This window comes from Buteo buteo, chromosome 6 (assembly GCF_964188355.1).
Source record: "Buteo buteo chromosome 6, bButBut1.hap1.1, whole genome shotgun sequence".
Taxonomy (NCBI): Eukaryota; Metazoa; Chordata; class Aves; order Accipitriformes; family Accipitridae; genus Buteo; species Buteo buteo.
This window is the reverse complement of record NC_134176.1, coordinates 52,829,726-52,964,708: the sequence shown is the minus strand read 5'-3', so window position 1 is coordinate 52,964,708 and position 134,983 is coordinate 52,829,726. Positions and strand designations below refer to the sequence as shown.

At 41.6% G+C, this 134,983-nt stretch overlaps 2 protein-coding genes across 5 annotated transcripts; both read right to left on the bottom strand.

Moving 5' to 3' along the window:
- Positions 1 to 15,406: 15,406 nt before the first annotated feature.
- TTC17 (tetratricopeptide repeat domain 17) lies at positions 15,407 to 77,590 on the bottom strand. 2 transcript variants are annotated; one of them, XM_075030948.1, is made up of 26 exons: positions 77,375 to 77,533; positions 62,805 to 62,894; positions 61,101 to 61,270; positions 59,973 to 60,084; positions 58,262 to 58,393; positions 57,491 to 57,600; positions 57,055 to 57,199; positions 56,536 to 56,675; positions 56,159 to 56,319; positions 55,732 to 55,844; positions 54,270 to 54,410; positions 53,717 to 53,832; positions 52,400 to 52,574; positions 51,736 to 51,813; positions 48,680 to 48,904; positions 46,302 to 46,488; positions 45,241 to 45,324; positions 28,772 to 28,942; positions 27,851 to 28,101; positions 26,691 to 26,856; positions 24,073 to 24,193; positions 23,578 to 23,737; positions 23,030 to 23,113; positions 21,200 to 21,319; positions 18,899 to 19,042; positions 15,407 to 16,508 (listed from the first exon to the last, which is right to left on the bottom strand). In XM_075030948.1, the coding sequence occupies exons 1-26, from the start codon at positions 77,531 to 77,533 to the stop codon at positions 16,377 to 16,379; spliced, it is 3,687 nt and encodes a 1,228-aa protein (XP_074887049.1). In that variant the 3' UTR covers positions 15,407 to 16,376. The 2 variants fall into 2 exon arrangements, with proteins under 2 accessions (XP_074887049.1, XP_074887050.1); XM_075030949.1 differs by lacking the exon at positions 45,241 to 45,324 and having other exon boundaries at positions 77,375 to 77,590.
- Positions 77,591 to 78,687: 1,097 nt separating this feature from the next.
- API5 (apoptosis inhibitor 5) lies at positions 78,688 to 95,641 on the bottom strand. Of its 3 annotated transcripts, XM_075030944.1 has the most exons (15): positions 95,445 to 95,641; positions 91,698 to 91,859; positions 90,660 to 90,753; positions 89,542 to 89,607; positions 89,029 to 89,180; positions 87,433 to 87,639; positions 86,792 to 86,896; positions 86,023 to 86,112; positions 85,250 to 85,431; positions 84,946 to 85,039; positions 84,366 to 84,422; positions 83,365 to 83,441; positions 82,879 to 83,015; positions 81,863 to 82,011; positions 80,776 to 80,863 (listed from the first exon to the last, which is right to left on the bottom strand). In XM_075030944.1, the coding sequence occupies exons 1-14, from the start codon at positions 95,511 to 95,513 to the stop codon at positions 81,887 to 81,889; spliced, it is 1,617 nt and encodes a 538-aa protein (XP_074887045.1). In that variant the 5' UTR covers positions 95,514 to 95,641; the 3' UTR covers positions 80,776 to 80,863; positions 81,863 to 81,886. The 3 variants fall into 3 exon arrangements, with proteins under 3 accessions (XP_074887047.1, XP_074887045.1, XP_074887048.1); XM_075030946.1 differs by lacking the exon at positions 81,863 to 82,011 and having other exon boundaries at positions 78,688 to 80,863; positions 95,445 to 95,640; XM_075030947.1 differs by lacking the exon at positions 80,776 to 80,863 and having other exon boundaries at positions 81,863 to 82,010.
- Between the last annotated feature and the right edge of the window lie 39,342 nt (positions 95,642 to 134,983).

The window sequence follows — 134,983 nt, the reverse complement described above, 5'->3', positions numbered from 1 at the left end:
CTCTCACCCCTGGGGAGGTGAAGGCAGAGGAGGCTCCAGCCTCCAGACACCCGGCGTGGGGGCTTTAGCTCTTCCCCCAGGGGGGTGTCCTGGTGACGTGGGGGAAATGCACTGCTGAAGGGCCACGACCTGTCCCCCGTCCCCACCTCCTGGTCAGGGCTCAGCCCCGCTCCCCGGCCACACCAGGTGGGGACAGTCATCTTCCTCTGTGGCCTCCTAGGAGGGAGCTAGCCTTCACCAGCTATGGCGGTTACTTAATTATCAGATCTGCACATGCAAATACACCCCTACCTCCTGGAAAAAAAACACATTCAGGCACCAAGTTTTGCCCACACTCGCGTGCAGAGAGAACAGACGTGGCCTGACAGGTAGGAAAGCGCTGGGAGCAGATGCTCCTCAAGCTTTCTCTTGCTTCTGCCATGGTCTGACCTGGGTAAGCCGTGCTACCTTACCTCGCAGGATAGAGCAGGAGTAGCTGGGGAAGCCATGGGGTGAGATTAATCAGTGAATTGTAAATGGTTCTGAACTCTAAGTAAATGAAAGTTAGTTGACGGAGCATGCTGAAAAGTTTGGGAACGTGAGGGAGCTCCCAACTGGAGGCTTTCTTAACCTGCCCTGCACACACACACGCCACGCCGCCAGGAAAGGACTGAGCCCTTCCCCTTCCTCAACTGGTCTTCACCAACATCAGGGCGAACCTCAAGCTGTCAGCTCACTTGTGAGGATCTCGGTGGTTTTTTGGTTTTGTTATTTTTTATCTTGGAGTGCTCAGCCCACATATTTGAGCTTTTCCCTCACAACTTTCTTACAAACAGATATAGTGAGAGGCAACAGAGCCGAGCTGCCTCCTTTCCCCAGAGAGAGAGGGGTGGATAGAGGTGGGCATTTCAGGCTAAGCCTACTCTACACTTGCTGAAAAAACTTCCCTTTAAATATACGCGTGGAGTTCAAATCTATCTTCAGCTAAACCTTTGAATGAAAAATAAGTTGACAGCCTCATTCCACCCGTCTGATGCACAGGCGGCACACCCCACATGCATGAGCTAGGGATTTGGGGGAGAAACAGCGGAGGGATTCCCGTTAAGGAAACCCCACTCACTGTCTGCTCGGGTAAGATGTGGGGGAGGGCTCCTCTCCTTCCCAGCACTACGAACATGAGATCAGTTGCCTCATGGTTGCATAAATTCCCTCGCTCATTTGGGAATTCACGCGTTACTCCCATTTAGAGCCACCAAGAGGACACCCCACCTTTTGGGGATTAAGGGCTGAGGAGTGCAGCTCGAGCGATGGAATTGGGCACGTGCTCCCACTGTCCGTCCAGCACCTTCTGCAAACTCTTCCCTTTTTCCAGGCTTTCCTCCCCAAGGGAAACATCTGCTTCGCCTGGGGCTGGAGGTGGGGGTGAGTTTGCATGTGTGCTGTGGGAAACCCCCCTCTGGGACTGGAGCCACAACCCAGGAACCGAATGGATTTGACCTTTTAGCACAACATGGCTGCCACGTCAACGTGCTGGTAAAGACGAGCGTAGAGTAGAAGACCAGCTATTTCTGGAAAACTAATCTTGCCCTCGCAACCTCCCTCTAGTCTGGTCCTTGGCAGCAGAGGGTGGGATGAGGTGGACCCTGGTCTCAATTATGGCAGGGTACCAACTTTTGCATTTGTGATATAACTGTATCTACACAATCAGAGGTTTGGAAGTGCACTAATTGACTACAAGCTCTCTTCCCAATGAAGGCTCATCAAGCTAATGGTGGTGGAAACTGCTCTAAGGGGGTTGTCACAGAGCAGCAGAGCTGCAGGGCACCTGTGCTGCTTATGTAATCCATCCCGCTAGTTAGAGCAGCATCAACTGTAACCGACGTCATTCCTGATAGATGTCAGTTCAACCTTTTTAAAGGCTTCACCGATAACCATTACACCCCAATCTCCATTTCACAGGGGACCTCTCTACGCTCCAGAGAGCAGGTGCAATGGTTCAGCTTTGGCCACGCTCATGTCCCCAGGTGGAGAACCTGGATGGGCCTGGCCAAGGTCTGTGGTCACACCACGTAAAAGGGACTTTGAGGCCGTGCATTGGATTGTTAGTCCTGGCAGGCGGCAACCAGCTTCCCCATTAGCCCAGAAACATTAAGGCGAGCGTAGGTTGAACCTGCACTGCAGAGCCGTTGGAGTTGTGCGCAGTACAACTACGAGAGGCAGAGACCCGGGTACCTACTTATTACTTCTTCTGAAAACACTCTTGGGATCATAAAAATCAAATGAGGGTGTAAAGGCAATGAAGAGAAATACAGCTATGGAAGACAGCTCTAAGGAAGACTTGCACTAGGAGGCTGAGGTGTAGGATGACTCTTACCCGAGCACGAGGACTAAGATTTCTATTGGCCTTGATGACAATAAGCCTCTAGCTGACAACGCAGGCTGCTGTAATGCTCTGATATATCTACAGGGACAGTGGCACCATGCCAGCTGGGTGCTTTATTCATACTTTGCTACTCTTATAAAGATAGGCTCAAGTGACTCATATGTCACTGGCCACACACCATACATTTAAACTCATTGTCATGGATTTGATTTCTGGGGGTTAGGCTGTCTTTGTTTTTTGTTTTTTTTTTTTCATATTAATTCCTTTCCCTCTGCTCTCCTCAATTTAATTATGGCTGTGTAATCTGGAGATCTGTAAGGCTCTAGCATGAGGTCTCTGGCTATCAAGTTTTCATGTTCACAATTAGCAAATGGAGACAAGAAGAGCAGCCCTGGAAGAAAGGGGTTTTAACTTAAGATCCTTAAGAGGATCTGTGGTGCTGTGGTCTTATCACGAACAGGAGAGCCACGGATGAGAAAGGTTTTAGGTTTCGAGCCCAAGTTTCAGGACACTTAAAACAATATGAAAACCAGTCTTTGTTAGACTTTCTAGAGGCAGATAAATGTTAGGCAATTAGGAGCACTAAAGGGGTTTTAAGCCTTCCTCTGTAGCATTCAAGAAACATTGAACCACGCTGATGTCTGCTTGATCGTAGCTGAGAAGTTCTCATTTCTGGTCCAATGCCCCTGAACAGTGGCTTTTGAGCAACATGAGCCTGAAATTAGTGGGTTTTTTCACATTCAGATTGTCAGCTGCTGCTTTCTCTCCCTCTTCTCTCCCCCGTCCCATGCCACAATACCCTCAGGGACTTCTCTCTCAAACCTTTGCACTTGCTCCTGGACAGATCCTCGTGGAGGGCGGGGCCTTAGGCACAGTCAAGAGGAAGACAAGAGGCTTGGAAAAGTCCAGGATGTCACCTATGGCACTTCCCCCAAAACTTCTACGTTGCGCTGATGTTTGGAGAGCACAAACACATTAAACACAAGGCAAACTGATTAGCAAGACCAACCAGAAACTTGCTGGCATGCTTTTGAATTCAGTATCGGTCCACTATACTTTTCATACCATGTAAACACCTGAACGTCTTGTACCACATCCCTGCAACGCTAGCAAGGCATCTTCAACCTCGTGTTATCTCATTTTAGGATGAACTCAAAGTATAGATCCAGAAAGGTACCATCACAGAATTAAGGAAAGTAGAGGTGATGTTTGGGGAAAAGATATCGATGAAGCGATTAGATACAGCTCGTGAACATTTTCCATTTCTAGAACAGACGTCCAGACATGAGGAATTCCCTACCATAAATCCCTCCTTCCCAAGAAGCCATTTCCCCCCTTTCTTTTGAGGAAGAAATTTCAATTTCTTTTTTGCAATTTTCTTTAAGTGCAGCAGAGTGAAAACTAGTAAATATTTTACACTTGGCTTTCTCAAGGAAAACATCATACCTGTTATGACCTACTTGCCTCCAGGGATCTCCCCCCTGTCACGGGAGTTCCACCGCCATCTCAGATGCTATGGAGCCTCTTGCTCAGGTCCTGTGCTGTACCATGGTAACTGGTTATCAGGGAAAGAGAGAGCCGACGTCTACACATCTCCCATGCAGATACCAGTCAGGCACGCCAAGACACTAGTTGTGTCCAGTCAGATCCAAAAGTAAAAAAAAAGAGAACTCAAAATTTGTGGATTATGGTGAGAAGGACAAGCTCATTTAGGCAATGCTATGCCTTAATTGTCATGGCAGTGGAAAAATTCTTCTACACTGTTCCCAATATTTCTTGCTGCAGCCACAGCTGAGACCGGCTATGGGCTGTATCCCTGTGCAGGTGGTCCTGTGGCGAGACTGAATTGCCCACAGATGCAGGGGGAAAAAAAATGGAATAGGAGTATGTGGTACATCGGGGAAAGCATCAGACCTTCTCACTGTGTTGAAACATGGGACAGATGCAGTGACACAGTACCTGAAGCAAGTCATTTCTGTATAATTCCCTCCTCAGCGATGATGCTCCATTATAGAAATGAAGGATAATGCAGATATCCAAAAGCGTGAATCTCCTAGCCCAGCTTTCTAAATGGCAGTCTCCTACAAAGGCAGGCAAGGGTCTGGAGGCTTGCAGGCTACATGCCCCTCCACCCCAACGTGGTACCAAGGATGGCAAGAAGATGGAGGATGCTGTTGCACGTTTGATACTGCAGTGGTCTGGCACTGCAGGTTTGGGAAAAGGAGGAAACCTGACTCGAAGGTTAAAGTCAATACTGAGAATCCCACCTCCTAATTTCTGTTCCAGGTACTGCCTGTAAGGTGGCTTTACACAAGCCCCCCCTGTGGCTCACTGCCCCTCTTGTATAAGGGGGTTAATAACACTAGCTATCTCCTAGATAGGGGTACCTGAGACTGAATGAAGCAGTGGCTGCAAAGGGCTTCAGGAACCTCAGTTAAGGGGTGAGGGTAGCAAAATATTAACTGGTTGGTCGTAGACATGCAATAGCCTCCCTTCTGCATATTTACTACAGGAAAGCAAAGGGGAAAATGACTCCAAGAGCTTCTCCTTTTCGTTTTGCTTTAGACTTCTGCTGCCTATTTCTTGTGTCTGCTTCACAAGGGGAATTTCTTTGGATCTGTCATATAGGCAGAAAAAGCCTGGACCAGGGTCGTGGGGTTTTTGGGGGCGCAGAGGCAACCGCAGATACGTACTAAGCCCGTACCTTTTAATCTCCCTATCTGGCTAGATTAAATACATTTATAGCACACAAAATGTGCTGCAAAGTAGAAACTAGAAGGCTGGCTTTGTTGGGCAGGAGAGAGTTAATCCCTATGGGGTGCTCATGTACGTCAGAGCAGGTTCCTGTCTGTGCAGTGCTCAGCTAGGATTGAGAGCTTTTGTTCCTTGTTGTTTTTCATGATTTCTTTGCATTTAATAGTGTTTGGATTTAAAAAAAAAAAAAAAACATTTTAAAGAGCATTTCGAGCTGGCAAATGGGGGGCAGGTGGAGAACCCTGTAGCCTGCGGTTCCCTACGCACCCTAAGATATTAAAGAACATCACGGACACAGGGCAGGACAAGTCTCCACCATGGCCATTGGCACGTGCGCTCCAGCCTTTAGCGCCTGTGCCACACCCTGCAGGGGCAAAATCCCAGTCTGTCTCCCATCACCCCGGCCCCTTCCAGGGCTCTGAGCAGGAATTACGAACCGGTGGTGGGACGTGAGGTGGGGATGCTCCCACCACCTCTCCAGCCTCGCCCCTCTACGTCTCCCAACAGCCAGGCGTTCCCCGTCCCGGCGGGACCGGTGAGGAGCAGATAGATGAGAAACCCTGATGTTTCACTCCCAGGTCCTGAGCCAAGCCAGGCCCTTGAGCGTGACTCTTCTGTTGGAGTTTTTTTTTTTTTGGACCCGATTTTCAATCAGTTTGGAAGACAGCGGTGTCATCGTTCTCCCAGTCTGGATCCAGCCCGAAAGGTTTGAAGCTTGACAGAGCCCGTGGTGGCTTCTGGTCTGAAGGACGGACATGTCAGGGTGCTGGGTAATGCCTCACGGATCTCCTCTGGAGGTGGGAAAGGGGAGCAGGGGACTCCCCCAAATCCACCATCCCCTCAGCTCTGGGGAGGGAGCCTGCTGTGAGCGGCCTGGAGGGCAGGCAGGGCTGAGGCAGAGGACCCGAGGAGGGTCAACTTGAAAGAAAAGAGCGTAAAAACCACCTGTCTCTGGATTAGCCCGGCTGTGACTAAAGGTGAGGGCCAAAATAACGAGCCGCCACGAAAGGCGAGGGCACCGCGGGGTGAGACCCCCACAAAGGAGCGTTTCGGTGGGCTGCGAGGACGCCCGGGAGCAACCTCCCGCCGGGCAGACCCCTTCCCCCGCGGAATCGAGCGCTGAAACGGGTTAACCCCCCCCCCGTCCCCCTCAAGAAATACCTCGCTGAGGGACCCGCCGCTAACCCCGCACCGGCGTGACGGAGGGGGAGCGGGACCGGCCCTTCCCGCCCAGTCACCGATCCCCGAAGGGACCTACGAGCCGCACTTGGGGGACCCGCTGAGGGAGAAGGCTGTGTGGGAAGCTGAGGCGGGGGGCAAAACCGACGGGAACCGAGGATCCCCGGCTCGGGCCGTGCCCGCCTGCCAGGCGCTGCCCCGCCCGGGCCGGCTCTTCCCGCCGCCAAGCCGGGCTCCGGCTGCCACCTGCAGGCCGTGGCGGGGGACGGCGCCTTCCCCTCGCCCCCGACCCTGCCCCGGGCTTCCACCGGGGCTGCCAGGCTGCGGCAGGAGGGGGTTTTGCCTCACCGCCCCGCAACCCCGGGGTCTCTGCGACACGACCCCCCCATCCTCTCAGCGTGAAAGCCTTCCGCCCGGGGTGTGAGCTTAGCCCGGAGCTGAGGGGACTGGGGAGCCATCGTCACCGCGTTGCCCCAGCCGCCATCGTTGCCTCAACGGCGGCAAACGTCCCGCTGGCAAAGCCCGGCCGAGGAAGAAATCCAAGGGAAAGGCAGAGAGCTGCCAGGACTCAGCGGTGAGGGGCTTCAACCCGGGGACTCGCTACCGGCGAAGCGACGGGGCCAAAGCTGGCACGCAGAGGCAGACAGGGCAAAAACTGGGACCCGAGAAAGAGATGGCGGTGGCGACCAAGATGGCGGTGGCGACCAAGATGGCGGTGGCAGAGGAGGGGGACAGGGAGCGCGACTGCAGGTCAGGAAACCTGGGGATTCCCAGGCCGGCACGGAGCCGCGAGGCCCTCGCGTCACACGGATTCCCCAAGGAATATACTGGGGACAGGCTGTGGGATAGGACAGGTGTACTGGGATGTGACAATTCTTACCTGTTCCTAGTAGGATGGACTATCAATCCAAGTCCAAATGCGTCCAGAGAGGAGGCAAGAATAATTTTGTCCTTGGCCACTTCTCATCTTTGCTTCAGCTGCCCATTCATTAACTTGTTTTTTTTTTTAAATCCTCCTAGGATCCTCCCTTACTCACAGCAAAGTGGCTGCTTCTCAAGGCTGCGGTGACCAGCTTTAGCTCCCAAGCACCCACATTTCTCTGCACTCCACTTTGTCCACTTCACGCAGCTCGACCACCTCTGCGAGCACGAGGTACAGGGAGTAAGGCGATGACAGTGCTGGAGTGGTTCAGTATCAGTAATGGCTCTTTTTGTGGCATAGAGAAAGGCAGAAACACGGTAAGGGTGAGGGAGACGGGGAGGATTGCCCCGCAAGCCACTGCTCACACCACTACCTGCTCCTCAGCCCCTTCGGCTACTAGGTGGGTGACAAGAGCCTGGCTGGAGGGGGCTGCGAAAGGCAGCAGACAGCCAGGCTGGCTCTCAGCCCCCAGGTGCTCTTCCCTCTTCTTCCTCCCACTCCTCCCACATTCCTCCAGCTGCTGGTGCTGCTCTTTCCTCCCACACAGCAGCTCTAAGAGGCTGGAGGAGACAGTAAGGAACGGGGGAAGCACTTAGAGGCTGACAGCTGCCACTGCCTGGTTTCTTTCCAGAGCCCCATCTTCCTTCGACCTTCACTGTCTCCTCCATTTGCTCAGAGCTGGCAGCAGTGCTCGCAGAGGTGGCCGAGCTGCGTGACATGGACGAAGTGAGGTGCAGAGAAATGTGGGTGCATGGGAGCTAAAGCTGGTCACCACAGCCCTGAGAAGCAGCCACTTTGCTGTGAGTAAGGGAGGATCCTAGGAGGCTTAAAAAAAAAAAAAAGAAAAAGAAAAAAATAAAAGAGTAAAAGTCAGTGGTAGTCACCCCAAAACCAAGCTGTGCCAGCCAGGATCTATTTTGCTGGAGACCTCGGGAGCTGTGTGCAAGCAAGGGTATGAGAGAGTAATCAGGGGTTGCTGGTGGCACTTCCAAGTGGAAGGCTCACAGGGATGAGTTAATTTCCATCTTATCCTCTGTGCTCTTGTTGTTCATTCTACTAAACATCAACTTTTTAACTAATATTGTGAATTCATCCACACCTCTCATCCCCCTCTCAAACTTCCTGGTGCCACGCTGACAATATTAGAAAGTCTTGTTCTTCTTTTTCACTACCTTGAAGGGTTGCATGTTGAACAGACAAATCACAGTAACCTGATATGCTAGGACATGCTATCCAGACTGAAAGGACTACAACTGCCACTCAATCATGGGGAAAAAAAAAAAAAAAAAAAGGGCAGGGGGGAGAAGCTCAGGGCTAAGCCAATAAATAAAATGGAAAGAAAATAAAAACCTTGTCCCTGGATTCACATAGCTAATGGGCAGGCTCTACTCCTCTGCCTAGCACTGAGGAAGGTTGAAACTACAGTCAGCACAGAAGGGGTTTGTCTTGGCTTCTCTTGTGAAGAGTTTCTAAGGAAACTCCCACCCAGGTTTTGGCCCCCTCCCCCTTTTTTTTTTTCTCTTGCAGATCCTCCAGTTGAAGAAAAAAAGCCTTGCCTACACTAAAATATGCCGCATTGTTTGTTCCTCTGGTCAAAATGACTTTGAAACATTTTAGGGGAAAGTGGCTCATAAGAAACGCTCTGGGTTTCTAAAAGCACAAACTATCCTGTTTATGAAAGGGGACACAGGGCTCTTTGTCAGGATACCAGCATCCGTGCTGCACTGATCTGATCTGCTCCTGAGGAAATGCTGTCCCTCCTGCCTCAGCTGGAGAGGACTTCAGTCATGTTGTAGCCACCCAGTTTTTTAGGAGCTTTTTAGTGACGCTCCTGCTAAGGATGGCTATTGTATATGGGTGCAAGGGGGGTGTCGCTATAGAAATTTAAAGGAAGACCCACGTAAACCTACAGTGACAAGGATAAGAACCCTTGCAGAGCTCTTGCAACCTGATGCGCTGACCAAGCTGCTCCAAATAATTAAAATTGCTCTGAGATGATAGTCAGGAATTAATTAATTAGAGTTTGGAAGATCATTCAACTCACCTCTCTCAGTTCACTGAAAAAGACTGTAAGACCCTACTGTAATCAACAGATAATGCACAGATTACAAAGGTTTTAGTCCCAATTTTTGTTATGGCCATCTAACAGTTAATAGAACTGGCTCAGTGAACGGATCGGTGATTTATTTTATACCCCATGGTCACAATTAACCATAAGGTTGTTTCTCATAGTGGTACAGCCATGCATTCATATACTGGTATGCAAAGACATCGGTCTGGCAGGGCAGGCAATGTCGTCTAGTACAAGGTCTTTCAATAAGCTTTTGTTGTGACCCCACTGAGCTTGTATGGCCAGATGCATGATCATCAAATGGTCCCAAACAAGTCAGTGGGCTAAAAGCCAAACCAAGTCTAGTCAGGCCTCCGTTTAGTCAAAAGGGCATGTCTCAGGCAAGCACTTAATGGAAAAGGTGGGGGAAAACACCTGTTTGTGGTGTCTTCTAATACAAGAAGTAGGAAGCATCACATGGAACTAGCAGGTTCAAAACAAACTGATACCTCTTCACCAGAAGCTAAACTGGACTCTGGAACTCCAAGCCACAGGTGATGACGGACACTAAAACGACTACAATTTAGAAAACAGACCGACAAAATCACGGGAGAAGACTCCGCAGTACTGCACGGCGGCGTTCGAAGGGAGGGATGGCGGCACACCAGGATGTTGGCGCAGCAGGGATGAGCAGAGAGCTCTCAGGCACATCGCCCCAGGCTCCGGGACCTCCCTCAGCCCTGGGAGCCGGGAAGTTGCTCCGGGGGCTTTCGTCCCATGGCCCAGGGGATGTTTCTGCGCTTACGCCTGCACTGGCTGGGGAGGCTGGGCAGCTCTCATCCACCAAAGGCTACGAGGACATACAGCACCTCTGAACATGCAGAGGACTAGGTGTCAATGTCAGGTGCCCCACCATCTGCAACGGTTTTGCAGCATCGACTCACGGCTTCTCAGATGTCCTTCTCCTTCTCCTCTGACTTCTCCAGACAACCAGAAGAAACCATCCACCCAGGCCACTTCTTTGTCCTTTTTACCTGGTCTGGTCCTGCAGTCAGAAACCGTCTCTGATGCTTACAAAAGCAGGATCCTTGGCTTCCTTGCTCTTACCTGGAGCTTTCTCTCCCTCCTCTGAGAGTCTCACCACTAAAGCCTGGTTTCTTTTCCCTGTTCCTGGAGAACGTGGTTTCCTACCTTAGCTCCTAGCATGACAGTTGGATAAAACTGGCTTCCTCCATCCATTTATTTTGTTTGTATTACATCTGCCCACAATTTAGTGTCTCTTAATGACTTTTAAATATTACTTCTTTGCTCCTCAGCATATGGATCACAAGACAGGGTACAGCAAAAGGCACTAAGACATAGTGGTAACTCATGCTGTCATACTGTACTCTGTAACACCTGCAGCACTGGGAAATAATTTCTTTTTTTAAAAAAACAACAGTAGCATTACACAATTATAGAGAGAAGACAAGATTAGATTTAGATCAAAGAGAAGAACAGCCAAAAATTCAGGTCAAAAGTTTTGCATTAAATTGTCCTAGAACGAGGACCGCTTGATTTGGCAGAGTACTGTTTTCTCAGAGAAACGTGGATTGCTCGGCTTTTAAAACCAGCAGCAGTGTTACCGTGGTAGGACTGCAGACCGCAGGTTTGACTGAACAACTGTCTGATCGCTGGCCACAGAATGAGCTCCACAGACAAAATCTGTAACCACTGAAAGTCTACTATGGGCCGATGTCTGGGGCTGTACACCCTTCAGAGCAGAGACTGGCTCTTCCGTGAAACACCTGGCATGCTGTGGGCACAAATAAATATAAATAGCAAAACTCTGTTAGACTAGTAATAACCCAATTCTGAAGGACTGAACATGGAAGGAGCAGCCTGAAACCAAATTAAAGAAAAAACCTCAACAAATCAAAACACCTGCCTTAAGGCCATCCCCCAAGATTATAAATACCACAAAGCTAACTCACACTCACCTGTATTTGAAACTGTTCCTTCTGTGGCACTGTCATTGCACCTCCTCTGGGACTACTGAGCTCAGTTACTGTTATTTTTGCTCTGGAACCCAGAAGCAGATCATTAGGTTTAAAAGGTTAAAAAAATCAATTACTTACAAAAGTTCAAAGGGCTGGTTTTCTTAAGTGGTCAGCCTTATCAAAACACCGCTGTTTCTAATCAATCCTGAGCTTTTCAACAGTTAAAAATGAGACAAGCTTAAAGTACGAGAATCATCTTAATTCATTCAGTTTTTCACTTTCTTAACATTATATGTACAGAATATAGGTTGTATCACTCTTGTCCAGATTCCCTAAAAATAATAATAAAAATAAATTGCCTTTAAGCTCCCTGCCTGTCCTTTCCTAGTAATCATTTGCAGGACAACCTTCTGTTGGCTTTCACAGGTGACCAGCCATCAGACTTCACTAAGACGACCATAAATTGACAGGAAAGCTTCAAAAGCCTCAGTGTTCATAGACCCATTTCCTTTGTTCGAATCAATGCTGGCACACTCGAGTACATTCAGCAAAAATTATGAGGCAAAAAAAAAATAATCAACAAATGCAACCCCACAATTGACAAACCTTACTCTTTGGGGACATTTCTTTCAAGAGAGTCTTGGTGACCCAAACATGGCCAGCTGGTCCTCTAAGAAATCAAGGCAACCTGCAGCTCTCCAGAAGGATACCTCTAAGTGATGCTTGAGACGGGAGGACCACCCTGAACCTGCCACACAACATCCAGTAGCTCCGGAGAAGAAGGAACTTGCATTTTTCTGAGTGCCGAGGGAAGTTCCTCTAAAGCGTTTTCACTCTTTCAGTGCTGATGCAGAGATTATTAAACTCTTCCTATTCCCTGCTTCATAGGTCTCCACACAGTTGTTTTTAATTTGGGTTGCTACTATTTGTATTCTCTGGCACTACAACTGTTTCTCATACAAAGACATAAACAGCAATGATTCCAGCTCCAAAAAACCCCATATGTTCTAAGAAGACATCAGACAATGCGTGGGAGGAAGAGAGGTACAGCGAGGAGGGGAAATGCCTTGCCTAAAGTCATACAGAAGGACGGCGAGAAGGATAGGAACGTTACTATTCATGAAGCCGGTCTAAACCCAGGAGGTCCTAAATTGCTAGCCAGACAAGTTCGTGGCAGCTACTGAAAATCACAGGAAGGAAAAGTATCACAGTGCTGCAACAGAGCTAATATAGCACCTTTGGCTATATCATACAATTGTTAGGGAGAGGTTATGGCTTTTTTGTTTGTTTTTAATATTTTTCCTGTAAGAGGGAAGGAGGGAGGGTGAGAGAGTGGGGAAAGAAGGTTGTAAGTTCCAATAGAAAACTTTTCTGATTAATATTTTTAGTCTGCTATGAAAATTGGCCATCATGCAAGGTGTCCACGGGTGATGGTAATTAAGATCCCAGCCTCCATTGCATTGTAGAATCTGTTGTTTGAATGTGATGCTATGGTCATATTGGGTGTCAGCATGGTATTTTTGAGTTTTCTTTTTTGTATGGCATCAGTGCAGCCCTGGCCAGTACAACTATGCCATCAATGATGAATTGAAACCACCACTCCACAGATAGAAGTATCTGATTCTCTTCCTGTAGCTTTTGCCCTCAGAAGTCCCTGGATGTCAGGAGCATGACGCTACCTGCAAACAAATGGAAACTTTTTTTTCCCCATCCCTACTTTTTGGGGAAGAGAGGATTTTGCCATTTACCTATGGTTATGTCATGCCTAAATTAGACTACTTTGGTGATACATTTAGCAGAGCCAGTCAATATGAAATGAGTTACTAAGTCTTATTATTAGAAATCATACTGAAGGTTGGTTGGTCAAAGGTACCTCAACAGTCAATGGAAAAGAACAGGCAGTTCGAACAGGCAATTTGTCACTCTCTACAACAGGGAGGGTGGATCACCCTCTCATGATAATAATCTTTTCCATTTACTGAAGATAGAGCCTAGACAACTACCTTAGCTTATTTTAAAATAGCTTAAATGGAAGGAGAAGAATGTCATCCTTAAATAGCTAGCTCATCCTGCAGAGTCGCACCTTTGCTCCGCAAAATTCACTGGCTTCCCTTTCAACATGCTGCCCTACTTGTCTTCTGGTTATATATAATTAGTTTTTCTTTGACTAACATTTGAACATAGCCAAACCACTCAAGCCCGCCATTCTTTGCATTTATACAGGAGGGTTGAAGACACCTGCTCCAGGGTGGGAGCCAGCATTCCCCAGTTGAGTCATCAATGGGTGAAACCTTTAAGACACATGCTCTGTTGCCAGCGTTAGGTCAAGTTATGCTCTCCAGTAGATCTTTTTGCTTCCCTGCTTCAGTTTCATGTACTGCTCATGCAGTACACTTAGAGTAATTACCTAAAATTTCTGAAAATACAGTTCAGAGGGAAGCATGGGCTATTTTAAAATCAGCTGTATGGCAGATACAGCATACAGTAGCCAAGCAGCAAATGAACAGCTGTACATACAAATTTTATGAGAGTAAGGCAGTACACATTCCCTTAAATTACGTAACTGAGATTCAGAAAAAAAATTACATGAAGTCAGACTACCGCAGTTTTCAAGAACCTTGTAAGTGCAAGTGCAAGTTCTCTGGAAATGCAAACAGAGCAAGAAGAGCAAAAGCCTGCTATCTCCTTGGTGGTAATATCAATTTACAGCATGGCCATGCACACAAAGCTTAGTGTTCCTGCAGTTTGTATGACGTCTGTATACAGTGCACCTTGCTGTATTAATTAAAAAAAATAAAATAAATACTGCAGTAAGCAAGATGTAAACTGACATGAGTATTAATGGCTAATTTTAAGTGCCCATCAGTGCCGTCTGTAAGCATAATCCTTGGTGATCCAGAAAAGGTCTATTTTAATTCCATCTGTTGTCAAAGCCAAGGATGACCATCTGTGCTCCCCATACTGCTGCCTTAGGTTCTTATAGACCAGCCTTACTCTTCACTTAAATCCCAGCATCTCTCACCGTCAGCGAGACACGCAGCAGAAAAGAATTCAGCATGTGGCAATCACTTGATTTGACCATATGACACATTAGGAAACCAAGTAGTAATGTGGATCCTCCGTACCAAGAGAAGTTTTTGCATGTTACATTTTAAAACTAGAACATGAAATAGAAGATTTACCAAATATACCTAAGTGACTGCCAAGTATTTATCAACCACTCTAAAAGTAAAGCAGGTAAGTTAACGAAACTGAATAAAAGCAGCCTTGCTGCACACTGCTTTAGTTCAAGGAAAAGCCTTTGCTCTAACTTTTTTTCTAGCTCAGATGGAACTTCTTTCCATTTACTTGTACCTGCCTTACTGGTTTCCCCTCCCACACTTCTGTGTGAGAAATCCTGTAACTCATTATCCCAGTCCGTGATCCTAGTGTTGGTGTATCAGACCTTCCAGAAGGTGATCTTCCTCTTGGTGTTTATAGAGAGGTAGCTATGTCCATCTCCAGTCAATAATATCCAGCCTTCAAGTAGCCTTGGGAGAGGAAGGCTTTGACATGCTTGTTGGCTTTGTTGACAAAAAATTTAACACATTCACCCATCTTTAATAAAAATCTACCCAACAGTAGTACTTGCTCATACCTCTGTCAGGCTTTCTAGATGAACAAAAATTACTTGCAGTAAAACAGAGGTAAAATTTTCATTAGAACTGCTCATCTTCACTTACATATAAAAATATATAGGGATCCTTTTATGAAGTAAAATGTTACAGTGTTAAAAAAATTATGTTAACATCAGTTTCCACTACTGCCATACTTGCTCTTAATTTGCATCACTGGAAAAGGTTGGGGGAAAAAAAAAAAAAGAAAAGAGTAAGTTCATAAACATTGTTAGTCCTTTAAAAAGAATCACTATGCAGTATGTTCAACACTAAAAGCTGGAGGTAGGTTATGTGACAGCTGATTTAGTTACCTTTCCCTTATTCCCTTCTGCCACAGAAAAGGAGTCGGGCACAGTGGTGCAGGGAATTTTCCATGGATACGCAGAAAACCATTGTCTAATCAGGAGTGTTAAAGGCTCTCCTGCCTCCCAGGTCTGTCTGCTCCCAAGGAAAGGCTGTAGCTCCCCAAGTCTAGACTTTTGCAAATGGCGCAGGACACACAGATTAGAGGAGAAGCTGTGTTTTGGTCATAAACAATTTATTTTATTTCAAATATGTGCCCTTGTTGATTCAACAATGATGTCTGGAGAATCATGTCCTCCACCAACCAAAGAGAGAACTGATTTGGAAATCTTCCACCTGACTTATTTGCTGATGATACCTTGACACCTCCTCCCTCTTCCTCCTCGGCAGCTGAAAGTATGGCTCAGAGTGAGCATAAACTCGCACCTTATTCTGAAATGGCTAAAAATACAGTGAACAAAGAATTAGTAAATCAACCATTCAGGGAGGCAGAGGGCTATGAATATATAGACAAATATGAAATATCTTATTGGGATTTTTAGCGTTTTTTTTTTTTTTCCTGCAAGTAAGATTAAAAACCACTTTAGTGTCCTGTTGTTCCCTCCTCATTCCCTCCTCATCCCCTGACAGAAATAAACAATTAAAAAAAATGCTTGATGTTCCTGATATTTTTTATAAACACTTAAAGTCCTGTCCCTCTCCTTCCAAAAAAGCAGATAATGTGGTATGGAGTGAACAAGACTAGACAAAGCATGAGTTTCAGATGGATGAATTGCTGATTATCTCTTCTTACTATTTGGTACGGGTCTGTGCTTTGCATTTCCATTGACTTAGATCATAAGACATGAAGCAAGTTATTTTGGATGCTGATGCCAATCTGAGCATTAAGGAAAAACTAACAGTGCCTGGGTCCTGGTACAGGTGGTCATGGACTCATGGAAGTTTCTTGGTTTAATATTTACACGGATGTTTTAAAATTATGGTCTGTGAAATATTTTCTCCAAAGATGATCCTATATTTGAGGAAAAAAAAAATAAAAGAACCCTTGATCCAAATCCCATCTCTTTTTAAAAGTCTTGTTAAAAATTTTGATTCATCAATTTATCTTAGCACACTTAAAAGCAGAATAGAGAATAATGACATTTTTAAAAAAAGAAAAAGATGCTGATCTCTACGGAGACCGTCGCTCTTTTTTCATAAGTAAATGACACTGAATGGTGCGGATTCGATTCTTTGCTGGGGCAAACTCTGGCTGAAGTTTTAGTGTTGACTCATACCATTTCATTGCCTTTTCAAACTCTTCCTATAAAGAAAGAAAGAAGATTGCAAAGAGTCAGATTCTAAAAAACAGTAAACACTTGTATTTTCTATGCCTTTCCTGCCCTAAGTAGTTGAGTAGTATGGTATGCACAAAAGTAACTGAACCAATCCTTGTGGTTTAGGATTCCACCCCCCTCCCCAATAACGCTGTTATTTTCTTGGGCTAATGACCCAATTCTGCATACTCCATGGAAGGGAGTCAAAATCACTGCTGAGCATTACTGACCAATGCTCTTGCCTTTTGCTATTAATAGCAGATCTTAGCATTCTTCCTGTAAAAGTAACTTTTAAAAACAGATTTCAGTCACAATTTACATACATCAAAGCTTTATAATCTTGGACAATACAAAAACATCAACTCTGCCAAGAAGCTAACATTTTTAGGAAGAACTTGAAATTATTTTTAAAAGATTACTCAAAGTAAAGAAAGTAAAAAAAAACAAAACCCCTGAACAAACAAAAAAGCCCCAAACTTCCAGAGCATACAGTAGCTACACAATTTCAATTGATAAGCTGGACTCCAGAATGGTAGTAAGAAGCGTTTGTGCTGAAATAACATCTATTTTTATATAGCTGAAATCTAATTACCTATGCCACTCTGCTTTTTTATTAACTAGGAAAGCACGCCAACATCCAATAGTGTATTAGAAGAAAAATGAAAGGGGAAAAGACCCAAAAACATTCCAGGTTTTTCAGTCACTTTCAACACTTTTTTTGTTCTCTTAAGTTCCTTTTCTCAGTAACTTTATTTGTACAGTAGAGATAATATTCATTTCTAGCCACATTATAAACACTAACTAGATCAATGTGAGTTGTAAAGTCTTGATTTTTTAAAAAGTGTATTTTAATACCGTTTCAACAGGAATTACACAGAAAATCCCATATCAGGTTGTGGAAGCACTGACAAACAGCAATGAAAACAAGAATCAGATTTTTCCATTTTTAGATGTAATCATTTACATTTGCTGTGATCTGATACTATTTTGATGTTCCTTTAGATTCCCACATCAATAGTTTCTACAGCATTCATCCAAAGCTCTCAGTCCTTAACATGGCCAACTGTTTCCCCTTTGTAAGGCAACTTACTGAAAAGTTTTGCAAATAAAGGAATACTGGCCTCTATAATGCTCTACTATTAATTAGCGCGACATCTTCTACAACCTGTTGGTCAGTCAGATCTCAAATACAGCAGGTTAAATATGACATAAATAAACTAACTTGTCTTTACATTAGTATAATTTGATCCAGAAGATAAATTTTGCCCTGTTGCTACAGTCGATATGGGGCTTCACTGAGACACCTCTCGGATTCAGGGAGAATGAAGTTATCCTTAGGCACTGTGCTAACTTTAAAAAGACACTGGCAACTCCAGCATCAAACTTCATTTCTTTCAAACAACTGTCAGAAATAATACCTTAATAGAACAAAGTTATGCCTTTCTTCAGTTTGTTTCCATTGTGTGTTTGACAGTACTGTGCATTCTGACTCTTCTCAACCCTGATAGCCATAATACATGATTACCTGCTCAACTTGCCCTGTTATCTCCGTGATCCCCTCAACCACAGGAGCAAAACGTTAAGGACAAATCTATGACAAGTGCTGAAAACTGGCAGGAATACATAGGAATATGTGTAATTGAAAATACTTTTGACACAGGCATATATATCAGCTGTGTCTCAGTTTAATGGTGCCTTTTTTACCCTTCAAATAAACTGGCCCTGCTAAAGATAAGGTTGAAACACACAAGAACCAATCCAGCACTAGTAAGATAAAAGGAATGAACATTTTGTGTTCAGGGTAAGCCCTGAAAGCTAAATTGCAGATTAGAATATATAGACAGTATGAAGAAATTTGAGTTCCATCTGTGAATTATTTTGGGTGTTGATAATCCAGATATTGAAATTAGACTTCCTTTGTGTTTGTTCATCACAGCTGTGAACGGGGTTTTACTTATTATGCTAAACTCAGCTCTTCAGGACAGAGACCCAATTTATCATTAATTTTCCAGCATTATAAAAATATCCTGTGTTTAGATGGGCAGTCAACCAAAATTATCAATTGTTTGCTACTGTCTTAACAGACCTTTGCAGACAGCATTCTGAAGCCAGCTTATAAAAATATTGGCCTTCAAGTGCTAAATGAGTAATAAGAGTAAAATGAGTAACAAGAGTTTTGGCATTCAAAAAAAAATATTCTTTCTTGTTGATCCTACCCCAATTTCTTGAGTGCTTCTCCTCCAAAATTATTCATGAGAGTAAGAATTTTTTATTTTTTTTTTTTGGGGGGGGCGGGGGGGAGAGAGAGAGACAGACACACACACACACATATACACTATACCAAAGACAAGCCATAACTGGGTGACAGCACACTCACCATTGCTACGTAGACATTTGCCAGTGTGAAATGATTCACCACAAAGTGTGGGGCTATTTCCACGGCCATGGTAGCCACAATGATGGCATCATTCCAGAGTTTTGCGTTGTGGAAGATGTTTGCTAGGCTTATTAGTGGTACATCCTGGAAGAGAAGAGCAAGAGATAAACAGTGAGATTCTTTCCATTGAAACTGTCTCGGGATCAGCAAGACAAACAGAAGACTCCACCACCTGGCTGCTCTCACTTGGCTACTGCCCACTCTGCTATCTGGTGACTTTGACAGGGATAAGTCAGACCTATTTTACTATAAAAGGGCATTTGGACCTGAGTTATAAACAACAAAACCTCACATACACACATCTCTTCACAATAGTAACAAACACTACTGTTGCACAAACAACTAAAAAATTAACTCACTTAAATTTCCTAGTATGTACCTTTATTTTTTAGATGCTTTTACACTACTTTTCTCCCCAAAGATGAGATGCCTTCTCAGAGACAAGAAAAGCTGTTTGACCACACTCCTTCAGCTCTTGCATGATAGGGGAAGGAATATGAGTAAAAGGGGACAGCAGGGAAGTGAAAAAAGAGTCTAACCATTAGTGCAACTGACGCACTGCTTTTTATCCTGCCTCTGCCACAGAATTCCTATATGATGCTGGGTAACAGCTATAAATAAATTTTTTTCAGCTAGTCACTGATAGTATGTTTTTTATTTCCTGGATTTCCCGACTGTGACCTTGTCTGATTGATAAAACTGTTGAGCCCTGACAGCCATAACAGACTCTTTGAGAGCTGAGCTTCACACCTTCAAAGGACAAAATACTGCTTAGTAACAAGTCTTAGGTGCCCTCAACAGGACAATAAAAAAATTTTGAATGTATTTGATCCTTGCCTCCTTGACCTCTACAAAGCAGGGAGTACCTTTGGTGGATAAGTCATTCATGTTTGCAAAGCAGATACTAAGTCAGAATCACAAAAGCAGCCCACAGGAAAATTAATTACCTTTTATTTACATGAGAAAGGCAAAAGAAAGTAGCAAGAGTGCATAAAACCAAAGAGGAGGATAAACCAAAACATTAAATAGCTGTTCATTCAGCTCTAACTCTCACTGAGTTCAAGTTGCAGCTGTATCTTTACAAGACCCACAGTTTTCTCTGGAGGCTGCTTCAGTATGGAGGATAAAAACAAGGCACAAATTCAGAAAGTCACCCAGTCCCAAGCAACTTTCTATCACACTTCTAGAAAACAGCGCTACTAGACCATAAACTTTCCAATCCATACTCTGACCCTTACAAGTCACACGGTTAAGGATGCCATTTCTGAGGAACCATTTCCAGTTACATAGAAAGACAGGCAAATAAGCAAGAGCTTGTTGCATTAGATCTTGATTCCAACCTTGTTTTGAAAGGACAAGTGCAAAGAGACAGAAATATAGGGGACATAAGATACATAGGATGTGCATTTCTGAGTTGAGGCATTTCTACTGTTAACGGCTAAATCCTCCTAATAATAACCTGAGAGCGTAAACCGATTTGTCTCTCGATTTTCAGAGAAGGATTTAAGACCAAGATTCAAAAAGGAGTACATATTTTGCAGTGCTGCACAATTTGTTGCTCAGGTCCCAAAGCAAAACCTGCAATGTTGAGTGAGGAGCCTCCATTGCATTTATCAGTTTGCAAGGGGGATCTTGGTGTATAAGAATAGGCGTTATAATGCTCAGCATACCATGTGGCAAGGTGAAGGATACAAACTTCTGAAACTGAAACTCTAAACAGAAGATTGTGTCCAAAGTACTGCCTTTTTTGGAGTAAAGCACAGAACTGCTGCACAAAGTCAGGCAGTAGTGTGCAGCTGAGATTCAGAGCCCAAACACTTAAGATTTAAGCATTTAAGTTCTTGGTTTAAATATCACCTCTTACCCCTCTTTAAAAGCACAACCAGAAGATATACTCCCCACATCTTAGGTTAGAAAACTTGTCCAGACAAAGGCTGATGAAGATTCGAAGTCCTATATAAGAGGGTTCAAGCTCGTGTTGCCCAGAGAGGTGTGAAACCCACTGAACTGCAGGGAGTTCCACTGAACCTCTTTTGCAGTTGTCTTTTTTTACTATTATTTTTAAAAAAGAGAGAGTCCACACTAAACAGGCGGTGAAAGTCTTGAGGTTTCACCACAACTAGCTAATATCTAATACATTATAGACACTTGATACACACAGGGTTGGCTTTAATAGTCTGTGAAAGCTCTATTGTGACAAGCAAAACATTATTTCATCTTAGTGGGCACATGTGTACGCACCTTCATGTGATGGGGTGCATAGTGCAATGCTTGCCGTAAGCAATCAATTGCCTTCTTTCCTTGGCCTTTCACCCTCCAGTAAAGAGCTGCCATGCTAGAGAGGACCCATGAAGTCTGATTCTGGCAAAAGAAGAACAAAAACCAGTCATGTAAACACCTGTAGTGAACAGTCTTCCTGCCTTTCACTCTTCCAATTTATTTGATACATTGAGTTAGAGGGTGTTACACTAAAAAATAGCATTAAACTATTTCAAAGCAGCAAAAAGTTTCTCATCTACCAACATATATGCAATAGCCAGGTAAATGAAATTGCCAAATGAAACAAATTCCAAATGCAACATCATTTTCTTAAGAAAGGAATATCAGCTAAATAGCTTTAAACCCAACATAAAGCAGAAAATTTAGCTAAGGTAGCTGATTTGACTTGTAGGCTCTCTGTAGTCACTGGAAAGAGAAAGGATGCTCTGGGACGCAGCTCAGAGCAGAAGCCTGACAAGCCTGGCTGATTAAGTTTGGTGTCTTTAGCTGTCTGACTCCCATGTCACGTGTTAGAAAGGAAAATACTATGTGCTTGAATTCTGTGGACTCAGATACAGTAAATGAATGTTTATGCTCACACATGTAATTAGATAAGCAGCCATCTTTATTTGTTTGATTAGCTCTTGTGAATACTGAATGAGACTGGTAGACAGAAGAATTGCACTTTATTTCTAACACAGCTAGCTTTACTGAGAATTCTGTTTCTGGTCTCGGTGCTAAAGTTTCAGCTTATTTGGATAAAGCTTGCTGTCTGCAGGGGGAACTGTAGCATGTAAGAGAAAAAACTTAGTTTCTTTTCACTTTAGATGTATACTAAGTCTTGTAGCATAAGCATAAGAGTAACATCTTTACTTTCTGGGAATGACAAAACTATATTGGCTTTAGTTTCACAGCCTAGTAAATTCCTCAGATAGCTTTTGGTAGAATAGGCTAGGAGCACTGAACTGTTTTGGTTGAGCCCTCTTTTCTCTAGTAGTTTGGAACATCCTGCCCACTAGCTGTAAACATATAACAACAATCCCTGCATTCTTATCTACCTTGTAGATCCAGGGAAAATTATGTCCCTAATCATTTCCTCCTAAGGACCTCAGCTGAGGTCATCATGTGCTGCCTGAGCACACGTGACATCATGTGCTGTCCTTAGTGGCCTTAATCTAGCTAGAAAGCTTGGCTTTCCTGAGGGAGACCAGGTACCATGTGCAAGGCTGGACTTCGGTTCTCCCCAGAGAAAACCAAGCTTTCCACCTAGATGAAGGCCGCTAAGGACCTCAGCTGAAGTCATCACGCGCTGCCTGAGCACATCTGACGCTTCAGCCCAACACTGCATAAGATAAGAGGCAGTAGGCAGAGAAGAGACAAAGCCCCTGCCTGTCAGCTGTCTGGCTGCTGCATGTCAGGAGCACAACTGGAGAGTTGAGCCATGGCTTAACTCAACTTTCTATAAGCTCCAAGTCAACGCAGCACAAAAAGGAAGACTGAGAACTGTTGAAATAGTTTAATATATATCAACAACCAGGAACACCGCTCACTATAGGGCTGGAAACATTGGGAAATTTGACAAGCTTAGGTTTTAGGAGAGATATGCAAGACACTTGACAGTGTAAGCACAGGATACAGCTCAGCACAATACCTGGGAGGGCATTACAGATGCTGAATAGACACAAATCCCTGCTCCACGTACCAATACGTTCCTTGACTGGGATTTCAGACAAACGGTTTGAGACTGAATTGACCATTACATCAGTCATGAGCAGCAAGCCCAGGCTTCTCATTTTTCTCATTTACACGTACCTTTTCCAAAGCTTTGGCTATTCGAGTACCAACTTGTTCTAATGACTGTGGTGAGTACTGGTCTTTGCCCAGATTCTGTAGCACCTGCGGAAGAGGAAGAACAAGTGCTTAGATGCTGGAACCTAGTAAGAGATGTTCCTCACTTGGTTGCTTTCCCCCCCGCCTTTTACAAACACTGTAACCTGTTCCAACCTAAACATCACTGTCTATCTTGAGTTAGTACTATCTGTATCATCACATAGTGTTATAACTCCATGGCACTGAATACTAAGAATGGTAGAAGTTTATGTATGCTCAGTTGGACTTTTCTTTCACCAATTCATCCATCAAGAGCTATATATACAAAGACACTAACAGTGTTTTAGGATTTCCCTCAGGCCAGATCATAGATGGCTGGGAAAACATTCTGGTAAAATATTGCTTTCAGCTTGCATTGTTCTTGCAGTTTTATCCAGCCATTCACTCACTGAAAGTCACTGCACTAAATGCACCTTGAATCTGCCATGGTACGGCCATTTTTGTGTGACAGCCTTCCAACTCTGGCATACCTCTTTCAGTTGACTTTCTCCAGTGTAATGCAAGCTGGCCCGGCTAGAGACACCTTGCAGGTGGTCCAAAGTATGCATACTGGCTGGTAGATTTGGGTTACAAAGGGGTTCCATGGCTGGTTCTTGCAGCTGTGTGGCAAAATCAATGTGTTCTGTAATGCTACAAAGGTCATAAAACAAGTTGAATCATTCAGGAGAAGAAAACAGAAGAGTCATTACAAAGTTCTCTAGTGAGCGTAAACTGCCCAGAACCTGGCAGAATCTCATTTGAGTAGCTCAAGAAGCAAGAGAAACTGGATCTTCCATCTGCACTTGCACTCTTCTTTGCAAGTCTATTGATGAAATATCACCTAATGTTTTCAAACTTCTTTGAAATCCTGGCAGTTCTTTCTTACTTTAAAGAACACTTAAATCTTCAGTTTATGCACAGAGGACCATGTAATTGTCTTGCTTTGTGTGAGTAACTTATTTAAGGTTCATATACAAGATACTTACTCAATGTTTTTAGCAGAAACAGCAAGCCATGTGCTGGCTACAGTTGTAAGCTCTACCCTGCGGAGTTTCAGGCATTCATCAGGACTTGGCCAGCCAAGGCTACGATAATCACGTCTTTTTCCTTCAGGGGGAAAAAAAAAAAAAAAAAAAAAAAAAAAAAAGAAAAAGAGGAAACTGTCTGCAAGCAGAAAGACATTCTACTTCAGTACAATGATTTACAAAATACTTTAGACCAGTGGACACATTGCCAATATCATAAAAGTCACGGTCCTGCAGCCAGATTTCTTTAAGAACATTCCCGAACCTAAACGGACTGAATAGAACTTGTGGGATCCGAAGACAGAACTGGATCCTATGCAAGACAGATTAGGAGGTGGAGTTTTAAAATGTTTCATTACACTTTTTCAATAGCTACACATTGAGAACAATCACCACTCTTGTTTACAGGTAATGCTTCTACTTAAATGTCCTTAAAGAAAGTTCACAAGTGAGTCATCATTTATGTTCTACAGCTACAGTAAAAACTAATAAAAGTTGATTGCTCCATCTTCTGACAATCCCAGGTGAAAAATACTGCTGTTTCTTTGCAATGAATATTGTTGCAGACAGACAAGGGCTTTTACTGCATTCTTATACTCAAGATAGCAACATTTCTGAAACTATTAAGCAATTACACTTCAGCCCTCCCATTTTGGAGAGGAGTTAACTGAGGCAGGGAAAGGTTAAATAACTTGCTTTATGTTAACAGATAGATCACTAGGAGAAACAAGAACCAGATCTTCACATTTGCACCAAACCCTACTGAAATCTTTCCCTTACATTTGGTGGATACTGTACCAAGTCCTAGGAACCCAGCTTGAGTTAACTGTTATATCCTCTCGTATCAGAAACATCTGAACTGTTTGGAACATAAGAAAAATTCATTGTAGCCATAAGTTTGCACAGTGGGAAGCCAAGTTTAACAACGTGCCAGTCTATCGCACCAGCTATGTAGGCAGTATTTCAGTATTTATTTCTAGTTACCTGAAATGTTGCCCATTTGGATGCAAATCCTATTTCCCATCCAAAGTATAGTATAATGCTTCATAATTTTGCAAAATAATGATGAAATCTGTAATACCATGTCTTTTGTAAAGTATTCTGATTAAAGGAAAATTAACTTCAAGAAATACCGGGAAACTTCAGAGGGGAATGATCAATTCTCATTACCACCACTGTGAGCTACCTGACTGTGAGTTCTTATTTGTATGAATGGCAAAAGATAGCGAGAGGTATGGAAACACTACACAGAGATGGTTCAGTTGTCTGAGAGGCAGTCAAACACAGGACAGCTAGCGGCATTACCCTGTTCTACCAGGAACTCCCCAGGTGACCTCCAATATGTTACTTAAACTTTTGATTATTTAGTTCTTGTAAAGAGGCTGTCAGTGGACCCTGCCTCACAGGAGTGTTAGGAAGATAACTGCTTTACAGCTGAGGGATGCTATGCAATAAAGCCACAAAAGTAGCTCAGGGGAGAGAAGATACATCAAGGCAAGGACAGGTGTGTACTCATAAACGATAGTCTGTTTTCATGTAATCCCTCCCCCCTATTTAAATATTTAATTCAGTAACTTACATTTGTCAGATGTTAAAAAAGGAGCTTGTTAAAGATTTAATGTAAAAGCCTTGAAAACGTGGTATCACTTTCTAGGTCATCAAATTGTCAGTGACTAAAAAGTACTGGAGAACCCATCTTTGCTTACACATCAGCCCTATGACAGAGATTTTACCTCCATTGAAGTCAAGGTAAGACAAAAAGCATGGGGGTCAATTACTTTGGTTCTCTTCCTTGGCATTATTAAGTTCCAGCAGCTCTAAACTTCATCCTAAGCAACCATGTGCTGATGATTTCTGTCCACCTAAACACACCAGTGGAACTAGCTTGCACCATAATAATAGACCACTCTACAATTCTGTTACTCAACTAGCAAAAACTCCACCTCTCTCTCCAAACCACCTCATCTATGTTGGTGCAAAACTCTACTCTTCTGTAACTCCAGGCTTCTGGAAAACAATCTCTAAGTTTTCTCTTATAATATCACCAAACCAATTACAGCACAACACTTAATTTTTTTAAATTTTATTTTTATTAGACCAAGTTTTCTGCCTCTTGTTTTTCAGTTGTGTGTCTTATGTTTAGTAAGCAAGCAATTCAAGCTCTCATCCTGTGTTTGTCCCTGAAGGGGTGTCTCTCATCTGATTAAAACTGAATGGGCAGAGAAGTCAGTTTAAGAAAAAGATCATTAAACTCCCCCTCTCTCTTTTACTACTTCTACTCACAACAGCTACCTCTTTCATTCTCCACTCTTACCACCTCATCCCCAGAAATTTTGGGAATTAACTAGAAAGTTTTCATTCAGCAGATAAAGTTATGCTGCACTCTTCATGAAGAAGGTGCAGATAGAAGAGATTTCTAATTTTTCCACGTACTCATCTAGAAGGCGTATTTCACTACATAATCTTTGTGACGCATATTCCTAGTAATAAATCAGTGTAATATAAAAGCTGCAAAGGAAATAAACCAGAGTAACACAAAAGCTGCAAATGACTTGCTTTCTCTAGAAGCAGCAGGTTACCTATTGGTCCAGGAGAAGGTATCTTTGGTCCACTGATCTCCAGGGCAGTTTGGTAAAAGTTTTCATTTTCTCCACTAGTCGCTTCTTCCCCATTTCTCCCAGCTGGCTCCTGGAGATCCAAGCTTTCAGCTTTTGGCTTCTTTAAACGTTTGACCTGAAAAGTGATCTACGAAAAGAACAGTATTGGCGAGGTTAACAGTAAGAAACACCATGAATGTTATCAGCTCCAATACACTACTTGTTTTAGCCCAAAGATTCAGTTTCAAAGATTATACGGATGAGATCTTTCTCTCTCCCTCCCTTCCCATCTCAACTCATTCTCTGAGCCTGCTCACTTTCAACTGCATCACACCATGCAAACAAAGTACACAACTTCAATCTCCAACGTAGGAGAAAAGCAGTTTAACTGCTGGAGAACTAGCCTTTGTCATTATTTATTTTGTTAGTAACATGATGACAACAGGTACTTCATTCTTTTCATGCTAACTGAAACTTTTGTTTAGAACCTTCTCTCCTTTGTAACTGTAAGCAAGAAGTTTGAAGGCACACAGCATCGTTCAACACCTAAGCTCTTGCTGCTGATAATCAAGACTTATGATCATAGAATCGTTTAGGTTGGAAAAGACCTTTTAAGATCATCGAGTCCAACGGTAAACGTAACACTGCCAAGTCCGCCACTAAACCATGTACCTAAGTGCCACATCTACCTCCAGGGACGGTGACTCAACCACTTCCCTGGGCAGCCTGTTCCAATGCTTGATAACCCTTTCGGTGAAGAAATTTTCCCTAACGTCCAATCTAAACCTCCCCTGGTGCAACTTGAGGCCATTTCCTCTCATCCAACTACTTATTGCTTAAGAGACCAAAACCCACCTTGCTACACCCTCCTTTCATGTAGTTGTAGACAGCAACAAGGTCTCCCCTCAGCCTCCTTTTCTCCAGCCTAAATGATGTCACTTTTAGTGATGCAGAGGCCTTTCCTTTAGAAAATGGATTAAAGCTCCTTGTTCATTTCACACAAGCCATGAACCAGCTCTTTTAGGCCCATAGGGGAAGTTCCTATATATATTCCAGTGTTAAACCCCCTGAACTGTCCTCATCTTTCCCTCCTCCACAATAGTAAGTTGGTACAAGACTTAAGTAAACTCATCCAAACTTACCCATTCAGCTTCATCATCATCACCACAATCCCCAAAACAGGAGCTAGCCAGTCCATCCTGAGATCCCTTCTTTAGGACCCGGATTCCCTGCAAGTCCATCCGACGGCCTTTTACCTCCAGCGCCCCTTCAAAAGCTTCCTGAGGCCAAGAGTTTTCAAACTCATCCACCAAAGCCAGCATCTCTTCAGACATTTGATCATCTTCTAACCCCTCCATTCCTTCTGAACCATTGCTTTCTGCAGTGACTGCGTCTAAGAGGGAATACCATAAAAACTTCAAAAATTCTCTTCCTGCTGCTTCCACAAATTGTATAAAAAGGATCTTTCTTCTGTGACCTGACTTTTCCACTTGCACAAACCAAATATCACTGACTACGCACTACACTCTGCAAATGTAGAGGGGGACTGAAGAATGCAGACTTCTGCATTGCAAAGAAGCATCAACTGTTGCTTCAAAACCCAACAACTCTAGACCACTTTCATCAGCTGCCTTTCCAAAACAGAATTCTGCCTGTTTGAGGGAGTTAACAGGTGGTGTCTTCTCTACATATGTACATTAAACACTGAATAAAGCTCTCTGTACCTTAACCATAGACACTGTTCTTCTTCCCTTCTGTCTGGCACAGCTGATACAGAATTCACTGAGGTACAACCAACATGCGTTTGTAGAGCCTTGCAAAAAACTACATCCTTTAGCTTGGAAAGCATCTAAACCTCAATCTCACTTTTTGATTTAATGCATTTTGACTTTAGACTTGGAGAAGAAGAACAGTGAACAGAAGGAAACCAGTTTTAAGGGTTACTTGCCACTTTATAGACAGAGGGGGAGAAAACGTAGTTTCTTTGAGGAAAGATGACAGCTCTTCCGAAAAATCTAGAAACTGATTCATTTGCCAGCACCAATTTCGTAAGGCTGACTTACTTTCCAGTCTCAAGAAGGAGGGATCCCTTGCTGAACTCTGAGTAAGGACTTCTGGATCTTCTGTACCTCCCTCAGAGTGTCCTTCTGCTACTGCTGTAACTGACTTATGGTGGTCATCAAAGTATTTCTCCTTGTCATGGCTGCCATCTGGATTTTTCTCATGACAGTGGCCTGAAAGAGAAAAGTTTACTGATACACCATGTAAGAGTGCTCCTCCTGGATACAAGCACAGAAGCTGCAGTGAGGAAGCTACAGTCTTCTAGTTTTCTACATATGATTTAACAGAATAATTCTACAAGGTATCAAAGACTTCATTCAGTGATTAAAAAGCTGATCTGCCTCTTGACAAGGCAGATCACCTAAAACAGTTACAGGAAACAATGCTATTAGGTATAGGTGAACTACTAATGAAAAAAAAGCAGGTCTCTTTTGAGGGAAGGTTGCACAGTTGGTAGAAAATTACTGTGTGCTGATAGCCACTCCAATAAGCATTCCCAAGATATATTTTTAGTGACACTGCACTATACGTGGGAGTTGCCTGCCATATGAACTTCACTTAGACACCATAATGCTCACTGTGCTTACATGCAAGTGAAAAAGGGCCAAGGTAGACTGATACAGGATTGCCAGGCTCTGACCTTCTGTGCCAGCAATAGACAGTACATAGGTAAGGTGAGCTCATTAAACAGACAGACAAAAGCTATGGGTATTAATCTGCCAAAAATCAGAAGCTTATTCAGCTGAAAATTTAACATCTATGATTCTGTGGTCAGGTTACAGGCTCAGATTCCACCAAATACAATGATCTAGGAATAACGTTGGAAAAATACAAACATAGAGCCAGTAATGAGCAGACAAAAAAAAAAAGTCCACACTTGCAACACTAGCCTTTGAGCATCCTTCAGTGAGACACTGTTAAGCTTTCAGAGAGGTAGCCACCTACAACTTTATAGCTATACTTTTGATCTCAAAATACATTTTGACTGAAGATCTCACATTTTCTAATAATAATTACTTGTCAGACTTCCAGGACAAGAAGTATTTAGAGAGCTGCTCGCCCCGCCGACCCCCAGAGCCGCACAGGCAGAGACAGGATTCCCCTCAGGTGCCAGAGGCTGGGAGCTGCCCCAAATCCCACGGCACAGCTATGGGACCGAGACACGGACCGCAGCACCTATCGTCACATGGGAAGCCTGGCACCACGGAGAAAAACATACACCATGCACAAAGCTGCTGCTCTCAAATCCCTCCTTCCTGTATTTCAATCACTTGTGAGTGAAAATAGCGTACATACACAAATGAGTTAAGAAGCAGGTAGTGAATCAAAGAAAGCTTAAACGAAATGCAAGATTCTCAAGTATGTTCCCCATTCTACCCTCATGAATACAAATTGTATTGCTCCACACATATGGAAAGTATTACTTTTTTCAACTGGCAGCATAAAATATGAGGAATGTGAGTAAAGTAGATCAGTGACTCCCTTCTTCTCCATGCAACGATCCCATGTTACAGAAGAAAACTTTTAGGTCTCACTCTCTCTTTTATCAGGCCAGCAGGATGAGTGGATGGTTGTAACTCTCGTGTAAAGGTAACCTGTCCCACCACTTCTCAGCAACGCAAAACTATAGCTTTTTGCTGTATGCTCTCTGCTTTTGCATCTGGGAACACTCAGGTGGCATCTCTGGAGGAGAAACAGACCGGTATTTTTGGGGTGTGTGTGGGTGTGTCACCAAAATCAAGTAAAACTACATTCAGAAACCCTCTGTAAAAACTATTTCTTGCCCTACCTTTTCTGCTCTATATAAAAGTAAAACTTAGGAGTAAATATACAAAACAGAAGCAGTTAACTTAATAAACTTTTCTAAAATCTGCCACACAGTTATACTCTGCCTTTCCTACTCTATCAGTCATTGACTCTTTCTTTAATCCCCTCAGCACTTCCCCCCACTGTCAATAAAAAAATTAATTGGTGTCATTAAAAAAAATAATTTAAAAATCACGTCAATATATGGAGATCCTCATGTTTAATTTATAAGAAATGTGCGCACAGAAGCCTAAAGCTGAAATGAGTCCCCCTGCCTGACATCAAACCAGCCTGATTTTGATGCAAGTCAGGTGCTTCTCAGTAATGTGATGACCACAACTCCCTTTGTTGAAGGTCAACTCATTATTAGTATAAAGAAAAAAGCAAAGGGCCTGAAAAATAGACAATTATTTTAAATTGAAATAAAAACACCAAAAGGAGAAAAAAGTGCTGGAGATAGCAGGCAGAAGGAAAAAAACATGATAGTACTTAAAATTCTACTTAAGACCAACTCTGTTAATATTAATTTACAAACACTGACATCTAAAACCAGACTAGATGAGAGTACTGGCTTTCTTGGGATCCGAAAGCTGCTATATATAGAAACCTGAGTGCCCTAATTTTTTCAAATTGCTGCTTTCAGTTGTCTGACATTGCAAGAGTGAAAAAAAAATGCTGGTTGAAAAACCCAATGGAAGGTCAAAATCTCCGATGAGCGTACCACGAAGCAGGTAGTACTGAAACACTGCAAGTCAGAACTTTACAGCTTGTATCAGCCAGGTGCCTGAAGACCAAAAGGGAAGACCACCAGGTAAGAGTGTGAGACCGACAAGGGAATAACGTAGCCCCAAACTCCAGGGACATTCACTGGCTGTAGAACATTAGTTATATCATTGCAATACTTATAGCACCCTAGCCGTGTGAAGGACAAAAGTGACTGCCACCCTACAAATACTCAGCTATGTATTATTTATTAACATTTCACATATATTCTGGTTGTCTAAATATGCACATGTGAATTGTAGGTGTAAAGTCCTGACACAGTGATATTGCAGCTACAAAACTTGGAAGCATAGTACTTGATCAGTTCAGGTTATTCCGTTCTGAAAACTTACTAGAAAAGGATCACTTTCTTGCTCATTTATTTTCTGAGAGCAGCTGTTGCCACTTTTCCTATTGATTCTGCAGAGCTAAGAAAGCTCAGAGGAAAGTGAATCAGAGTCTGTCCTACTTTGTGTATTATGAGACCTGGTTACCACGTTCCAGGCAGTGAAACAAACACGCTATAGAGATGACACAAAATAAGTGTCTGGGCCTTTACTTAAGTGATGGAAATAACACAAATAAATAGTCTGATTGTGCCAGGTCAATGTAGAAATTGGGAGATAAAAAAAGAGAATAGCTCTTAAGGTATAAAACAAATCCATTGGATAGAAAAAGCAAATACAAACACTAAACTGAAGCATCGAGACCCTAGAGATTAAAAGCAGAACACAGTATTATATATTAAAGGTTTCTATTTCTCATATTGTTCTAGTTTGTAATTTTTTGGGGCCAATGTGAATGCACTTGTACAACATTAGCACAACACACATTTTAAATATAGAAAAGATCTGCTAGATCATCCATCCCATCTAATAATAGCCACCGTCTTGATTTTCAGGACCCGTCTCAAATGTCCACCAAAGATGTGGTACCTAGTGCAGCTGGTTGGGCTAAAAAACCCCAAACAGTCAGACTTAAGTTCTTGCTTAGGAATTGGATGATTCTGAACTCTTAAGCTGAAAGCCACTTAGTGTAAGGAAAGAAATACCCAAAGTGTTGACATCTGTAGCAAGAAAGGAGGAACAGTAGGAAGGAGAAGTGATGCAGTAACTGATGAAGACTTGTTCCATCTATAAAGGGATAACAAATATTTGTTCTGAACCATACTTCATATTGCCACATTTCTCAGAAAAGTCACACTGGGAAACAATTACGAACTTCCCTTATTACATATAAACTTTTCTGGTACTACGTGGGGATTTTTTGTTTGTTTAACGGCAAACTTCCGTCAATTTAGGTGACTCCACACCCTCAGACTGAAAGCCGCTTACCTAAAGCAGGGAAAGAGACATGAAAAGTATGGAAAAGAGGAAAGATGGAACAAACAACACCCCCAGTGTTTCACATGGAAGTGCTGCACCTTGAGGAAGATCTTGAAAGTAATCAAACTTCACCATTAAAGCAGGCATTGATTGTTTTAAATATCTAAATTAATTGCCACTGCAGCCGTTTGTGTCTTGGGTACATCTGGCAGAGAGAATGAGGCCTCACTAAGTATTTTCACTGTTTGATTCCCATATACCAACTTAAGATAGATGATTTGGTGTCATCAACAGCATTGGGCATAAAAAAAAGTAAAATTATCTCCAAGCGTCTTTGGTCAGCACAGAGTTTTTACTGACCTTTTATTCTTTCTTTCTCAGTGCAGAGCTTGCGAAATATAGTGTTCCTAACTCCACCATTTATGTTCCAACATACTAGGTTTAAGAAAATTATTAGTTCCTAACTTCTTATGATGAGACAAACTAATTTCCTTAAATTTTCTGATACATATTTAGAAATTACGATGGCAGAATAATGCTTCAAAGCTAAAAATCAAGTAATTTAAAATGTAGGTACTGATTTTTTTCCTACCACTTGGAATAAGCAGAGCTGGATACAAGAGTCAAGTGACTGTTGCTGTAGCTAGTGACTCGCATTAGGTTATGCAAAATGCAAGTTATCTGGAGATAAGTGTCACTTAAATGATGTGCCCCTTTACAGCTAAACAATGCAAAGAGAGAACTCTACTTAATACGGATGTAAGTCAGCCTAATACCTGAGTTGTCAGAGTACAGAACAAACTGAAGCCAAGCTGCCAAGAGGAGTTATTAGCTCTACTTGTTTTTTGATGCATGCTCAAAACTAGTATTCTCCACAGTGAAACTCAGTAAAGGTAGTTCTCTTTTTTTACAGCAGGAATGGCATATCACTGAGCTTAATGAAAACAGGTTTTAATGCCTGCACGCAGATGAATAGTCTCATCTACAGACGTTTCAGGAGCAGTGCATCAGTAAGCAGTTTTCTTTTTACCTTTGCTAGTCACTGCTTACACGGATGCAGAGAGACACTAGTCAAAGAGGGTCTCTCTTTACACATGAAAATGCGTAACAATTAATGCTGCTATTAGGTCATGTGAAAACTTTAGGGGTGCTCATTGCTTGGGTGACACTATATATTTAGAATTAGGCTAGAACATATCCACTATAGAAATTAAACTGAAAACCAGCATATTGTCACCCATCGCTTTTATAGAACAAGTCTTGTTCAGTGCTCCATGTCACAGGCAATATAATTTATCAGGTTTACAAAAATAATCTGGAATGAATGAACTCACCTACCAGAACCCTTTTGTGCATCTAAAACTACTGGGATCTCACATCATCAAAATTTGGGCCAAAATAGCACCTGAAGAACTGTTTTGCTTTCTACACCATGATGACTACACTGCAATATGACATTAACAAACTAGGGGAAGTGCTGTTTGAGAGACCATCCTTCAGACAACATATGAAACATGAGCTTTGACTTTCACAGCAATGTTAACACTAGTGATTAACACATTGCATACCCAAATTACCTTGATGTTTCAAGGTGAACATGATAATTTCCTAAAGATCTTGTGAGCCATTAAGAGCAAACATGTTATACCAATCACATATGAACAGATATCTGATTGCAAAACATTTGTTATGGGAAAAAAATCCATGCCAGTTATTTTGAGATGAGTTTTAAAAGCAATAAGATGAGCAGTAACTAGAGAAGAGACCTATCTTGAGCAGCTATTGCTGCTCTGCTCACCTCATTTAAAAATTAACATGGTTCTATTAAGATTTTGCTCTAACATTCATGTATTCCTTTTCTTACTGTTTTCCTGAAAAAAATACATATTTATGCTTCAAAATGAATCCCATGATTGAGCTCTGAAAGCAGAAACTGCAAACCACTTATGACTGAACAGGATTGTCATCAAAAACATTACAGAAAGGTCGCAAGCCATAACTGCTGAACTGCAAGACAGCACCGTGCTCCAGAAGCAATACCAAAGAAAATTTGGTGCTTTCCACACACACAAGCATAAAAAAAAATTATAACCAAAGAGTTCTGTTTATTTAGTGAAAAATCATCAACAAAGTGACAAATGGACCAGGGAAGTAAAGGGAGAAGAGAATTTGAAGTTTTTAATTACAATCACCTGGCCATGCAATACTGACCTCAGAATGTCTGGTAGGTCTATATTTAACTGAAGAGAAATACACAAGTCCTACTACATATTCACTGTGCACTATAGGACCCAGGGAAAACACAAAGCAGACAGGCAACCTGTATCTGCAGAAGCCTAAAATTGTTCGAAGCCTAGTTGCAGACTTGAAAACCCAAACTGCCCACCCAGCAGTCAGTCTTGCTCTCTCTGAACCCAACAGTATCACTGCTAGTTTCAACAAGACATGACGAGGCTTCGTAACAGTAAGCGAGTGTACCTCCAGTACCTTTTGCAGTTGTAACATACTGGATAAATCACTAAAAAAACCAACCAACCAACCAACACCCAGTATCTACTACCTACATATCATCATAACTACTATTCTGGAATAATGAGGGACAGATTGTAGTAAGTTCCCCCTCTAGTCAAGTATTTCAAGGTAAGTATCATTATGGGTACTGGCAAAGAATGGTGAGCGTAGTGCCCAAAATTTAGACTAACCTTTTGGTGTGTTTTCTCTATACACAGAAACACTGTTCATTTTTAGCTTTTTCCTTTAATATAAACCCTCCTTTGCAAAACTGGAAGTTACAGGACAAAAATAAACATTTTCAAAGGACAGAACATACTGCTAACTGAAAAGTAAAAGCTAAGTATAGAGAACAAATAATGAAAAGCAATATTAAGTATTTTAAAAGTTAATTTTCATAAACTCCTACCTCTTCACTAAATTCCTCCCTTAGATGAGCAGTCAGTGGCCCTTCTTCAAAGATGATGAGAAGCATGCTTAAAATTGAGTAGTCAGAAGAATGCATAACAATACATAACAAGCTTTGGTTTGATGCATAGCAAACAACAGGATGATGTTTTATGTGGTCAAAACTTAGACTCAAGCACACAAAATGAAGCATACAAAAGTTCTTTCTTTTTTATTATTTATTCCAACAAGTTTTCAATTAAAAGGATTATATAGTAAAACAACTGTTCTCACTCATAGGGAAATAGTTTTAAATTTTGATTTGTAGCCAAAAGATGCCTCTAAATTGGCTTAGCTATAAAGATTAGCTATTTGTCTCATTACAGCAGTCCTGATTAAACCTTTCAAAACATACAAATGCCAACAATACGTAACTAGATTTCTTGTCCATATTGAGAGAAATACCTCACCATTGCGTAACAGACCAGTCCCTGATGAACAGACACAAATTCTCCGTAAGAAATACAAAGAAGTGATAAATAAAACACGGACAAAAATTTAAAGAGGAAGACAAACCTATTTAAATTAGAACACAATGCAGTTTAATAAGGGATAGGCATGCAAAACATCTTGAAGAATTCAGTAAGCTACTTTTATAACAGAGTACAAAATGTCGACCCCTCTCCCCAACGCCTCTTCCATAGTTAAAAACAGGGAGGAGAAAATCAAAGAGGTCGACTACCTAAAGCCTTCACTCTTCCTTCCTTACCACCCACTAAGATAGGAGCTTTTTTTTTTATTTTTATTTTTTTTTTTTAAATGATGCACATCTAGAAGCAATAACTTGTTCTATGATGCCTGGGAATAGGGCCCAAAACATAGAAATAGCTAAACATCTAAATTTAAACTCTCCAATCCTGTCAGTGGATAAAAGAGACTAGAAAACTTCTCTTTCAGGGGACCCTGGCCCTACATATAGACTAGGAACGTAAGTAGCACTCCAGTCTGAATTTCAGCCTGTGCCTCAGGAACAGCTTGATTTTTTTTTTTTTTGTTTGTTTTGGGGAAAGAGGGAAAGAAAGCAAGAGAAACAAGGACATGCAAGTTCTGAAGACAAAGGCTTGTCCTCAGTGACTTCTCCTATGTGCCAGATTTTTTTTCCCCACTGTCAGATAAGAAAATAGTTACTTACTAATTCCTTAACTATAAACACTCACCCACAACAGATCACAGTATAATGTATGCTATGAATATTGAATGACTAATATTTAGTTCCCTGCACACAACATACTTCTGAAGTCTGTTTCTGATTAAGCCATGGAAATTCTTAGTTTAAGGATCACTAGCATAAGCAAAGGCAACAATGGCCTGCATTTGTTTTGCTCTGTTTCTAATCTTTCCTCCATCATAAGCCACATACCTCTTTTTATGCTAAACATTAAATATTTTGTTAGATCCTATGGTACCTATGAACTCAAGTTTAAAAGGGACTTTAAGTACAAGAGTAACCCACTCATGAGAATGGCATCATGTAGTTAAACTCTACAACAGTTAACTAACCCCATTACGTGTTACTGCTGGCTTTCTACTTCTCTCAACATATGGAGTTGACAATATAAAGCCAAGTAATGGGCTTATGTATGTGTTTTTTGACTACCACTCCATCTGTAAGGTTTCTACCATATATTGGAATTTAAATAGTATTCCACAGGGACCTGATTTCATATTTTTTAAGAAAATATTTTTGATAGGCTGTATTTATGCTTATCTGTGTATCTCTTCACCAGGTTATACTGCTCAACAAGAGCAGATTATTAGTCACACTTGATAAGTGACAGTTTATACAGTTGTTTGGGATAGATATCCCTGCAATCTTCCCCCTAACTGGAGATCAAAGCAGAAACACTGACACACTCAAACAGCAAAGCAATGTGTTAACTGGTCAGGTGGGTATGCCCCTAATTAATCTAAGATAGCTTTTAAGTGCTTAGCAGTTTGTCTGACAGGCCACGTCTTACACAGTTCCATGAAGAAGCAGAGTTGTTGCCATAAATAAGATAAAAAAAAAAAATCAAACCTGTTTTTGAGGGAGTGATGAACAAGAATTGGATTAGCCTTTTCTTGAGTCCAGGTAAAGAATATCTGCAGAAGTATCCAACCACCCTAGTTTAGGGTTCAACAGGAAAATACTCTCCTCACACTGCCAGAATAGTACAAAGCTATAGAACAGTGCCTGCAGAAAGACTAGGAAATTTTGGAAGAATGTCCCTTCTCCCCAGAACTGCTGCATTCAAGAAGCATCAATCTCTTCCTCTAGGGAAACTCTGAATTGTCCTAGTTTCAGTCACTAGTAGCCAGAACAGATGATAGATTTACAGCTTTGAGGACAGTCAGAGCACAACACAAACTCACATGAACCAGGCAACCAACCTTAAAAGGAAAAAACAAATCAATAAAGTAGACAGATCAGGGGTAGTTAAGTGTCTGGAACTCCATGGCTCAGCATGGAGTGCTCATTTTAATCTGAGCACATGGCATTGCATGCTGCTTTGAGACAATCTCAACATGACTCATTACAGGCTGAGGCTACACATCACCACTTCACAAGTTCTCAGATTTAAGCCAAGAGAATACAGCCTTCAAGGTCTTGGCAAGTTGTTAATGACACTAAACTATGCATTGTGAGTTCTCTCATACGTGGGGACCACATGTTCTTTCTCTTCCAAACATGCTTTAACCAACTCACTAATTCAGTCTGTACAGCTTTACTATGAAGTTATTCGTGCAACTACATCTTCCTGGAGATGTAGCTGGGGAATTACTATTCCTTCTAAAAAGGCTGTTGAACATATGCAGTTGTTGGACCTTTTTAAAAAGGTCTAGCTCTAGGCAGTGCACACTACTCAGGTTCAATAAGAATTTTTAGCAGCTACGTGCAAGAAACCGCCACTGGCAAAAGCAGCCTCCTAAAAAGAGATGAAGACACAGACAGTAGCAAACATATCTTATTTTCTCTACATTCCTATCACAAAAAAGCACCAAAAACATTGCAGAGAAATGTTACTATGTCTGATAACTGAAGGTATAGGGTTTTGAAAAATTTAGTTGGAAAGAGAACCTTTTTCCTTCCACTCTAACCCCTGACAATCCTCCTCCTCCTACATGAGCATGTAGTTATGCTAAATAACTGAAGGATGCAGATAACATATCATGAAGAGTCATTTGCACTATAAAGGCAGATAAAACTGGGAAGTGTCATATTATATGGAGTTTAATACTGTACGGCTTTTCCTTCCTACATTAATAGTTTTGCATCAGTAAACTCTCACTGAACTCTTCTACAATTCTAAATTCCCTTTCACCGTGCTATCTCCATTTCCTCAGTTACTCCTGCAGCTGAGGCCATGACTTTCTTCTCCCCCCTCTGCTAGCCTATGGCCTTCTGATTCTGGGAAAAGACAGAATGCATACAGAACACGAACTATTGCAGGCATACCATTCTTAGCATGATGCAAAGTGAGACTGATGACTGTTGGGAGAAGTTGTAGGTACACTGTCATGCTGTAAATAAGCAGAGTAAGTATGTAAGCTAGCAAGACAGACTTCACATGATGTAAAGAAATCACCTAATGTTAGCATAAGAAGAAGCTGCAGACCAGATTCACCCATTACCATGCTTAACAAATGCAAAAGCAGTAGCTTGGAAGCAATGGGCATGAGCAGTGGGTGTGCAGCCTTTGGATGCTGGTGTAGCTAAAAATGCCATGTTTAACATAGTACCACATTCTTTGATTGTTACATTTAAGAATCTCAATCTATACATCTCTGCATAGTTTTGAGAAGAAAAATACATGGAGCTCGGAAAGGAGAGACAGGTTTCAAAGTGAGCTTGGTGAGGCACTATCAGGGTGAGGTACTTCACTTTCCATTTCCTTCAGCCACTAGAGACACTAGACAAAGACTTTTCAGAGAAAGATCTGATTTATACAGCAGGCACCAAATCAAATAGTAAAAATATCAAAAAGCCCGTGTCTGGTCAACTATCTTCCAGATCACAGCACAAAAATTCTAGAAATGCCATGATTATTGCAGCAAAGGTAAATGTTAAGAACTGCTTCTTTCCTTGCTGGGCTAGTAGTGCGGAAACAGCAGCACAAACCTAAAAGAATAATTGGGTCACATTATTCCCACTTAAGATTTCTCCAGTATCTCCCAGTCAGAGGCACGGCTGACATTTCCTGACACCCCCACCCCCTAGGGATGTCTGCCTCCAACAGGACAAAAAGCAGTCCTCATTCTCCTTATCTCCCACCTGCCTGCATTCAGCAAGATGTTTTCATTCTACACAAGTACAATTTAACCTCCCCTTACTCCTTTAGCACTGCAGAGCCCAAAACCAGTGACTTAGATTCCACTTGTGCAGCACCAACAGATCTTTCAGATGGACCGACACTGGATGATCTCCATTGCCAGAGATGCTTGAGAGAGAAAGAATCCAGCTTGATTTTCAGACCCCAGGTGGAACTTGCAGGGTGAACAACAGGCATTGCAGGTGCATGCAGGTCCGTGTAGGGGGTAGAAATAAGCAACTGAGTATTTAACTTCAAATGATAACATTGATTTTAGAACTGCTACTGTTTAAGACAGAACCCACTTTCTCTATGCTACTATTAAACGACAATGCAAACGTTTGCCATGATGTGTCTGAGAGCTCTGACAAGCTGTTTGCATGCTTCATAGAATTCTGCTTGTTTAAAAACCCTAGCGGGGCTGACTGTTCTGTTTATACAGATGAACTTTCCCATAAGGCAATGGAGAGACAGTAAAAGCAACAGAGAAATGAATGGTCACAGATCCCTTCCCTTTCATTAATATAATCAGATAAATATGAATACTAACATTTGTGGTAGTCTAAATAAGGCTCGGGAGCACTCAAGAATTCTGCCTTTACATGATACACAAGTCAAAGAAAGAAAAAGCTGAATTTTAAACATATAGTAGTATTCGGTTCAGAATCCCATACAACTGGGAATCTGGCATTTTGCTTCAACTAAGACAAGATTAAATTCTGAGCTAAGCTCAACACCCTTCTCACCAGAGTAAATACCTCCTTTTTACACCTATTAACACTGTAAGTGATGAGCATTCCTTGGAGAAACAAGATAGAGCAGCTTGAGAAGGAGGAAACTAAAATGCTGTTATGATAAAAATGTCTAAAAGGACCTCATACTATAGCAAATGGAAACAAAATTTAGCAGCCCCTTGCTGGGACTATCAAGTCAGTCATAGCTTTTAGGGTATCACCAAGTGAAAGGTGCATTTAAAAATGCAAAGTATTTCACATCTCTATGTTTTGACACATTATTGTAAAGAAAATGTATGTCATGCTTTTGCTTGGTGTTTGTGTATCTGAAATCGCTACAGGGAACTCGAAGTGATTGCAGCTGTCAAGTTAGAGTCAGAGACTTAAACTGTGATGTTGATTTAAGCAAGTTATTTAATCTGACCATAAGCTTACTATTAAGAGTTTCAAGCAGAGATTCTCCTTTCAGGTCAACCTCTCCTCTTCAGGTCAATTTACTTAAAGGTCTAAGCTTATTAACTTTGTAAGAACATAAGTGGTGGGGGACAAAGGAAAAGCCATACACTTAGAAGATCAAATACCTTTTCCCCATGTTTTATTTTAAGAGGAAGTAGATGAAATAAAACATGATTTTTGATTTCATGTGGTATAGAGTATTTGTACCACAAGAGGGCACTGAAACCATACTTAAAGTGGATCATTAAGCTATTGCTGTGTACATTACAGAACTAAGTCATAAAGTAAGGAAGTATGCATTGCTTTCACAAACATACACACTCACTACATAAAAGCATTCGGATATCTTGACGGCATGCACATGTATTCATAAAGTACTCACACTGCCTCTACTTCCAACAGAGCAGCACAAAGCTTTTTGTAAAACCGCCATCCTGCCAAGTGATGAAAGACAGTGAGACTGAAGAAATTTGAAGCTTGAAACAAGTTGTGCTTCATGTTTTGAATACCATCAGTCTATTAATAAAGTTTAAGATTTTGAATTTTGATCTTGTCTAAAAGAATGTGAAGTGCATGAGCTCATAAAAAATTGTAACTGTCAGTCAGAGGTATATGCTTACAGTCAGATACAAGTATTTTGAGTACAAATGACTTCTGCTTGTCCAAGCAGCAACTCTTGTTTACAGAAATAAGGAAAAGCCCTATGCAACAGCAATTAACAAATCAGCACATTTCAATGGCCACTTGACCATCACACTAAAAATATGCTTCTAGTGTATTGTATCCTTTTTAATAAGGCTTGACAACATCTGCATGTTCCCATCAGCTAATGAAGTGCCCACAAGAACAATCCGTTAGACGTTAGTTGGATATTGCTCTACAGGCCTTATCACATGATAAAAGTTAACTGCAATTTTTTAAGCCATAAAAGTTTGCAAAACAAATCCTGGCAATGCACCATTTCAATATCAGACAAAAATAATACTGGCTTTCTCTACTAGCTTTATGAACAGCACAAAGCCAAAGTATCTCATTTCTGCAGCTCTGAGACTTGACCATGTTTTTCACATTAAGTTTTCTACACTTGTTACGCAAGTCGCTTGGTCCTGTTATTTGTGGGTCAGATATGGCTGCTTAGGTATCTGTCAAGGAACATAAAGTTTCTGCTACTTAACGTGCTTCTGGACCTGACTTGCCAGCAACATAACAGTTGATCATTCAGTAGAAACACCCTTAACACTGCCAAGTCACCTCTAGAAGGACCACCACAGGATAATCCTGTAACAACGAAGTCTTCTGACCATTTTCTCAGTTATTTGGTAATAAGGCAGTATGTGGGCTGTTGGTCCAAGTAGTGGAGGCATATGTAGCACTGCAGCACTGCTGCTGTATAGTATCCATATTGGTTGCAACTGACTGAACCCCTGCATTGCCTAACAAACATGTCATAGGTGATATAGTTGTACTGAATTCTGGACACTTCACACACCTCCAGAAGACAAAAACCCACCAAAAACCTTTGCAGATTTAGAAATCCTTTTACAAGGAAAACAAACGTTTATATAAACTTCAATATAGGAGGCAGAAGTTAAATAGAAAAGTGTTGGTTTGAGGTTTTTGATTCCTCTTCTGACATGCATGAAGTGACTTGTGTTTGAAATATAAATTTCTATCTAGAACAGAGGTAAGTTAGGAAAAAGAAAATAAAAGTACCAGGCAGCAGTACAGACAGGAACATATAAGCAAGCATCCAACAAATCAGCATTAGCATATCAGACTTCCAAAGTCCTGTGCTAAGAGCAAATGTCCCAACATGCTTGACAAAATTCCTATTCCACCTATTTGAAGTATACACCAGGCACATACTGTAATCAAAAATCAGACTATAAATTCAGATTTTTGATCCTATATTCCATCCCATGCCAGCATATAACTCCCACTGACCATTTGTTGGATTCTGCTGATGGCTCATGGCAGCAGAGCAAGGAACTCCGTGTCTCACTAGTTAGTTCAGTTCTCGTGAATAGAGGCTTTTGACAGGTGAAGCAAAAACACAGCTATCAATCACATGGGCCTACAACCCAAAGCACAGGCAGCCCTACTGCTGTTACTTTCAGAAATACTGAATGAATGCTTATCAAAACAAGGTACTAAACCAGAGACAACGTTTGACATTCCAATTTCTTGGTAAATTTTTCAGCATAACATACCCATCTCAAAGGATATAAATAATTATGACGTGCCATCAGGTGCATAACAACAAGAGGACAAACTAAATTCAGTATTAGATGTCCTGAAGCAGCAACGCATGATCTGAAAGGCTCTGAAAATCTCCTGAAGTAACAATCCAGCAATACTGGGATTGTCAAGCATACATTTGATCCATGTACTTACAAATGTGCTGCATTAGCTCTATACCTAAAGTCCCATTCAGAAAAGCGTGTGAAAAGCAGTGTTCAGTTTGCATCTTGTCATCAAAACGTGCCTTCCAGTCTGTCATGGAGCCAAACAAGAGCAGATTATGTTGCTTTATGTATTTTGTAAATCTACATGATATTAACATTTTAACAAATGCTGTAAGTGCAACAGGTAAAATTAAATATTAGCATCTAAATACAGTTTGCATTTTTTAGGTTCTACGTAGTGTTGAATAATTGTATATACTATTGCATTACGTATGTAAGGTCAAAATCCAAACTTACAATCTCTTTTCAATTGTTTTCTTTGAACTGAAGGATGAACAGAAGACTCCCCAAATGTCAGGATACTTGTAAGTGCGAAGTGTGATTTCTGGGTAGACATTCTTGAAATAATTCTGGTTTTGGAGACTTAACCACACTTTCATACAGCCTGTCAAGGTTCCTCTCGAGTCAGTTGAAGTTTATAGTGGGGAAAAAAAATATTTCCCCAAACCTTATGAAAATCAGATAGGCAAATCTACCTTTCCATTTCTGAATTCTTAGTTTTGACTTAAACCACAAATCATCCTCAAGGTTGAATTAACCAGTATGTTTATTTTACATTCTGCACAAGAATGTACAAAGAACATTTACACTATTTGTCAGGTTCATACTTTCAGGTTTCTTGCACTCAGACAAAAGACGACCTAAAGGATATTATAAATAGAAATGAAAAAGAAAGAAATATTAAGACAGGAAGAGTCCCAGAAAAAGGCAAAAATATAAATATAGGGTAAAATACTTAAATACTAGAATACTGAAATTTAATGAGCAAATTAACATGCTAGGGCATATTCAGCTCTCTTGATTTAGCAGCTTCACAGATTCCTTAACAAACAAACCCAACCCCAACGTACCAGATGAATATATTCACGCTCACTTTGTTAACCTGTGGCCAAGCTAGCAAAAAAGGAAAGAACGCTTTTCTCATAAGCACTTTTGGTATGGGTTTCTCCTCATATTCCAGAAACACAAACTTCCTAAACAACATATGCAGTAATAGTTGACCTCAAAATGAACATCCTGGATCAGGAATCAATGCAAACAGCAGCCAAGAATCAGCCAAACTACAGGACTATATTTTTAAGTATTACGACAAGTTTAAGGAAGAAAAGCATACAAAAGAAAACAAAGATGTAAAAGATCACTTTGGGGTTCACATACAGCCATTGCCCATTACTATCTCAGTTCTGTGATTATACTTTTGTATTACTTTCTGCTTAACTTCAAAATAGAGTGGCTATCATTAAGGTTTGACTGGACAACTTCAACCTTTTGAGTTACAGCCATTTTTGAAGAAGATCTTAATAAAAAGTAAACAAACATTGTATTTTGTTTCCAGAACAGTGAAAGTGTCTCTTGTGATGAAATGTGCAAGTTCCACTACTGCTTACGGTATCTGTTGGGATTTTTAAAAGAAGAGTGACCTGATACTAAGAGATTCAATGAAAGGTACCAGTGTAAGAGCTGACATTATGGAAGTCAGTAAGAGACCCATCAGCTGGGCCATAATACCACTTACTATAGTACATTTAGCTAAACAGCACTCATTTTTCTGCACAGCTGATGTGCTGTCAATCAGAGCAAAAATACATAGGGCTATAAAAGATAGTATTATTCTAACAGCATACTGGAATTTCAGTCCTAGAATTTCACCTACAATGGCATCATCCATATTTTACCAGGAGATATGTTGGCCTCTAGTCTATGTTTAGACAGCGCAATTCTCGATGCTAAATCAGAGGAGGTTTCTCCATGTCTTTCCACTGGAAAGGGAATTAAAAAAATTATTTCAGAGGAAGTCCTAGCAATACTAAAAATCAAAAGCATTTATCTCATCTAAGGTTTTCATTTAAAAACAAGGGAAAGATTAGATGGAAGGATACCTTAGTAACGATTTGAGAGAGAAGGGATTACAAAATATATTCATAAACGTTCTTCAAGATTGCCCATGAGCAGCATATTAGCCATATGCAAGTACAGACAAAACACTTCAATTATTCAGTGGGATTCACTGAAATGAAAGAATCCATCTCCAAAAGCTATTATTGGGGTTTTTTTTATACAAGTAGTCACTAAGGACAATAAAGCAGTCTATCTCAAATATTTTAAAATATTTTGGGGGGAGAGATTGGGTTCAAAGTCATTCTTCTTACAGATTTTTGGAGAGTTAAGAGCAGTGACCACAGACCCCATATAAACAAAATAATGTTGCCACAATATAGTCTATTCTGTAGAGACTGAACACTAGAAAATGACATCCAAAGTACTGAACACACTGAAAGAATATGAATTAAAACTAAACTGCTCTTCAGCAAATTCTTCAGCTTTAAGAAAACATATCCATCTGACTGTAAAATTTGAAGGGATGTACAAAGGGGTTGTTGAGTAGCCTAGCAGTAGTAGCAGTGAACTTCCATTAATACTAAATCCAACATTCCTCATTTACCAGGAAGAGATATCAGTGAGGCTATTAAGGTATTACTAGACACACTCAGGAAGTAATCTGCAGTCAGTGGCAGCCTTCTAGATATTTAATAAGTCATCCTCAAGCACTTCTTAACCGACTGTAACTTTTCCATTAAAAGCAGTGCCTCAACCTTGGTCCTTACAGGGAGAAAGCACTATAAAGCAAAAGGGAGGATCCTTGGAAAAAAAGTAGAGTAATCATGAATTTCAGGTGCAACACCCAAGGCAAATAGACCCTATTTCACTTGTGGTCCATCTTTCAGCAGTTGCTTACCACTGCACCCAGAAGAGGTGATGTTGTACAGAAAAGGATAAAACTGCAAACAGCGGATCATCTTCAGGCTGCTTTCACACTCCAAGCACTTTGTTGTCAAATCCAGCGCATGTCTGAAAGCCTGCAGGGCTCCACTAATGTTGTTCAGAGCCAGATATGCATTTCCTAGGCTCAAAAAAGTCAGGGGCTGCAAAGAGAAAAGCAACATACCCTACCATAAGTATGTTCAGTATGGAAAACTGAAGCCAACTAGGAAAGACCCCTATCAATCCACACCCTCCCAAATTTGGCTGCAAAGAATTTAGAAAACTTCTTAAATAGGGACTGCCTATTCTTAGAATGGAGAACTAACAGCTTGATGCATTGGTGCTAAATGAAAGCTGTTTTGACATAAGGTTATGGTCAGGATTCCATCTTCCTATGATGAAAAACAGCTATTAAATACACACAAGCTGAATTGAAGCATTAAATACTTAGAACCCATCATAAACATAATGCTTACTGCACAGAGTAGCAAAGAACTAAAATGAAATCCTTGAAGACATTTTAGAATGATTAAAAGTCAGCAAAACCACAAAAATATTACTAGAATTCTAGCAGGACAGATGCATTTCATTTGTCAAGGGTGTTCAGGATTTACTTGAGCAGAACTAGGTTACTGAAAACACCGATGTCACACTAGCTTAGGGGTATACAATTATGTTTGCTTTCAATTCTTTATAAAACTTAGTATTTTTGTCCACTGCTTTTGGCTAGTCTCCCTAAAATATGTTTGTTTTTTTTTAAAGTACAAATTATAAACACCTTTTTCACTGGGTAGAATTTAATTAGCACTTTAATACAGGCACATAGTAAAGCATTACATTTTGTTTGTTGACTGAAAAGTCTTTCACTTACACAAAGTAATTTGCTGCAATTAACAGTATAATGCTAGAATAATGACTGTAATGTTGTAATTTAGCAGTCATTTTTTCCACTGAATTAATTTTACATTCATTATCTGAAAATGTGGAGACTGATCAGTAGCTTAAGATTTTTCAAACTCATCTTAGCTTGTATTATTAAACACCATTCAGAAAAAGGTGCAAGCTGAGCAACAGGATTTTTTTTTTTTTTTAAAGCTTTTGCTAATATAGCACATCCTTCACTCCCTGTAGTTGTAATTCATTTCAGTTTGTATTTACTTCCCATTATAGTCCAGGAAAAACTATTCAAGTACAAATTCTCCTGCCAGATTTTTTGATACAATAGGTATTAAAGGACTGAAAATGCCTGAAAAAACCAGCAGCAGGCATTACTGTAATGAGGTAGGACTCAACAATACTTCTGAAGAAAAGCCCTACTCACAGCACAGTCCTAAGGATCCCTAGTCTCCTCCCCTCCAACATTGTGCTTTCAAGTGTTCTTCTTAAGGCACATCATTCAACCATAGTGCTTTCTATAGTTCCTTTTTGCACTCTTACCTGCCACCCAAAATGGACTAGATTCTTTTCCAACAATTGCAAAATTGTTCCTGAATGCTATATTGAAAAAGCTTATTCTGTTTTTGGCTTTTTTATGTGCTAGATGACTGGTGGCCTAGCAGGTTTAAGCTCTCTGTTTATCTAATTAGAGGTAGAAGCACAGGAAAAAGTCACTTGAACTTCTTACTGAAGCATCTCAAATGTAAGACAAAAACTACTTGCTAAAGAAAAGCTGTCACCCATCACCCCCATCCTCCCCCCCCCCCAATTCCTTTTTACAATTGTTCTGGCCAGTCCAGTAGTTTAAACAGTTTATACAGAAACTTTCTATGTGACATAGATGACAACCTACAAAATGTTTATAATGTTCCCATTCAGAAACACAAAAACCTGTTTTGAATGTATGGTTGGAAGTAACTTCACCAAACAACTAGAACATAGCTTTTTGTCTACATATATAGATGCAATCTAAGGACAAATAAAACTACAGATAAAAAGTCAAGTGGCACAGAAAGATGTCTATACAGCCAAAGATCTTGGTGATATATGTGCTACGTTAAGGGTATTAAAAATCAAGATACAATGCTGACAGCATTTCTGGTTTAGGGGAAAATGTTGCCAAAACACCAGGATTAGATTCCTTGGAGCCACTGCTGATAATACAGGCTTTGGGTGGCAAAAAGTGTGTCATCTATTTTAGAAGAACTTCTGCTCTAGATCGTTTATATTCTCAGCAACTGGCATCACCCCCAGTGCGATCAAGAATTTAAATTAAAATTAACATCTGTCGTAAATCACAAGCTGGAAGTTGAACTGCATGCACAGGTAAGTAAGCATGAGTAAATAACATGTCTTTAGAAAATAATGAAGGAAAAGATGTTCACTGCTGAACAAAAACAAAACCCACCATCTTACCTCGGAGGCATTGATGGCCAAAGCCTTCAGCAGGAGCCTGCTGGCATCCAAATGAAGACCATAATGAATCAAGAGGTTAGCAAGATTGACCAGAGGGATGTCCTGATACTCATGTGGAGCCAAATTAAATGCTTTTTGCAAACAGGTGATAGCAAAGGTGCTATTTCCAACTGCACGCCAGTACAATCCAGCTTCATTAAGCACAAGCCATAGAGGATCTTCTGGCTATAGAAGAGGCAGGGAAAAGGATGAAAACATCCACAAAGAAGCGTCTCAGGAAGACAGAATTGCCTGCCCTTTGGTAAGAAACAAACAAACAAACCTCACCCTTGCATACTACCTTATTAACTAAATACAAATTACTCTTTGCTGTGACAGCTAGCAGATTATTCAATCTGCTCTGCTCTACTCAAATTGACACGATTTATAGTGAACTGTAATTTAGTAGCAGCTGTTGCTCACACTCTGCTCATATGACTGCCTTATATCATGACCACAAAATCCCTTAAAATATACAAGTGATCATGGTTAGCTCGCTTCAGGAAGCAACATTTGTGAGCCACTTCAGAGTCTTAAAATTACATTAAAATAGATCTGTGTAGAAATGTTAGATTTTGAAGGTCAGGCAGTTCTGAAATTGTAATTAGATGTGCTTCCAGGTCCTATATCCAACATCAAGACTTCCTGCCAATTTAAGGCTTCAGAGTTGTTTTTTCTTAGTTTTAGTTATCTATTTGTCTTATGAAAGTTGACAAGTGACATACATTAGATACTGTTCAAAGATTATAAAATAGCAAGCAACATGAGAGGGCAGGTGGAAGAATGAAGGAAGTGTCAAATACACCTCGAACATTCCTTCCTCCTCTCTCACCTATAACAGAAAAAACAAACACTCATCCTAGAGGAGAAAGAGCAAAACTTTAATATACTGACAGGTGGACAGAGCTATGTAAAACATCCACTTTCAGATGGAGCAGTCTGAAACAGTTTAGAAACACTTACATTCTAGTTTTCAATATTTTCAGCATTCCGTGTTACCCAATTCTACAAAGAGTTTAAAGTATAAAAGCAATAACTGAAATTAATGTCCAATCCAACCTACACGTCTGAAGCCTGAATGCATGCATGGGTAGGAAACATGCAGCTAGGATTAAAGCAGCAAAACAGATAAGGATCTTTACAGTAGTATTGTATTAACATAATACAGCTAGCATTACAGTAATATTGTGTTGAAAAAGTTAATCAGTACAAAGATTTTCTTCCAGACTTTAAAAGCAACCTCACACAGCAGGGTTCTACCTATGGTTCAAGATGAACTGGAAGATATCAATAGGATATATTACCTCTTTGTTTGGAGTACCTTACATAATCTATAATTGCAAGTGTATTTATCACCCCTATTTTGCAATGGCACATACACAACATTACTTGCATGTTATTCATGGTAAACTCCTCACTGAATTACACTCCATACACAGGTCTCAATGACCTTTCTTTAACCAACCCTCAGCAAGTTATTAGCACTTTTTCTTTCCCAATACAAAGATACCAACAGTGGCACTCCTGCTCTAGAAAGTTTATCATTAGCAGAACAGGCATGACGCAACAGTGTTCTTACACCAGCATCTAAATGCCTGAGAAGTTCAGACTTTTAGCATGAAGGCAACAGAACACTACAGTTCTGTTTGTGGCCAGTAGGAGCAGCGAGGTGATTGTCCCCCTGTACTGGGCACTGGTGAGGCTGCACCTCGAGTACCGTGTTCAGTTTTGGGCCCCTCACTACAGGAAAGACACTGAGGTGCCGGAACATGTCCAAAGAAGGGCAACCAAGTTGGTGAAGGCTCTAGAGCACAAGTCCTGTGAGGAGCGGCTGAGGGAACTGGGGTTGTTTAGTCTGGAGAAAAGGAGGCTGAGGGGAGACCTGATCGCTCTCTACAACTACCTGAAGGGGGGTTGTAGTGAGGTGGGTGCTGGTCTCTTCCATCAGGAGGCCATTTCCTCTCCTATCTCCAGCCACAAGTTGCAGCAAGGGAGATTTAGGTTGTATATTAGGAAAAATTTCTTTACTGAGAGGGTTGTCAGACATTGGAATAGGCTGCCCAGGGAAGTGGTTGAGTCACCATCCTGGAGGTATTCAAAAAGCGCATAGACAAGGTACTCCAGAACATGGTTTAGTGGGCATGGATTATGGTTGGACTCGATGATCTTGAAGGACTTTTTCAACCTAAACAATTCTATGATTCTACAGTTAAAACCAAAATACTTATGCACTGCAACAGTAAGACATTACACATGTATAGCACTGCTCTCAACAGCATAATAATAGGAACCAACTCCTACTGTTAATTTTTCTTCTGGGTAAGACAGATGTGCATAGTAAATGGTACTGATTTTAGACTAAAAACAATACATACACACACTGCCTTGACACAACTTGTACAAGACAGTTAATTTGAGAAATATCAGCTTGACGCATCAAAAAGAGGCAACCTCTATCTCAATGCTGCCTGTCATTTGACTTGTGATGACTCTCAAAGGCCCCACGCAAGATGGAGGTGGCATTCCGCAGGGTGTTACACAGATGTACATTCTTTGCCCGAGAGTGCTAATTATCCTGACAGAAGATTGACAGAGGCTTCATTTCTTTGGAGGAGGGGGTGGGGGAGAAGACAGGGTAGTGGGGAGGAGGAGGAGGAAGAGCAAAAGGCAGGCATGTAGGGAGGGGTGAAGGATGGAGGAGTAGTTCCAAGCTATTTCTCTCAGTTAAGCAAATGGCTGCCAGGATTAGCTAATATATTGCTGCTCCATGTCCTGCAGTCACAACAAGAACAAGTAACTACAGGGCTGCTTGGTCCACACTAAGCTAAATTGGAGGGATACTTTTCTATATGTTTGTGCTTTACTTGTAAATATGGATTTTTAAGTTAGTTTCATCTCAGTTACAGGCAGCAAATAAGCTTATTTCTTGCGCATCACTGACTGACTTCTTCAGAAGTATAGAAACAAGCCTCAAGTAAGAATTCTGAATTTATCTCATGCTACAGTTTTTGACATACCTTTTTCATGGCATGATCTAGAAATGCTCCTATCTTCGCCTGTGTAATAGTTTGATTGTTGATACGAGACTGCAAAACCTGGACAACAAAGATTTCAATTTTTTTTTTTTTTTTTAAATGAATGAATTTTACAGTATATATCTACAGAGGTCATACAAGTCTCACTTCCCGAAGTCTTCCCTTTAATAAAGCGGAAAAAAACCCCAAACCCAACAATTGTTCTAAACAGATGATGTGAACATGTAGTGATTAAAGCAGCCCACCTCCAGAAAGCAATATGAAGGACTAATCTCGGCCTAAAGCTACCAATTTGGCAGAATACAGTAAGTTATTGGAAACCCCAAGAAGATGAATCATGTCAAGTGACTGTTAGAAGTTTTAAAAGAAAGCAATAATTTCAAATAGTAAATTAAATTTCCTATTCTGTGTGCTTTTGGTCAGCATTTGAAAGAAGTCAGGCAACAAGTCTTATACTGAGTGACAAGTTCTCCCTTTCTCCAGCCCTATTAGAAAGCACTTACTCCCCCTTTTTGGAAGTACTGATTGGCTTGTGATATCAAGTAATCTTTTAAATATCAGTCTTTCATGTTCTGAGTAAGAATTTTAAGGCAACAAAGAGGAGAACTTTAAATCAGAAGAGAACCAACAAGAAAACGTCTCTTACTTGTCTTGCCTGATCATCCGGCATCTTGAATTTCAAATCTAGATTACTGTCTAGTTGTTTGACCAGTATGTTTAGAGATTCATTGTTACGAGCATCAGTAATGGAAGAACAGTCTGGTGCCTGGGTTTCTCCATGCCCAACAGCATCTCTTGGGATATTCAGGATTGGCTGGACTCTAGCACCAAGGAGAACCAAGACAAATTAGTAGCATGTGCTGCATGTCACTGATCCATAAACACAAGAATCAGCTATGTATCAACTGACAAGTCTCATCTTGTAGACTGCCACAAGACATGAGCTGCAAATCAGGAGAGTTCAAGGACCACCCTTCCCTTGAAAAGTTGTTAACAAATAAGGTCTTTACTTTCCATTTTTAAGCACAGAATACCTGTAAATAATGGACAATGCAGCAGAGATATGACACAGAAGGTTCTTAAATTATGCTAATAAGGATTGTATGAAGTTTAGGACTAAAGAGGTAAGTGAAAAAGAAAATGCTGAATTTTTTTAAAGTTTGATTTCAAAAACATCAAGAGGGATCCAAATTATTTGGGAAGAACATTCTAAGTTGAACACTGTTTTTCTTCAAACAAAGCTTCAGGACATTTGTGGATGGGTACCTTTGCTTTAACACATGCTCAACACTAGAATTACACTGACTAGGAGAAGAAAGCTTTCTTATATCACTATTCTAATGTTAAGTGAGTAGGATATTATGAAATTGCATTGATCTATGTAAGGTAGCTATTGCAACATAGACACATTTATTTTATCCTATGTAATAACAAATACTACTGACTATTCCACAACTAAGCTGGTTTTCTATGTCTGTCCAGAAGGAACGAGTGAAGGCTTTCCACTCCTAATCCTTTTTCAGTACTTTCTGGTCTCCACAATTTTCTGTTGTAACAACTAAAGCTAAGAGGATGTATGCAATGTACAACAGTTAATTGTAGTTATTAAACAGATACCCACCTCATTCTCTCTCAAGGTCTTTAATTTTTTTTAAATATACTCTACAAGACATTCAGACTTGTGCTTAAATCCTCATTCTTTTAGTAATACTGTAGATATTCCATGTATTCACCTTGTACTAACAGTCAGGGAAGAATCACCATGAAATTGGATCTGACTGTTACAGTTACAGCAAAGACAACAATAAAGTCAAACACCCTCCTGTGGAATGGCCAGAGAAAGAGGTCCGAACACATCTGTGCTGTTGATTACGAATTACGCCCATCCTCTCCAGAAAGAAGATACGCATTAAGACATTAGTGTGAAAATTTACAAATATAATTTTTAAACATCAACACTTGCCTGAATCCCCTATTTTCTGGAGGCAGGAAATAAGTTGGCAGTTCTTCTGGATCAGGAATTTTGGGGAAAGATTTCATGCACTCTGATCGCTGAGGCCAAAGAATATGCTGTTTGTCCTAAGGGGGAAAGGAATTATTTTTTATTATTTTCTCAGTATTTTTAATACTCTAATTAACAAGCTAATAAGAACATAAGGAATAGTCTGGAGGAAAAAAAAGAGCAGAGATCTTTAAAACTATTATTTTTCCATCTTTTCTGGAATATCAGCAGTTCAGTTTTCTATCTTTACTTAGCTGTACTGCTTTATTTGCAGCAGATATTTACAAAGGTAGCTAAGAACAACCCCCTCTGTGCTGTAGTAGAGTTTCAAATGATGGGAAACTGGTACAGAGAAACTACAGAGATGCTTGTATGTTGAAGAAATTCAGAATGATTCACTCTCCAGTGCTCCCACACATCAAAACTGTAGCCCAAATGGTAAGAAGTTTCACATAAACAAGGACAAGATTCACAACTCCTCTTTGAAAAGGCAAAGCTTATCCTCTTCACTCACTCTATTGGATTCTACACTCCACACTGAAACGATAGAACGAGCAACAGGGGAAGACTGCAAGGACTGGCTGTGGTCGCTTTGGTTTGCATGAAGGTCCAAATTCACAGATGTCATACTAGAAGTTGAAGAGTCTTCACCAAACTAGAAACAATAGAAAAACATTATTTAATGAAGAGATGGTATATTACTGGCTGAATTTCTGTGCATTATTTTTTTTCCCCCACCATTTATGTAGTTAAGCCTCACTGATGAGCTGAAATCTGGGTAGCAGAAAAAAAGTGGAAATTTAAGCCTCTTGATCCACTGACATCATGGAAAAGTAATATTCATGTTGTAAATAAGTCAACAATGAAAACAAGTGCAAATCAACAAAAAAATGCTAGGGGGTACCAAGCAAACATTTCTAATAGACCGCAAACAAAATCAACTTATCTAGACTGCATAGTAACTATGACCTGAACTAGAGCGAAGACTCATGGCTTGCAAAATTACCTTGATAAACTGAATTTATATAATTATAATAAATAGGAAGAACATCCAAGGAGAAAACATAGCATAATTAAAAATAATTATTCCTGTTTCTTAAACTAGTTAAGGGGAAACTCCAGAACACATTCCACATTGCAAAATAAATGAAACCATAATCTTTATCTGTAGTTCTAGCACAGCGGTGGTGTTGCTTGGGTGGCTGTCAGTCTGGATTTTCAGTATTAGTATGTAACTTGCTTCCAAAACTTCTCAATACTCCTGTATCAGATTTCCTTGGTGAACTGTCTAATTCAAGATATACAATCAGCAAATACTCACAAAACTGTACTAAGCTGTTATGTTGGAATATTCTTTCCGCTAAAGAATAATTCTTGTTCCATATACCACATGTACATTAGAAAAGAAAACTAACTCCTTAGAAAACCTTTGCCTCTTCATTAACATTAGCTGCCTAATGCTTTTTCCTATCCTCTTTGAAGGAAATTAAACTGGAAAATTAAACATGTTATGCTCCTGTTAGCATGCCTGAAATGTAGTATATTTATGAGAAAGCTGTAATTCCTCAAGTGAGGATACTTGTACTTCCTAGAAAGAACTTGGCTGTTCTATGCAGGTTTAAAAAGCAAAGGAGTCAATATAGAAGTGGCTGGTAACTCACAGGAAACTAAGACTTTGGACTAAAGTAAAGTTTTTCAATTCAAATAATTCTAATAGTTCTCTTTTCTAAGTAAGACAAAGTCTTATACAATAAACCCTCTAAATTTATGTAATCCACAGTCGATCTCAGCTTGTATTACTAGCAAAAGAAACTAGCATTAAATACTTTACACTCTGGAAGAGACTAAATGATTTCTCACTATAATCGCCACACCCAAAATGTCCCCCCTTTGTCAAGCCTCAAAAAAATGGAACTATTTTGCTAATAAGGCAAACGGGACCAACTTAGAGCAGTAGTATCAATTCACAGACAAACCTGAACATATTCCACATTTTCAAAAATGTCTCCACGGTGGTAACGAACAGGCTGGTCCCACTGGCAGTGCAAGCTATGCTGCTGGTTGCCCAGTCTACAAATCTGATGGTTCCCTGCAGAGCACAAAACATTTTTTCTACTGTATAAGTGAGCTTTCCAAGGAGACAAAGACAGCATACAGCCAACCCCTCTGCCCCCAGTTCGGTCAATCCTTTTTATTTATTTAATCAGCACAGAGGAAACTCTGTCTTCAAAAGACTTGGAAAAAACCCTCTTCAAGAACGTACAGCAATCCCTTGTTTTAACAAGCAAAATACAACAGCCACTCAGGGCCATTTTAATATATAAAGTAGTTATGTCCTGACATTAATCTGAGTATGTGCAATTCTTCATTGCTATAATGAGCATGAACTCTAAAAATTTGTACCTAATTGAGCTTCTTTTGCCATCTGTGTCTCGTGAATGATGTTCCTCAAAATTTGTTCCTCCTGGATGAGCTTGTACTTGTCTAAAACATCTTGTTGCCTAAGGTAATGGTCATGCTGCTTCTGATACTCCTTCAATTCATTTAATGTTCGCTGAAGTGATCTTGAAAATTCAACAGTAGAAAAGATTTACTTTGAATGCTTTTTAAAATCAGCTTTTCCTACAGTGTTGCACATTTTCAACTGGGTTCCTTACTATGAATAATTTTATTGCATAGTCAAAGAAAATAATTATTCTATTTGAAATGTAAATAATTGCTGCAACAGAACAACAAAAGTGAGATTGTATGAATTGCCACTAGGATGCTTCTTTAGTTACCTATGCTGGGCTTCCAATTTTTGCTCAAGTTTTTGCTGACATAGGACAGCATGCTTCCTTTTTACAGCTTGCTCAAACCCTGGTTTGGCCTGTAGAGCATGATCGTAACACAGGACTGAGTGGTTGTACTCTCCAAGCATCTGAAAGATGACCAAGAGAGAGAGTTAGCCATTGTTTGGTAATATTTAATAAAAAATATTCCACTTTTAAAGTCATTAACTCAAATTTTAATTTGTGGTAACAAGCAGCCTATCATTTCTGAAACTTAAGCCACTATATCTGCTAAAGAAAGGCTGCAAGAGAATGGCCTTGGGCTTTATTTCCAAGCGCAGATAAAAAAACTTCACTAAAAGACAGACTTTTGGATGAAAATACCTTGACAAAATCTTAAACATTAAGCGTGAAATGCACGTGGAACACAAGACACATTGTAAGAGAGTAAAGCATTACAAGTCAAGCCAGAAAGATTAAATAATACTCAGTTTTCTACAAGTCTTGGAAAATAAAGATAGTATTTACTGCATATATATTTCCCAAAGTGTAATAGCTGGTAAAGAAGTCACTGTAATCCAGAGCTGCATGGACCACAATAGCTGCATCTGCAGAGAAATGAGCCCGGTGCAGGATATTTGCCAAATTCACCAGTGCAATATCTTTATTTTGCCTAAAAGAAGAAAAGAAAATGAAAAGAAAAAAAGAAAAAACAGACATTAAAAGAAGCTCAGACTGTGTAAGAATCATGCATAAGGATACCTTCATTCCTCAGTCACATATTAAATATATAATTCAATAGAAAAATATCTAAACTATATATATGCCTAGTATAGCACATAAAGACTAAGAACAAGTAATATGGATTATTCCTTAGGATACAGTCTTAGGAACCAAAACCTGTTTACTAACTAGGTTAACTAGAAAAGCAATCTGAAAAGAAACCTTTATTAGCAATTCTTACCTTGAAGAAAAATGAAGGGCACGCATAGCACATTCTACTACTTGGTATGGTTCGTTCTTTATTCGCCAGTAAAAAGAAGCCATATTATAGAGTACCCATGAAGATGAGTTCTGCAGTAAAAAGAAACACATGAACTGTACTAAGACATGAACTAATTAGGGCTTTAATTAGTATGGGATGGAAAGCTGAGCACCAAACCTGCTCTAAGTTATCCTCTTCCTCTAGAAAGCTGCCATTTGGCAATAGTTGTGAACATTCAGGAAGAATGAACTAGCACATAAATGTATTAAAGAAACAGAACTGCCTTTCAGATAGATAAAAATTCAAAATGAGACAAAATGAGAGGTGGCAGTAGTTTAAGCATCAGCAGCTTAGCTGGAGTTCAATGAGAATTCCTGTATTTTGCAGGAAGGCATTTAATAAAAACATACACAATTCAGTACTATTGTTTCTTTGTTCTTTAAGTACCTGCATTTTTGTTTAAAAGCTCTTATTACCTTGACAGAGCAATGAATGTGGCTTTCCAGACCACCCAAATACATGAGTCATTGAAGATGACAGTAAGTGTCTATTTACTGGCTTTGCATGATGCCTTCTCCTACCTCTGCTTGCCTAGCAGAAAATGTTTTTAGTCTGCCTTTTGTAACTGAAATGTAAAGCAAAAATATATGAGCAAAACTAGTACTGGATCTGATTGCATGTACCAGGCATACCTAGTCTTGTGAGACCCTTCTAGCACTCTGTGCGTACAGTAAGATTACGGTTTCATACCTTCATTAGCCCGTCATAAATACGATGACCTATTTCCTCTATACTTCTTCCCAGCCTCCGTGATAAGTATGTGAAGATTGGATCTTCTTTAGGTAACAAGGGTGCGGAAAGATTAACTCTTTCTTGGACACCCTAAAATAAAAATTGAATATAGGTATTTTCTGACACTTTAAAAGTAGAGAAATATATGCAACAGCATGACTCCCAGGGAAATTTACAGCTTGGTTATTTTACATTCCTATTATTCTTTCATATCAAGATCTTAGGGACTTGACAGGATAATGTCACCTTTGACAGATGAATAATATATATTATTATAGACATGCAAACACTAGAAGCAACCAAAAGCAGCCTCTGCTTGTGAATGCTATAGGAGTGTCCTGGCTTCAGCTGGGATAGAGTGAATTGTCTTCCTAGTAGCTGGTACAGTGCTATGTTTTGAGTTTGGTATGAGAAGAACGTTGATAACACTGATGTTTTCAGTTGTTGCTAAGTAATGTTTGGTCTAATGTCAAAGATTCTTCAGGTTCTCATGCCCAGCCAACAAGAAGGCTGGAGGGGCACAAGGAGTTGGGAGGGGACACAGACAGGACAGCTGAACCAAACTGGCCAAAGGGATATTCCATACCATGTGATGTCATGTCCAGTATATAAACTGGGGGGAGCTGGCCTGGGGGGAAGCAGATTGCTGCTCGGGAACTAATTGGACATCGGTCAGCAAGTGATGAGCAATTGCATTGTGCATCACTTGTTTTGTATATTCCAATTCTTTTATTATTATTATTATTGTCATTTTATTACTATTATCATTATTATTTTCTTCCTTTCTGTCCTATTAAACTGTTCTTATCTCAACCCACGAGTTTTACTTTTTTTCCCTCCCGATTCTCTCCCCCACCCCACTGGGTGCTGGGGGGGGGGGGGGGGCGCGAGCGAGTGGCTGCATGGTGCTTAGCTGTTGGCTGGGGTTAAACCACAACATACATCCAGACCCAGGAACAGAACTAAAAACCTACAGTTCCTATTTTGTCCGTAACAAAATCCTTATTTGTAGATGAAAAGTTATTTTAAAGACTTGTAATAAAATAGTTAGACACATAAGCACTGAAGCTGCACCTGCGTTAGAAAATTTGCTTATATAATACTGTTGACAAAACCAATTTTGCACCACACTTCCACTGTAACCTTTCTAAAGCAGATGAACTTTGTACTAGTAAAGAACAATTATCTCATCCTCTGGGTTAGGGCTTGGCATTCAGATACCAAAGAGACAGTCAAGTTTGTCAGGGGCTACCAACAAGCCTGCAAACAATTTCCTGACCCTGATCTTCATACAGTTTAACAACCCTGTTTAGTGCTCTCCAATTTTCAACTGAAACAATTCACCAGTTAGAAGCATTTCCAGTGAAAGCTACCATTTTACTAATGAAACGTGTGTTATGAAAACAAAATACTCCACGTTCCTAAAAATGCCCTCTAAAATGAGGTAAACAATAAAAAAAAGAAACAGGATCTATATACCTGATGGAACTGTCCTCCTATAAGCAGGTACTTTAACTGGGGCACAACTGTGGTTTAAAAAAAGTCTGAAGCTCTGAAGCAGTCTTGGAAGATTACAATACTTTTCAACCTTGACTGAGAACTGTCAGTAAGGGTTTTCTATTCCTCTTCCTGACAGGGAAAAAAAACATACTTGCATTTGCTCGCTTACCCGTAAGTGCTGAAAAGCATGAATACTGTATGGAAGATCTAGAACTTTTGTACAGTCTGGCTGCTGCAGGTCTGGAGGCACTGGAGACTTTGTGTCTATATAGTCTTCAGGGCTGAGGACATAACAACATAACACAGCAGACTCCAGATTAGAATACTCCTAAAGTTCATAAGAGACAGTATTGTAGTTGACAGACATAGTATTCTGATTTGACCATTACAAAAATCTTGTGTTTGAGTGCATTAGACCATTTCTGATGTCTTCCCAGATTTCAGTTGTATCAGGATGTCATCACTATAGGATAAAGTAAATAAATTTGTCTGCTTTAGAGAAAACATCAACATTTGGATAGCCTCCAAAATGTATCAGCATCAACCTAGTGTATCATTACTATGATTAATGATCTATCTGCCAGGCAAATGGCAACACATGCAGATTACGAGACTCTTCAACTGAAACAAACAAACCAACCAACCCCAAGTATTAGTGAGAAGCCTAAATGAAGGTATCTGAGGATAAAATTAATCTTTTCCCACTTCAAGTACTCATCTGATATGTTAAAAAAATATAACTAAAAAACCAAAAGTCAGCCCTGAAGATGAATTACCAATGAAGCTGAATGTCAAGTAGACTGTCCACACACCCTTTACTTGCTAAACACAGGGGATGAAATATGACCAGAAGGTTCAACAGCTTGGTAATCAACAGAATTTCATTCAAATTTAAGTCAAGACAGTTCCCACTAAAAGAAGTGTATCTAACTCAAAACACCCAAAGCACACTCAAGCAAATTCAACCCCCTTCTACATGATGCACTTCATTTTAATTGATGTCTGGTCATATCAGTACAGAGTTACAGCAGTAGAACCGACTGGGAGCCCAGGAATAGAATGGAGAAGTTTCAGGGTAGGGCTAACATGGACAGTTTGGGGGAGACAGCACTTCTGTGTCATACCCTTTCATAATTAGTGACGGAGGTTGTTTCAATCTTATTCTACACTAACACAAAATAAAACAACTATGATCTAAAGAACAGTCACTGATACATTTTTCTTTTTACTTGCATTTAGAGGTTTTGTTGATTTTTTTCATTCAGTAAAAATCTTAAAATGTAAAGCATCTTATTACCGGATATCTTTACTCTCTAAGGTGATGTACGTGCCGTCGTATAGATCTAGGTCCCCCAAGGGCACCTTTGCTTTAATGCAGTCTGGATCCTCTTTATTATGCCTTTGTTCCAGCCCTGTGTCTCTGTCCTCATTTTCCTCTATATGAATCTTTTGAGCAACTAACTGTTTCTGTAGGAACAAAAAAAAAGGAAACAGAAGAATGTATACTGATGAAAGCAAACTATAGCTGTTAGGAGTTGAACAGTGCAACTTCTTCCTAAAAACAAAGTCCATTTGAAGAAAATCTAAAACAGTGTCTTCAAATTCTGGGAATATTTCCCTATATTTTATAACATCTGTAGGACATTTTTTCATTTAGATAGAATATAGATACTTTCATTAGGGATAATATGACTTGAACAGGCCCTTATTTCTCCTGCTGTACCTAAAAAGAGGGCTAATAGCATTCCAAATTCGTGGTAGGCCATTCAGAAAAAGAAGAAATAGTTGTTAATAGTATTTCAACTTTTCCATATTTGGACCCTTTTCCTCCACTGTAAGACCTCATGGAAATAATATTAGAGATGACAAACAAGATGAACTTCTTAACCATTCAGGGTGCTACATATAACTGGGGTGGCAGGCTAAAACAAAAATGGAGACTAATTTCTATAGATCATCTTATAATGTGCCTTAGGAGCTACCTTTCGCCCCATAAAGCTCATGGATATTGATTACTATGAGCAGTGAATGGACTAACGATCTGTCCCAGCACAGTAAGCTGTATTTAATTCTCACCTAGATCTGCAAACTGAAAACCCATTAAATATCATAAGGATTTGTATATGTAAAATGAGAAGAAAAACTGCATTTTTAAAGCCATACACATTTGATTACATGCTAAAATGCAATACTAGAGATGTATACAGTAGTAGCAACTTGTACAAGATCTTAAAATAGATAACTTCTGCTGAAAGTCATTTGTATGCCACAAATGATACATTCGTGATTTCCAAACCCACAACCCATGTCCTGAAAATCTTACAACTATTGTTCCATCCATAGCTAAAATGTCCATTACCACAAAAATGAGTATACCTCAATGAGAAAGACTGGCTGAATACAGTCAAACAAGGGGCAGTCCTGCTTTTTTTTCCCCTCCCTTCCACTTCTCCCATTCACCTGAAGCTACCTCTGGTGCTCATCTAACTTCCCAGTTAGCTAGTTACACTAATCTGACAAAACCAAAGCTGGCACAAGAGAAAGGAGTACATGGCCAGAAGAAAGGCTGTGAGCTGTTAGCTTGCCCAGTCTGCATTATATTTAAACTTTAGTTTAAGTTATCAGTTCGAAGTTCATTAAAGCCCTTTTCAGAAGGGTGTTCTCAGATCCTTTTTCAATAATAAATGGGTTTGAAGAAAAAGAGAGGTGACCTGCTCTGTATTCTTCTGGAATATAGCAACAGAATCCAGTACCTAAATGACTTGACTTTAAAAAGTTAGGATTTATGGATAACAACAGGGAATGATGCAACTGGGGACAATGATTACCAGTTGAGCAAACTTGAGGCACAAAATTCTTGAAGTCTGAAGAATTCTTCATCCTTTCACTGAAGAAGAATTATGCCAATAATGACTTCTGTTCTCCATCTAAATCTATCACTAAAAAGCCTGTGAAAAAAAATCTGTATTTTCAGAAATTAGTACTTAACATTATGCTTTACCTCCAGTTCTTTGAGGTAGTTAACTGTTGTTTCTTGTCTCATTAGTATTACCAAATCATGTGGGTTCCTCAAGTTCATTGGTGAATCCACCTGCAAGACATTTCAACAGTCCATCATGTAAGACATTCTCCTAATTAGAGTGATTTTAAAAGATAAGATGTTCATTCAACTACAGTTTGTCTGTTCAGGGGTTTTCTGTCCACTCAGCATTCATGGTATGTCCATAATTTCAATCTGTACTTCAAACAACATGCATAAGAGGCAAGTAAATTTCTCACAACAAACATTACTAAGAGTATCTACTGCTGCAATACTAGATACCTTAAATTGCAATCGCAAAACCCTGTTTGCTTTTATAGCTTTAAAATTCCTCCATCATGTCCCTCAATAGGCATAAAGTACTTCAGCTTCAAGTCAACTCCTTCATGCAACTAATTTAACACAACAGCCTAGCATTAAGATCTATTGCCTTCAGGATTAAGACGTAAATGAACAAAATCAAGAGGTAAGCAGGCGAAGACTGAAAACTCTGTTACAGAAGACCGTGCTACAGCTTCCATAGCTATGCACAGGAGTTGGCAGCTCAATGAAGAGCGACATTACAGCTAAGTCGCAGACAAGAGTGGTTACATGCCAGACCTTTACTGGTCCCTAACTGGGCTCAGTAAGCTATGGCACTTCACAGCTGAAACGCCCCAGCCTTGTCCTCATGCCAAATCAATTCTGCTGCCTGACCGGGTCAGGGAAAGTCACTACAGCTGAGAAAGTGGTGTACGAGCAGCTGAGCTGATCCAAAGGCTCACCACAGCTGAAAGGCTCACCTCCAGGCTTCCAGCCCCATTCCCTCCAATCTGTCAGTGCGGTATCAGTTAGTCCTGCACACCAGCTCTGCTGCCCACCAGGCTTTCTTGTGAGCTAACCCAAACTCAGCAGCTGAAAAGGATGCAATCCCCTACCAGTTGCTTTATCTGAACTAGTAAATTAAATTAACTCATGGAGGATTCAATGACTATGAGAACAGAAGGAAATGGACAGGAGTATGTGCTGAACAGGATGAAAGGACAAAGGGCGACAAGGACAGTAAGGTCTTGCATTTTTAACATAATGACTGTTATGGTAGACGGTCTACACCAAGATGTTCCTGGATCTGCTCAGTTTCCATTCAAGCTTTCAGGATATGGAACTACCTACTGCATAAAGATGCAATCACTATCTGTGCGTTAGTGCTAATACCTCTACATGGGCTGTCCACCCCCATGATATCTGTCCAAACTTGGTGACACTACAATTTAATGGAAAAGTTTGCCATATATACACGTGCAGGAGCACCTCTGAGCTCCACCTCTTCATTTTTTCCCAACTTTGCAAACAACTTGACACGTTTCTGGGAATCTCTCTCTTATTGCAGAGAACTGCATCTCCAGCAGGACCACAGCAAATTTCCTGGTCATTTTAATGTGTTCTGTCAACAGATTAGGCCTTAGGTCATGTTTTCTTGGCTGTGACTCAGATAAGAAGCTCCAATCTACTTTCTTTGGACTACTAGCTGTGAAGTCTACACTCCTTGCAAGCCTCCCTACTGAGTAAGGATCCTATCCTCTAAGATGAAAACATTTGTTCCTTTTACGCTGCCCCCACCTCCCCCCCCCCCCCCAAACCCAAAACAACCCTAAGGGTGGTTTTGGCTAAATTTTGCTAAGTATTCCTTTCCAAATCAAAAGCTGAACTGCTTCTTTTAGTATGGAGCCATTTTGGCAGGTGGCTACCTACACCAGTCCAGATACTTACATGTAATTCATTTTCTGCCTTAGCAAAATTAATTCTCTTATATTACCGGATGAATAGAAAATAATAGGTGCTACTGACACCAGTTAATTTTTACACTATGAATTAGGGGATTATGGATTTAACTGTTGCCAATAAAGGGTAACCGAGTATCTTCAATGATCCAGAGAAGCACAGAAAATACCATATTAAAAAAACCTAACAATGTTGTTAGTTGAAGTATTGAAAGTCCACAGTGTTTTACTTACAGTCATATTTCCTCCTATGGGCCCCACCTCACTTTGAGCTGGTTGCACACAAAACCAGAGTTATGCACTGAATGTAGCACTTGTTTCATGCCTCATTTGCTAGAGAAACTACTGTGGTATGTGCAAGCAAATGAGATGAATTTGCAAAGAAAATAAGGGAAAGTTTTACTGTGTTTAAAGCACTTAATCGCCCATTCCAAAATAGCACTGTTCCTCTGACATCTAAAGCCTGCTTGCATGACACTACACAGTCACTGAGGGCAAAGTCAACTATCAGCTCCACTTTCAGCGACAAACTGCATCTGAGGAGCAATTTTTTGCAGGGAGTTATGCAGGCATCAGCATTTAGAAAGCCTTATTCTGAAAGATGAAGGATCTCAGTTTATCATTCATTCAGAAACAGAATGATATTCAGGGACAGCTTCTGTTTTTAACTTTCGACAAAACAGTCTCATGAGAGTTAGGTCAGAATTTAGCGTTTGGGAATTTGGAGTGGTATGTTACCAATCCAGCATGCACAGGTTGACAGAAAAGCAATGCAACAAGTACTGAAATCCTATCAACTACTACCTGGCAGCAGAAATCAAAATAACAACAACAAATAGCAATGTCAGTGAATTCATTCATAAAGTTATGACAATCCACCAGGAAATAATCTCAAGTTAAGTAGCATGCATGATATGTTTCTTTAGTCTTCAGATTTTCACTTCCAAATCTGACCTCAGTTTGCCACCAGAAAATGAGCACTTTCTAATAAAAGCAAACCCCTTCAACCTAGTAGAAAGTTAATATTATTAAATAACCTTAGCAGTCATTACCTCTTTAAGACCAATGCAGTGTGTAAACAAAAAGCTCTAAACCCAAAACTTTAGTGGTTAATCCAACCTTACATTTATTTACATTTGATCATTTCTGACTCTGAAAGTTCAAGACTTCCACTGCAAGAAATTATCAAAGACTATTATTAGCTCCTAAAAATAAAAATCCATTTTAGGTGCAATAATTTCTGAAAAAAGAATTTGAATGGAAAAATTAAGCAGCTACACTGGACAATCATACAAGGTTTGCAGAGGAAACTCGAGCCAGCACATCCACTGCATTCAGAGCACTTTGCCAGCTTGTAAAAGTGGGCCAAATATACTGTATCAGTTCTTATACTCTTCAGTTTATATATTTACAGTATGAAGGCATCACAAAATGATAACTGAGGAAATAAAAAGCATTCAGAGCTACAAAAAAATGCTATATGACATAAAAGAAAACACATTCTTAATTGAAAACCACAGGTCTTATTGTATCATGCCTACAAATGAAGAAAATAATGCCAACTTGGCCTTCAACAGGCATCAGTTTGGAGGACAATGGTGCTCAAACTTAAGAATTTCATAGAGTTTGAATTGCAATTTCCTGATCTGCTCAGATTGATCAAAAAAAAAAAAAGAAAAAAATCACCCTGCTGTCAAGTAGGGGAATTCTCCCTTTTCTTACTACCTGTAATCTTATAGCTCTACTGAGAAACAGGCCAGCCAATTCAGCTGAAAAATAACTTAAAAGATTAAACAATTAGTTTTCCGCCAGATCAGCAGGCTAGTCTGAATTGTCCTCAGGTGAGCACTTCATCAGCCCCCTCTTCAGAGCAACAGCCACGTGGATCTCAAACTGCAACATGTTCCTCTCAGATCCAGCCAGCAATACTGTCAAGACTTCTGGTTCATTACCCAGCTTCTTTACAACACCCCCCCCCCCAGCTCAAACACTTTTCCTTTACAGTCCCAGCCACTTCTACAGCTGAAAAAAGACAAAGCTGACCTACTCAGCTGTGAAGAGCACCAATACTGCATTGCCATTGATAGCAGTAAATGCCACCTCATGAAGAATTTAGTACAGCAAGTAGGTAGCAAACAAAGATGTAGTATCTGCATAGCAGCAGTGGTAAAGATAAGTGGGCAGCAGCATGTGCTGAAATCCAGAACACCCACTCGGAGCCCTGCAGGGCTTACCACCTGGGTGCTCACACTTTGCCCTGTCCTTGCTGCCACCTGGCATCTTCCTGCCTTCCAGTGCAGCCATATCCCAAACCCCAGAAAATTATACTCTAAATAAAAACGTAACACTTGCCAGAACTTCCCTGGGGGCTGTTGCTTAGAAAGAGATGACAACATACCCTGAAGATACAGAAAAGTCCTCAGAGCTTCAGTCGCCTGTCAAATAATTCTTTAGTCAGAAATACAACGGTCCAAACAAAATGTATTTGATGGAAACCTGAAGACTGTTCTGGATTACACCCCTTCCTTCCCACAAGAAAAATACTCTAAAGACTCTAGGTAGATTTTGGAAGATGCTGGTTTCATTCAGTCTCACATCGTGCTTGTGCTCTTACAGACACTCACCACCTCTAATAGTCACCCAGAGACTGATCTGGTTGTGGAAATACCTCCAGTTTCAAGAGAGTATTTAAAACAAAACAAGAAGAGGTTGGTTCCACAAGAGAAGTTCTGCATAAAATATCAACTTATTTTTCTTTCCTTTATGTCTGTTTGCCTGTGTACAGTTGAACTACACCTTCGTGGCGTCCATTAGAGAAAATATTGCTTTAGACAGGTAACAGTAAGCAACGTGAATGGTACTGGATCATTTTGAGGAAAGAGCACATTACATCCACAACTGCATACGATCTTACAGTACAAATGTTAGGTATTTACTAGCTCATAGCCATAGCTCCCCTCTTTTATGACAGCTCAAGTATTTGCAAATAATTGTGTATTGAAAGCCTCCTGCTGTGAAATAAAAAGGCCTATGTGGCCCCGATCTTACTAAGCCTCACCAGACTTGCTGATGATACAGTCCTGGGACCACTGGAATGAACAAAAGTTTGTATTTGTTCTAAGCACTGCTGGAAATGTGTGTGGTACAGTGTTTGCATTTAATGTCAGTTTTTAAACAATTAACTAGTAAGGAAAATGGAACAAAACTTTGCTCTGGAAACTAGCATAGGTCTGACTTCAACAGTTAAAACCTTATTAGGGTGTTATTTCAAAGCTGTCATGTTTCATTTCAACACTTTAACAGCTGCAATCAAATACCCAGGTGTTCTCAGATGCTTCTTTTTATGTTAGGACTGAATCTACGGCCACACAGGATGTGGTCTCACTTTAGTGTGTTACAACCTCTTCCCTGCCACACAGAAAGTTGCAGATACACCATCTCCCTCTCCCCCGCCCCGCCACCGTGTTAAAAACCAATGCAAGGATCTGACTTCAATTCAAACACAGTGAACAGGAAAAGAACAGTGCTGAAAAGATTTCCTTGAACTTCTGATGGCTACTATAGCTACACTGCAGAAAGCCTGCCAGTAAACAACTTTTAGAATAAGTGTTCTCTGTTCAACTTTGCCCAAAGGTGAAAGTTTCTTTATAAAGCACAGTTCAAATTTATTCACTGTCACAAAGTACACCAAGTACCTGATTCAGCAAGAAACACACAGAATTTGTGTAACAACAACAAAAAAATGTCAGAGTTGAATCAAACACCGAAGTTTTAGAGTCTCCTGTGCTACCTGCATAAATCAAAGTCTCTGAATAATTAGACTTGTAAGTTTTGCCAAACATTCCGGTATATTTGTCCCCATGATCCAGTTATATTGCACCAGGAAGTAAATTTTTAAAACGAGGGTCAATAAATGCCTCAGTCAGCTACTTTTAGGTAAGGGTTTTTTTAAAGCACTGTGGAAATCCTACTGTTAACTGAGGCACAGGAGCGCCAAAATCAGAACAGCTGTTAGTGTCTCTGCAGATCCTAAAACCATTCTACTACATGCAGAAGGCAGATTATGACAGAAAGAAGCTGGAAAAGATACTACATCAAATGATGGCACACAGGAAAATGGGCTCCTCATACCTGTTTTATAGATAGTGGATCTTTTGTCCCTGTACTTGCGAAATGAGGGCAATTCCCACTCAAATAGGCTGGAACTCCTTGCAGTCTCAAGTGGGAGCGAAGTATCTAAAAACTGATGCTTGCCTTTTGGTATATTCTTGCTGTCTTGGGATACTCTACACTCCAACATGACACTACTGCGGCATTTCTGAAAAAGCTGCAAAAAGTTCTGTAAAGGTTTCTGTGCAAAACAAGCTACAAAACTGGAAAATATATGCTTTGGCTTATCCAAATGATGAGCAGGCAGTGTCAGAAGACATGTGTTTCAAGGGATAACACCGGAAAATTCACAGAAAAATGATGCTGAATTGAGTTTTTAGAATAAGTACTGAGCCATTACTGAGCTGCAGAATCTGTTAACAAACAGCATTAGGTATTTGGATATTATTAAGAGCAGCCACGCTACAGGGAAAATAGAAATTTTAAACACTTGTAGCACTTCAAACATAAAATCTAACAAAGTTGCAGTATTGCTGAATAGGTCTGCTCAACTGAGATCACTTCCAAAGAGCACACCAGCTATGAGTATCATAGATAACGGATCGAAATACATAAAAGGAAAACAAGACTTTATTTGCAACACCACTTGTCTGCAATGTGTTGTTGGTCATACTTAAGGGTACAAACCAAACTTCCAATGTTTATATTCTAGCTGAGGTTTATATTCTCCAGTAGCCAAACAGATGCCAGCCACACACTCAGCTGAATCAAAACAAGAGATGGAGAAATCACTCATACACATCTGTAATGAACAAGTACTTGTTTTCATAAAGGCAGACTGGTTCCCACTGCCAAATCCTAAAAATATCAGGTGTTCTAATGTTGAAAGTACAGAAAAGGAAAAATACTGATTAGACTTACAAGATACCTAAAAAAGGTTAATCCTGAGCAGTAATTTCTTCAGCAAATGAACAGCAGACAACCCATTAGTTTTTTCTGGTTAAACTTTAAGGGAAATTACTTTATCCAGTGATGTATTTTTAGGGCAGGCACTTTATACCATGGTTCTCATTTCCTAACTGGTTAGTAACAGGTAGGGATTCAGCTTTAAATGTTAATTTAAAAAAAAAAAAAAAAAAAAGAATTCAGCTACATGAAATAACAGTGGATTTCACAGTCTCGCTGACTTTGCTCTTTTGGGTTTTGATGGGGCCTTCAGGCAAAAACATGTGCTTGGGCCACTTCCAGGCTATCCTTTTGCTGCAAAGCTCACAATATGGGGACGGCATGCCAGGCACCGAGCACAGCTTTCACCACAGAAAAATCAGTTTTGAACAGTTGATCATCTTGCCAGTTTGTCTTACCCTTATTTTAAGAGTGACGGAAAACAGGATGAAAGGCCAGGAATTGAAGTGTGAGGATGCTAAGACAAACCCAACCTGGGAGCCACGCTGTGCCCGGAGGGAGGACAAAGGCCGTATGGGAACACCGGGAGCAGAGGAGTGACCAGGACACAGTGCCTACACATGGTCAGAGCCACCGCTGCGGCCTTCCTCGCCGTACATTACCATGCTGGGCTAAATCCAGACATTTTTACATTAAAGCTTTGCTGTCAGCAGTCAAAACGTGGCATAAGGTTACCTGCTAGGCTGCAGTAAGCGTGAGGGGCATCGCGCTGACAGCTGTATTTCAGCGGCCCTTCAGATCTGCCTCTTAGCTCCTCCACCCCAGATGCAAATCTTTCCCTGCTGAGTTGAGAATAGCGAAAGCTACTTCAGCACCACCGCTGCCCCAAAGAACAAAATATTTGCATTTCTGACTGCATACAGGCTACCACAAGGCCTATTTTTATCAAATTCGGATCTAGCCGTGACCTTCACAGCAATACAGCGAGACGGAGACTGCGTTCCCCTGCGAGCAGGCAGTGCTGGTGAAGTGTGGTTCCAGGTCAGCAGTACCCCATCGGGGACAAGGACGTTACGCCTCTCAGCCATTCACTACACAAAATGTTCAGGTTCAAACTTCTTGAAAATACTTGTGAAAAGGCAGAAAATTTAAAGTGAAGCTTTTTTTTTTTTTTAAATTACTATTTTTCACACTAGAGGAAGGCCTAAATCCCACAGTCTTTTGGTGATCAAGAGAGTTTTTAAACAGAACAAGTTTCCCTTTTCCTGAGAATAAGCTGACCTACGCTTCAAAACCATCATGCTTCAGCTCATCACCCTGGGGTTGGATGACATCTAACAAACTGCAGTAGACTCACACCAACCTTCAGCCTACGTCTCTTTGCACACACTCATAAAGAAGCACTGGCAACTGTTTTGGGGAAGGCATGCTATGTTACACACTTCAGTAAGAACAATGTTTTTTTTTTTTTGTTTAGCACACAACAGCCTTGGAAGGATAAGAAATTCAGTCAAGAAAGAGGTCATACAGCCAAGCGAACCAACCTTTAGAGAAAGAGCAAAGCAGACATCCAGCTGTCATTTTCAAGATAGGACTGAGAGACTGCTTAATATATCGCAGAAAATGTTTTTGTAAGCAGCAAATAGCTTTTTATTTGTCTGTACCAGATTTTCAGCTTTCCTTGGTTTTGGATGGCTGCTGTTCCTCTAGTCTTGAGCATATGGACCACTGTTCTCATCTCAACCTGTTAGCATACGCATGCAGTCAGATGATAGACATCAGTAATGCATTAACCAACTCTAAAGCCATCCATGAATTATCTTGCCTTGCTGCAACTTGAGGCACACTTGTATTCAAATCCGCAACCAAATGAACAACTGTTAGGTAACGTCTCCCCTCTTTACTTGTACTAAGCCAGAATTAAGCACGCTTCTGCACTGCATGAAAGTCATATGTCACGTTTATTGAGCGGCTAGTTGTCTTAGTCCTGAGCAGGCTAACCAGCATTGCTCATTCACACTCTTCTCCAGATCACCTCTAACAAACTTCAAAACACACGACAGCACATGAAAAACAAAACAACTTTTTGCCAACTCAGATTCCTTGCCAGAGGCTCTCTGCTCCTGCCAACACTTCCCCTGTCCTGCTTTGGACCATCTGCCTGGGAGGTTTCTTTGCTTCTTTTAGTTTAGTTAGTCAGAACTAACTTTTTCAGCGTTTATAGTAGTCTGTACAAAGGCAGTCCTTTGAGTCTCCACCAGCTTGCTTGGCTTTAATCGCCTCCATCAAGGGATCTTTAGAAAGACCCTACCTCAGCTCTGATACATCAAGTCTCTCAGAGATCATAGCAGTTGGTCCCCACCCGTAAGCCATGAATGACTACTGAAACTGTTTCCTGCATTGCATTTAATCTGTCAGATGTTTGTCCTATCCTTATTCCAAGTTTCTCTCTTCTCTTGAAGTAACAGTAGTACTTCTGTGGAGTGGCTAGTTTCCCTACTGGCAGACAAGTACTGTCTAAAATCAGTTATATATTAGCCTGAACTTTATACTGAGAGTTGTGAAATGAAAAGGCATATAAACATGTGCACTGAGCAGATATAATCTCATTAAAAAAGAGATGATTACTCAGTCCCTGGCTTTGCAGGAACACACATTTGAAGGTGGACTCAGACTAAAAGAATATGAACTGATCCAGAGAATGATGTATCTGACCTGAAAACAGGCTACTAGAGCAACAGATACAGTTTGATGGCTTTTCTCTTGATGGCTGAGACAATGAAACGTTACATGCACTGCTGGGAATTTATTTGCTTCATCATTCAGAAATGCTCACTAGAAACCAGAACAGCAAGGCCTACTTGGCAAGCACTCCCATTTACTAGATGAGATCTCACTGACATACAGAAAATTGTTCAGTTTGCATTAATTTTGCCACCCCTGCCAGGTTGTTATACCACTAGGAACTCCAGCTCAAGTCCCAGTCAGGGTACTGCCAGCGGTCTTATGCCACAGGAAAATGAATCTCACGTGAATGTAGTCTCATATTAAAGGCTGACACCCTTGCTGCACTATAAGGAGAAACAGCTAATAGAGATTTTAGGGCAATAATATAAAATATTCTCACCCTTCTTCCCTCAGACAGATTCCAGCTATTATATTTTGTATATAGGCCAGGATCTGTAGCTTCTGCTTTCAGCTCCTCATCCATAGTGCACTTTGGTAACAACAAAAACAAGGCTCACAGGAGCAAACTAAAAGCTACAGGGAAGACACTTGTCACTAGTGCTTATCTGGACATCCACAGCTAGTGGCTCATTTAGCAGGGGGAATGTCTGGGTCTTACTACCACGTAAGTTTTGGCCACATCTTAATTATATGGGCTTCATTCAGATAAACTGAGGTAGTCCAAGTAAAGATTAAGCCTGTCCCTCTGCAAAAAGGTGACAATCTTTAAAAATGTGTTTCAGACTGTTTGAGAATGCTAATATTTCTAAAATAAAATAATATAAATGCTAATTAATACCACCACTCTTAGCCACCAGACAGTATGAGCCACTTCCAGTCAGAGACTGCTGTGCTGGAAGCGTTGCGATCAGCAGTGCAAAGTCCAGCAGCGGCTGATCACCAGCAGCATCCCTTGGGGATCAATATCGGGGCCAACGCTGTTTAATGTCTTTACTAATGACAGGGAAAAAATGGAACCTCAGCAAGCTTGACGTCCTCTGCAAACGCGGGGCAGGGGTGGCCCCAGTGGAAGGCATGGCTGTGGTTAGCTGGAGAAACGGGCTGACAGGGACCTCATGAAGTCGACAACAGCAAGCGTAAACCCAGCACCTGGGATGCAGTAGCCCTGTGCAGCAGGGAAGGCTGGGGTTAAACAGAAAACAGCTTTTCAGAAAAGGATGTTTGGGCTGTGGTGGGGAAAAAGTTGGTGATGAGCCAGCAGCGTGCCCTTGCAGCTGAGGTGGACAACTGCATCCTGGGCTGCAGCAGCAAGGCTGGAGCCAGCAGGGCAATGGGAGCAATTATCCTCTTCCAGCAGGCACCCGTGAGATCGCACCTGCTTCAGCTTTCTGTCCCCAGTTTCAAGGTCAGCAAAGCCCGTTCAAGGTGATGAGGAGCCTGGAGCAGCTGAGAGAAGCATGCTGGCTCAGTTGCAGGGGGATATTGCTGCTGGTTCCAGCTTCCTAAAGGTAGCGTACAGAGAAAACAGAGCCAGATGCTTCTTGAGGTGCAACAGTGAGAGGCATCGTACATCTGTTGCTACATGGGAAATTCTAATTAGAAAACATGAAAAAAAATTTCACACTGAAGGCAGTTGACCACTGGACCAGGTGCCCAGCAAGAATGTCAAATCCCCATCCCTGGACACAAAATTCAGCTCGGCAGGGCCCTCAGCAAACAGATCCAGTTGGCCCCTGCTTTGAGCTGTAGGGCAGGCAGCGTTACTCTATGACCATATTCAGGTTATTGTGTTCAAACCAGCTGCAGCTGAGTTTTATTCCAAACACGAGTCTTGACTTACACAGCTGTCTTCTGGTAGGTAAGGTGCTTCAAAATTCAAACTTGGGCTGCTGTGCAAGCAGCAAGAACTAGCACAATGGATCGATACTTGGATGTTCAAAGGAGGAGCCTAGAGTACTACAGAAAAACCTGATGCGACAACATTTTTCCACAAAACGTGAGTAGATTAACTAGAACTAGTAGAGAAGCTGATGACAGGTAATGCTCTACATACACTGAGAAGCTGAAATGCTGGACACTGCAGAGAAACGCAAGAAGCTGCAAAGCCAACGAGTTTACGAGACAAAAGTGGACAAAAGCAAACAATGTAAAAATAGCTGGAAAGAAGGATTGAATGGCTAAGTCTACTGATGAAAATACAAGTTCTCATGATAAATATCAACTTAACAAAGAATGTTCTGAAAAAATTAAAGCAAAGGGATGCTCTGCAGGGAAATTTTAGGCTTATGTCCTGTTAATAAGTGGTTCTACTGATGAACTGGTAAATCTGTTAATGAACCACCCCATTGCCAATGAATCATAGAATATCTCAAGTTGGAAAGGACCCGTAAGGACCATCGAGTCCAACTCCCTGCTCCTTGCAGGACTACCTAAAGCTAAACCATATGACTAAGAGCCTTGTCCAGACACTCCTCGAACTCTGACAGGCTTGGTGCCATCACCACTTCCCCGAGAAGCCTGTTCCAGTGCCCGACCACCCTCTCAGTGAAGAACCTTTCCCTAATGTCCAATCTGAAGTTCCCCTGGCACAGTCTCATTCTGTTTCCTTGTGTCCTGTCGCTGGTCACCAGAGAGAGATCAGCACCTCCCCTTCCACTGCTCCCCTTGAGGAAGTCATAGACTGTGATGGGGTCACCCCTCAGCCTTCTCTTCTCTAAGCTGAACAAACCAAATGACCTCAGCTGCTCCTCCTAAGTCATACCCTTGAGACCTTCCACCATCTCGGTCACCCTCCTTCGGACACACTCTGATAGTTTGATGTCCTTCTTATATTGAGGCGCCCAAAACTGCATGTAGTACTCAAGGTGGGGCCACACCAGTGCAGAGTGGAGTGGGACAATAACAATTCCTTCCTATTGTTAGACAATGGAGATTATCTGTTGGCTTTGCTGCTAACTATTGAACCACAATTACATTTTGGCATTTAAAACAATGTTCGAGTTCACTCTAGAAAATGCCTGCTCTTCGCATTCCCCAAAATACAAATAAGTGGAAAAAATGAAATTCAGAGGTGCTCTGCAGGGATGGCAATGGCAATAACCACAAATTTAACTATCATTTTCACAAGAGCCAGGGAGATGACAGTAACAGATGCTGAAATACATCTTAGTAAAAAAACTCACTGGACAATTAGCAGCACTACCCAGCTACCGAATAATCCGGCTTCTCACATTCCAAGTAATGCCCTATTTATAATTTGAGTTTCCTTGCTGGAAACAGATGGATTAATTTTGACTGTGCAGGTAAGAGAAGTTATTCCACAGATATTATTTCATCAACTCAGCTACAGACCTTGAGAACAGTACACAGGGAACATGGGAATGCCCCTGCTTCGAAAACACTGGTAACTGTAATAGAATAGCTTACTGCATAGCAATGGTACTGTGGAAGCTTCTACCTGTACCATCAGTTAACTGACATCATAAAAAGCCATTTCTTAAAATCAGTGCCGAATGTAGCTAATTAGGTTTTCAAGTCATTTTAGCTAACTATATTTTTTCAAGTCACAGCTGCTTTTCCTGCAATAATCAAAATAACACTTGACCCAAACTTGATAATATGCAATTAATATACACACACAGATGCTTCCAGACCATTATCATATACTCTCACCACTTCCCCACTACATAAAGTGTGAAAAGGAGATGAGATAGCACTGCAAGTGTTGTCATTCGTTAATTTATGATTAACTAGGGTGAGAGAGTGCCTGGATCCACACAGACAGCTGGAGTGCCTGAGAACCATAAAGAGAGCAGGGGCTTCCTGCAGAGAAAGCCAGTTCCACCTGTCTGAGGACCCTAATGCTTTCTGACAGGAGGCCAGGCCAAAAATTCTCACCAAAGGAAGGTGATGTTAACAGACGCTCGTCACTCCGCGCTCTTTTTTATGGGGGGGGAAGGCCACACTGCTTGCTACAGCGATTAACTCTCCCACTCCAGAGGGAAACTGCTCCAGCAGTCCTGCTTAAAAGCAAAGCGGATCCGACACAAAAGTCGATTTCTGGTGCTGTTCGCCTTGCAACAAAGAGGGAGCAAAGCAAGTAAGAAAAAGCCCAAACATAAAAAAAACCACATCGACTCTTCCAGCCGCTTAGCGAACGTGAGGCGCAGCCCGCTATCAAAGCAAGAAAGAAAAAGCCCAAACATAAAAAACCCCACATCGACTCTTCCAGCCGCTTAGCGAACGTGAGGCGCAGCCCGCTATCAAAGCAAGAAAGAAAAAGCCCAAACACAAAAAAACCCACATCGACTCTTCCAGCCGCTTAGCGAACGTGAGGCGCAGCCCGCTATCAAAGCAAGACGTTTTGACTAAACCCACGAAATTACTGCAGGGCAGGGCAGGCGTCTGCTTCTGCCCCAAGCAGACACCCCCACCGCTTTTCCTCCTTACTTCCAGAAGGCACGAAAAAAAGCAGCCGGGGCGGGGATGTGAAAAAATGGCAAACTCATTCATCGCTCGGGCCGCGCCAGTCCGCGGCGAAGGCGCCGGCGGGGCGCTCCGGGGACGGCACCGGGGACCCGCCGCCGGCGGCGGGAGGGCTCCTCACTCCACGGGCAGGTCGCGGCGCGCCTTGCAGGCCCAGGGTCCGGGTCCTGCCAGCCTTCGCCACCGAAGCGGGACCCCGCCGGCTTCGCCGCTTACTCAGCAGCACGGCCTACGGAGCTGAAGGCTTTCGGCGAGGCTGCAGGTGAAACGCGAACCGCCGCTGACTGGAAAAACGCGGTTCCAGTCACAAAGCTATCCTCGGGCTGGCGTAGACCCACCGACCCTTCCTCCCCGCCACCTCGCCCCGGGGCTCCGGCGACTTCCAAAGCCGCGTTTCGCCAGCGACGCCAGCTCGCCCCATGCCCGGGCCGCCCGGCTGGCCGCAGCGGCTTTCGGACAAGGCAGGGCTTCGCACCGGGACGATGGGCCCCGTTCCCCGCCACACAGCTCGGGGCAGGGGCTCTCCCTGCCGCCGCCGCCGCCGGGGCAGAGCGGCGGTGGGCAGCTCCCCGCGCCGCTCACCTGCTGCTGGATCTTCCCGTCCTCCGTGACCACCCAGTGGGTGGTGGCAGCGGCGGGCCGCGTCCCCGAGGCCAGCAGCGAGCACAGGCCCAGGGCCCAGCCGGAGAAGACCCACGCCCGCCCTAGCCCGCCCCGCCCGGACGCTGCTGCCGCCGCCATCTTCCCCAATCCCGGCCTGCCCGCACCACCCGGAAACGGAATAGCCGCCGCCGCCATTTTGGGAAGGGGAGAGGCGGGCGGGCGGCACCGCCTCTCCTGAGGGGCGGGAAGGGGGGGCGGCCCCGAGTCGTTACCTCAGGCGGCGGCAGGAGCCCAAGGCTGGCGTGAAACGCCGACGAAGCAGCGCCCGGCGCCGCGCCGAACCCTTTGGTTTTAAAATAAATTGGGTTCTGCCTAGCGCACGCTGAAGCGTTTGCCGCGACCGCTCAAGGAGACGGCCTTCTGCCCGAATGCAGCCGAACTGTACCCGCAGCTATCCGCAGTTAATGCCAGTTCACTGAGGGGCCGGTTGAAGGTAGCTCCGGAAAACACATCACTCCCTTCTCCTTCTAACGCTTTTCAGTTGCACGGGAAAAATCGAAACTTCTCCTTTCTGTGAACAGTAGTCGCCTGTGTCCGCAGGCCCGAGCGAGATCTAGAAACTGCCAAATTCAAGCTTTGGTCTGTTCGACTTCTCTAACTTTGCAAGCAAGCTGCAAACAGTTCTGCTTCTTGGGGACGCCAGACTTCCCAGAGCCTGTTACACAGTAAAATGTGCCTGTAACTCAAACCCATTAGGCAGAAACGAGAAAAACAAATGTTTAGAAATGGCATCATAGTTGTTAAACTGATGGAAGGGATTCAGTTTCTCTCAGGATAAGAGAACATACTCCCACAAGTATGACAGTTCCTTACTGCTGCCAGAGTTTTCACATCTGGCACGTTACAGATTTCACCAAAAAAACTAGGCTGCTACTCCAAGCCACTCGTGCTCTATCATAAGACACTAACAAATTTTATTGCACTGTCAACATCCAGGAGGTTGACTAAGACAATGACTCCTTTTCACGTGATAATTCCCAGCTAAGATGTATGACATGCAGCATTTGCTGAATATTTGAATTCCTATCCAAAATTTTGCATTTAGAAGTTGAATTACTTAAAAGTTGAAACGGCTAATGCAGTCTTGCTAAGATCTATTTATTAGCAGAAAATAGCTCAATACATTTATAGCAATCTAAGGAGTAAGTCACTAAAACAAAAAGGTACCACAGTACCCTTTTAATAAGCCAACACAAAATGTTGCAGAGTAACTGTGAAACAATGAGCCAAACAAAATTACAAAATGAATTTATTCCAAAAGCGTAAGGGAACATTTACAATTCAACAAGATGGTAAACAGGTGTCTCCACAAGAACTCACTGCATTAAAATTAAATATGAAACTCTGTGTGTGTGTGTGAAATCTAACTAATTCTGAGGCCACAAGAACTTTGCACATCACCTCTGAAAAACAGGAGTCCCGTAAAGAAAACTCACTCAAAATTCAGTGAGAAAATAAGCTGCTAGTTCCTAGTTATTAGTCTAAATGCAAGCTATGTTTAGGCTTTGAGATTATTATTTTTAAATTCCCTCAAAACACAAATTACAGCCACAAGTGCAAAATGTCTATTCCCCCCCCAATGGAAGCTTATTACCCATCTAGTGCCTATTTTCAGGGTGACATTTTGATCTTACGAATTTGTCCTTGAAAGCTCTTTGCCAAGTTTGTTGGTTTTAGTGACAAGTCCGAGTTTAGCAGCTGTCATGCAATCAGAAATACAAGTCAGCTCACATGTCCTGGAATGTCCAAAGTTTGCTGCCTACTGCTCCAGAGTTGAGCAAAACCAGACTTCAAATTCAGCATCAACAACGTCTCTAACTTTGACACAGTTTCGGTATTCTGGCCTTCTGATTGTAGTGATAAATACCAAAAGACTGTTAATGAAGACACCCGAGTCAGATTCACAAGCAAATACAAATGGAACTGGGTGGGCAAACATCACTTTCAGGCATTTCTCTGTGTCTGGGTATCAAATGGCTGGACAAAAAAAAAGGAGGATAAGAAATAATCTTCATTCTTCTAAAGCCTAAGCTATTTTACATCAACACACCCTGGAACACATTAGAATTCTTTTACTCTGTCCCAACTTCTTTTTTACTATCTGCTAATTCCTTTACAATGTTGAAAGACCTGAGAAGTAAAAATTTTGAATGGTGAGAATCAAAAAAAAAAAAAAAAAAAAAAAGCATTGTGCTCTTACATTGTATTTTCTGGGTGTACACCAGTAAATAAGAATCCCAAGTTGCTATGGAAAAAAATAGCATGGAATTGTTAACTTTTTCACCTGAATTGAACTACATAGCTGGAATTTTTCCACGTTACCCAAAATACAATTTTATTTATATATTTTCAAATGCAACTGTATTGGTAAAAAAAACGCAAAAAAACCACAAAACAAAAAAACAAAACAAAAAACCCCCAACCCTCAAGTGCCAACTAATCCAGAAATCTGCAAAACATAGAAAAGAGCCAGATACTACTATGGTCTAGCTCCAGCCTATGAAGCTTAATCACTGCATCAGTCTTCACCCATTCCTGGAATAATTCTAGTCATTTATTGTTTTGTTTTTCCTGTTCATTTACTGAAATTTCACGGCATAACTATATGCACATATTCATATTAAACATTAAAAATCCATTTGCAAAACATCACTTTTGCATTACAATGCACGGAGAAGAGTAAGATGTGCAAACCAAAAAACACCACATTCTCCACATCTCTAAGTAAAAGGACTGCTTCATGCTACAAGCAAAATAAATCTCCATCCCTGTTGCAAACTTTAAAAAACCAGCATGTATCTCATTCAATTTCATTAAAAAAAAGTAAATCAAAGCAAATTTAACAATGGTACTCTTCTCCACATATTGCAAAATATGGTTACAGATGAGGAAAGGATTACTTCAGCTGCTAAGCTTATCTGACATGAATCTCTGTTGTCATGCCTTTCTTGTCCATTACTTAATACATAAACTCAATTATATAGTTTCAGTTATGCAGTAGCTGATTTTTAGGTTAATATACAAACTGTCAAGATGTAGCTTTTGATATAACATCTATGCTCTTTTCCAATTTTGAATAAATCCTGAAGACACTTCAAAAATAAGAACCCAAAACTGCTGACTGTAAGCATCCAAAAATACAGTTGTAGTTTCACTATGGACAAGTTGTAGTCCGTTAGAAAAGTAGATCATACATACAAAGGTATAAAGAACATTTAAGTCAGTCTTAGTGGAAGGCAGTCCTTGAAGGAAACGATACTCCAAGCAAACTTGCTGAGTAGCACTTTCACTTTAGCCCTTCAGGGGCATGGAAGGTGTAGCTGTCTACTCAGTAGATTCTTCCTCGGCTACGATTGCCACGTCCTCCCCAGCCTCTTCCTCGTCCACCCCGGAAACCACCTCTTTGCTCTGAAATAAAAGTCAAAACTTTTCATACAGCTTTTATGTTGTGTACAGATTAAAATTAAATAGCAAAAACTGGAGGTACTGAAGGCTGACTTAAGCCTCTGAGGCTACCTAGCTCATCCTTCTGTCCAGTAACACCATGTTGATCTTGAGGTGTTTTTCTGACTTGCTCCTAGTGATTTTATAAAACGCTGGAAAACCACAACTTTGTCAGTCTATCTGTCCTTTTCTATCCTTAATGTTATCACCAGCATACTTAAGTTTTTTTGCTGGGCTGGTATCTTAACTACATCCAGTTAAAAATCTCAGACATAAGACTGATACCACACAAACTGTTTGTACACCGTAGAAATTTTTTCCTTTCCCTTTGTTAAGAACAAACCTGATCACAGCAAAAAACCCCACAAAACATTTTGTTAAAGTTTCTTTGGATTTGTTTGTAAATACATCAAACTCTCATTCCCCTTCCATGCCTTCTCTTCACGTATAGTCTTACAATACAGGTCATATTAATCTACAAAGAGAACTGTGTGCCTATTTTAAAAAGTACAGAAATCAAAAGCTGATCAGAGGTCTAAGCATCTCACTAGCAAGAAAGACTAGCAAGCAACAAAAAATTTTTGGTTGAATACTGCCTAATTTTTAGAACCGCAGGACTACAAGCTTATCTTGAAAGACACAGGTGTATCACCTGAAGTCTGTAGTAAGAAATTTGCAGAAGATTTTACCTTTTCTCTTTGTTTTATATATAAAACAGAGCTTTGTATCAGTTTTTCAACCTACAGGCACAGGTAATAATTTGTCATAGCAGGCTGTTTACTTGACAGAGATAAGACCAATGGGCCTACAGGGAACAGAACAGAAACAGGTCACTGCCATTGTTGGGCCTGTTCATCCAGTCTGCAACTGTTCTCGCGTTTTGCCCAGAAATACAACTTGCACAGAGAGCGAATCACTCTGGCTGGGAACATGAGGACATAACTGTGTGTATACACAGTGAACCTGGCAATTCCCAGAAGTTCTGGATCAGGTCTGCAACATCAGCAGTGGCTGTAATAGGAATTCAGCACAGGTCCAGTCGTTTGACAGGTGGCCCTGCTCTGCCATTTGCAGCAACTGGTCTGTCCAATGGGACATTTGGGGTGCGAGTGCTGTGTGTCATAATAGAGAATACAATAGTTCAATTACTAACTCCGTGTATTAAAACACTACTAAAACTAACTTGCAAATGATGTATAGTTTATAGGCTGGTAACAAACACTGTAACAGACCAACAGCTAGAAAAAGACCATTACACAGAAAAATTGGTGACAGTACAGTTTGATCTTCCAAGAACGTGACAGTAAGTTGGCTTAATGTCTTGGTTTCAGCTGGAATAGAGTTAACTGTCTTCCAAGTAGCTGGTACAGTGCTATGTTTTGAGTTCAGTATGAGAAGAATGTTGATAACACATTGATGTTTTCAGATGTTGCTAAGTAATGTTTAGCCTAAAGTCAGGGATTTTTCAGCTTCTCATGCCCAGCCAACAAGAAGGCTGGAGGGGCACAAGAAGTTGGGAGGGGACACAGCCAGGGCAGCTGATGCAAACTGGCCAAAGGGGTATTCCATACCATGTGACATCATGTCCAGTATATAAACTGGGGGGAGTGGGGGTGGGGGGATCGCCACTCGGGAACTAACTGGGCATCAGTCAGCAGGTGGTGAGTAATTGCATTGTGCATCACTTGCATATTCCAACCCTTTTATTATTACTATTGTCATTTTATTAGTGTTACCATTATCACTATTAGTTTCTTCTTTCCTATTCTATTAAACTGTTCTTATCTCAACCCACGAATTTTACTCCCCCCCCCCCCCCATTCCCTCCCCCATCCCACTGGGTGAGGGAGAAGTGAGTGAGTTGCTGCGTGGTGCTTAGTTGCTGGCTGGGGTTAAACCATGACACTTCATTTGTTTGCTCCCCCTGCCCCAAGGCACAACTGTCACTAGACGAAGTTTTTCCAAGCTGCCTAACTTACCGTAAGAAAAACTACCCAGGTTACTGCTGTACTTTCCACTGGGAGGATTATATATTTGCCTGGCATCCCTTTTTGGTCCTGCCGAAGCTTTCTTTGGGGGTGAACTTGAGGTTGTATCTTCACTTGCTCTTTTTTGACTGACAGAAGAAAACAAAAACAGACCATTATACCCCTGTGGTGACAAGTACAGGAATAGCAGTTCAGCCTCAAACATTAACCACTGGAAGCTAGCAGCAGCTAATGAAGATGCCCTGAATAATACTTCAAAAGAGGAAGTAAGCTAGTCTCCAGTTGATTTGGTCTATTGCATCCCTAAAGCAAGACTATCACTCCACAGCCTTAATTCCTTCCAGGTGGCTGTTATTTTTGATTGCGCACCTTTTAGCTCATGTGCTGTGTATATCATATATATGCAGCTTCAGATCTTTATTTTGTAAACAGCAAAAATTACCACCACCATTTTCTTTTTTTATGAACAACTCTTACCTTGCATCTGCCTTCTGTACTGGTTTCCAGGACAGTGTAACTGTACTTTTGTAAGAAGGAGGAATGTGGAAGAGATCCTATGGAGGCAAAATCAGACAGTTTATTCTACAGTTAAATTCATGTAGACTGCACTTCAAAATTTTAGCTACCTACTGAGACTCCAGAATAACAGTTCCTTTCTAACAATTTTAAATCCTTTTTGAAGTCCCACAGCAGAAGGAGAAGGCAGCACTAGCTAACTGCCTTATCTGGCTGCCTTAGCCCATACACTTTACTAGGAAATTCAAATGAGATTTATATTAACAGAATAGCCTCTTATACTGACATAATATGCTTTCTCTCTCTCTCTGCACACATCAAGCATCTTATAATGAACTACAACAGCTCCTGCAGGGAAACATCTGATATCTGTATCATGGTATAAAAGGTAGGTTTCTCAATACTGTGGGCAAAGCTTTTGGTTTATCGTGGTTATTGAGAGTGAAAGATGGTAAGTGAAAGAAGAGAGGAAAAGGTGGTTAGAAGAAATCAGAATAGTTTCAAGGGCTCTGGATGGAAGTCTCTTTCTGCAGCCCATCTCTCCTAGACTCTTTGGAGAAAAAAGATTCTGTATAGCAGCCCGCTTTGCCTCCTTCCTCCTTTACATCTCCTTGCACCTCTTCAAACTATTCTTTACCCCTCCCTGCCACTGCAGGAAAGGGAAATGACAGGGAAAAAGGCTCGGCCAGAATCCAGAGACCCCTAAAGCAAGGTATCCTGCTCCTGCAGGCAACTAGTGCTGCAAAAAATGGGCCTCAACACCCTATCCCAACAGCAGCAAAGGCTAAGCAGCGTGCATAAACAGCAGATCCATGTCTCTTCAGAAACAGTAAAGTGGCAGCAACCCTGAGCTGGCTAACACTAACTTAATAACACAATACAACTTAGTTCAAATATATTCCTTTTTTCTGCATAGCTTACTCTACTGGATGAATTTACTCTTTTGTAACATGAGGACTTACCTTGATTAAAACATTGATGTTATTGGTTATTTTCAAGGCAACCACCTTAATCTTGTTCTGTAAAAAAAAAAAAAAAGAAACACCACTGAGCACCTATTCTAGTAGCTTTAAATTATGCCAACTGCATTTGATGAAGTCGTAACATTAAACTGACTGCTCTTCCTAGTGAATTGCTATAGCAATAGTAATAGTGAAAGGTGTGTACACTTCTGAGTTTTCATTACAACTATTTTTAGGCTTCTTGCAGTTTTACACTAACTAGTTGCTTTTAATGTTCCAGCGTACTTCCCACAAAATTCTTCCCCCAATGTATGAAAATCTCCCCTTCAGAACAAAATGCAGAGCACAGACAGTTAAGCCAAATACATGTGGATGCAGACAGCAGCTAACTGTAGAAACTAAAAGATCATCTTAGCTTGCAAAATACAGCATCAGGTAAGATGCAGTTGCAATAGATTTTAGCAGTATTATTCCCTTAAGCTATTTGCATGCTTACAGCAGACTGGAGCCCATTAGTGTGTGCCAGTGGTTATTTCGGTAGGCTCGATTAGAAAAATCAGAATTCCTGAATAATACTTACCTCCTCTGTTTTCAAGGCTTCTCCTGTTTTTCCTTGAAGTGCTAGACGAAGCTGTCGAATATACACCTGCAACCCTCGAGCAAAATACTGTAGCCTAAAAAATTCAAAAGCTATCTGTTAATTTCTAAATATTCCCATAAAATAAAAGCATAAGCACAGGGAAGCTGTAATCTCATTTTTTCCCCATTTAGGAAAAATGCTCAAAATAAGTCCTCTACAAATCTGATTTGTGCTTCTTTAGCACCCAGACAATAATAATTCACACCTTCTAACAGAACTCTAACGCTTGCCTCTAAACGATTACCTGATTTTAAAGTCTTTCAATTTCTCTGCATTCAGCTTGGCTGTGAGGAAGTCCGGAAGTTTACGACCCAGCTGGTGGAAGCTATACAATAAACACTCCACATAACTGAATTGCAACTTGGGCTCTTCATTGCCAGCATTTTCCCCATTCTCCGCTTCCTCTGGAGGAAGAGGCATATACTCCTAATGAACAGAAAGGAAAGACAAATGCATGAGACACGTTTACACAGACTGACTGTTCTTTTCCAGTGTTTGAACTGGAAGGTTTATTTATACTGAGAATTTAAGGAGTATACCCCATCGCTATACTAACATGATGAACCACTGCATGAAGTCCTGGTGCAGATGGTTTGCCTCCACTTATGTGACTTGACATCTCTGGCTCAGGGGAAGTATTATGGTAGCACTGCTACCACAGGAAGCAACAACGTGCTGCACCAATCCTTCTGAAACAGCTCTGAATAAGCTTACAGTTGTCTGGGCAGATATTGCCTTTAACAAGATCAACACTAATCACTCATGACTATAAAATTTAAAAAGAACAAAGCCACGTGAGTTTACTGGATTAAAAACATTATGCAGGTAACAGCTCTTTATATCTACGAAGGCTATGAATTGCAAAATGATGTTTGACCTTGTGTCATGGACAGAGCTATCTTTGAATTAGCCACTTCAGAAAAGGGATAAATAGATTAATAGATAAAAATAACTTGTTTTGATGAAACTTTTTTTTTTTAAAGCATTTTATATGAGTAAAAATTGAATTAGTCTTACCAGTAATTTATCAAACAGCTTCTTCAAATTTGATTCAAGCTTTTCCATATCGCCACAAAATGAACTCATTTCAGCAAGAAGCTTCAAAACCTACACATAAGGACAGCTGGGTTTTTGTGTGTTAACTGAAAAGTACAAAGGTTTAACTTCCAACCTAAAAGCAATTATCACATCATTATGGCTGGCACAGTAGAGGTCAGCTATTACAATTAAACCTCTCCCAAACATCAGGAAAGAATACAAGGAGGAACAGGCCTAGTCTGTTTTTCATGTCATTCACACAGGTTTGTGTGTCTAACCCCAACAAGCATCATTAGTCAACAAGTAAACAAAACTTCATCTCCCACATCTGCAGAACAGCTTGCCTTCAAAGTGAGATTCACAGAGATCTAACTGAAGCTGCAGCACTGATTAATGTAAGCAAAATTACAGATATTAAGCCACTCCCTTAGGAGGCTAAATTAGCACAAGCCATGCAACAGTCATTTCAGTAAATGCTATGTGCTTAAAAAAAATTGACAGTAATACAAAAATGATTACACCTATCTACTTATTCTAGCCTTGTCTCAAAAGCTAGGGACAAATGACACGTGCTTTAAAAGGCAATGCTCAGTCATGCCTCAATACAGCAAACTTTTTTTTTTTTCTAGCATAGCTAGTTCTACTTCAAGCCAAGAACTGAAAACCACTTAAAAGTAATTTGCAAATAGCTGTCTTTATCGAAGATGCTTACTTTTTACAATTTGAAAGACATTTTAGCTTTGCTTACCTCTAACTGGATATCAAGACCCTCTACTGGAGTAGTCAAAGAACTGAGGTTTGGCAGAACATGCTCACAGAAGTAAGTAACAAATTTTGTGGAATGAACGTTTTTCTGCAAAAAACACCGCACATTATTCAAGCTACTTTTTAAGTTTGAAGGAGTTAAATGTTTTTCCCCCCATCACTCCACCCTTATAAATGTCTACCACACAGCTATACCTTAAAGCTTTATTAAACTTCCCTCTAACTCCTAAAATGCAGAGACCTTTCCAGGTAGCTTGAACTCAGACACTGTCTGCAACAGGGGCTGAAAAGACTGCCTATAACCCAAGAATAGGCCTTTTTAAGTGCTGCAATTGCCTGGCACTAGATTTGAAATAAATGCATACATGTATGAACCTAATATAAGAATCTTGTCATAACTCACTGTAACATCTTAAATTTGAAAGAAAATGTCAAAAAGCAGAAAGTAACACAAAAGCTCTTTGTATTTGGATGCTTTAAGGATGTTTTCCAACATTTTAATAGATTAGAAGCGGAAGGTGGACAAGTACTGATATGCTGTCATTCTAACATAATCATTGAGAAGAGAAGCTACGCCCATTAACTTTCCACAATACTCTTCATGCAAAGCAAATAAATACATACTGAGAAGAGCGGCACTGCCTGCCGAGTACACTGTAGAAGTCTGTCCACACAATCTGGATCAGATGGATTGAATGTTTGTTCCAGGTCGGCTTGTTCGGCTACCAGCTCCACTAGTTGCTGCCTCCCACTTACTGTCTGTAAGCTTTTTAATCCAGACAGTATTTTCATGAACAGAACAAATTCCTCGCCTGTCACATCTTCCAGCACCTTAATAGAACACCAGAAAACATATTTCTATGGTGGTAATTTGCAAACCTCCAAGTCAAACCTACTTGATTTGAAAAGGTAAACTATGCAAGTATTTAGCATTTAAATTTAAATTCTAGTTATTTAAAAACACAAGTTTAAAGGAACACATGAAAAACATGCAGTATAATTGTATGCACCTCTAAATTAAAGTAACTACCACCAAGTTGTGCACAGGAAACATTGTTTTTCTTGAACTCTAACCTTAAGAACAAATTTCTTATCCAACAAAATAGTATGCTTCAGGCAGAATAAACGTTAAATGAGTATCTACTCATTATCGTTTTAATACTTTGTGTGTCTTTCTCAGCTTGGGGAATGCACAAGAATCTCATGAAATTCAACAAATACAAATGCTAAGTCCTGCACCTGGGATGAATGAACCTCCCTGCATCAGCACATGTTTGGGGACTGATGGGCTGGGGAACTGCTCTGCTGAAAAGACCCTCAGGGTTCTGGGGGACAGCAGGCTAAAGATAAGTGTCAGCAGCATTCCTTGGGTGATGAACAGTATCCTGGGCTCTGACAAGAGCATAGCCAGTAGACTGAGGGAAGCAAAGGGATTAAGGATTCTCCTTTGCTATACCCTCACTAGATCAAATCTGGAATACTGCACCTAGTGTCTGGCTGTCCTTTAAGAGGAAGTTGTTGATAAACTTTAGAAAGCTCAGCCAACAGGGTGATAAGTGTCTAGAGCACGTGACCTGTGAGGAGAACCTAAGGAAACTGGGCTTTTTCAGCCTAAAGTAAAAAAGTCTTAAGGGGGTGAGGTGACCTAACTTCCTATACTTAATACCTGACCTAATCTTCCAATACTTCAGAGCAAGTCACCAAGAGTAGGAGCCAGGTTTACTGAGGTGGACAGGGTGAGAATGAGGCAATGACACAAAATTGAAACGGGAGGTTCCAACTGGATAAAGCAAAAAAAAAAAAAAAAAAGTCATGTTGAGGGCAATTAAACATTGGAGCTGGTTGCCCAGACAGTATGGGAAATTTCCATCTGTAGCCGTTTTCAAAACCCACATGGACAAAGCAGAGAAATCTGACCTGAATTCAGCTGAGCATGATTCACTGAGGTGATCGATCTTCCAAAGTCCCTTTCCAACGTGAATGATTCTATGATTCTAATAAAAGTTGCTCTTACAAAATGAGAAGAGCCTAACATTATTTTAACATTCCCACAAAAAAATTCTGCAAAGTTTGGATTGTAGCAGAATAGGACAACTAGAAGACCACATCTGTACAATGCTTAACTCTACACGTGGTGTGAACAAACATACCTCCAGAGGAACTCCAGTGATAAGGGATGGCTTAATAATACTTAAGTTCATCCTGAAATAAGACTCTCACCTTCTTTGATTCAGTCAATATGAACTCTTCTACCTCCTTTGTCATCACTTCCTCAGGCAGAGTTTTCAGTTTTGTAGAAAGGAACTTGATGGCTCGCTCTCTCACAATATCCTCTCCCTGAAGAATCTGACTGAATAAGCCTCCCAAAGTCCCTGAATGGAGAATACATCAGGTAACACAAATTATTTTACAGACCTGAACCTTCTATACAGAAGAAAGAAGTTTCCTCCTGTAAGACTCCACGACACATTTTAAAATAACTGCTGTACTAACTTTGAAGAAAAACCACAATTTTCACATAGTTTGACACAAGAATCCACATCATTTGGTCTGTATAATTCAGATCCACAATTATTGAGAAGTTTAGTATCGTTTGTAAAACCAAACAATGAGTGTGTGTGTCTAACTTTTGCCTTGTACTAAGAAGATACAAAATTGAACCTTGTTCTCATTCTACTAGAGACTGGGAAGTTTATTAATAAAGACATTTATAGAAAAAAAAGTGTCCTTTACCTTTAGCATCCATCTTAAATATACTGAGCAAAGCATTGTTCACCAAATTGAATTCTGCAGAATCATCTGAAGAGAGAAAAAACACTACTATGCGTATTCTTGAAATGCAAACATAAGACCAGAAATACAAAAATATTTTTGATATCACACAAGAAGGATTCTATCCTCAGCATTTAATTATAAACAACATAACTTGTATTTTTAATGACTACTAGACTGAGGAAGAAGAAAGCCACGATTATGAAAGCTGGAAGCAAACCAAAAAGCTATGTGCCACTTCAGCCTTTCTGACGAAACTTTAACATTACAAACTTGATAGCACTGAAAACCTGAAGGGAAGTTATTAAACAATATATTTAGTCATATTAAGGAACAGCTGAATAAACGAGCTGACCTCTACTAAATTCAGGTAAAATGAATAGTTACTTCTTTTTAAATGCTTAAGTAATCTACAGTATTTCTAGGTGGGAGAAACAGTTTTCCTCTGGAACTAAATGGAGAAATGTCTAAGTCTCAAAAAAAAAGTCTCTTCTGAGAAGCCTAGAGACTTAATCATGCATTTTTAATACAAATTTGAGTATATAATATTTAGCACTCTATAACTTACTGAAATTAAAAAAATACATATTGTATATTAAATTCTGATTTAAATATTTTGTACCAAAAATGCACTGTATGGAAGAAAATGCCTTCAGGATTTTTAAAGTTCCCAAGTACCTGGATTAGAGATCCAGTAACTCTTTTTCAGAAGGCAATTTGCTGCAGTCCATATCTGGAAGGGCTTTTGTTTTTGTCCCATCCTGTGTGTCGTGTCCCCCCGCGCCCCTCCCCCCCCCCCCGCCTTTTTCTATAGATGAAAAAAAAATTGTTATATTTAAAAGAAAGATTTTCAGTTTAGCTTAACATAATTAGCGACCTTTCAGCAGAAGTAGCAGCATAACTGTACAGCAAATATAAAGGGGGGGAAAAAAAGAGCAGAAGCAGGATATGAATGGCACTGGGACAGACCGCTATGTAACAAAATATGAACCAACAAAAAATGTTTTACAGAACAAAATTATATCCATTTTTATGTGTGCCACAAGGAGATCAGCCAGGAAACTACCAATGTCTCCTACCTGACTGTAGAAGCTGGGTCAGTATGTCTGCTACCCGAGGAAGATTATCTCCAGTGGCAAACTGAGGCAATTCCTTGATTGCTTGTCGCCGGATCTGTCAAAATTGTCAGTATCGTGGAAATAAAAAAAATTTAAAATTAAAGTAATTACAAAAAACAAGATCGGGCAATTCAACTACCAAAGTTTGGCAGAAAAACCATCCCAATTTGAGAAAATGAACACATATTCTTTTAACATGAGTATCATATTCAGAAAGCGATGTTCAAGTTTCAGACTTTAGTGGCAGTCCAAACTTCTTACTTGCTATGAAACTATTATGACTTATCTATGAAGAAAATAATATATTTTTCTTAGATCTAAGCAGCACTGGAGGAAACCCAAATTCAAACACCATCCCTGTTCACAAAATCATTCATTTGATCAATAAAATAAAGAGCTAGAATCTGTGTTATTACGAAGTCTTATTTGCTAACAGGAAGGATAGTTTTACAGCTGTGCATACGGCAGAGATAAACTCTAGGTTTTGCTCCCAGCACTAACAAAAATCCTTGAATGATCTGCCTAAATCATTTAGGATCTGATAACCAAAGGTGCGTCAAAGGTACAGCTTCTATCAACATCACAGAAGCAGCATAAAGCATCTCAAGACTTCTGCAAGAATAATACATTCAGAATTGCATTCCCATGGTTCTCAGGTGCGAATACATTTTCTTGCCTCCCAGCAGGATGTATTAGAACCAATTACCACAAAGTGCTTTTTGAAAGGAAAAAATGTAATAGATATTCAAATAAACTGCATCCAAGTTTCTTTCTACAGAGCTATTCCTTTGATGGGAGTGAAAAAGACAAATGAAAACTGATGTATCTCCCCATACCATCACAAAATAGATTCTTCTATTGCAGGAATACAACTAAGTATTCTTAAATTTTCTAAAGACCAACACTGCCCTCCCAAAAGACATAGCCTATAAAAAAAGAGAAAGGAATAACAAAATACAAACTCAACATATCAACTTGCTACAAGGTTCTTATTCTTACAGAAACATCTTCATCCTCACAGAGGTCCAACTGGGCATTGATAGCTGAGTCAGCTAGCTCAGGAAAATGCTTGAAGAACTTCGGAATAAATTGGGCTGCAAGTCTCTTCTCCTTGGCACCTCCTTTCACACCATCCAAGATTGCCTGGTACGCATCCTTGTGCTGAAAGAGGAAAAACAGACTACATAAGTAGAAAAATCTTGGGGTCTTCTTAAGGCAAGGAAAGGATTTTTTCACTCCCATTCACTTCAGCTATTTAAGTGAACTATATTATACAAGTTTCATACAAAAAAATAAATTTCTCTTAGACCAATGTAACTGTGCCAATGTAGTAAAATTTGCCTCTATCGACTGTTTTTTACTGTTACTCTGATTCCTCTGTCTGTTCCAAGTGTTTACAGTTCAAACTGCCAGCCCTAAGGCTAACAGCTCTTGCACACTAGTTGCGATTAGATTAGTGCAGACTCAAGGAATTACATGATCACCTTCACTGAACTCAGGTAGTCTTTTCAAGCAGCTTCTGCCTTCTGTCTGCTTGTTTATTGTCTCTCAAGCAGAGGTTACCTCTCCCAACAACTGTGCCACTGGAATGGATCATGAATGATTTTTAATGTATATCACGCTAAAGCATCTCTGGCACCTATTCAAGCAGTTAACTTAATCTGAGATAAAACATAGTTCTTAAAAGATCTGTTAACAGAGACTAGGTAAAAAAAAATAAATAAACATTTCCAGTTGAAATATAGAAATAAACACTTCAGCAACAGAGTAGAATATTCTCTAGCTGCTCCAACTAGAATCACACAGGCGCTTCTGATTTTGTGCCTGCAGGACTGAAACTTTGGAATAAATGGAAGTCTTTGTTGTGGTTAGCTATGTGTTTGTGAAATAAAAGTCAGCAGTATTAGGATGCTAGCAGAAATCAGAACCTTCTATCATTAATTTTCCTCATGGTTGTGAGGAGAATGTTTTAGACAACTTATCCTACTTTGAACAGCAACATCAATTTTTTGCTCTATTAAATTTCCCAGAGCCACATGTATCAGCACCTCTACTCCACATAAAAGCTCACCCATAGCAAATAAAGATATTAATTTACAAAGCAGTACACTGCATTAATTCCTTCTCAAGTAAGCTGTATTTTAACATTCAGTACCAATGCTCCTTAAACACTCCCTACACCTCATTGATAGTTCTCCGTGTTGCCAGATTCTGAACCGGATTGGGACAATGATCTGGAATAAAAATAACCAAGGAAAAAAAAATGGTTACTTTTCAGCCAATCCACATCCCCATCCAGTTTGCTCTGTAGCTGTTCCAACACAGTGCGCTCAACAGCAAAGGCAGGAATGAGCCAGCACAAACTAACAATGAAACACACATTATTATAGTCACAGGTTCTAAGACTGCACATTAAGAACAACTTTTTGTGGAACAAATTACTTAAACTTAATACATATTTAAAAGGCATTCACACAGCAATGAAATTGAGTAGCTTGTGTTCCATGAATTTGTATTACTGCTTGCCAACTACCCCTGTCATTTAGGCAAAATACAGTTCAGGCAGGAGTTTGTTTTACCCTGTACCTGGCAGCACTGAATGCTCAAGAAAAAAGCAGGCAACTGTAGAAGCAGCGTCATCCTTCAGTTTTGCACATTTCCTCCCAATTTGTAACACAGGAATGTTCTAAGCCAGAGTGTCCAGACCACTATTTTTAATAACTGTCAATTGACCAATCATCCATTAATTTCTCTAGATTAGTTCTCGAACCAATTAATATTCTATGATGTCCTGTGACACATTTCAGAATGCATTATGGAGAAAAGTTCATCTTCCTCTTTACTTAAAACCTGTTTCCTAATAGTTTTTGTCAAGTTCTCACCTTCATTCCACTCAAGAGGTAGACTCATCATACCTGAGCCCCTTTCTCAACTGAAACACTCTTTTACAAGCTCAATACTTCTGGTCTTTGAAATTACTCCTCTTAATGTCATACTTCTGGTTGTCCCCTTGCACTTCTCCACATGTTCAAGGTTTCTTTTTTTGAGACAGGGTGACTATGACTTTTTGTAGCGAGAGATCACATTTATACAGTTGTTAAGAGATAATAAAGTAATAAGTGGGAAAAAACCAATGAATAAGGAACAATTACTCATGGCTTCTCAGAATGCAAAAATTGGAGACATCAAATAAGATTACGAAATGACAAGTTCAAAGGAGATAGCTCCTTCATAAAGGTTAATGAAGTAATGGAACGTTTTGCCACAGAACATTTGTATGCCAGAAATATAACCTGATCAGTTAAAAAAAGCATCAGAAAAGTTCGCTGAAGAACAATCTAGCAAGATATACTAATTACAAAGACACTATCTCTGGCTCTGGAAGTCCACAAGTTGGAGAGGCGCAAAGCTGGGAGACTATATCAGGGATCATCATTCTATACTTACCCTCAGAAGTTCCTACACATCTGCTACTGATCCCTGTCACAGGCTGCTTTTCTTAACTACACTGGAGTTTGCTCTACCTAAAATTGCCATTCTAATCTTACAAAAGCTACCCACAATAGTCAAACTGATGATGGACTACGCATTTGTAAAACGGCACAGCAACAGCATCTGTTTTATTCTGCATCTCTCCCCATAGTTCCCAACATTTTAGTTGCATTTTTTGGTTGGCGCCAAGATGATGTTTGTGTTGGACTGCCTGCAAGGATGCTTTGTTTCACTAGGGCATAATTACACAAACTAAGTGAACGGACTTGAATTAACACACACCCCCCACCCACCCCCCGCAAAACCAACAACTTAAAAAAAACAAACAACCAAACACCAAAAGACCACCATATTATTTGTCCTCCTAAGGAACTTTACAAATGACCTTGCATAGTAGTATCTAGTTTAAAATCCACTGCTAGGTATGTGCAAAGCTACTTTCCTACTTATGTACAGCATGACCAAAAAAAAAAAAAAAAAAAGCATTTGCTGCTTTTTCAGGTAGCCATTGAGTAAAATGAGAGCCTGATACAATTCAAAAACTAGTTTTAACTAACCATAATATTTTGTATTGGTAATATACCAAGTCATCCTCTTTGAATAATTCAGTAACAGTATAAGCAAACGGCAGATCTTGGCAGGAGTTTAAAGTCTCCTTTAGCCATGAGGATTGACCTTCTATTCTTTCCTTAAGGAAAAGAAAACCAAAGGGCTACAGGCAGTTACCAAACCATAACAGACTTCACCTTCCTCCAACAAACCTTTTAGCAAGAGAGCCTGCCAGAAGGTCTCCGGAACTGCAACTTGTGCTGGATCAGATCTGGGTGACTACCGGTGTCTTCTTTAAGGCCTGAATTCACCAGGCGAAACTCCCCACCCCCATGCAAAAAGCAGCCTGACTCCAGCTAATAACTAGTTAATATCCGCGACGCCACATTTAAAAGGAGGGCTACGGACAGGACGGGAGGAGGATGCAAAAGCGACGAGAGCTGCTGCCGTCCTTGCAGAACCGCAGGCGCGAAGCTTATCTCTGCCTCCCCCCTCCCCCGGCGCCGTGAGGAAACCTACACCGAGAACAGCCCCGGGGGCTAGCCGGTTGCCCGGCGGGGCGAGCAGGCCCCTGCGGCAGCATCCCAGCCCCTCCCGCTCCCCCACCGCCCGCCCAGCCCTAAACTCCCCGCTGGGGCGGCGCCGCCACCGCTACTCAAGCCCGAGGCCTAACGAGGCCTTACAGGCCGCAGCCACGCCGCACACCTGGCCCGCCGTCTCCGTGGCGTCCGCCAGGATCCCGTAGTTACGGTAAAGCTCCTCCACAGTCGGCATGGTGCGGCGGGGAAGGGGGCGAAAGCCGCCGCTTGACCAACCGGAGCCGCCGCTTCAGCAACCGGAGCCGCTCGGCCCGCCGCTACCGCTCAGGCCGCCGCCGCCGTCAGCACCAACGAGGCGGAGGGATTGCAGAGCGGCCGTGCGGAAGCGATTGCAACAGCGCCCCCAGGCGGCTGGCGGTGGAACTGCCGGGTGGGATTAAAGGCGGGGGGGGGGCGCGTGGGCGTGGGGGCGCGGAGCGCTTCGCGCTCCGCGCCCCCACGCCCACGCGCCCCCCCCCCCCCCAAATTTATCCTATATCAGTGGAGTTTAGGTGATATTAGACACCTATTCAACCTAAACAAGACTGCCCCGGCTCCTGCGTGGCCCCTCGTGTCCAGGTTTCCGTCACCAGAGTGCGTGGCCGTTAAAAATAATTTCAGAATTAAGGTTTTTTTTGTTGTTTTTTTTTAACCCGCCTGGCTCTCAGTCTCGAGCCGCAGCACCCAGGGGCTTTTCCTGCTGTCGAGGGAGAAGCGGGTGTTTGCTCAGGGATGTGGTGTGTCCTTCATCTTTTGCAGCCTTGCCTTTTTAAATTTTTTTCTAGGCTTTTCTTTGCACTCCTCCTCCTTTCCCTGAATGCGGTCTTCCCCCAGCTACTCCTTTCTGTATCCCTTTTTGTCTCTTATATACAAATATTGTGAAAGACTGTTGTGTGCTGAGCTCCTGGGGCAAGGAGGAGACCATTTTCCCGTGATTTGGTGACTTTCATCTTTTCCTGCAGAGGAAAACACCCCCAAATTCCAGCATATAGAAACCAAAGTATCTGCAACGAATGTCAATAGAGGCAGCACACACGCAGTAGGCTCAAATGACCTAAATATAAATCGTGGCAAAAGTTAAAAGGCTGTAAGGAGCATCTTCCCCTCATTTGGAGATGCTTTAACATCCTGCCGATTTCACAGGCGCTTAAAATCAAAGAGGATTCCCCTCACGTCAGCCTGAGGCCGAGCTAAGCAAGACGCTGGACCTTTCTCTCGTACCCTTTCCAGCAGGATGAAGGGTGCTCTCAGAGCCATTCGAAGCCACGGTTTCTCTCCAGAGCCCGTGTAGGGATGTGCAGCGGCATCAATTATTTACCTTCCTTTCGTTGTTCCTCTGTTCTCGCGGTGTTTCAGCAAGTGGCCGCAGCGGCGGCAGCGTTCACCTTTCTCGGTGCCTTCACCTGTCCGCAGGTGGATGGATTCGCATGGTTCTGGCACGTTCTGACCGGGTCTGAGGGTGCAGAAACTTGCGGCTGCTGTCGGATCCAGGAGAGCACTAACCGTGGCCTGTCCCTTGGTGTGCTTGCGACCATTGCATTACCCAAAGTAATCTTCTTAAAAGAATGTGCTGGTTAATCTTAGTAGCGGGGACAAAACGTGACACGAGAGAAAAAATAATTGACACGAGAGAAAAAATAATTTGAATGCATCAGAAGAGCTACGTGCATGACTAGCTTACCTGAAGCTTTCATTTTCTAGGAAGGGACAGCTTCCTCAGGCAGGCTGATGGATGTTAAGAGATGTCAATCTCTTGCCCTCCAGCATCTCCCAGGCAGCATCACAGCTGAATGCAGACTTTAAAACTCTTTATAATCATCTTTATCATCACTGCCATGGCAAGCTTTTACAACCTGGCCAGAAAGGAGGAAAGGTGAACCTCCCATTTAATTGCTTTTTAACCCCCCTGAAATGTTTACATAGATGGAGGTGCCTCGTTATCTCCTGTTCTTGCTCGTTTCCTCAACAGCACGCTATTAAACTGTGATTACATTCTAAAGCAAACATTGATAATCAGATAAATATGTAGCATTTATACGCTACTGTACATAGGAGAGCTGTGGAGAAAAAAGAGAAGAAGTAGGCGTGAATGAAAACGGGTGTGAGAGGGGTTGTGTGCCTTCCGCGGAAGACTGGCGCTCCATGGCGGAGCAGAATGGGTGCTGGAGATACTGGGGAGCGATGGGAGAGGAAGGTGAACTCAACTGCTGGACTTTGGCTGTGCTACAGGGAGATTAACGGGTGGGGTGGGATGGTAAGCAATTTCAAAATACTGTAATAACATTATATATTCTGTTATGTGTACATATGTATTATTTTAATCACATTCATATATGTTGTTTCATAACATATATTATATGCCTTGGAATTATACTTTTTTACCTTCTCTGGCAATGATACATTCAGATGTGCGCCTCATCTTTCTACCAGAGAACATGCAAAATGAAAAGGGGTTTTCAGAGCCACATTAAGAAAATGTTTTCTCTGAGGTTTGTTCTATTTCCGCCCTTCGATCTTCCATGTGTTGTCTTTTGTTTTTTTTCCTCACCTACTTCCTTGTTGCTTTACATCATTCTTCTCTTTGTTTTTTCTCTCCTTGCAACAATTTCCATTTTCCAGTCTCTGGTTTTTACTTATATATGAAATATATATGAAAATATATGAAACATTTTTTACAATGAAACTGTTTAAAATTAATCACCATTAGTCTTTAGCATTAATATAGAAGGATCATGAATGAAGAGCTGATGGTGTTACAAGTTTAGGAGACATTGTTTGACATTATTTTTCAAAGTTAGTCAGGGGTCTCTTGGTTTGTTAAAGTTGGGATATTTTTGGAAATGTGTCTTTAGAAACTCAAAAGCTTGAAATGCACATTTGAGAATAACATATAACATTTTCAGGCTCTGCAGTGCAAGCCTCCTGGTTTCAAGAAATATGATTAATCCGGCCTTCAGTCAGGATTTTCCTCTCTTCTTTCTTCTCAATCTCCTCACGCCAGTGCATGTGGAGATAACCTTATGGTAAGTTATTGTATTGGTTTTGTGTGGCAAGGTTTCGGTAGCAGCGGGGGCGGGGGGCGGTTACAGGGGTGGCTTCTGTGAGAAGCTGCTGGAAGCTTCCCCTGTGTTCGAGAGAGCCCATACCAGCCGGCTCTAAGACGGACCCGCTGCCAGCCAAGGCTGAGCCCATCAGCGATAGTGGTAACGCCTCTGTGATAACATTTTTAAGAAGGAAAAAGTTGGGACAGGGAGAAACAGCCGCCAGAGAGAGGAGTGAGAACACGTAAGAGAAACAAGCCTGCGGACACCAAGGTCAGTGCAGAAGGAGGGGAGGAGATGCTCCAGGCGCTGGAGCAGACATTCCCCTGCAGCCCGTGGTGATGAAGACCACGGTGAGGCAGGCTGTCCCCCTGCAGCCCAGGGAGGTCCACGGGGGAGCAGATCTCCACCTGCAGACCGGGGAGGACCCCACGCCGGAGCAGGGGGATGCCCGAAGGAGGCTGTGACCCTGTGGGAAGCCCACGCTGGAGCAGGCTCCTGGCAGGACCTGTGGATCTGTGGAGAGAGGAGCCCACGCTGGAGCAGGTTTTCTGGCAGGACTTGTGACCCCGTGGGGGACCCACGCTGGAGCAGTCTGTGCCTGAAGGACTGCACACCGTGGAAAGGACCCACGCTGGAGCAGTTCGTGAAGAACTGCAGCCCATGGGAAGGACCCACGTTGGAGAAGTTTGTGGAGGACTGTCTCCCGTGGGTGGGACCCCACGCTGGAGCAGGGGAAGAGTGTGATGAGCCCTCCCCCTGAGGAGGATGAAGTGGCAGAAAATAATGTGTGATGAAATTACCGTAAACCCCATTCCCTGTCCCCCTGCACCACTGGAGGGGATAGGTAGAGAATCTGGGAGTGAAATTGTGCCTGGGAAGAAGGGAGGGGTGGAGGGAAGGTGTTCTGAGATTTGGTTTTATTTCTCATTACCTTACTCTGGTTGATTTGTAATAAATTGAGTTAATTTTCCCCAAGCTGAGTCTGTTTTGCCCGTGACGGTAATTGGTGAATGATCTCTCCCTGTCCTTATCTCGACCCGCAAGCTCTTTGTTATATTTTTCTCTCCCCTGTCCAGCTGAGGATGGGGAGTGATAGAACGGCTTTGGTGGGCACCTGGCATCCAGCCAGGGTCAACCCATCACAGTTATGGACACATTTGATAACGAAGTGTTATCATTATACCTTTGACTTCCATTCCCGCACACTGCCCACTAATCCATGTACGCTGGAATCACTGCTGATCTCTGCACAGTTTTCAGCAAGTTCTCCAGAGGAAAAATAATGTACTTGTGAAATCAATGAAATGTGCTTTTTTCCTCAGAGGAAAAAAAAAAAAAATTACTATTCTTGTCCCACAGCTGCCCTGGTCTTTGGTGGAGGATGGAGGCAATCATAGACTTCTATTATGCCCATGACAGAAGGACAGGGCACGCTTAATGAAAATTTCACACTGGAACAGTGGTTTAATCGCATGGACCCTCAGGTACCAAACCTGGGAGGGTTCTGTGGGCCAGATACCCAGTGGATAATAACGTGTCTGAAATCGAGTCCATTTGTTGGTTTATGCCAGGTAAGCAATTGATCTTGGTTTCTGTTTCTCGCTCTGTAGAACCGGGCTTGAGTCACTAATAGACCTTAGTTTTACAGCAACTATCCCCCACCCAGCTCAAAAAATTCTCAGTGTTTTTCAGAAAAAGGTGTCCAGATATCCCAGGGGAACACAGCGAAGGCCTGAACGCGTTCCGAGCCGTATCGCCTTTTATCGGCAGGCATTAAAGCGCTCCCTAGCAGGCTTATAAACACCTAACCGCCGCCTCCAGCCGTGCACAGCTTCCCCCCTCAAGATTCAGCCCAGTGTAATCTGATTTTCTCGCCAAATTCCTCCCTGGAAAAGCCGCTTATTTCCCCAGAAAAACGGCAGCCCCCGCGCCTGCTCCGTGGACGAGCTGCCCGGGCCCCGCAGCTCCTCCGGGCCAGCAGGGGGCGCTGCGCCCCCGCAGATGCGGGCGGGCGCCCCCGTGGCGGCGGTTGCCGAGTCCTGTGAGGAGAGGCGGCGGGGAGATCACCCCGTGTCGGCCGCGGCGGTCCCTGTTCCCGCCGACAGCACCGTGCCCTGCCTTTATTAAACGGTTCCCGTGCGGTGTCGAGAACCGTGTTGGGCTGCCGCCTGGGAAAAAAAAAAAAAAAAAAGTTACACGTGGGCTGTTCCAAGCGACGCCGGCCGGAAAGTGAGATTAGAGGAATAAAGTTGGTTACCACCACCCCCCCGCCGCCATTTTTTTCAGGTTGCTGCCTTTGTATGTGTAATAGCAGTCCCCCCCCGACTGTTCACCCTGCTACGGTGTGCAGGAACTTAAGAGGATCCTTTTAAGTTGTTTGTGAACCTGTTAGTAATGCTCGCTCTGTTTTGTAGTTCAGAAGCTACCGTAGTCCCAACAAAGCATTTGTGCCTCGTATGTTAACTACAGTTAATTGGCGCTATTATTTGGAGCCCAGAATGCTTGCGTGCCTTTCCACACAGGCAAGGCTGTGTAATGACGGAAGACTCGGCCCTTGCCAGAGTCAGTTTGATGCTCTTGTTTGTGTGGAACACTCGCGCAGCAGTAATAGAGAGGAGACATCTCAAAGGGTGGAAAAATGTGACCGTGAGATATAATATTTGGCAAGAAGAGTTAATAATGGACATAGCGTCTACAAATTGTTCAGCTCAAAGACACTCTGTGGAAGGGGGACAGATGACTGTGTTATACCGAGTTTATTCTACTTTTGTTGAAAAGTTCCACATGTATACGATGCTGGTGAGGGCAAATTAATGGGACAGATAATGAGTACTTTATCCTCCTTGTGAAAAGATATAAAATGATTGGGATGTTTATTTTCGACAGGCTGAAGTTTGGATGCATTGTGCCTCTCTGCTAGCGTGGTCATCATCGACTTGCCATGCCGTGATCCCTTCTACCTCCTGGGACATTTCAACATGAACCCGCTGCTTCTGTGGGCTCGCTCAGGGCACGTTTCATCTCCGAATTCTGACTCCAAGCATCTGTATTTCCATGCTGCCTGTTCAGGGTCAGTGTACTGGAGCAGGACAGCAGTAGCCCAGCTGCACGCATTGTTTACTTTCAGCCAGTTTCTAAACCCCTGGCAAGGAGGAGGTTCAGAGGCCCTTGGGAAGGTGGACTGGGAGGAGGATGTTTAAAAAGTTGTAATGAAATGGGCAAGGGGAGGTTGAAGAGTAAGGATATGGAAACTGCAACAGGAATTTATAGGAAACCCCCTGGAAGGGCAATGAAATACCAGCAGCTCTAGCATTGACTGTCACACCGACAAGGAGGAGGTCTTGGTCACCCAGGTACAAGAGCTAGAGATGAAGTGGTAGTGTGCTGCCACGCTGAAGTGCTCCCTTACAAGCACCAGGGAAGAAACCCCTTTCTGTACTTGTTTTTCTTTTAATTGTTGCTATTCATGTGATTATGCATCAGTGCCATTAATTACTCTGATTCACTATGGGATATTCTGTCCTGTCATTCTAGCCTGTATGTCACTAAAGGAATGACTGGGTTTGCTTTTCATACTTGTTGGAAAACCCTTTCACTTCTACACAATCATTAAAAAAGAAAGTTACTGGTTTTGAAAATGTTTTGGGTTAAACATGAGCATAAATGAAAAGCAGTAGTAGTATTTTCAGGAAACTTTCCGAAGGAAAGTACGATAAAACACACTTTCCAAACATTGGACTGTGGCTAGACATGAAACTTTTAATGCAATTTCATATGAATATTCATGGCATATTTCATGAAATATTCCCTGCCATTCCAATGAAGTATTTCCACAGCTTGAATAAGATATAACTCTGGAATCACATGAAGCAGACCATACAAAATACTCGTCTAATGTTTTGTGAAATATTTCAAATAACTACATAAAATACTTGTGCTACCATCCATGAAGTATTCACTCTCAATACCTTGTTAAAGTCTTGAAATTCATAGACATAGTCATGGAATGTGACACAAAGAAAGCAGCACAGCCACAAGTTTAATCAAATGTAAGTATAAAATCACCAAAAGTGGGAACATAAGGCACCCTTGAGTACATGTCCCAAGCAAATGTGACTTTGGAGAAGGAATTGTGCACTGCTACGTCCCAGCACTCATGCAGAATTTCCACCTTGTTCTCACAACCACTGGGCAAAACTCGGCACTTTTGAGCAACAGCAGGTAGCTCTCCGTGGCATTTCCACTTACTACGAGGCAGCAGTATTTCCCCTTTTGACACTCGGATGCTTTCTAATGTTGTCCTTTAGCTACAAATAATTAAACAACTTCTTTCTAGCATGCATGTTATCAAGTAAAAGATTTAACAGGAACAGGTGACAGGAACAAATCAGCAGTTTTGTTGAATATGAGTTTGAGAGTCCCTGGCATTATCGGTCAGGACTGTTTCTAGACCATCTGCATTCATATTAGTAAGTCTGCCATTGTGCTCATCCAGGTATTGCAGCCCTAGGCAATGGTACCCATTTCTACTAACAGCCTCTGACACCTTGTGCAGGAGAAAGAGAGAACAGAGATCCAACATTTCTTTTTTCAGACTCCCAACTGTGTGTGTACAAAGCGCTCAACAAGCTCTGAATGTTGGCCAACCTTGTAACATCCACTGACACTACCTTTTGAATGCCACTGCCCACCTCCAGCACAGAAGTCTGATCTGTCTGCACCACACCGAGCTGGGCCAAACAGGGATGGCACGCTTACCCGCAGGAACTCTCGTGCTTGGGCAGGCGGCAGTGACTTTGAGCTCAACCGTGCACAGACATCCAAAAATTTGGTCTGTCTCACCCGGAAACTCCGTAGATGCTGGTGGTTGTCCCAGGACCTTCCGCACCGCTTGCCTCTTGCTTGATAAATTCAGAACCAGCATTTCAGCCATGGATGCTGACCCAGCTCCCACACTGAGCAGCCTGGCATCCTGTGCCTTCCAGTGCTCCCGAGGCTGCTGCTGGTGAGACAGCTGTTGCCACCGCTTCCAAAAACATGTGGGAGCTGTTCCGCAGCACAGTGGCAGGTTGGCAGTGCTAAAGCCACATGGCAGCAAGCTGTGAAAACTTCTCCGCAGCTTCTGTGTATTTGCAGTGGCATTTGCAATGGCATGGAGCACTGTTTTCGTCTATGCTGGCTGATAAGAGTGTGAAAACGGCAGTGGCTGTGCAGAAGGAGCTAGACGGTGACAAAAGAGACAAGAACAGTGAGGATCTGAGGTTTGTTTTTTAGCTGGTTTTGGCAACGTTCTGCAGAGGCACTTCAGAAAAATCCCAGCAGTGGAGGTGGAATACCTGGAATACTTGGAATATATGTTCAAAGTAGGACTTAATAATAAAAGGTCCCTGGCACCTGGATGAAATACTGTGGGCTGTACCAATGGCTCCATGGCTGTGGAGACCACAGTCTGCAGCACTTACTGTGCCCCAAATCATATTTTGAAACAGGATCTCTAAGTAGCTCATCCCTTTCTGCTTGGAACTTGACTAGATTTGAATTAAATAGTATCCCTCTAACACTTTGAGCCACTCTAATGAAAAAAATCATCCTAAGTAGATTCAGGCCTTTATTACGCTGGAAAAAGTGTGATGGTAATTTCTAACTCCAATTACCCTAAAAAAGAAGCAAAATATTCTTTTCCCTTCTCTAATTTATTGAACTAGAGAAATTAGACTGCCAGAGAGGGTTTTTTTCTGGCATAGCTCTAAGACTTTTGTTGTCATGGGGATGTCAATTAATGGGGTAGTTTGTTATGTTCTTAACCCAGCTGTGCCAGCTAAACTTTTGCATGCAGACCAGGTCTTACACTAATCTGAAAACTCACAAAAGTAGGGACTGGGCTTTCTGTTTAATAAATTGTCTTCTGAAGACTACACTGTATGCCTTAATATTTTTCTCCTCCATACCATACTGTTTTAAGTAAATGAATGTTCAGGCATGTATTGTGTACATACAGATTGGAAGATGTAGTAAACCACACAGGTTTTCTAAATGCACACAGGGATGAACAATCTGAACTTTACTGGCATCGCTGGCTGTGTGCAGGTCCTGCAGGTGCATGTTGTAAGGTGCAGGCTGTTCCTGTGCTTTGTATGATCTGTAAAGATACTCATGTATAACATAATGCACACATATGTGCACATACAAAATGTCCGGCATCATGCACGTGCCAAATATATACGCATGTGTGTAATGCATGTCTGAGTGCATGATTACATATTTTGTGGGGTAAATACAAAATGTTTTATACTTTGTATACTCATTTTTCATAAATGTGTGGAAGTGTATAGAATTCCATTAATAGATTTTAGAGTATGCAACGTGATGCGTACATGTGACTTAAAGCCCTGAAAGCATCTTTGTGAGCGCATCTAACTATACTGCATTGGCAATTCTACCTTTCCCACTAAAAATATTTTTTAAATACTCAATAGAGTTCTCCCATGCCTACCAGGGAAGTTAGGATTGCTAAAGGACTGCAAAAAACCCTGGACAGGAAGAGATATTACAGCATTTTCCTAGATGTTTTGCAGTGGAGCTCTGCAGCTGTCTCCTCTACCCCAAGAACCTGTGCTCCTTGGAGCAAATGAATATTCTGTGCTGAGTAGAAACCCTTGCTGTCTGCCAGCAAAATGTTGACAGTGCCCTTTGTTGGCTTCCCTGGGGAGTTCATGCAAATCACTTTGAAATACAACAAACCATAGGATCCCTAAATGCTTCTAAACAAGACCAAATTAGAAAAAGGCTTCACATTGAAAACATAATTTTCAATTAGTGTCTATTCAGTGGGAATGGGAATGGGGCGGGGGAGAGCTGGCATGTAAGATAAGCTGGGTTTGTTAACATGCTTTGAAAATGCTTGCTAGCTAGCATGCCTTTTTCCCCTTGCAAATGCTCACCTTGCTGTAATTTGGTGACATTTCCACAGTTGCAATGTGCTCTGCTCTTGTATTTCAGATAGAAATGAACTCTGCCCAGCAGCAGGTAGTCTTGAGACAACCATCAGCAGACTGCGTTTATGTGTCATGTACACAGCCATGCGTTGCTGCACAGGCTGAAAGCTGGGAAAGAAACAAGTTGTTTCTCTCCTCAGTCCATCCCTATTAGTATCAACCAGTGCATTTATGAGAGCACTGAACAGGGAAGCTGATGACTGAATGGCCAGAGACCAAGGTGACATCTCATTCCCTCCAGAACAGCACCGCGTGTCTTTGGTGTAAGTGCTGTGGGAGGTGGTTTTTCCTTGGATAGACAGTGCTAGTCTGCAGGAAAGGCACTGGCGACCCTTCACTACCTGACTGCATTGTGTCCGTATTCCTCTCTCCTAACAGAAGAAGAGCAGCAAGTTAGTTGCTGCTGCAGCTATAACTGCTAGAAGGAGAGACATGAAGTACATCATAATTAGCTACTGTTTCTTTTACCTCTTATTCTTTTATTCTCTCTACTCTCCAACATGTGGCAGCATTGAGTGTTTTTCCTAGTTTTACAAATATCCTTTTCTCCCTGCTTTGGTTTGCTTACTTACGTTACATTGGCTTGGACCTCCTTTAGAAGACCTCCTTGTCTCATCTCATTTTCTCTTTCCCTTCTCACCTTGTTTTGTTTTGTTACTTGTTGTTGCTCTTGTTAGAAATTTTCCCTTCCCTGCCTTTAATCTCAGGAAATATGAGCCTTTCAGTGTGGCTGTGCCGTGACACTTGCCCAGTGTACGGTGTGGCCCATCCCCGTGTCCATTTGTACATGCCGTGTAGGTTATCTGCCCTTTCTCTTACACTTCAGGGCACTATGCTTGAGATGCTTTTTCACATCTGTATATCCCTGGGACCACAGGAACTCATTGGACCAGTGCCTCTCAGCTCATCACCTGGCCAGCTGCGTGGTCCCCGCTCACCTCACCACAGCCTGCCCCTGAGATGACGAGTGCTGCCTCAGGTCCATAGCACGCACATCCTCACCTTCATTTTCTGTTCTGGCATCAGGGAGTGAGACGTTGATGGTATTTGTAATAATCGGGAGGATCAGCACAGCACCTGTTGGAATAAGCAGTCTAAAATTTCCTTTATCAAAGCGAAGGCCAGCTAGCATCTGGTATTTCTAGGGATTTTCTGTCAAGACATGGAAGTTATAGGACACTCACTTACTAGTTACACCCACCATGGTGGAAGCGTGAAGATTTTGTGACACTGTTATGAACACTGTACATGGTTGAGTTTCCCTGCTTTTTTTTCAAAGGGAAAGAACTAATTAAAATATGTCACTAAGCAAGTGATGAGTAAATGTAGGGAATATACATATAATATTTATCAGGGAGTGAAAGAACTTTTGTGGGATATGTGATGAATACACTTCAGTGAAGACAAGGGGATGCCTTAATTTTTAATAGTGGAAGTGAGAACAAAAGAACCTTACAATGAAAAGTTTTTAAGAAAGTACTTTTAACTTTTTAAAACTTTTAAAAGCTTTTGAAGAAGGACATAAAGATATATTTTAAGGATTTCTTAAAGAAATGTGAGTGTTTAATAGGCTTGCATAAGTTTGCCAAGTGCATTGGCACTCAGGTATTCTTTCTGCAGTCAGTTTGACAAAAAACAGGCTATTTTGCTTTAGAAATACTTGCCTGTGTGCTTTTCACCTCTACGTTTCTTGACCTTCCTTAAAAGCGTATGCTCCCTGTGCATGACTGGTTTGGGTCAATTTTGTGCGGGCCATAGAAACATGCAAGGGAACGGTTACCTATCTGTCCAGTTCATTCCTATGAGAAAATACACTAAAATTTAACTTTCAGAAGTAGACAGGAATGTTGCAGAAAGGTTAGTCTACTGAGTATAAATATCAAGAAATTATTGTCATACACATACACAGAAATATCAACATTGTATTTTGAGCAAAGTAAGTGTAACAGGAATTTCCAGACCATTACTGGAACATTCCAGATAAATTTAGCACTAAACTTCACTTTTCTAACTTCTTTTATTCCCCTAGATTTTCAGTTCCATCATTTTCCTTGGCATATCCGCCCTGTAAAAGGTGCTGAAACCAGGCTAGAAGTTGGTCACTTGTTATTTTCTGCCAATGCTTTAACTCTTAATTTACTTCTCACATTCCTTCTTTGTTTCTCTCACCTGTTCTCCAAAGCTCAGAGGCCAGAGGAACTCATTGTGTACACCCTCTTGTTATCTTTAACATCTCTGACAGAATGCTACCTCAACTCTATAAACTGGCCATTGTCCTCTCTCCCTCAACATCTCCTCTGTAACATATTCCGAATGAGCACCAGCTCTCTGTTGTAGTGCCTCTTTTGTCTTTGCATCCTTTAGAGAATCCCAAGCAACTGGCTCTGTAGAAAAATTATATCCTTTCATAAAGGATATCTGCAATTACAATACAATCTTACACATACTATGGAAAACTGAGTATAATACACAGTAAAAGTGCAATATTCAATTCAGAACAATGTTACAGGCATCACGTTATCTCACAACAGTTTGGAAGAAGCACAGTGGCTTGACCTCAATTCCCACTTTGTTTTTTTCAAAAGGTGTGAACCAGTGACTAGTGAAGGTATCTGAGGGTGAGCAAAGTTTGTGGCAAAGTCTGTGGCCTGGCTAAACTTTTTCCCTTACCAACTCTCTCCTCTTGCCACTCTGAGTTTGTGACAACAGGGAGCCACTGAAACGCCTTCTCAGCTTTTACCTAGTGCTGACCAAACCAGCCATTTCTCAGTCCAGACTGAACAAGCTCGATGAGAAGATCCGCTGCAGCTGTGGATCTCTTCCTCATTTGTTTGACGTGGCACTGAGAATTGCCTCATGTAGGGAACAAGAAGGGAGCAGCCCTCTTTAGCTTAGGAAACAGTCTGGGCTTCTGCTTCTGGCATGGGTTCAAATATCTTGGTTATTTACTGCTTAAAGTTTGGCTAATAATACAGTCTGGAGCATGAAGAGCTCTGGAAGAGAGACCTATGCTTCCACTATTAAGATACAGACAGAAATATCAGCCATGCGCAAGGAAATAGCAAAAGGTTAAACTGCTTGACATGCACTCTATAGAAGTTTACAATACAGACTATTTCCTCATTAGTCTTACCGGTCCCAGCAGTTATTCCAGCTAATCCCTTTCTCTTGCCATTGAAGTTGGCCCTTCCGGCAGCCAACACAACTAGCAATGGGTTATTTATATGTAACTTGCAAAAGAGTAAGGCAAAATTAAATGTCTGAATCATGAATTGAATGGAGACTTCCAAGTTTCTGGGAAACCTCTGTGGTTTTCTCAGAACTCTCCATGTCATAGATGAATGCCTCTGATATCCCATGCAAAACAGGAATAAAATGGTCTGTTCTCTCTTCTGGATTCGTTTAGCCTTTCCTGGAGCCAACAGGCAGCCTAGTCAAATGTCGTCTTGAATACACCTCAAGTGATATATAAAGGGGAGTTTTCAACCAGTCTTGATTATTCAAGATCCATGGGCACTTTCTGACCACGCTGGTGCTCAAATCAAATCTAAGTTCTCATAATCCCTCTTTATGTGAAAGAGGAACACGAATCTCTTGCAGCAGATATTCACATGTAACCCTTTCCCACCTGGATGCCAGAAAAGTTTGGAGTCAGAGATAAACTAAACTAAACTTTTGGGTTCATCCCTATTAAAAGCCTGTATAACTTCAATTGCATTTTTAATTGTAAACAGGCTGTGGGTTTTTCTGTGCTCTTCTGAACAGCTGCAGTGTTCTCCCCTGTGTTCGCTGCATTTCATTGGCAAGTCAAAGGATTTATGAAAGGGATTATATGACACTGTTGCCTGTGATAGCAGAGGACTGGACTCAATGACCTAGGCAGTGCCTGCCAATCCTATGTCCCTATTTTCCTGTGATTCCTGTAGAGTATGTAAATTATATTAGGATTGCTGGCATGAAAGCCACAATGCTAATCTTTTTTATTATTGCTCTATCCATTTTGAGCTGGCATATCCATATCACAGCGCTTGATTTTCTGTTGTCTTGCTGCTTATGCTGTCATTTAAACTAACCCATAAAGGGTGTCAGAACTCAGCTGAATCAGAATGGAAAAGCTTGAAGTTCATTTTGCACAGATGTAAAATGATTACCTAGGCAGGGGGAGATCAGTCCCCCATGTATATATTTTGATACACCAAAGCTCCAAAGCCATTTTTTGGCTGTTGGTCTGTGAAGTGTCCTCTTTCAGTGATTTAACACTTCAAAGTGTAGACACCCCTGTGCAAACAGGGGATTAGGATGTTCTAGGCAGAGGATTATAAATGCAGAAGAACTTTCACGCAATGAAGAGCTTCTTTGCAAGAGAATTACCATCGTAAATAAACATGCAGTTCTGAGAGCAAATGAACTAATGAAGTTTGGTTTCCTATGGTTTTGTATATTGTGGTTGGATTTTCTAGTGTCTGGTAATGTACAAACTGCAGGTAATGCATTTCAGGCAGCTTTCTGCATGTGGACTATCTAATGTTGAGGATGATCATATCTCAAAAATCCTCATTTTTCTCAGATAGGAAAAATACCAGGTAAGAGCAAAATTTACTTCCCAGCATTGCCACTGGGGCATACTAACCATGAGAAAGAAGCCGTAGCCTTTCCACCCATCTGTCTGTTTATATGGCCTGGGACAGTGCACTGCCATTTGATTCAGGAAGAAATGTGCTGCTATGTAGCCCATCTGTATCACAGCCCACAACCAGTTCTGCAGCTGTTTAGCTGGGAGAAGCTAATAATTTAGAGACAGGACTGCACATACTTTCTATGAGATGTTGGCTGCTCTTACAAGTGCTTTTATAAAGCATGCTCTGCCTGCTTTCTGTCACCCTGGAACTCATCACAGAATAAACATTTTTTTGTAATGATGAGGGTGTAATAAAGCACCCGTGACCCACTCAGACATGTGAGTCTTCAGCATGGCTCTAAATAACTCTTCAGCTCTTTCATTATACTAAGGTCCCAAAGTGGGCATTTTGTTGGCCTCTGTGGAGTAGGGAAAATTAGATTGCTTTACACCGTGTGGCTATTTTATTATAATAAATGCATTGAAGATTGAGCTCTTTAATTAATATCTGGAGAAGAAAGGGAAGGATCTATTATTGAAGCCCTTGGGCCATTTCAAGGAGAGGGTGAGAGTTAGAATGAGCTGGAGAAAAAGAAATAAAGCAGCTTCCTGAAAGACTCCCTCCTTAATACTCATTTTATGTCCAAACACCATGGGAAGCAGGCTGTTTTTTTGGTGGAGGACACATCCCAGGACCATCAGAGAGAAAATGATGGTGTCATTGGGGGTCAGCATCACCTTTTGTCTTTCCTGAGTCACTTTCTCTGAAGGTTCCTGAGAAAAAAGCAACTGAACAATCACAGTTTGGCCTTCTGCCCTTTGGAAATCTATGTGTAAATGTTGTGGTCTCCTTTTTCTACCTGGCAAAGAGAAGCACTGCAAGGTGACAGAGCAAGGTGACAGCAAGGAGGTCAACAGCCTCTGAAAACAATGTTCATGCACCCTCCCTGCTTCTGTCTGTGGTGTGAATGCAGCTTGCCAGTTATTTATATTTGCAAGTTTAAAAAAAATTTACCCTGTTTTTGCTGGAGAACCAGAAAGGTCAACTGGCAACTTTCTTGGTTTCAAATGGAGAGGCTGGGAGGCGTTACACTTCCAACACATAGAACGCTTCTCCCAGGCTGGGTCCCAGTACCAGTGCAGGCCTCTTACGGATGTAACACACACAGCTCAAACACACAGAAAATTGGGAAGATTAAATACCTCCCAATGGTAACTTCGACAGGCAGTACTTCCCTCGTACACATTGAGTTTGCATGTAAAGGAAGAAAGGACATCATAGCTAGTCTTTGGTAAAATACAACAAATCTAGTCAAGAACATGTGAATGATAAGTACAACACAAACTTCTCAGTCTCTTTGGCAGCTGTGGTTCATTCAGCCTCCCAGCTTGCCGGCATAAATGCTCAACATTCAAGAAGCCTTTTTATACTACTTTTCTCCTTCCTGCTGCTGTGTCCACTTACAGCTCTATGTCAGATATTATAATGTAAGGTCCAGGGATGCACCTGGGCTAGTCCACCTTGAGCTCAGATGAAGAATACTGCCTGACTTTTATAAGGAGATATTTTGGTGTCACCAGTGTGTAGTTTCTTGTTGATCTCACCACCAAAAGGTCCCCAAAGCCACCCACCGTTTCATTACTATCTCTAGTCTTGGAGCTGTTACCATGTAGAGCATCTCTACCCACTGTTTGTCTTGCTGTGCTGTGTGTCAGCAGCACTACCATCTAGCCAGCTTTTGCACATCACAGTCCTAAGACAGTGGTGGGTTATATCCCCCTGTTGCTGCTACTGCTGCCTCAGTATTAATGAATTTAGCTATTATTGATTCAATGGACTGGAAGAATCCACCTCCTCGTCACTGACTCTAGAAGCATCCCCACACCAGTTTGAGAGATATTTCACTTAACCTCGTTCATAGTGGCTTCAGCTCCGGTCACTGTTGGATGGTACTGTGAAAATTGGTGGTGGGGACAAGGTTCTTACAGGCTTTTCATTTTTGTGTATGTTTCATTTTTAGCTTATGCCGATTAGACAGAACAGCTATAGTGCCTCTGGTTTTGGTGCCAGCTGGGTGGGCATTAATGGGGGTCAACGCACAAAACACATTGGGCAGTGAAGACAGAATTAAGATCTGACTGGCTGAATGACTCTGATGAATTTCTGAAGCACTGAACTGAAGGACCAGGAGCACATTCTCTTTTGGCATGCTAATACAAGCCTGTGCTGTGAGCAGCTCCAAGGAACCATGTAAATGCAAATAAAGTCAGAAGATGAGTTTATGGAACAAATACCAAGTTTGTCTCTCATTCTCTTTGCTTTGATCTCTGCTACCAATTAAAAGATAAAAAACTCTTAGAGCACATATAAGTCCAATTAGATGTTGTAATGAAATCCTCAAGTGCTACTGAGGTGGAACTTGCAATAATTAGTTTTGATACATAAATAAAATTTCCAGATGCAATTTGTTCTTTTAAGCTCATGTTCCTCTTTCAGTTCATAGTGTTTTATTATTTCACTGATGTGTGTGAAGTAGCTTCCAGTGTTTCTGTTCCCTTGGTTCTTACAGCCTCTATGCTAATGCATTAAAAAGAACTAGAATTAATGACAAATCTGATAAGTGATTATTCTAGTGGCAATGCTATGAACTGGAATTCTAACTTTAAGAACAGGTGAAAAACATTTGTAGCCCCTTAGTTTCACACCTTCATCCATCTAGAGAAGGGCAAAGAAACTACTGATCATCAAGGCACTGAAGGCATGACACAGATTTTGCAAGTGAACAATCAGAAGCCGTGGCTGGCTAAGATGCTGTGCTTGGAGTTACAATGAGTGTTGAGAGCAGCTAATAATTTCACAGGCTGGAGGAAGGAGCCTTTGCTTGGTGAAGTTATTTATATAAAACCCCAAATATCTGTCCCACATCCCTTTTTTTTTTCAAAAGATTTAATGAAGTTATGCAGGTAGAACTCTAACCATACATATTGAGTAGGACTTTTTCACTTGCTACTTCACTACACTCCTTTAAGACTTAATTCCATTTAAACAAAGAAAGATACAGTCTCGTAGTTTATGCTGGAACAACAATACACAGAAAGGATGGTCTTCTGGCTAAGAAATGGCACAAGAAGTTAAGATTGTGCAAGTCCCTTTCTTCATACTGCACATGTTTCTGAGTTGATGTAGACCATCATTTAGGGTGAGATTTTGGGGCATTAGTCTGTGCCTTCAGAGGACTAATACTTTGTGCTGGCAGTTTAGGTCATTCATGTGCTTAAATTTTGAAGGAGCAATAAGGGTGTTGTGAAACTAAATAAATTAATATTTATAAGAAACATATGAAAATCCAGATAAAAGTTGATTCAGTCATTCTTAAACAGTAATGTTTTAGGGTGTATGTGCCATGGTACTGGGAACTGAGTGACTTCATACAAAAGATAGGGAGATGCTAATTACCGTTGCTCATGTCCTGCTTATCTTCAACAGCCGTAGACACTCAAAGGGCAGAGGCTTTCAGACTCTTGCAGCATTCAAGGTATAGTATTGCAGGTGCTACCAGGTCTGTGTCTTCTAAAAAGCTCTGCCCAGGTTGCTGCATTTCCACCTCAAAAGATGCTTCTCTGGACTCCAGCCTAGGCTGCCTTATCAGTGAACTTCTCATGCTGTCTTCTTGCTTTCTCCTGACTGACACTCTGGGCAAGTAATCTTAGCTCTGTCAAAATAATTTAATGCTACATCCTTGCTGCATGTCTCAGGTTTTATCTTTGCTGCCACAAAGGGAAACTCAGGTAAGGTTTGGGCATGTACCTTTCAGATCTAAGTCAGTGCAGACAACAGGAGAGGGAAAGACCAGGCTTATCACCCCACAACACAGCCTGTGGCCCCAAGAAACCTCTCTAAGCAGCAATCTGTCAACCTGCAAGGGGCTGGGAGTTGGGGGAGATGATACAACAATGTGGCTTATACTCCATGATAGCCGCTGTTCATTAAAACACCTTCCTGTCCCCAAATACCACAGAAATCCATACAAAGGACGGCTCACCTGATTTGTTCCCTATATGTGTTTAAAGTTAACACAGGAGGGCCAAGCCACCTCTGACCCAGCAATAATGTTCGTTCTAATGGGAATATTTTCAGCATCCCAAATTGTGGATTCAGCCCAATGTATCCTGCCTGCTTAGCAATCTTGCTAAAAATTGCAGTCTTAATCTCTCTGACCACTTCAGGATTGCATCAATTTTCACGGCTCTCAGTGGGGATGCACACAACTGGCTTCGTTCCATCTAGTCTGAGATGTTTAAGTCAAGTACTTCCACTGGGGATCAAGATATACCAAGATACCTATAATCAAGGGAAAGAAAGAGAGGCACCTCCAGAGGATAACTCACATTTAGCTAGTGAGAGGCAGTTTTGTAGGAACATCCCTTAGATTAACAGAACATGACAGCTAACTGAAGTAACAACTGTAGTCCGGAAGCCATATAGATGCACTAACATGGCTCTGTATCCCAAATTTACAACAAAAGCACATCTTTGAATTGTGGTGGGTTTGAATGATATACACTGTTTATGCACTCCTTCCAAAGTACAGCTGGAGCCAGGCCAATTTACAATGTTGTTTCAGTACCTTGCAAATAACTGTCAGTGAACTCCCAGCTCAGAATACAGCTAATAGCAACATGGTTACAAAAGTCTGCTTTTCTCCCAGCCAGCAGACAACAGGCATTTTTCATCCCAGGACTGTTTAGGTCGTGAAGGTATCGGCCATTCAATGGGATGCTCCTTAGTGTAATTTGCAATAGATTAGTGAAAGCAAAAGAAAAAACTTGCTTCTGATCTCTCTCAGCAGTCATGACCACAATAAAAGGCCATTTATAAAATGAATCCATCAAAATCTCATTTCTTAGAGGGAAAAAGAAATATCCAAGTACTAAAGATACTGAATCCCATAATAAACATGTGCTAAGGACATGTTACAGGCTACCATTTATAGGATAAGCAAGTTTAGTTATCTTAAGAATTGCGGGGAATCTGAAGATTCACTGCATGTCATCCTCAATGAGGCGTTTTCATTCAGCGAAAAAAGGTGAAATGTCTTTTTCAAAACCACTGTCAGGAGCCAGGCTCTCTTTAGCAGCAGAGAAATCCAAGGTGTCTGGTCTCAGTGCTTATTAGAAAGTCTGGAAAAACAAAACGGCATGCATGTGAAGCCCCAGCACTCAGAAGCTGCGTGGCAGGGTTGGCTTAGCCCACGCACGCGGCCCCGGCAGGTTGTGACCCCAGGTCTGCCAAACCAAAGCAGGGCATTCCTCAGCTCGGAAGAGGAGGTACGTACACCAGCAGTGGGCATGTCCAGTGTTCTCAAGAAGAAAAAGGGAACTGGATGATAATGTCCCAGAGCAGAAATAATATTTTTCTTTTTTTTCCACTTTTTTAAAATGCTCAGACCTGTAGTGACACACAGCTTCCCTGAGTTTATCCCTCCCTAGCCAGGCCCTTAGAGAATGGTAAAATGGGTGACAGAAGGCACCAAGAACAACAGTCCCTTCAGCCCTTGTGTGATGACGGCACCCAGTCTCGATCAGCAATGGCAGAACTCCCAGCTCACGCTCCGTTTCCCCATGTCCTTGGCAAGGTGGTGCGGACACTGCGCTGGAGAGGAGCTGGGTATCACACTTCCAGCCAACAGCAATGTGCTCTGGTGCCTTATCCCCTTGGTCAAATAGTGACAGAATTAAAACAGGACACCCAAAATAAAGACTTTCTTCCTCTCACACACACAGAGCTTGCCCTTCTCCCTCATCACAGAGATTTCCTCAAACCTGCAAACTTGCTTTTAATTGAAGAGTCTAAACCATCAATCATATAAAAGAGCTTGCCACATTCTGCACTGCCTACCACCTGCTTATAAGGAAAAAATAGAAAGTACCAAAGGAGCATATGAATTGAATTGTATTGAAAATTTACTCTGTCAATCTTTCGGGACCAATTCTTGTCTCTCAGAACTGATTTCACTGCACTATTTGTCTTGGTAATACAACCAGAAGTTCTTTCTTCCTTCTGGGAATTGAAATGCCTCTTGCTGTAACCTCTCCTGCATGGCAGCTGAAAACATAGGGGCTGTATTACCCACTGGGAAAATTCTCAGCCATTAAAAACTTTGTAATCTCCATCATGGCCCACTTTAAGGTATCCTCTATTCTTAACAGAAAAGACCATTAAACCATTCCTTCAGAGATGCTCAATCCAGTGTATGCCAGAACTAGCGTGTCCTACTGTCCAGCAGTGGAAAGAGATAAGATTGTGACCAGCCATGAAATAGCAACCTTCGCACAGATTTTGATCACCACAGCCAGTGATGTTTTACTGTTCTTGAAGAAAACCTGATTTATTTGTAGCTAAAGCCTCTAGTAAGAAACATAGTTCTGAAACTGCAGATTTTTGGTCGCTGTTAACAAAGAACCAGGAGCAGGATGGGAGCTTCTGGCTTGCTGTCAAATTTCAGTGTGATGCCTCAGCCAGACTGAACTCAGCTCTGCAGGCTCAGACAGCAGTAATCTGAAGATTACATTCCTATATCTAAGCAGTATGGGCGTCTTGCATTTTGGGGCCACTCTCACAGGCTGTTGTAAATTATACTCGTAGCAACTGCTTTGCCAGTTCAAGAGTGCAGAAGGGAGACTGGGTCGGCTTATAGCACTCAGGAATTTTCCTGTATAAGAAGAATAACTTTTTGCTGATGAATACAGCCCCAGTGTGGCAAAGAGAGGTTTGATGGAGAGAGGAGAAAGGGGCAAAAGTGAGGCAGTCAGGTCAAAGAAGCAATACGGAGGAATATGGCCTGTGCGGACCGGAGGATGCAGGTGTTTGAGACACCAGCGAGAATGAGGCATTAAGACAAGCAGGGCCTGGTGTGCAGGCAGGTGACACTTTTCAGTTAGCTCTCAGCTACCAGTATTTTTGCAAAGAAATATCTTCTAACATATTTGTATTGATCTTTGAAGTACAAGAAAACCCTTATGACAAGAACCAGACTTTCTTCCTGTCTTAAATATTCCCCCCAAGAGGTCTGTTCCCAAACATCCTTGGTATCATCTCTTGCCCTTTCCTGATACTTCTTTCGAGCCTTATTCTAGAAGATTGATTTGTCTGTAGTGTGCATGGGAAATCCTCACATGTCCACTCTACACAAGCCTCTAGTCCAAGCAATTTCTCACCTGCCGCTACTTTGATCTATGGGAACAATATATATTGATTAGTGGCTGGACATGAAACTGTGCAAGGCTGAAGGACGCTTCTTTTATTGAGAACCAATTCCCTGCTTGCTCCATTTTCCTGTTATGAGCTCCAGAAGCAAAGATTAATGACAGCCGTTCCACTTGTTTAAACAGCTGATGTCTCAGGCCTAGATCCCACCTGGGGCTCCCTTCTGGACAATAACAACAGACCATTACTGAGCTAAGCAAAAAACCACCATAAAAAATAGCAAAGTTTTAGCTTCCAAGTTGGCAAAGAAAATAATTTCTTCAGGAGCAGAAAACCCATTGAAGGACAGAAAATGAGAACCGCTACGGGTAGCAACAGAATTTTTACTGTAGTCCATTACTGTTGTATTTTCATAGATACAGATTGCAAAATGCAGACATTGCTGGGGTGAGATGCAGCTGTTGGATATGAAGAGACACAATTGACATAACTGTATGATGGATGCGTTCACAGTGAACGAAATGCAGAAAATGACAGGGTCAATGATAATAGATGTGTAGATACAGAGGAAGAAGCTGGAAGAATGTAACAACCAAAAAGAACAGGAAAAAAGGCATATGGAGCTATTTCAGGCACCTACAGCAAGTGTTTTTGACACAGAGAATAAAGAGGATATAGACAGCAGGTCAGCAGAGCTGGACCATGGATTAAAACCAGCAAGCCTGGCATTTCTTGCTCTACACCCAAAGATCTGGCTGAAGATATATATGGCCCAAAGAAAGGACACAGGTTGCTTTGCTCCTTTGGTACCAAGAGAAAGAGCATGGCAGTAATAATGAAAGGTGGAGAGATTGTGCTGCTGCTGCATGTGCTACAGTTATTCCTTGGTTAGAGGACTTTATGTACCAAGATTCTTGCTCTGTTATTTTTTACCAGTACAAAATTAATGTATTGGAAAAAGTAGTCAAGAATAACAGCAAATTAAAAGGACTACTTGAAATACTCCTACAAGTGAGTACTAACAGTTCATTGCTTTCTGCTTCTTTAAAAGCCCCACAGTCACGTTCATTGGGTTGTTACTATAACACAACAGGTTTTTTTAATGCAAAATTTCACACTTAACTCTCAGGTACAATCAGAGAAATAAGAAATAGGCATTATGCAGCCACCAAGCCTTCCAATTATATTTTCTTGCCTCATTCCACATGAAAAATACAAGCTGAGCCCTGAGTTACATTGCAAGCCACTGAACTAATGAATGTTACATCTTGTAGCTCCCATTAACTTGCAGAGATGAGGGAGTTTGGAAGGTGTTATTTGACTGCCATTTGTTTGACTAAGGAACAAAAAAGGAAAGAAAATACTGCACCCTCCACCCCTGCCATCACCACTTTGCCTATCTCCATCTGTCATCCACGTAGGCTCTGAGTGATGAAATTTATAAGCACTTTCAGGCACATTGAGTGAGTACTGCTGAATCAGGAGAATCACAGCCTGGTCTCAGCAATGAGTTAATCTTTTAAGCCTTATGTTAGTTAAAAAGACTTTTACAGGTCCTTGTTAAAACCCCAGCTATTACTTTCAGAGAACTTGTAAGCACCAGAGCAGAGGACCCAGGTCTTAGATCTTAGTTTCTGCACTCTGAGGCTTTGGGGAAGAGGGATGAGGAAAATGTTATTTATTAGTGGTGACCTTGTTTGTCTCCTTTTCCTTGTTTTGAGCTAAGGAGAGCTGCTGAACCTCACCAATGAGGTGAGGAGGCTGGACTGCCTTGGCATAGCCAGTCTGATATGTTCAAAAGGACAAACAGTCTGGAGAGGGCTTATTCTGCGAGGCGCTTCGGCCTCAGGGAGCTGCAGGGCAGCCTGGTTGAGCTGCTGCGGCCGTGTCTGAACCAGACGCTCCTGTCTGCTGACCTGATTGCACTACTCTCCAGGGACAGTCCAAAATGGGAGACTGTTATCCCCCGTATTGGCAACTTGATAAAGGCTGCCGTTGTCTGGACTGCTTGGGAGACAAATAAAGGTGTGAACTTCTCCCTGGAAATGTTGTAGTTTTTATTTATATGTCAAAGAAAACCCTGGCTTTTGTGCTTATTACTGTTGCTTTGGGCCTTTTTGCAACTATCAGCCTTCTGTGTGCACCCTGATGCATCAAAGAGGTTGCCTTGTAAAAGTCAAATAATGTATCCTCAAAGGCTGAAATTCTGAGACATCAGATAAAGGGTTTTAAGGAGAGAAGATGGTGGCAAGTTGCATAAAATCCACATGTATTCTGCTGAGAAACAGCTCGAGAGCAATTTCAGGTAAAGGAATCCTGCCTCTCAAGTTGGGACTATATGAAATAAAGCTCCGTTGATCCCTCCTGAACCGTCCCGCTAAATCTAGTCTGACTCTTCAAATAGCACTCTTCAAATAGCTCCTGATAAAATGGAGACTCAGCCTTCAGTGTGAGTCTTTACCCACCCCTTTCCTTCTGCAAACAACACATAAATGTCAGAGTGGTTTTACTGACCTCAATAAACGCTTGCAGGCAGGCAAGGATGATTCCAGATACTGCCAATAGGAGGCCATTAAGATTGATGTTACGTTTCCATAGCCCCTGTCAGCTGGGAGGACCTCTAAGGTTTTACAGTCTAAAGGTTAGCTTCGGTCTGGTGGTGTTCAGGCAAGTGACTGGGGCTGGGGGAAGCGTTGGCGGGGAAAAGAACAGGAGATTTGCCTTCCTGTATTCCATGTCTGGGAAAGGCGAAGCAGCACTTGGCAGGCAGCTCCCCTGCTGCCAGGTGGGATGGTGATGGGAAAAAAAGCAAGGTGAGAGGGAGAAGACGCAGAGATATTGTTCTGCTTCCTACTCTCTACCAGCTAGTGGAGCTTGCTAGTTGCATGGGTGAGAAGATATACTCTACCCCAGGAAGGATTTTAGGAGCAGGCACCATTCTTTGCATGCCAGAATACTCTGACTGCTTACTTTTTAGTCCTGAGGGGCAAATTTATATCTCACATGAGTCAATGGATTTTCATGAGAGCTGAATAAGCTCCACTCTCTTTTCTAAGAGGAATAAGAATGTTTTCAGCAGCTAGGCAAAAAAAAACCATAAAAAAAAAATCACATGCTAGCTCTGAAATCAAGCAAGCACCTGGTAAATTGTTTCCGAGTGGCAGATACAACAAGCATCTTTCCCCTGCTCTCTCCAACAGCTTCCTTCCCAGAGGATGCTCCAGGTATCCAGCTCCCATATGTTACAGGGATCCTTTTGTTGTAGACAGTGGGGTAGCAGAGCAGCACATACACACTGACAGGGCGAGAGCTGTGCTATGGGATATCTGGCTGGGGAGCAACTGCAGCTGCAACTTCTTTCAGGCATTTTAGAGTGAATCAGGCTCTGCAGCAAGGTATCCAGTGCATCCTGGCCATGTTCCTTCCCTTGCTAGAGACAGAACCTTGTAGCATTTATTACTTGCCCAGTTTCCTGGTGCTTACTTTGAAAGCCTCCACAGGAGAACTTTGCTTTGTTAGTCTGTTTCTAGCATTGCTCCCTCATTTTGGGTTTCCTACTGTGTTTTACACAGATTAGCAGAAGGAAGGTTGAGCAGAAGGTGAGAAAACAGGTTGCTGGCTCATATTTATTTGTGAAAGAGAAAGTCTGACTTCAGCTGGAGAGCAATGACTCCTGTAGAGGGATAGCATATGAACACTGATGCCTCAGAAACCTCAGATTATTTTTAGTTTTCTGTCCCAAGAACAGGAATCTAATGGTGCAGGTACAGACTCTCTCTGAAGATGCTGGACCACCCAGAATTGACACACACATTTACGATGAAGAAATTTTGACCAGCGCTAAATAAAGCTGGATTCTACTTTCAGTTACAGCAGCAAAAACTGGAATAGGCATTCTGATGCCAATGACATAATTTTGGATTTGTTCCTGAACACTGAGACAGTCTCTGGCCCTCAGTCCTCCCTCCTTTATGTTCACAGGAACCTTCTACTGAGCATATGCATTAGTTTGCATCTCTCTTCATCTTCCTTTCAGCATGTGAAATACCAGCCTTGAAGTAGAACTTAGAAGTAGTAGTCAAGAAGCAGATGGATCCAAAGGAGATACAGAACTCAAAGGCTGATTTTTGTCTATACAGATCTCAGCACACAAATGCTACCAAACTTAGTGAATGTCCTTTCCAAGTTTATTTCAAAGGCTTCCAGTACTCTGTGAAAAGCTGGCTTTGGCCACTCCTTCCTTCTTACATTGTCTTCCATTGCTATCCTTTGAAATCCTTCACTGTTTCACAGCGGCTTTTCTCAGTCTAAGACATTGTCTTTTCATTTTTTGAACAGAGCATGGACAAAGCAGAAACAACTGCCGCTTCTTTCAGTATCAGAGTGAAACTTTCTTTCCAAAGCAACTGCACTTTGCTAGCCAGGCTGTGGGTTTGACAGTCCTGAGGAGCAGAGTTTCCTGGGGAGCAGAGTTCTGTGTTAAAAAGCAGAGACTCTTCAGAAACCTGGAAAGAAAGCTTTCCCAGAAAGGCTTTCTCTTGCTGCATCTCATCTTTCAGGAAACTCCAGCTATTTTATGTTTTATCCTTTCTCAATCTTTTTTTTTTTTTTTTTTTTTTTTTTTGGTTTCAGAGAACAACTGCTTTGGAGGAAGCATCTACTTCTTTATGTTTTAGCCTAGTTTAAGTAAGTCAACTCCCTGATCACAACACACCGATGATACCATGTTTGGTGCATGCTCATTTCAGATTGTTTTCAAGGACTTCCAATATTTTGAGAAACTTCTGGTTTAGCCATATCTTCTTTCCTATTCTTTTCCTTTACACTTTATTTCTGTTGTTTCTCTACCACCCCAAAATGCCATGTTTGAATCTCCTTTGCATTGTCCCTGTCTGTAGTAGTGCCCTGAAGACTGCTGTTGTCAAATCCCATATTCACCTTGGTTTTATTTTTAACTTCTCCAGAGATTTTGAACCTCTGCAACTCTGGTCCTATTTAAATGACTTTAATAAAGCCATTCATATATGGAGATGTGCTAAATGATTTATCTCAGTAGCGTTACGCAGCTGCAGCAGTTCCTCCCTTCCCCTAGACAGAGTCCCCAGCCAACAATCCCAAGAGGGCTACAACCAGCCAAAAAAAAAAACCCCAGATCCTGGGGAGTGTGAACGGATGGAATTTTATGAGTGTGTTCCTCATGGGGAATGTTGTTGAGACTTTGGGTACTATCTGCATTTTAATTAATATGGTTGTCCTACATTCTCTTCTGGGAGAAGGGCAAAATAAAGCAATTTTAATGAGATCCCATAGGTTTTTGCCAGGTAAGTGATAATATCCAAAGACAAAATTCAATGAATTAAGTCAAGGGAATCATAAGAAAATGTCTGGTTAATGGATCTGGTTTTGTGTAACAGGGAGCACAGTTATAGCTGATATAATTGGAGAAACTGTGGTAGAGCCTTAAAGCTAGAACATTGCTTTTTGTCTGGATTGAAAGGCACTCTGGCAGTAGTGGGAAACAGGAAAGAGGTATCAATATGAGATTAGGAGATGCATGTGAATGGAAAGGTAAGAGAGTTTTCAGTGATGAGGCCAAGAAGGTAAGAAGTCACGGAAGGAGAATGGTCATGCGCCTTGAACGAAGATGCACTAAGCTCTGAAGATGAGGAAAACAGGAGTGAAGTTGATGTAAAGAAGGAGAATTAAGGTTGATAAAAAGCACCATCTGTTTCTTCATGTATTGGTTTATTTGAAACACATGTTTTCACATAGTTTTTGGTTTATGTTTTCCTAAGGTAAAATATTTTTCAACAGAAATTGGAACAGAATGATATTCTTTAAAAAATATGCTTCTTTTTAGCTGAAAAAAGAACTTTTTTGTAAACATTGTCACTGAAAACAATATGGACATAATTTTCCAATGGAGAAAAAGGGTTTTAAATCCAGAAATAATTAAACCTTCTCAAGGAGTAAACAAGAATGCCTTAGCTATACAAGGGAAGAGAGGAATTGGAGCATTAGGAATGGGACTTTGGACTAGATATTTGGCGTATGTATATGGTCCTCTTGCTGACTGGAATCAGGCATTCAAAAGTCCTTGTTCCTCAGTGGCAAGAGGACAGAGGTGTTTTTGTTGGAGTGCTAATAAATGGAGACTTATTCTCTTTGGAGAAACTTTCAATTTTGAACCAAATATCTGTCTGTGCATGTTTTAGTTACCAAAGGGGTTAACCTGCCTGACCAACAGGATCGGTACACCTAAAGACAGACCGCAGCACTTGCAATTTCCAATGTCAACTTCAAAACTGGCATGCATAAAGTGTTATTACCAAGCAGCTGCTTGCTGATGTGGCTAATTGTTTGGCTTACTGAGTTCTTGTAGTCTAACAGCAAAGCACAGATATCAGAAGTAGGAGATGGGAGGATCACGGTGGCAAAGTAATAAGCTATTCAAATCAGTCACTTGGGTCTACATGAAGAATCAAGGTCATAATTCATGTTGGGTCTCTTTCAAAAACTGTCCTATTTTAATATATGTTTCTGTATAAAATATGTGATAGATTTTGAAGTCAGCTTTGCTTTACTTTTTATTCGTGTTTGTTACATGTGAACAAAGCCAAAAATGTCCATAAATGATTCTAGTTCAGCAAAAATCTTAGACCTATTAATCTGAGCAAAGAAATTTAGCTTACACACAGGAGTGAGACTTGACGAAGTTGTGGCTAGAAAACAAGGTGTTAACATTTTCCACCTGCTGACAAGCTCTTGCAATAGGTGCAAAATAGGTTTGTCCCTAGTTCTCCTTGTTTTGGATAACCTTAATCTGGACTGTCTGTATTCACTTCAAAAATGGAAAGGCAATGACTGCAAAATGCAAGGTGTTCAGAGCCTTGGGAGTGAAGCTGAGGGTCTGTTGTTCCAGAGACCAACCAAGGAACATGGAGGTCTCCATTAGCATCTTCTTCCCTTCCCCTTTACCTCCCTTCCTAATGTTTAACCAGAGTTTCAGGATTTTACAAAAATTAAATGGTCTGGCATGATGTTTCTGAAGCAAACTGTGGTTGACTGGAAGATTCACAGTGCCACCAATTCAAACGCATAACATATGATTTGGATTCTTATGCAGCTTTTTCCACAAATGACATAAAGCATTTGAAAGGTCAAAAATCTTCAGAACTTAAATGTTGTTGCTCATTCCTTGCTTTGCTTCTGAATAGACTGATTTTTTTATTTTCCCTTTCTGACCTTCATTCCTCCATCTGCTTCTATAATTTCTACAGCTGTTGTGATTTGTTTTATAAACTGCCTCTGTCTGGGCTGCTTCTGTCCTGAGTGCATTTTGTTTGGGGCTGATGTGTTGCCTAAACTGTTCCCTGTTCTTTGATGATATTAACAAATCGAGTTGCCTCACTGGATTGACTTTTCCCCTCATTTATTTCAGAGCGCCTTTTGGATTGAAATCTCCAAACCCATCACAACTGCCATTGTAAATCAAGCTGACAGTCAATTACAAGATGGACTATGTATTTGAACAAGCCCAGCTTTGAAAACCCAGCCATTTCTAATATACTTACAGACCTGCAAATGCTCTTCGTTTGCAGGACACAGGGGTGCCCACTGCATGTGAGCAGCTGGTGCTGGGGTGTGGTGTCAAAAATCAGCAGAACTGTAAGAGAACTCAGAGGAGTTTAGTTAAAACAATAAGAAAAGCATTATTTGCCTCCCAATGAATAAGCCTTAGTTGGTAGGGGTGCTATTTTTTGTGAAGCTTAATTGTATCTGACGCATTAACACTTTCACTGCTGACAGATAGCAGCCAGGTTCTGACGTACCAACATGCGTTTCAGAAACAGCAGGACACTTATTACCAATACAAAGGCATTAGAGTACATAGGAAGCTTGCAATCCATGAAGAAATGCACGATAATGCATCTTGCACCACTTTTAGTTTTAGTGGAAAAATATTGCAGCGAGACAGTTTGTGATATGGGCGTATGTGTCTGTGAGTAAACTCCAGATAGCACTTGGCACAGTTTAATTCCTCTCCATTTGGCAAATCATCTGGTGTTCTCCCTTCTGTTGCATATCCCAGAATAAAATAGAAGAAGCTGTCTTCAAGTATACAAAAAAAGTGAGCTTAGGCTGCGCAATGACCATGTTTCTAATGCATCAGAAATGAAGGTAGTTCTGTTTGATTTACCATTCTGTTAGTGTCATCAAAAATCTGCAGAGATGTGGAAATAGCACCAGCTGGGTAATTGCTGCAGAAAACATGCCATGGTATTCAGTATGGGCTTTCCTCATGAGAGCTGCTCCAACAGGGTGGTGTGTATAACTTTGTATAACCTTGCACTGAAAAAGGTCTGACAAAAGCAAGAAAAACAACTCTTACTTCGGGAAGGATGAGGTCAGCCCAGCCCAGGCATGGTGGAACATATGAAATACATACTCTGTGTGAGTCTCTCTGTCAGTCTTCCAGTTTATGGTGCCAGTAAATCTGTTGTCTTGATTTGAACAATAATAAGAATAATGCAAAAATCTAAAGAGAGACTGAATTTGTGAGCTGATGGGAGAAACAGACTTGTTTTTTAAAAATGTGACTGTTGGAGCAGTTGAGGAATATCTTCTTGCTTTGAGAATTAACACATATTCTGTGACTCAGGGACCTGGATTAGAAATGAAGACAAAAGTCACAGCTCACATGCTGTGCTTGTGTTACAAGCCATCCTCTCTCCCTTGCCTGCAGGAATTTCAACAGCACGAGGCAAAGCACAGGAAACGATGTTGTGAAGAGCGTACCAGGACTTAGCGAGGAACAGGCCGGCTCCCATCTGCTTCTTTGGCCCCTGCTGCTTTGCAGGAACATCCTGTCTCTGCATCGGTTTAGTCTGGGGCAAAACAAAAAGGAAGGAAAACCACAATGTCGAAACTTGATTAACTGCAGTAGTTGCAGGTAGTGAAATGGCCAAGTCACCTCTCTTGTTTCGTCATAAGCATTACGACATTACATTCAGTTGATCAGTTTGAGCATGTTATGTTATGTGGCAATGGACTTAAGAGAGCTCAGTTGTACTTTCTTGTTCTATTTAATCTCTTCTGTTTCTCCCTTCGTGCTCCATCTTGCTCCTAAACCCATCACTTTCCTTCTGTTCTTATGTTAAGTTGGTAAGTGGCTTCCTTCACAGGCCAGAATAATGTGACATTTTGTGGGGTAAGTAGTTCCTTTCCTACCTGAATCTTGTTTCATGTGGCTGCCGAACCGCTCTGTCTTTAACTACATCTTTCAGAGAAACTTAGAGAATGCCTTCTGTTACTTGATTGTTTTAAGGGGACCTAAGTCTTTACCTGTGCCAGGGCTAGGCAGAGATGGCAAAGGAATGGGCTGAGAAATGCCCATGTGCAACCTGTACACATTTGCTCCTGCATACTTCAACTGTTTTTTCTCCCAGTGAGTGTGAGGCTGGGAAACAGCGGGCTTCTGCCTCCACCTTCTTGGCAGCTGGCTGCTAGTCTGCTGATGAGATCAGACTGAAGCGAGAATGACCTGTTTGCTGCTACTGGAGTCACAAAAGGCAGGATAACAAACTGTCCCTGCCAGCTACTCAGCATAACCCCCCTCTTGTTCGTAGTTCTTCCTCTTTCGCTCAGCTGTAACTCGGATTTAGGACATATGTTCTGCCATGTGAATGAAAGGAAGGCTCACTCTTCTTGGACCAACTGTGGTTATTCCAAACTTGCCACAGGTAGAAGCGGCACATCGCCCGTTTTATTCTGACAAGGTTATCGCAGGCAGTGCAGTCTGGCTGTCAGAGTCAGTTCTGAGGACAGGTGTCTACTCCATGCTTGGATCGTGTCAGCAGCTCACCTAAAACCTCACAGCGAGTTGTGGCAGGGCTAAGGAGAGCACCCATAAATCCTCCCACAGCAGGAGGCAAAGTCTCCTGCTACTGCTGTGGGAGCAAATGCTGCAAAGAGCAGTAGCGGTCCTTGGTCTCTCTCTGGTGTTGAAATATTTCTAGTGAAGAAATGCCCATCACTCCAGAGGCTATGCAATATGCTTTAAGCAGCTGCAAGGACCTATTGACTCTTCTTTTGACACCTTTTTAAACAAGAAACATGTTTTGACCTGCAAACAAAGCCCTCTGCCCTATGTGCTGCAAACTACTTACATGCTTGTTATGAGACTTGCACAACAAACAGCAGCTCTCCAAGTAGATCAGAAGGCACAATTTTTGAAGAAGGTGTGCACAGAAGGAACTCTGGAAATACTTCTTTTACTGTTTGGCATCCCAGAAAGAAAGGATGCTGATAAACTAGAGTGAGACCAGATAATAAAGGGATGAAGAAAATGACTTATTTATGAAGAAGGAAGTAAATATATACAGATTCATTGTAGAATCTTTCTGCAGTGGTAGGTTATTGTAATTAAAAATAAGGAATGTAAGAAATACATGTGCCTTTATGTGGAGTTCAGGGTATTTGGACCTATTGCCTCATATTTTTCTTGCCCCTGTATAGGTTTTAGGTAAAACTCAGGAACTTCACTTTTTCCTTCTCTGAGTATTTTATGGCACTGTTCTCCACCTTCACCTTATGTTTAAGTGAGTTTTTTCTTTCTTTCTTTGGTCATTTGCATAAAATCACAGATATGGTCTTCCATAGCAATTAACACCCACCAGTCCTTTGACCCTTGTTCTGCTATTTTTTTCTGGTGCTTTCATATAGCCACATTTCCATTCATATCTCATTCATGCCAATATTAATATTTCCAGTATTAATGTTTCTGTTACAGATTTCTCAGATGCATGGTGAAATCAGTCACTGTAAAACTATACACTACCAAAGAGTGAAATTTATTCTTTTGCAGAGAGCCACTGCAAGCTTTATGTACCACTCAAGTCCCAACAGACACAACTGAAGTATTAGATGAGACTTAAGCAGAGAGAAAAGTAAAATTCATCCAATTGCCCTTTTTTGGCTGGCAGATCTCAGCCTGCAGGAGTGAGAGCTACCCAGTAACTGTAAGCGTGACTGAGAACTGAGAGAGAAAAGAGCTTTCACATTTAGCTGACAGCATTCCTGGTGCTGCAGCAGGGCTGTGACCAGACTGCCGCAAACTGCATTGTCAGGTGGGATACGAGGATGGTCCATTTGTGCTTTACACCAGCTTCTGAACTATTTGAGTCCTCCTTTTGAACTGCCTCTGTATTATTCCCTTTACTTTATTCCCTTTGCTCCAGCTGCATCACCAGTTTTAATGAATATCACTTAATATCATGCTGGTGAGGAGTAGTCCGTGAAAACAGTGATATGTTTGCAAATTTGATCTAAGGTTTCAGTCAGTTTATAACATGGACCATCTGACATCCACAGGGGATCACCTTATGTGCTCTTGATTTATAGGCCTCTTAGGTGTCTAAATATTGTGTTAGTTAAGCTCCCTTAAACACAAGGGGACATTTACAGGTACCTAGAGCTTAAAATGGGCTAGTGTAAAACAGCACCCGATATTGGCATTTCATTTCTCAGAAAATCCAAATACACCTAGAGTTTTTAAAGACCTTTTTTAAAGGAATAGTGAAGTTACATGCTCAGACTTCTTTCCCTGTTCTGGGTCATTTTCTCTACATCCCACTATCTTTTCCCCATTAGTAATAATAATCAAGACAAAAGCAGCATCCTTCCATAAATCATGACATTTTTGAGTAATCTTTATGGAACAGTGACCCCGAATTCATACTAAATTCTCTTTTCTCCCTTCTGTTTATATGCACCCCCTTGTTTTGTGGGAGAAGCGTGTCTGGTGGGTAAAGCACTGGTGCTGCCCATGATGCTGGGCTGGGGGAGCACATGGTAAATCCTGTGGTGAGGAGAAGGTGGACTCGGAAATCTGTCCCTTTCACTGTAGCGGAATACTTCTTTTGGAGAGAAGATGAGACGTAGGCCTTCTTCCTTGATCTTTTGATCTTTACCTGTTCTTGAAGAGATATTTCAATACCGCTGCCACTATTTTGCAGCAGGCATTTTTTTCTTTCTACGCTCAGCAAGTAGAAATGGATTGTGACTCCTGATAGCATACCTACTATTCCCCCACTGTCTTTCAAAAATATTAGATGCAGGACCTGGTAAGAATTACTTTCCAATCTACATTTAAATGTTATATTGATTTTTAATCCCTTAATCTTTATCAATCTCATCTGAATTTGCCGTAAGTCTAATGGATCATTTGGTTTCAGACAAGGCTCACTACTTAAAATGATCAACTGTACACTTGGCCAGCTCAAAACCTCTACACCATTTAAATACTCTTTGTAGGACTTAAGGAATACAAAGACATTGAGCTCAATTTCTGAAAAAGAAGAATCCCGCTCTAAATAATTACGCACAAGTTGTGAACTATGTATTCTGCAATCTATTCCACTCATTTTCACCTAGAGAACCCCATATCCATTTATTCCTGAGGCTTTTCTGGCTAGTAGGCACATTTTCATCACTGTTAACTTCATCTGAAACACCAGAATTAATGTATAGAGAAGGAAGCAGAAAAAAGGGAAAACAAAAATCTTATTCCAACTGAAAACTGATGGACAATTTCTTGATGAAGTTGTTCTCCTTCTGCATAATTATTCCATTTCAGAGGTATGGGAGGATCAAAAATTTCTGTTGTAGTCTTCAGCTTTCATGCTTAATAGAAGTAAGGCCTGTTTTTCTTTTATACTTTGTACAAAGCCATTTCAGCTGAAAGAAGTGAGATATGCTATGCTTTGATATTAAGTATCCCTTGAAGGACTTGGCTGTCTAAAGATCAGGAAGTTAATGATATTTTGTCTCGCAGCAGGATGACTTTTTAATGTATATTTTAGATAATACAGCAGTTCAGCGATAATATTGTAGATTATTGCATTTCCTTCCTGAGGCTTTATATTAAATGGGTAAATGTTTCTGGGCAAGCAAAGCCTTCTTCAGTTTCAAAGTTTTTTTCTCCTTGTCCTTTATGGCAGTGTATTGCTATTAGATGGGCTTTTGTGATTGTGTTTTTTTTCTCCTGGCTTTTGTTGGGAATGATTCTTCCCTCTTGAGATAGCTAGCATAAAGCCTCTGTGCCCCATACTGGAAAATGAAGTAAGACATAGACCTTGAGTTCTGCAGGTGGAGCCATGGGAGCATGAACTCACCCTCCTGTTTACCAGAACAGCAACATCTCAACTTCATCAGCTGAGTCAAAGAGCCTTGTAAGCCTGAACATGGTAGTTGCTTGTGCAAAGTGGTTTTACACCACTGTGCATCCATTACTCAATATGCAGTTTCTTCCCTATGGATATGGAAGGTCGTGTCCCAAAGGATGGACACACAGTATTCCTATTTTGAACCCAGCTCATCTTTTCTGTAACACTGCTTTTAAGATTCAGCCACTTACAGTGACAAGCAGCTAGGGCAATACTTGTACTGTGTATGAACTAGGAAAGTTTGAATGTGAAGTGACAGATGGGCTTCATCTGGAGAGGCAAAAGAGAGATGGACTAAACCCAGTCTATGCTTCCAGAGTTCACTCTGGACAAAAACTGTGACTCGCTTACCATACTCAAAAATGCTTTTCACTGAGCTCATAAGCTACAGAAGGCTCATGTACACTGCACTGGAGCACGGGACCGAGGTCTCTACATGACCACTAAGTAGGCTGGCACATAGAGTAGGGCAGTAGGTACATAGAGTAGGGCATGCTGAAAGCAGCATCATCAGCTTAGCAAGAAGCTCTGTATGAATTGTAGCTAATTGTCTCTGGACCCCTGCCGGACTGTACTGCCTGGGGAGCTCTTTGCACGTGTGTGCTCTAATGTATGGTGCAATACAGTCATGATGACAAGCTGTTGCATAAATGAATAAAATCTTTCACCCTGTGCTCAGAGATAATGTGAGCTGTTCTAGAGACAGTCTGCTTGTGAAATTCCTGATCATTCTTTCTGAACTTCTGAAGTGTTGTACCGGGTGTCTTACTCATGGACATGGCAGAGAAGTTAGGTGCTACCTGATGTTTAGAGACCAAAGCTCCTGAGGAGCAGGAGACGTTAGAGATGTGCTGTCATCTTGGGTCCTGAACCTGCACACAACCTGGCATACCTCCAACCCTAGAGCAGACAGGGAGCCGAGGAGAAACAAGGGTGCTCTCGCTGTATTACATACCTGGCAGACTTCCTCATAAAAGACCACAGAGATTATCCTCTGCTTTGAAAGGATACATGCTGACAGTCTGCACTAAAGAAAATGATTCACCTATCTGAGCAGATAACAGTAAATGCCTGGCACAGAGCCATACAGCTCCAGGTCTAAAGATACTGCAGCTGTAATCAAGGCATGAAAATGCATGAGGTATGTTAATTGAGTAATAACTGAAATGTATGATTAAATGAAGAGGTAACCTTTCTAAGGTAGTCCCTCTTAATACATGTTACTTTGCATTATGCCTTTGGGCTTTTCTACGCTAGAAAAATGAACAGAAGTAAGGTCACGTAGGGTTCAGTTAACTGTGACCTGAAGATGACTGCTTCCCTGCAACATTTTTTACCTCAAATGAGCAGGTCAAGAGGTAGCCTCGACTCCCTGCAGACTCAGAGTGATCACAGCAGCGGTGTTTTCTACCACCCATGCTTCTGCCTGACCGCCTGCCTGCGCGTACCACTGTAGCCTGTCAGATCACGACGGGTGTCAGGCGCTTGGGTGAAGAACATCCCTGTGAGCAAGAACAGCAGGTGGTTATTTCACACTCTTGGGATTCCTCCCACGGGAACTGGGGCATGGCTAGGAAATCTGCAGGGAAATCCCCAGCCTGTTTCACCCTGCTGCAGGTCCGAAAAAGTTTGTGAAAATTGGCAACTGTAAAGTTATTCACACTTCCTGAATATACAGTACTGAAGAACAGGAGGTTGACTAAGCACTTTGTTCCCATTCTCAAGGATGTTCTGATGTTACAGGTATCATGAGGGTGTGTATTTTTGGCAGACAATTGTCTCATGGCTTTCTGAGTCCACCTTTTGTTGCTTTCTGGCTCTGTAAAGGAATTTTTGTCATTTGCTGTTCAGGTTTAATTAGGGTAATGCAATGCCCTTGCATGGACCACTGACAGCATGTGCTGTTCTCCCTAGTTTGGAAGGGATTTTTCTTGTTTCTGCTGGTGAGCTCCTCTCTGGCACTTTGGATCATGTGTGCTTCCCTGTGCTTGAATGGGTAACAACTGCTGGGATCCCTTGAATATTGCTGGTATAAGTTCAGGCTACCCTGCTCTTCTCTGATCAGCTATCTATAGGTACTGTTGTACCTATTCCCACCAAGAGTCCGCCGTTGGCCTTGGTGCATGGGTAACTCAGTGACTTCCAGCTGTTTCCTCACCCACTTTTGCCTGCTGTAGCTCACCTTATGTCTGGCATTTCAGATTCTTCCTAAGTGTCTGTGCTGACATGTTACCTAGGTGCCCCATGGTTAAATCTGAGGAGGATTAAGGTAATTCAATCTGCAAATCCAGTTGTGATGCTGAGGAGGAGCCAAGCCAGATAAGCCCACCGGTGTCTCCGTTGCTCTGTGGGATGAGGCACGCACCCTTTGTAGTATGCTTAAAAAGGCATTGGTTGGGCTGAGGTGGCAGGGCCACTGTTTCATGCAGATAAAATACTCATCTCTTGCAACTGTATGAGGACTTATACATGATCTCTCTGCTTCATGAATCGCGGTTGCACTCGCCCTACCTTGCCTTTGCTGTGTTCCGTACCCAGGTCTGCCCTTTTGCCTTGCCAGGTGTGGACCCGCTCGGCAGCAGTCAGGTAGCCGAGGGGAGCTCGGAACACCACGAATGCGGGGAACGGTGGTGTGGCCAGTCATGTGGACCTCGCCGACTTCTCCTGACTGCCGTGCCTCTGATTTATGCTGCACCAAGGTCAGTCAGGGTAGCTCTGCTGGACGGTAAGGGAGATCAGATTGAAGGCAGTAAAAATTATTTGAGAGCTGTCCTTTCAGTATATAGAAGGACTTTAATTTACAGCCAGTAAGTGGAGCTATAGCTCCATGACAGGTTATTTCTTTAAAAAACACGGTTAAAAATTGCTGATGGAACTTTTTTCTCCCCATTTCCTTGTATTTATTTAGTCCTTTTGTTGCACATAAACAGTCACGCTGCTGGGAGCTCATGGTGTGAGCTCTTAACTTTTCTATTTCATTCCTTGAGTCATAGACAGAACACAGGATCTTTGCCGCATTGACTGTGCAGTTAGCACTTTCCCATGCTACTTGTTTGTTTTGCAATAGTTCTTCTCCTTGCTAATTTCTCACACAAATTTCTCCTGTCAGTTAAAGACAAAATAATTGCATTCGTGTGTATGTGAGCAGTTATGTTTGCAAAAGGGACTTTCATATTCTTATTAATCTAATTCAGTTAATTTCCTCAGTGGCAATATTGTGTCCAAGCGTTTGGGGAAAGCTGTTCTTTTGCTGCATTGTTACTCAGTATTGCAATTCTTGTATAACATCTAATGTCTACATCTAGTGCTTCATCTTGCATCCCTTTAGTCTCTCTCTACTTTCTCCCTGAATTGGAAACACTTTGCAATCGCATTTACTGGTCTCCATTTTTGCCTGGTCTGGATCGCTTTCTGCTTTTATTCAGCTTGTCACCTGTTTATAAATATTAGTTCTTCATCTGAAGGATTTAGACAGGAAAGTCCTTAGAGATATGTCTACCTTTAAGCATTTGAGCTGTGCAATAGATTCCAGTGGGACTAGTTATAGTACCGAAGTTAGGGATGTGATTGAGTGCTTCCTTGGACCAAGATCATTAATACTTCACCTTGACTTAAATGGCTAAGAACCCAAGCTCAACAGTGGATAACGGGAGAGGCTCAGGCAATTCTTCGGCAATGTTTATTTTTTTAAAATCCACTAGCAATAATACAACTACAAGTCCTTTGCTGAATAAATACAGGCTTTTTTTCCTAAACTGGGCTACTGTTTGCAACCATAAAATGTATATTATTCAGCTCAGCTCACAAGTGTGGCATCTTCTCTATTGATTTTGACAAACTCTTATTTCCCTGCTGCCATGGCTGACCTTTAACTTGAATTCTTGGCCTGTAGTCTGGGAAAACGAAGATCACAGAACAGCCCAGATCTAGCACGTGCTTTTGGAGTAATTCGTGTCTGGCACTAGCAGACCCATAGCCCACTGAATCTGGCCTTTAATTTATTAAATCTGTAATATGAGCAGCTGCTATTCTGCAAAGGTTCAGTATGATCCATTAAGCACACTTTGCTGACATGGGATGGGAAGGAGAGGTCTGTGGACTGTTAAAGAAGACAATTTCTGGAGGGTACTTTTTTCTTTAAAGGTGCCTAATTCACCAGTTCTTGCAGACATTCTGGATCCTTCCCTTCCTGGTGCCTTTCCACTGACAGTGAGGGAGATATTCCAAAAATCATTACACACACACACACACACACACACACACGCACACACATGATTGTATCCCTAAAATATCTGTGATAGGAGCAAACATTTTGGCATTAGACTAACACTGGAGAGCGTACCACAGCTGTTTGAGATGCGGCGGGATGGAAGGGAGGATCAACACTGCAGGGTGAGGTTCTGCCAAAGACATTTTTACACTGGGATATTTTTCTGCCCAGCAAAATGCAGTATTAAATCAAGTCAGAACATGCCCATGCCTGCTGTGTGCTCTATCCACAGCTGTGCTTATAGCAGCATAACTCTTCCCTTGGACAGATGAAGGATGCGTGTGGGCATCTATTCCTTTGCCAGAC

What these genes read in the sequence shown, in the direction of transcription:
- TTC17 (XM_075030948.1), bottom strand. Translation starts at nt 77,533, where the DNA reads ATGGCGGCGGCAGCAGCGTCCGGGCGGGGCGGGCTAGGGCGGGCGTGG. An exon ending in ACTACCTCAAAGAACTGGAG is followed by an intron (nt 61,271 to 62,804) that starts GTAAAGCATAAT and finishes TTGTTCCTACAG; the next exon opens with AAACAGTTAGTTGCTCAAAA. An exon ending in GGCAAAAGAAGCTCAATTAG is followed by an intron (nt 55,845 to 56,158) that starts GTACAAATTTTT and finishes TGTGCTCTGCAG; the next exon opens with GGAACCATCAGATTTGTAGA.
- API5 (XM_075030944.1), bottom strand. Translation starts at nt 95,513, where the DNA reads ATGCCGACTGTGGAGGAGCTTTACCGTAACTACGGGATCCTGGCGGAC. An exon ending in ATTTAAGATGGATGCTAAAG is followed by an intron (nt 89,181 to 89,541) that starts GTAAAGGACACT and finishes TTCTCCATTCAG; the next exon opens with GGACTTTGGGAGGCTTATTC. An exon ending in GTCTTGATATCCAGTTAGAG is followed by an intron (nt 86,113 to 86,791) that starts GTAAGCAAAGCT and finishes CCTTATGTGTAG; the next exon opens with GTTTTGAAGCTTCTTGCTGA.